This window comes from Amblyraja radiata, chromosome 6 (genome assembly GCF_010909765.2).
Source record: "Amblyraja radiata isolate CabotCenter1 chromosome 6, sAmbRad1.1.pri, whole genome shotgun sequence".
In the NCBI taxonomy this organism is placed as follows: domain Eukaryota; kingdom Metazoa; phylum Chordata; class Chondrichthyes; order Rajiformes; family Rajidae; genus Amblyraja; species Amblyraja radiata.
In genome coordinates, this window is record NC_045961.1 from 90,377,611 (window position 1) to 90,521,789 (window position 144,179).

The 144,179-nt window shown below is 41.8% G+C and overlaps 1 protein-coding gene across 4 annotated transcripts; it reads right to left on the reverse strand.

Moving 5' to 3' along the window:
- Positions 1 to 18,195: 18,195 nt before the first annotated feature.
- On the reverse strand, positions 18,196 to 100,500 carry fam168a (family with sequence similarity 168 member A). Of its 4 annotated transcripts, none has more exons than XM_033023175.1 (8): positions 100,313 to 100,500; positions 66,198 to 66,285; positions 46,612 to 46,692; positions 37,224 to 37,349; positions 31,162 to 31,304; positions 26,748 to 26,922; positions 24,505 to 24,635; positions 18,196 to 23,575 (listed from the first exon to the last, which is right to left on the reverse strand). In XM_033023175.1, exons 2-7 carry the CDS (start codon positions 66,265 to 66,267, stop codon positions 24,523 to 24,525), a joined length of 708 nt encoding a protein of 235 aa, XP_032879066.1. In that variant the 5' UTR covers positions 66,268 to 66,285; positions 100,313 to 100,500; the 3' UTR covers positions 18,196 to 23,575; positions 24,505 to 24,522. The 4 variants fall into 4 exon arrangements, with proteins under 4 accessions (XP_032879066.1, XP_032879065.1, XP_032879067.1 ...); XM_033023174.1 differs by having other exon boundaries at positions 26,748 to 26,925; positions 100,313 to 100,484; XM_033023176.1 differs by lacking the exon at positions 37,224 to 37,349 and having other exon boundaries at positions 26,748 to 26,925; positions 100,313 to 100,490.
- Between the last annotated feature and the right edge of the window lie 43,679 nt (positions 100,501 to 144,179).

Consider the following 144,179-nt stretch of genomic DNA (forward strand, 5'->3'; position numbering starts at 1 on the left):
TTATTGTATCTATGTGTGGTATATCTAATCTGTTTGAATAACATGCAGAAAAAGCTTTCAACTGTACGTTGGTACATGTGACAATAATAACCAGGCTCTTGAGTCCCATCTATGGTCCATCTATCTACACATTGATTGTGTTGGAAAAGACACTTGAGATGCCAAACTAGTTCATTCTGGATGGCAAACCACACTCTGTTCCTCTTCCAGTTTGCCAGTCCAGTTTACCTTGACCTTGAAACAATCTCCTCTCATCATGTCATTCAGCAGCATCAATATGAATGCATCTGAGTCCACAGCAACCACAAAGCAATCTTTCACTCCAAATCAACAGCTTATATATGGCATCCATTGTGATGTAGCCACCAAATCAACCATTCTACGTGCAAGACTGTAGGTCCTGGGAAAGGTCATCCTGAAAGAATTGGCAAAGCTTTTGAAATTCAGAGAGGGTAGATTTAAGACTCATCATTTATTCCTGACCTTGTCCATAGTGTGCCCAAACAATCTGTTCCGAGGCACACGTCTATGGAATGACCTTAATTATTGACTCTAAAATGAATCTGAGCTTAAACTATTGTCACAACGCAGAAGAGAACAGGTTCTCTCCTCACGACTTGATTGGAATTGGTGCCAATCCAAAAAACACAATAACATTGGCTTGATTTCAGAAAGACTGCATAGAGGCACTGTGTTTTTATCATAGTTCTTGCTAAATGTTTTTTAAACCATGCCTCAGTCTGATACCTTTGCACAACACCCTTTCAAAATGTGAGAGGTTGATTCACATAAAGTTTACCCACTGGATTGTTTGCAAATTAAATACATTTGGTTGTGAGTTCTAGCCAATGCCTAAGCATTGAGGCCTCCTCCATGGCCAGAGTGAGGACAACCGTAAATTGGAGGAGCAGCATCTCATATTTCGCTTGGGTTGTTTGCACCCCAGCGGTATGAACATTGACTTCTCTAATTTCAGGTAGTCCTTACTTTCTCCACCCGTTCTCAACTCTCCCTCAGCCCACTGGCTCCACCTCTGCCTTTCTTCTTCCTGCCCCCACCCCACCCTCAGATCAGTCTGAAGAAGGGTTTCGGCCCGAAACATTGCCTATTTCCTTCGCTCCATAGATGCTGCCTCACCCGCTGAGTTTCTCCAGCATTTTTGTCTACCTTCGGTTTTCCAGCATCTGCAATTCCTTCTTAAACACTCTAAATCAGATACTTAGGTTCTGAAACTATGAAAAATATAATAGTTTTGTGTGTGTGAGAGAACCATGGATTAAAGAAAGCTATCTTTGGTCGCTAACTCCACCCATCTGCCAATTGTCCCCTCCCCCCTCCTCACCTATATCCACCTATCACTTGCCAGGTTTTGTCCCAGCCCCACTTCCTTTTCCAACTTTTTCTCCCCTACTCCATCAGTCTGAGGAAAGGTCCCTACCCAAAACATCATAGTTCCATTCCCTCCACAAATGGTGCCTGACACGCTGAGTTTCTCCAGCACTGTTTCCAGCAGCTGCAGTCTATTGTGCCTTCAAAATGTTAAACTAACCGGCCTAAAGTTTCCTGCCTTCTATATCCCTCTCCTCCTGAACAAGGAATCAAATTTGCTATTTTCCAATCTTGTGGCAACCTCCTGGAATTTAGCAAGTTTTGAAAAATTTCAACCAACAAAAAAAACCAAATACTTCGCTGCCACTTCCTTTAAAATCCTGTGTAGGTCTTTTGAGACCCAGTCACACTCCACGTTTAGCCCCTTGAGTTTCTCTAATACTTTATCCCTTCTGATTGTGATTTTGCAAATTCCTTATTTGGAAATAGACCACCTTAGGGAATATTTGCAGTGTGGCCCACAGATGCATAAAAATTGATTTCATGCACCTGCCATTTCTTTGCTTCAAGTTATTAATTCACATCCTCATTCACTAAGATGGTGGCCAGTATATGGAACGAGCTGCCAGAGACCGAGAGACAAGTATGCCAAATGTCTTCTACTGTACCCAGTCTTCCTCTGTCACCACTTTCAAGGGACTATATACCTGCACCCTTTAGTCTCGCTGTTCCACCAAATTGCCCATGGGCCTAAGGTTTACGGTACAATTCTTCCCTTACCGTATCAAAATGGAGTGCCATGTATTAAACTCTGTTTCTTATTCCTCAGTTTATTGCCCACTTGATCAAGACAGCATTGTAATCTGAGATCACCTTTTCACAGTATTACACCACCAATTTACTAACCAAGCCACTTACATTCACATCAAAATCGTTACAAGCTAGACAGGATGGCAAATAAAGCATTTGGCACATAGAAACATAGAAACTAGGTGCAGGAGTAGGCCATTCGGCCCTTCGAGCCTGCACCGCCATTCAATATGATCATGGCTGATCATCCAACTCAGTATCCCGTACCTGCCTTCTCTCCATACCCTCTGATCCCCTTAGCCACAAGGGCCACATCTAACTCCCTCTTAAATATAGCCAATGAACTGGCCTCGACTACCCTCTGTGGCAGGGAGTTCCAGAGATTCACCACTCTCTGTGTGAAAAAAGTTCTTCTCATCTCGGTTTTAAAGGATTTCCCCCTTATCCTTAAGCTGTGACCCCTTGTCCTGGACTTCCCCAACATCGGGAGCAATCTTCCTGCATCTAGCCTGTCCAACCCCTTAAGAATTTTGTAAGTTTCTATAAGATCCCCTCTCAATCTCCTAAATTCTAGAGAGTATAAACCAAGTCTATCCAGTCTTTCTTCATAAGACAGTCCTGACATCCCAGAAATCAGTCTGGTGAACCTTCTCTGCACTCCCTCTATGGCACATTGGCCTTCATTGGTCAGGGTATAAAGAGTACGATAATTTAATCGGAGGAAGAGGATCAGTGGTTATTAATCCATAAATGTGAAGTTTCCATGTAAAAACGGAGTTATACTATTATCAAAATAATGTGCATCTTATACATAGAGAATTTAAAATTTAAAATTATTGCATATAGTTTTTAGCATACCAAATTAGTGATAAATAGCACCATCTGTAGGTCATTGCCAATAGTGCAAAATATCACACAGGCAGCGTCATAGAATAATAGCAGGGAGATAGACCCTTTGATACTCCTTATCCATGCCAACCAAGGTGTCCCATCTAAGCCAATACATTTGACCTGCATTTAGCCCATATCCCTCTTTTATTTCCTATCCACCTTATCAAGGAAAAAGATGCAGTTAATTAAACAAAAAAAAAAGAATAAAATGCACAAAGCAGCAAAATAAGAGCTTGGTTTATTAGGACATGGTCGGTGAAGTATCCTCGAGGCAGGGGAGGAATGGGGCAAGAGCCAGAAAGCAATTGGATACAGGCAAGGAAGGGTTGATTGGTAGATTAGACAGGTGGGGAAGGGTGAGTGGCGATAGCAACAGAGGTCTGGAGGTATAGAAACATAAACAATACCTTGTGAAACATAGAAAATAGGTGCAGGAGTAGGCCATTCGGCCCTTCGAGCCTGCACCGCCATTCAATATGATCATGGCTGATCATCCAATTCGGTATCCTGTACCTGCCTTCTCTCCATACCCCCTGATACCTTTAGCCACAAGGGCCACATCTAACTCCCTCTTAAATATAGCCAATGAACTGGCCTCAACTACCTTCTGTGGCAGAGAATTCCAGAGATTCACCACTCTGTGTGAAAAATGTTTTTCTCATCTCGGTCCTAAAACACTTCCCCCTTATCCTTAAACTGTGACCCCTTGTTCTGGACTTCCCCAACATCGGGAACAATCTTCCTGCATCTAGCCTGTCCAACCCCTTAAGAATTTTGTAAGTTTCTATAAGATCCCCCCTCAATCTCCTAAATTCTAGCGAGTACAAGCCGAGTCTATCCAGTCTTTCTTCATATGAAAGTCCTGCCATCCCAGGAATCAGTCTGGTGAACCTTCTCTGTACTCCGTCTATGGCAAGAATGTCTTGCCATATAAGTGGAAAACAGAAGTTTGAAAATTTAAGGATCTGATAGGAAAGGAATAATGGGAAAAGCCTGCAATAGGAAGAGCCAAAATTGCTTAATGGTAGTGGTTACCAGCACATCAAGCTTCTTGGTCTGTGTATCAAGCTACTTGTAGTAAGGTGGTAGGACCTGCTCTATGGACTAGACTTCTCCGACTAGGTTGAGAAAAACTGAGAATGTGGTAATAAGGAATGGCAGATGTTGGTTAATACACAAAAGGACACAGTGCTAGAGAAATTCAGTAGGTCTGGCAGGAGGGTCTCGACCCAAAACGTCACCTATCCGTGTTCTATAGAGATGCTGCCTGACCAATTGAGTTACTCCAGCACTTTGTGTCCTTTTGAGAAAAACTTAACTCGCATGATATAAAAGCAGAACATGGAAAATACTGGAAAAACTAGGCAGGTTAGGCAACATCTGTGGAAAGAGTATCATTTCATGTTTCATAATGTGAAGTGATAAATCAGAGTATGGGAGAGATATTGCCACAACTACTTTCTTGTTTTCAATATTCGCTAGACCAAGGAGCTGATTGCTGACTTTAGGAAGGGAAAGAAGAGGATCCATGACCTGTTTTCATCAACGGGACAGTTGTGGAGAAAATGAACAGTTTCAAGTTCTTGGGCATGCATATCTCTGAAGATGGTGGTATGGGCTTTTGAGAACTCTTGTGCTGTTCTATACGATTAATTTAGGGCAACATTATATATTTTAGCAAAGTGTAAAAAATAGACAGGTTACCCTTTGTTTGATTAAAGGTGCATCAACATGGTTGAAGGTGACACCAATCCATCCTCTGAACCCTCTTTCATCGTTATATTGCATATCTGGCCATTGGGAACCATCTGCCAACTGAGTGTCAAGTGTTTTTTTTCAAAGCAGCATTATTTTGAACTACAAACTGCACACGTAAAGATTTATTACAAAGAAAGTCATAGAAAGACAGCACAGAAACATATCCCTTGGCCCATTGACTCTGCACAGACTGCCTATTTCTATTTTTATTATTATTTCTCCCCTTATTTCCATCAACACCCCCCGGGGAATAATAGGTGGAATGGCTTTTGCAAAATTCGGTAACTTGTCCCTGTATATTCACCTTCAATCTGCTCAAGAAGCAACAATAACTGGGAGAGCCAAAGTGAAGCGATACAGAACTAACATTACTTAACGTCATGGAGATAATGTGAAAACAAGGCAGTATTCCTCCTTTGAATTGCTGTAATCTGTGCAGTTGGTTAAGAACGTTGGCAGCAATCCTGGCCTGAAAGTTGTCCAGTTATTTCCACCAAGTTTGGACAGACTGCCAGAATTAGATTCAAACTGGTGAACAGTATGTAATCCAGCCAGCTGCAATGATCTCTTACTCAAACCAGCTGCTTAAAAATTCAGATAACGTTGCAATTTATTAAGTGGTAACAAATGGGATTTCGACATCATTAGCAAATCCAGTTTTTAAACCACCAAAGCCTAAAGGCTAAAGAAATTCCTCCGCATCTCCATTGTAAAGATATTTGAACTTGAACGTCCAGGAGCGAAAAAGACTACAAAAAGTTGTGGCCACTGCGCAGTCCATCACCGGCTTTGACCTCCCCACCGTCGAAGGGATCTATCGTAGCCGAGCCTCAAAAGGGCAGGCAACATCATCAAGGACCCACATCATCCTGGCCACACACTCATCTCACCACTGCCATCAGGAAGAAGGTACAGGAGCCTGAAGACTGTAACGTCCAAGTTCAGGAACAGCTTCTTCCCCACAGCCATCAGGCTATTAAACACAACGAATAAGCTATGAGCTCTGAACTGCAAAATACTATATTATTATTTGTTATTTGCACTATATTAGTTATTTATTGAACTTTTTGTTTTTTTCCCCCGTTATATAAAATGTTAACATATTCTGTGGTGCTGCAGCAAGTAAAAATGTCATTGTCCCGTCTGGGATATATGATGATAAAACACTCTGACTCTTACTTCCTTGTATTCTGAGGATGTGCCCTCTGGTCCTAGACTCTCCTACTACTGGAAACATCCTCTTCACATCCACACTATCATGACCTTTCATTAATCGGTAGGTTTCAATGAAATACCCCCTCATCCTGTTAAACTCCAGCGAGCACAGGCCTGGAGCCTTCAAATGCTCCTGAGGATGTGCAAGTGGATTTGATCACTATCAAATATCCCCAGTGCAGACTTTAGGATAGCAAGATGATCACAGAAGTAAATACTGCCCTGAAGAACATTAGCAGTGACTTTTCTCGTTGGCCGCTGGTGACAAGTGGCGTTCCACAGGGAATGGTGTTGCATCCACTATTTTTCATGGTATATGTTAATGAACTGGATGATGGTACTGATGGTCTCGTGGCCAAGTTTGCAGGTGATAAGATACATGGAAGGGCAGGCAGTGTTGAGAATACAGGTAGTCTGCAGGAGGACTTGGACAGGTTGGGAGAGTGGACAAAGAAGTGGCAAATGGAATACTGCGTCAAACATTGCAGATGCATGCACGATGGCAGCAGGAATAAAGGCAGAGACTATTTCCTAAAGGATAGGGGGAGAGGATTCAGATAAGGGAGGTGCAATGGGACTTGAGTGAGCTGGTGCAGTATTCCCAAAAGGTTGGTTTGCAGATTGAGCCAATAGTAAGGAAGGCAAATGCAATGGAAAATACCTTTGATTTTCCAGCATCTGCAGTTACTTCTTAAACATGGCAGTAGCTGTCCATCCTTTCACGCTTTTTGTTATTTTTAGTCTGTCAAAAAGTATGTTTTTGGAGGTCTTTTAGTCTTTTTTATGTAGGGAGTGGGTGGGTAAGAGGGAAAACCGTTTCCCAGTCACTTCCTGGTCGAGGATGCGTCTTTTCTCTTCGCCCCCCCCCCCCCTTGCGGCTTACCATCTGGATTGGCGTGGCCTTTCCTGCCGGAGACCGGCCAGAGCTTCAGCGGTGGCGCACCACTGAGTTCCATCGCGGAGCAGGCGATGCCTTACCGGGGATCACCACTGTTGGAGCTCCGGAGTGTTGGGCCTGCCGACTTTAACACCGTGGAGCCGTGGTCTGTGAAGTTTCCAGCCGCGGGCCGCGCTGACTTTAACATCGCGGAGTCCTGGGATCCTATGCCGGGGATCGCCAGTGTTGGAGCTCCACCCAACTCGGCCTGTGGACTTCAGAGGTGGCCGATTCGGAACTCCAAGCCGTTGAGTGTTCTTCCGTTCCGACGCCGGTGCTCCGATCATCCCGGCGAGAGGGCCTGAACAACAGGCCACTGTAGCGGCGACTGCGGAGGGCTCAATGGGCCCCGACCACAAGTGAACAACAGGAAGATGACTGAAGTTTATTGCCTTCCCTCAGTGGGAAGCGTTGATTCCGCTGTGGGGGATGTTCATGTTAAATTCTATAGTGTTGTGTTTATTTTATTTTATCTGTGCAGCTGTATGGCAACTTAAATTTCACTGCACCAATTGGTGTATGTGACAATAAACGTAACTTGAATTTGAACGTAAAAGCAAGAACATAATGTTGAGGTTTAATGGGGCGCCGATCAGACCACATTTGGAATATTGGGAGTAGTTTTGGGCGAGGAAGAATACACTGGCATTGGAGAGTGTCCAGGAGGTTTACGAGTATTATCACAGGGATGAATGCATTAATGTATGAGGAATGTTTGATGGCTTTGGATGTACGTTTCTTCCTGCAACCAGCCTGTTGTATTCGCAGAATGTTGTATGTTCCGTGTGCTCTAAATTATAAAAGCCTTGTATGAATCTGAAGAAGGGTCTCGACCCGAAGCTTCACCCATTCCTTCTCTCCAGAGATGCTGCCTGTCCCGCAGTGTTACTCCAGCATTTTGTGTCTATCTTTGGTTTAAACCAGTATCTGCAGTTTCTTCCTATATAAAAAGCCTGGTGGAGTACATGGGCCAATCAGCATCAATGGTGCCATAATCAAAATGATTTAGCTTCAAATTCCTTGGCATTAATAATCTGTCCTGGACCAGTCACGTTAATGTGACAGTCAGCACTTCTACTTCCTTAGAAAACTGAGGAAATTAGGCATGTCTCTCATGGCTCTTACAAATTTCTTCTGATGCACCGTAGAAATAGTGTCAGGGTGCTTGGTTTGGGAACAGCTCTGCCCAAGGCTGCAAGAAATTGCAGAGTTGTAGATGTAGGCCAGTCCATCACACCACTAGATACCCCACCATTGACTCCATCTACATCTCACGCTGCCTCGGAAAAGCAGCTAACATGATTAGACTTGTCCCAACACTGGTCAATCCTGCTCCATGCCCTTGCAGGGCAGAGGCTTGAAAGCATACATCACCAGTCTCAGCAACAGCACCTTCCCTCTGTTATCAGGCTTCTGAACTGTCCTTCCATAGTCTTGTGTACTGTCCAATTCACTTCTATCCCCATTGTTTGTACTGGACTATGTCTATGGAACTGATGTGCCACAACGCTGAGAATTATATTCTGCACTCTGTATCTTCTCCTTTGCTCTACCTATGATACTCGAGTTGGCTCATCAGGCTTGATTGGACATGCAAAACAAAGCTTATCACTGTGCCTCACTAACATGACAATAGTAAACCTAAACATATAGAACGCATTGATGAGTCAACCAATTTTTGCCTCATTTATCAATCTTGGCAACCCTAGAATCAGTTAGGCACATCTTCATTGCACTTCCCCAATTGCTTGTATACCCGTTCTTAGGTAAGGAAACAAAAACACCACACAATACCCCAGGCAAAGTCTCCATCAAGGACCTGTAGAATTGTAGTGACATCCATTATTCCCCATAATTTAAAAACTCTTGCAATGAAGCTACAAACCCTTTACACTCAAGCGTTAAAGAGCTGTAAAGCTTTAATTCAGTGCATTAGTTGCATTAGTCACAAGACAGTTCAGCACAACCTTTAATTTGTTCTTTTGGCTGATTAAGCACCAATATTGCAGCATCACCAGATTGGTACCTCATTTTTAAGTGCATTTTCTGCCACTCCTGGCATACCTTTCACTTTACAATAATGGCTCGAGTCAGCCCTGCATTGATCAGGATAATGTTGTGCATGCAGGTTAAAGCATGCAATCCTAATGGATATTTTTTAGGCTGATAGATTCTTGATTAGTATGGGTGTCAAGGGATATGGGGAGAAGGCAGGAGAATGGGGTTGGGAGGGAGTGATAGATCAGTTGTTTCTCTCATTTTTCATTTTGATTATCTGCCTCTGAGTGAGATATGGTTATTTTACGTGGGCCAGGAATCACTTATTGGTTTTCACTGTACCTCAGCACCCATGACAATAAGGCAGAGATAGATAGATTCTTGATTAGTACAATAAACTAGATATTGCTAGAAGTCTCAATACATATTTTAACTATTTTAACCTGTTATGGTTCCAGCATTTTCTGTTTCCTACAGCTCTGCATTGTGTAACTTTGTCATGCCTTTGCTTTCTCTATTTGCCCCTTTTCCTTCCTGTCAAGTTCAAGTTCAAGTTCAAGTGAGTTTATTGTCATGTGTCCCTGTATAGGACAATGAAATTCTTGCTTTGCTTAAGCACACAGAAAATAGTAGGCATTTACTACAAAACAGATAAATGTGTCCATATACCATGATATAAATATATACACACATGAATAAATAAACTGGTAGTGCAAATAACAGAAAGTGGTTGCTAATAATCAGAGTTTTGTCCGAGCCAGGTTTAATAGCCTGATGGCTGAGGGGAAGTAGCTATTCCTGAACCTGGTTGTTGCAGTCTTCAGGCTCCTGTACCTTCTACCTGAAGGTAGCAGGGAGATGAGTGTGTGGCCAGGATGGTGTGGGTCTTTGATGATACTGCCAGCCTTTTTGAGGCAGCGACTGCGATAAATCCCCTCGATGGAAGGAAGGTCAGAGCCGATGATGGACTGGGCAGTGTTTACTACTTTTTGTAGTCTTTTCCTCTCCAGGGCGCTCAAATTTCCGAACCAAGCCACGATGCAACCGGTCAGCATGCTCTCGACTGTGCACCTGTAGAAGTTAGAGAGAGTCTTCCTTGACAATCCGACTCTCCGTAATCTTCTCAGGAAGTAGAGGCGCTGATGAGCTTTTTTGATAATTGCGTTAGTGTTCTCGGACCAGGAAAGATCTTCAGAGATGTGCACCCCCAGGAATTTGAAGTTCTTGACCCTTTCAACCATCGACCCGTTGATATAAATGGTCAATGTCCTCTCCAATTGTTAACCCAGCAACCAGAATATCATTTAACTGGCTTTTCGAATTTAATATCAAGTATCGAGAAGTGCAGTAGCAGATCATACAATCTCTTTTACAAAATTCACTTGAAGGCAGGAACGGGGTACTGATTGTGGATGATCAGCGGTGATCACATTGAATGGCTGTGCTGGCTCGGAGGGCCGAATGGCCTACTCGTGCACCTTTTGTCATTCACTATTATTGATCTGCTTGTGGATTACTCAATTAGCTAAATTCACCCTACCAAATGATTGTGGAGGAATTTACCACATTACTAAGCTTGAATGCAGCAAGAAATCTCGAACAAATAAATAATCTAGGTCAAACTGACATTTTACTAAAGGAAGAGCAATACTAAGTGCTCTCTATCACATTGTTCAATGATGAGGACACTTAGTACATTTATGGCTGCAGATTAGTTGGAGAAGTGAACTTGTAAAAAAAAGTAACATGGTACGATGGAAGCACAACAGCTGCTGGTTATATGAAATAACCCTTAAGAGCCGAGAGTGTTTATGAAATAGGCTTTAGGTTTATTTACACTTTCAGGGTGTGTAGAGAGTTAATTGGCAAAATGATACAAGAACCCTTAAGTTCTTATTCGTTGCCATTCAAACTTTATTTAACATTTTCTTCATAGTTATAGTTTAGAATAAAGGGGGTCATTTAAGACTGAGGTGAGAAAAAAAATTTTCACCCAGAGAGTTGTGAATATATGAAATTCTCTGCCACAGAGAGTTAGATAGAGCTCTAGGGGCTAGTGGAGTCAAGGGATATGGGGAGAAGGCAGGCACAGGTTATTAGAAACATAGAAAATAGGTGCAGGAGTAGGTCATTCGGCCCTTCGAGCCTGCACCGCCATTCGATATAATCATGGCTGATCATCCAACTCAGTATCCCATCCCTGCCTTCTCTCCATACCCCCTAATCCCTATAGCCAATGAACTGGCCTCAACTACCTTCTGTGGCAGAGAATTCCACAGATTCACCACTCTAAATTGATTGGGGACGATCAGCCATGATCACAATGAATGGCCTCCTCCTGCACCTATTTTCTATGTTTTTATTGTGTGCAATTTTCGTCTCCTAATTTGAAGAAGGACATTATTGCTATTGAGGGAGTGCAGCGTAGGTTCACCGGGTTAATTCACGGGAAGGCGGGATTGACATATGAAAGAATGGGTCGACTGGGCTTGTATTCACTGAAATTTAGGATGAGAGGGTATCTTATAGAAACATATAAAATTCTTAAAGGATTGGACAGGTTAGATGCATGGAAAAATGTTACGAATAAGGGGTAGGCCATTTAGGATGAAGATGAGGAAACATTTTTTCACCCAGAATCTATGGAATTCTCTGCCACAAAAGGTAGTGGGGGCCTATTCACTGGATGTTTTCAAGAGTGTTAGATTTAGCTCAGGGCTAAAGGAATCAAGGGATATGGGGGAAAAAGCAGGTACTGATAGAAGATGATCAGCTATGATCATATTGAATGTGACTCGAAGGGCCGAATGGCCTACTCCTGCATCTATTTTTCTATGTTTTTATGTCCCTCGTGCTAGGCTGATCCGTTAGATTAGGGTATATTGGGATCCAAGGTGGTTAGTTTGGATTCAGAACTGGCTTACCCATAGACAGTGGTGGTGGGCGTTGTGCTGGCTGGAGGTCTGAGACTAGTGTGCTTCTGCAGGTATCTGTGCTGGGACCTGTTGTGACAAACAGTAAACCCTCATGTGTACAGACCTCTTCATAAAAGATTACGGTTATGGCACCGGAACTACCGAATTTCACTGCCAGGCCGGACTGCCAATAACTCTCTTTGCCGCGCCCACAGCTTGCTTGGCCGTGCTTGCCGATGCCACTGCAACAATTGCTCTATTGAGACCTTGGAGCTTTGGACAGGTAGGGCTTTGCTTTAATGCTTCAGCTGATAAAAAGCACCTCTGTCAATGCAGTTCTTGCTCAGACTAAATGTCTGAATACCCATGAAATGCCATATATTGTACTGCAATAATGGGCACGATTCCCCTCGCTATGTTCCGTTATAACGAGGATGTACTGTACATAAATGACTTGAACGAAAATGTAGATGAGCTGGTTAGCAAGTTTGCAGTTGACAAAAAAAAATTGGTTGACTTGCAGAATGTGAATAGAGTCAAAGGATAGAGCAAGAAATAGATCAATTATGGATGTGGGCAGAGAAATGGCAAATATAGTTTAATCCAGGCAAGTGTGAGGTTGCGCTTTAGAGTGTAATTTTCCTCCTGTGATAAATAAAATTCTATCATATCGTAGAGGGTCAAATAAGAGGAAATTATACATTTAATGGCAGAACCATTAGCAAAACTGATGTACAAAGGGATCTTGATGTCCAAGTCATTAGCTCCCGGAAAGTGGCATATGGTACACTTTCCTTCATTGGCCAGAGGATTGAGTACAAGAGCAAGGGGAGCACAGTTGCGCAGCTAATAGTGCTGCTGCCTCAGTGCCAGAAGGTGGTTCACCCCAGAGCTTGGCTGCTGCCTGTGTGGAGTTTGTCTGTGACCATGTGATTTTCCTCCCACTTCCCATATGTAGGTTGATTGGCCAGTAAATGGCTCCCACTGTGGAAGGACTGGGTGAGAAAGTGGGATAACACAGAATTAGTATGACAGGATGCTCAATGGTCAAGGCGGATTCTATGAGCGAGTCATGTTGCAGTTTTAACTAAGTTTGGCGAGGCCCCATTTGCAATATTGTAGGCAGTCTCGTTGCCCCATTACAAGGGCGTGGAGGCTTCAATGGATTTTTCAGGATGCTGCCTGGAATGGAGGGAAAGCTACAAGGGGAGCTTGGACAAACTTAGATTGTTTTCTCTGAAACATCAGGGGTTGATGGATATCATAGTAGAAGTATATAAATTTTTGAGGGACTCAAATAGGGTAGTCAGAATCTTTACCAGGATGGAAATGTCAAACTTGGCGAAACCTGATACACGACTGTTATAGTAGGAACTTGCAGTGCAAGTAGAAGGCCAGTAAGGGCAAGAGTTTCAAGTGCAGGAGAACAGTTCCAACAATTGGACATATTCCAAATGCCATGCTATCTTGATTCTGACATATTGACCATCCCTCATCATCACTGGATCCAAGTCCTTGAACTTCCAACCCATGAGCATATTAGCACAAGGGTGGCTCTCTACATCTCCACCATCAAGCCTTGTAAAAAGTGTGTGTTCCAACAAGGTTCCCTCTCATTCTAAACAATATGTAAACAGTCTGTCTCTCACACTAGAACAAACCCTCATCGCAATGTAGTGAGTCAACCTTAGAAGATGAAAACCAATTCAAAGGATTAGAAAAGTCCTCTGTCCTAGATAAGATGCTAAAAAAGGCCTTATCATGGTTTTCTAATCGCCTTGGCTATGTAAGGAATGTTATGGACTAATGGCCCCGTCCCACAGTACGAGTTCATTCCAAGAGCTCTCCCGAGTTTAAAAAAAATCAAACTCGTGGTAAGCACGGAGAATGAACGTAGCGGGTACGTCGGAGCTCGGGGACGTCTCTTAGCAGCTCGTAACACTAACAGCAGGTACTCGGAGAGATTCGCTAATGGCAGGTAAGCTCGGGAAGACTCGTGAAGATTTTTCAACATGTTGAAAAATGTCCACGAGAGCCCCGAGTACCGACGAGCGGCCATTCCCGTAAATCTCCGAGTTCGAATCAGGGCAAACTTGGGAGAGCTCTTGACATGAACTCGTACCGTGGGACAGGGCCATGAAGAGCTGTAAATAATATGGTAGTTTAAAAGAAAACGGTTGGGTAATTTTGACTTTGTATTGAGGATCTTTAATTGGCATTTGATCAACAGGATTACAAATATTCCAAAAAAATCAGATCAGAGAATAATAGCACAAGGCTTAGTGTTAACAGATCGATTTTTGGTAGCGTAATCAGTGAAAGTGGTAAACTGCTGGGACAAGTGAGAGATGGATTATGCCATGGTTACGTTATGAAAGGCTTAAATAAGTCAAGGAATTCTTAATATTTATGATTAATAAATATTAATAATGGCTTGACCATAATAAACATGCCACAGTTTTAAGAGAAATGACATTACATGATACTAGATTTAAATCCATTTGGCTTGAGTTACAGAAAAACAAATGTGTTGTTTAAATAAAGAGTTCACAAAAGAGAACTAGATGAACAAATTTCTAACAGAAATAGAACAGCCAGTCAGGGAATATCAGTGGAGAGAGTAGACAGACACAAAAGGCTGGAGTAACTCAGCGGGACAGGCAGCATCTCTGGAGAGAAGGAATGGGTGACGTTTTGTGTGGCGGCGCGACTCACCCGTTGCAGCGGTCTGTCTTTTTTAATTTTTTGTCTAGTTAAATGTAGTGTTGGTGGGTTTTTTTAATACTAGTTTTAAATGTGTATATGTGGGGGGCGGGGGGCGGGGAGGGGGAAACCGTTTAAAATCTCTTCCCTGTCCGGGAGACCCGACCTTTTCCCTGTCGGGTCTCCGTTGTCGTTGGGGCCTAGCACCGTGATAGCGGCCTCCAACCTGAACGACCCGGGGGCTCGGGAGACTGCGGAGCTGCGGACTACTCACCATCGAGGGGCTGGCCGGCCTCGGAGTGTGGGGAGCGGTGGTGACTCGCTGCTGCGACTCGACTTCTGGGACTCGGAGGCTCCAGCAACGCAGCCGCAGGTCCGGTGGACTGGGACATCAGGAGCTCGCGGGTCCGGGGGGAGAGAGAGACCGCTTCCCGGAGCTCCCGCAACGCGACTTCTCCAGCCCGTGTCACGGGGTTGGAACGACCTGGAGCGGGGACGTACATCGCCCGGCGCGGCTTCATGGCCGTGGGACATTCCAGCGCCCGCCGGGAGCTCCAACTTTGTGACATTTAGACCGGGAGCGGGGCCGTAAATCGCCCGGCACGACCTAAAATGGCCGTGGGACTTATCATCGCCCGCCTGGGGCTTGGATATCGGGAGAGACATGGAGAACAGGGGAGAGAAAAGACTTTGCCTTCCATCACAGTGGGTCCACTGTGATGGATGTTTGTGTGAATTAAATTGTGTCTATGTCTAGGAATTGTCTTTGTTTGTATGGCTGTGGAAACAGAATTTCATTTGAGTCTCACTGAGGCTCAAATGACAATAAATTGTATTGTATTGTATTGTCTGAAGAAGGGTCTCGACCCGAAACGTCACCCATTCCTTCCCTCCAGAGATGCTGCCTGTCCCGCTGAGTTACTCCAGCTTTTTGTGTTGGTCTTCAGTTTTAACCAGCATCTGCAGCTACTTCCTACTGCACATACTCAGTGGAAAGAGAAACAGAGAAACAGGTCTGCAAATTTCAAAGATGTGTAACAGAAACAGTCACAATAATAGACGAATTACCTTATCGACTGGGAAACAGTGCTAAAGGTAAGAAAGGAGATTATTTTTGGATTTATGTGACAATATGAACTGGTAGGAAAGTTATTGAAAACTATTGCCACCAGGTCCAAATACTGCATGACCTGCTGTGCTTTTCCACCATTTTCTTGAAGTTTTCATAAACATTTTCAAGGGATTTCCCAGGTCTCAACTAGAATAGGGTCAATTCTGGAAATTCAATTTAGCAAAAGCTAACACAGCCTTGGATAATCTTCTGAAGATTAGATATGGGGAATCTGTGCAGAGAATGTGACTGTTTTATTTACACTGCAAGTGACTGTGATACATATATAGGTGGCGGTGCAAGCAGATTCTATGTTCTGCAGAGTAACAAAAAGTTAAACAAAAATTAGATTTTAAACATTTATAGATCTAAGGGCGAAGAACACGGGAGTAGAATTAATTGACTTATGCTAATCTATTTTGTATCCAAAAGATGTTGGTAGGCACACGTCAAATGGCCAAAAAATGAAATAATGTTTAACTTTTTAGTTTAGATACAGCATGGCAACAGGCCCTTCGGCTCACTGAGTCAACGTCAACCAGCAATCACCAGTATCCTAGTTTTATCCTACACACTGTGGACAATTTACAGAAGCCAATTAACCTACCAACCTGCAAGTCTTTGGAGGTGGGAGGAAACCGGAGCACCTGACACAAACCCACCTGGGAGGGTGGGAGGCCTGCACGACCCGCGCCCACCACTCGGGGCCACTGTTTTGGGGAGCGTGGAGGGCAGACAGTGCAAGCAACAGCGGTGTGACAGCCAAGACACTGCTTCCAGTGAAATTTTAAAATCTGTCATTTTGGAAGCGATACTACTAGGTATGTCGCAAAACTTACCTTCAGCGGCGCTGCAGTTCTGTCACAGCCCGTGTGAGCGACTTTGGCGCCTTTGAGAGGGGGGTGGGTTTAAAACGGCATTTCCTCCAGGCTGTTGAAATCGATGTTCGTCAGGCTGTTTAGTTGCTGACGAAAAATCGCTGCGACATTCGTTCTCTGCAGTTATTTTTAAACTAAGTTGGATAATTTAATTGCTATAGTAAATTAAAAATCTTCTAAAGCCGCGAACGCCGACAACGGGACGGATCTCACGTAGGGGACAAGGCAAGGTAGGCTGTTTATTTTTACATTGAAAAGGGCTTCTTAAGATCCCTTTAATCAAAATTTTAAGTTGCGAGAAGGTAACTTGGAGCCCATCCGAACCGGCAGTATTTTTCCTGCCGACATGGGGTTCAAATTCACTGCAACCGCAAAGTTCCAAATGATCACGTTCCAGAAAAACCCACGCGCAAGATGATTTAAATGGCCATTAATTTGCAGGTATTAAACACTAAATTCCTTCCATTTGGCCTATAAATCGATGACAATGAGATTTAAAAATCATGTTATATTGTGAATTCTTGTGTGTATGTTATTTGGACACTTAGGCTATTTAAAAATGTTGATCTTTTCTTAAGAAATGGATAGATGTTTAGATCTAGTAATTGAATTATGTAATTAGCTACAATTGGGTAACTAACTAATTATATGCTTTATGTTCAGGTCATCCAAGTAAGATTGTTTCATATTTGTTTCAGAATGCTTCAATCTATAATAACTGAAAATTTCTTTCAGTTCTCTTAATTTTTAAGAAAGTTATGGGTTTTTGACTGTCCTCGATCACAGCTTTTGTGTTAAGTTAATGGAAAAGCAATAGGGAACAAGATGCTAATTTCCGAGTATGAAAATGGCCATAACTTTTTTAATACTGAAGATATGAAAGTGAATTAGGTGTCAAATTAAACTTATTTTTATGCTTTATCTGATGGGATAAATTGCAGACTTGATTTTTTAAATCACAACATTTTGTAACATTGCTAATACTACTGCAACATTCATAAGGTCATAAATGATAGCAGCAGAATTAGGCAAGCATTCTGCCCATCAAGTCTATGCCATTCAATCATGCCCAATCTATCCTCTCCTAACCCAATTCTCCTGCCTTCTCCCCATAATCCCTGACACCCGTACTAATCAAGAATCTATCTATCTCTGCTTTGATAATGTCCATTGACTTGGCCACCAAGTAATTATTTGTATGGAAATTAATACATATTTTTAATTTAATATTTTTATTCAAGTTTCTAGCAGTCCATCGTGCTTTTGAGATATGGGAGTATAATGAGTAGATCAGAAGTGTATTGTAGAATAATTATTACGTGGCCTCTGTTGGTCTGGCAAAACAAGCTCTGGGGGGGGGGGGGACGATCTATATTTGCAGGCTGACTTTTTACCATGCTGAATAATGCAAGATTTCAGATTTTGTTTTCAGTTTATAACTTTACATTGCAAGCATGGGTCATGCATTCCAGTACACTTCCATCGTTTCCAAGCACCCATTTCCATTGCTAACAATTATTGTGCAGATCTGAAATTAGAATAAAGGAATTGGATAAAAGTCCTGAAAATATTATTTTTCTCAATTGTTATCAGATACTGTGTCTCAAACATCCGTGCCAAAAAAAACAAAACAAAAAATCACAAATGCACTTTTTTGTAAACCTTTTAATAGTTATTGAATGTTCTACATCTTACAGTAAATATACAATTACAAACTCTTGGCTTAATTCTGTCACTTAGATCACTAACTGATCTTATCCAAAAAAAACAAAAAAACAGATTTACACTTCATAGTCACAAGTGTAATCTGTGGGTCTTTCAGATTCCATAAGTAACTTCTAATTGGCGTTATTAAAACACTTAGATTCTATGAACTACGCTTGGAAGACAATGACATTTCCATAATTCTCCTCTTGCTTTATTAGTGTTCCAATAGAATTCAAAATAAGGAAGTCCAAAACTGCAATTGAAATACAATAAAAGGAAAGCCCACAGACTTGTGTTCTGAAATGCTCCCTGTAGCTCAAAGAAGCATCCAACTTCAGTTAAACCATAAAGTTTTTTTTTCTATTAAGAATAATAAACATCAATCATTAAACAACTTAAATAACACTTATGGTAAAAAGCGCTTAAATTACATATCTGAACTGCAAAGGTTTCCTAGGTTATCTTCCTTTAAAATACAGGAGCAACACTCGTACACACCGTTTAATCTCTCCTATATAAATCTGATATTCTGAAGTACTTATGACATTGAATTGGGCCAGTACAACTATTAATATGCATTGTTCAAGTCTTGCATTACAGTACTTATTAATTTAGCAAAGGTGTACAAATATCTTTTAAAAGGTCATGTATAACTAGTGTTTTGTTCGCATTGGTATGCTGTTTTGTTGCAAACAATGACACTGGTTGTGAGATAAACAGTCAAACTCAATTTTTTTTAAATTACATTAGTTATCTGGCAGTATCCGAATTAGTTATTCAATATTAAAAGAACAGTCTGCAACTTCCATAGTATTTGAATTTGTTTTCAATACTTTAGCCATATTCTGAAATATCATGCCATTCTTTTTTTGTAATGCATGATTATCTAGTAAGAAAATGCTCAATCCAATAAAAATTCAATGCACTGAAATCGAGGGCACCAATATCTCTTTTTAAAATGAGGCGCATTAAAAATAAAAATCTGATTTGAGATGGTATGAAGGAACAAAAAAGATAAATATACATGAATGCAAGTTCAGCTATTGCTAATGTATTATACTGCACATTGAGTGCATAACAAGGTTATATCTAAAAACAATCAGCCAAACTGTTGAAAACACATTTACTTTCACTTAATCAACTAAGTTTTTTTTCTGGTGACTTTGCACAATTAAAGATATCCAATTTTATTAATCATATCTGTAAATAACGTACTGCAAGCACTTTAATAGTTTGAAAACATCACTATTGATTGCCAATGTATTTTATGAACTAGACCAACTTGTCTGCTGTTGATCTATACACAGACATTTTTTTTATTGAAGAATGGCACCCCCACGATGTTTAAGATTACTAATTATTTATATATATTTGATAAAGTCCTATTTGCCTTCTTTTTAACAGTCACCAGAAATAATAATTGTGTACAGACTTTATCAAAATAGAAATGAACAAATTATATCTTATGATCTGTAGCTAAGTGATCAGCATTTCTGTGGGCAGTGATACCAAAATATCTTCACCAGTGCCATAATACTGCTTTGACAAATGGCGAACCATTCAGTGAAATATTCTGGTCAGTATCAGTAAAACTATCCAAAATCAATTAGCCATATTCACTTAACTATAGTAAAATGGCAGTATTTAAAAGGATATAAAGAATCGAATGAACTTTATTTTTATGCAAGGAATCTGAATAGTTCTATCTATCACAGTATGCACTTCAGCTCATTGATGAGCAGCCAATGTACACAGGCTACACTTTGGCATTAAGCATTCCCAAGTCAGGGAGAAATTGATTCTGACAGAGTAAAACATTCTCAAAAAAGACAGTGCTGGAGTAACTCAGAGGGTCCAGGCAGCATCGCTGGGAGAACATTGGTAGGTGACGTTTCAGGTTAGAGCCCTTCTTCAGAATGGTTTGAAAACATTCTCAAATTTGACCATGCTCTACAGCAGGTCTGCCCACTTACTCTACCAGCTTATTTGTGAAGAGGGGGAAATTATTAATACACCGTAAATTCGTACCAAATTTAAGCCAGTCTTGTTTTCATTTTGGTCCATAATTTGCTGGAGGATAAAGTTCCTTCAGAGACAAATGGAATGAATCTGAATGTTTTTTCAAGCTTACCCCAGTACATCTATTTACGTAAATGTAGCAAATTTGTACAAAACCATGAACCTGACATTCTCAAAAGTGGCCGAAATATTTGCCTCCATTTAGCAGATCAGTTTAACTAAAACACCTTAATTTGCAAATATATTACTAATACAATGACTGTCAGAATTTAGATCACTACAATGAGCTGAGAATTTTATTTTGATTCCATGTATAAACATTTTTAAAGAGACATAAAACATAACCAGTTAATGTCACACTAAATAGTTCCCATTTGTCTGTACATTTCAGAAATTAGTGGGAAATTTAACCTCAAAACCACCATTTCTTTGCATACTATACTTTAAGCAAACCTAGTGCTAGTTCTCCGCCATCATTAACATTCTGTAAAAAGCTGATCTTAAGAGCAGTAAAGGTGTGTTGGTTGGACTGTTGTACTCATGATTTCTCAGTGAGATAAAATAAAAATCTCACCAAAAACATAATCACAAGCTAATCATTTGCATCAATAGTGGTTGGTTCTGTTCAAAATTGCTCTCCGCCCATTGCTCTTGTATCCTGCAGCAATATTGCTTGCGATTAGCACTGGGTAATTGGAAATAAGGAAATTCATTTTGCCCAACACCCATTTTGTAGCTTCAAATTTTGATTTAAAAGCAGTTGCCAAATCAAACTCACCATGTCTAAGTTAATTTCAAGTTAAAACATCTACACGCCTGATGTTTGTAACATCGCCACTGGACTGGACAATTTCTAAAACACTTGTTGGTTTAATTTAAATGAAAATCCAAACATTTCTCCTTCCCCATTTTGCGGGATGCAAGAGCTCTCATCACCAACCTGCACTTCTGTCCTTAAGGTTGTGAAGGATACCATCTAATCGCTGCAAAGTTGTAAGCTAGTGACGAAAAACTGATGGATACTATACATTTAAGCTGAACCCCATTTTCTCATGTAAAATAGTTTAGGAAAACTTAGTCAAAAATTCACCAGAGAAATTAACTAGTTTGTTAAATCAAGGGCATAGTAATTTTAAGAAATACATCATGAAAATTCAGGGAAATTTAAATACTAAACCAAATAATGGTTGTTCTAGCAAATAAAGTGGACAGGAAACCTTTCTTTTTAAATTTGGGAAACTGAATTTCTTTTTTTTAATGGAATGTTGCTCAAAAATGCCATTTGATATTAAATAGATCTGATCATCCATAACTTAAACTGATATTAAAATTGCTAACGCACTAAGATTTAAAATGACATCTTCTGCAATAATTCTGTAATGCTAGAAGAGGCAAATCCGATTGATTTCTAAAGCGGCAACAAGTATATCTGGCTACTTACAAATCAGAATATTTATATTTTTGTCTTAAAACTTCAGCATCAGAACGCCTCCTTTAATATTGCAGAATATACCCTCTTCAAGGCGCTTCATTCAACAGGCTACATTAAGCAAAATGCTGCTCCATATAACCATAGCTTTGTTAGGTTAGAATCAATGGTGTGTGCATTGAAACCACCACATGTACTTAAGGAAATTACCCAATTAAACCTCTTTTAATTATGTGATCTGTATGTAAAAAAATCTGCAACAGCAGACTGTGAAGTTTAATATATTTGATTACAATTCTATTTAAAACCTAGGTCTCATATAGTTTGTTCTTCAAGAATCAGTCTATAAAGCCAACCACAAACACAATAAGGGTGTGTTACATACATATCTATATATATTCATGTATAAAGTCTTGTACCTGTTTATTAGCATAGATTTTTTATATATGTATTGTGCAACATAACCTATCTTATGAGTTTTGACAGAATTCTGATATGTGATCATTTTTAAGTTGCAGGAAAATATGTACTCCTTAAAACTAAATTTATTTCACCCTCATACCTTTGTCAGTGCTTTCGAGTCATTTACATTCATTCCCTTAAGTATTTACCATAACAAGGTGAAAATCATTCACTTGCCAGTCCATGACAGCGTCCATTATGTGTGGATGGTACTGTTCCGCAAATTCCTATCAACTAAGACGCTCAAGAGTTTTTAAATTGCAGTGTTCTCCTATTTAGGTCTTTTCAATAAGGAATATCTGAAATTGCAATTATTCTGCTTGAAATAGTATAATTTTTAAATGACTTAGTTTGAAGTCCGAAAAAAAAGAAGCAAAAATGTCAGTTAATAACTTTACCAAATACACAATTGGATCAATTTAGTGAGGGAGACTGCATAAAACCATTTAAAAGATACCAGTGAGCTTAATGGTGGCAGGATTTCACAGGTTTGAGGAGAATAACCATTTGTGCATCATGAATCCAGATTTTTGACATTGCTAACAAGTAGCAAAGGAAAGCCAATGCCTCAGAAATACCACTTTCGATACAGCGCAACCTGTATTTAGGACCCCAAAAGAACACAATGCTGATTTAATAGCTGCAGTGGATTGGCAGCCAGGAGAAATGGTGCTCAGCCAATTACTTCATCTTGAACAAAGAATCTGGCCAACTAGCTCAAACAAGTAATGCGGCATTACTCAAGCCATCTCAAGAACTCACTGTGCTGTAGCAATGAAACGAGTGCTCCATTATTTCAATATCCCTTTAACCCCTCAAAGCTTTCCTGAATAATTCTATCATAAACAAAGATTAAAGGCCATTTCAGTGGTGAGTACTAATATTGATAATGCCTTTTAAAAGCAACTAGAAAGGCCAACGTTCCAACTGAACATTTAAGGTTTAATGGCTGCTATTTGCTAGATTGAGAACATCAATCAGATCAAAGAGACAGTCACTCTTCCCTTTAAACTGAAATCATGTATTTGTCTTGCTTGGGATTGATATTAGAGTAGGGCATATTTTTTTGCATTTAAATCTCAATCTAGACCTCCATATAGGATCTCAATAATAGAAATGGTGAACATGCAATTTTTATAAGGATATAATCTCACCATTGAATAGGCCCCTTTGGCCGTAGCCTCGCTAGTAATAACAAATGTTGGCCTGTAACAAATTTTGAACAGCTACGATGGAAAAGAACTTGGAAAATGAGGCAGAATTTTGGAGAAAAGCAGCTTTTACAAAAAAACACTAAATGCATAAAGTGACCTTTGCACTTTGTCCTTGCAAACAGATTTGGTGCCATGTGGCTTCGATGCACAAGCACCAACGTAAGACTTGAGTAGTTGCATACAATGTCTGACTCCAGATCTGTAAGGGAAGAGAGAGAGAGAAAGAGAGTGAGAGAGTGTGTGTGAGAGAGAGAGAGAACTTTATGCCAATTCAAACATATCTAAAAGTTAGTGTGAATATAAGTAATTTCATTCAAGAACAGAAAAACAAGGAAATCCTGGATGGAACATTTTATGTTCCGTACAAATATTTTCAATGGAACCTTGATTTAACTTTTATTTGGATTTTAGAACTTAAAAAGGGAAATACTGCTTGTTTCCCCTAGTTGTAAGCTGAAGGCAAGATCTTGGTAGAGAAATATGGACGTATTGTAATCAAACAAACAAAATCCTGATTCTTAAATTGGGCATTAAATAATTGGTCATTTAAATTTGCCCACAAGAAATTAGGATCATACAAATGGAAAGGGGCTAAACAAAGGAATTAGATACAGATGTTAATTTTAAAATAACAAGGAGTGGCTGTGCACAAAACAAAGAGTGTATGTAACTTTAGAATGGAAAATGGCAAATATGGCATTCCATTCAAATCTGGACTAAAATCTGCACAGGTTTCGTAAAGTGAATTACCAGTGTAATTAACACACCTTAAATGCACCTAATGTACTTTTACTATGAAAACAGGAATCAATAAATTAAGTTTACAACGATTGACATTTCAGCTCATTAAAATTGGGAAGCAACTTGTTTTTTTGTAAATAAATTTCATAGGTATTCCACACACAAGCATCACCTTTTCATTAAACACACACAAACCGAACGTAATGAGGGATGGAATTGATTCTTAGGAAACTGGACCCAGAGTTAACAGATGTAATTCAATGCAAACAAACATAATTGTGCGTGATGGGCAATAAATTTCAGCCTTGTCTGTGCTGACTAGATCAAAAAAAAGAAAAGAAATAAAAGCTTAAAACCAAAAGCAATGACATTGGAAGTTAAACTTACATGAATTGGTTTGCGAATTTACCAGTGTGGAGGTACATAGCTATACGCAGGTGTTCCTTGAGTCCTGTACGTTGGCACAGAAACTGGATGTGGTCCTAGTTGAGTATGTTGTGGCGTGGTCAGCAGAGTCCCTTTTGAGGCAAGGAAGAAATGATAAAACTTCTGTTCAACATTTCAGATACATAGAAATAAATATTTTGTGTGGAATTATAGAGTGAATGCAGTCTTTTTCCCAACGTTGAGGAATCAAAAATTAGAGAGGAGCACGATTTAAGAGGAACAGAGGGGAAACACTTGGCATGCAGAAAGTGTGTGGAACGAGCTGCCAAAGTAAGTGGCTGAGACAGATACAATAACAAAATTTAAAGAACATTTGGCCAGGTACATGGATGGGAAAGGTTTAAGCGGATATGGGTCAAACCCATAAAATGGGACATCTTGGCAGCATGAACGGTGTTGGGCCGACTTCCTACTACTATGTTAAGATGCAACTACATTTCATTGTCAAGAGACTGCAAATGCCGAAATCTGGGAAAACAATGCATGGAAGAATCACCAATCTCCTGTGGAGGCTAAAGGTGGTAGTATGCATTTCAGTTGAGATCTTGCATCAGGAAAGTCAATTTGGTTCTTTTGGTTGCATTCTTATCAGAAGAAATACATCCTATACTGGAATCCTATCAATCCTATCCTGGTTTCAACAACGTCAGAGGAGACATATAACATTAATTTCAGAGCAACAACCTTTCATCAGAATCATTCTGAAAGTTTACTGATCTGAAACATTAGTTTCTCTGTCCAGAAATGACACCTGACCCGATCAGAAACTCCCGCAAATCATATTGCCAACATCCACAGAATTATGGTACACAAAAAAGCTGGAGAAACTCAGCGGGTGCAGCAGCATCTATGGAGCGAAGGAAATAGGCAACGTTTCGGGCCAAAACCCTTCTTCAGACTGATCGGGGGTGGGGGGGGCGGGGACAAGAAAGGAAAAAGGAGGAGGAGCCCGAAGGCTGGGGGATGGGAGGAGACAGCAGGGGGGCTGAGGAAGGGGAGGAGATAGCAAGGACTAACAAAATTGGGAGAATTCGATGTTCATGCCCCCAGGATGCAGACTCCCCAAGCGGAATATGAGGTGCTGTTTCTCCAATTTCCGATGCTGCTCGCTGTGGCCATGGAGGAGACCCAGGACAGATGGCACAATGGGCTAAGTGTTCGGCTGGCGACCGGAAGGTAGCCGGTTCGAATCCCGCTTGGAGTGCATACTGTCGTTGTGTCCTTGGGCAAGACACTTCACCCACCTTTGCCTGTGTGTGAATGTGTGTGAGTGATTGGTGGTGGTCGGAGGGGCCGTAGGCGCAGATTAGCAGCCACGCTTCCATCAGTCTGCCCCAGGGCAGCTGTGGCTACAGAAGTAGCTCACCACCACCGAGTGTGACTGAGGAGTGTATGAATAATGCGATGTAAAGCGTCTTGAGTATTCTAGAAAGGCGCTATATAAATCCCATCCATTATTATTATTATTAGAGAGGTCGGAGACGGAGTCGGAGGGGGAGTTGAAGTGCTGAGCCACCGGGAGGTCAGTTTGGTTATTGCAGACCGAGCGAAGGTGTTCGGCGAAACGATCGCCCAACCTTCGCTTGGTCTACAGAATTATGGTTATACTCTACAGTGGATCAACCACACAAGTTGCACAACTTTCATGATTTACATAAAGTAGCAAGATAATTCAAAGAGGTTATAAAACACTAAGTGAAAGTCTCTCATATCAACCAGTGACTATACTTTTTCTTAAAACTTTAAGGATAAGATAGAAGTATTCTGAATGACTGATCTCAACAATGACTGGCCTTTGACATGCAAGGCGGGATGCAGCATATTATCAAGATAATGGGCCATTTCAGCTCTGATTGACCGGTACAAACTTTTTGAATATAACAGTTCCTTTGAGAATCACACTGCAGTGTAATGATCAAATGATTCCAGAATGTTGCTGGTTTAAATATTTCGCCATGTTTAGTAATTGCCCAAGAGTATTAAATACACAGCTAACGGATGGATAAGTTTGAACTTAATAAACCCTGCAGTGCTCATTTTCTCCATTTCTGAACGCAGACATTTTCTCAGTTAGGCAATGAAGTACTGAAACCCACTTAGAGCTTAACTGCCTCCGTGGACTATTAACACAACCTTTGTTTATTATTTGCTAAGAGGCACTATATACTTTGCAGACTGCCTACCTGCTGTCATTGCCATGGTAGTCCCAGCAACCATACCCATGGCCATCCCGTTGGTCCGTTGAGCAGGAACAGAAGTTGGATATATAGCAGGTTGAATGCTATTGGGCTGCACCACTGTGGTATGGTGAATTACATGAGGCTGTGCTGCATACACAGGCTGTGTGTAATAAGCCCCCTGCTTAAAAAAATGATAGAAACCAACTAAAAACTTATATTTCATTTATACTATAATCTATACAATCAAAGTAAAAATGACAAAGTGCAAGCTTGAATTCACAACATCTGTGACAGGGACCGCACAGTAACAGCACAGTAGAGTTGCTGCCTTACAGCGACAGAGTCACGGGTTCGATCCTGCTGTATGTGCGGATTTGTACGTTTTCCCCATGACCTACACGGGTTTTCTCCGGGTGCTCCGGTTTCCTCCCACACTCCAAAGATGTATGGGTTTGTAGGCTAAGTGTTTAAGAAGGAACTGCAGATGCTGGAAAATCGAAGGTACACAAAAATGCTGGAGAAACTCAGCGGGTGCAGCGGCATCTATGGAGCGAAGGAAATAGGCAACGTTTCGGGCCGAAACCCAGAAGGGTTTCGGCCCGAAACGTTGCCTATTTCCTTCGCTCCATAGATGCCGCTGCACCCGCTGAGTTTCTCCAGCATTTTTGTGTACCTCAGGTTTGTAGGCTAATTGTCCCTAGTGTGTTAGTATGCAGGGACCGCTGGTGGGCTGAAGGGCCTGTTTCCGCGCTGCATTTCTAAATTAAAACGTTTGGAGATCCATCCTGTTTATTCAGTGCAGAAGCAATTGTCGTAAACAGAATCAAATGTTTCTAAAAATGAAGTTCCCACCTGGTGAAGCTGCAATACAAGGCATGCTTGCTAAACAGCACAAAGAAAGTTTACAATGCACACCTACGCAATAGCACACGCAACAGATCAGAACGAGGTTCTGTAGTACATCTACTTTTACTACAGAGTAGTTAATTATGGTAGAAAATGAAACATCAATGGAAGGCAACCACCTCAAGAGCAGCTCCAACCTCAATAGTGTTGGGAACCAGCTTGACAAACAGGTTGAGTCAGGAGTACTGATCTTTACTTCCACCAGTTCTAGTAGTTGCCAGAATGGAATATACTTGAAAACATAGCCAGGTAGGTCCCACTCACAAAAAAAAGCACAACATTTTGTACTAACTCTATCTAACTCTCTCTTGAAAGCATCCAGAGAATTGGCCTCCACTGCCTTCTGAGGCAGAGAATCCCAGATTCACAACCCTCTGTGAAAAAGTTTTTCCTCATCTCCGTTCTAAATGGTTTACCCATTATTCTTAAACTATGGCCCCCTGGTTCTGGACTCCCCCAACATCAGGAACATGTTTTCTGCCTCTAGTGTGCCCAAACCCTGAATAATCTTATATGTTTCAATAAGATACCCTCGCATCCTTCTAAATTCCAGATATGCAAGCCCAGCCGCTTAATTCCATCAACATATGACAGACCTGCCATCCTGGGAATTAACCTTGTGAACCTACGCTGCACTCCCTCAATAGCAAGAATGTCCTTCCTCAAATTTTGGGACAAAAACTGCACACAATACTCCAGGTGTGGTCTCACTAGGGCCCTGTACAACTTCAGAAGGATTCTTTGCTCCTGTGCTCAACTCCCCTTGTTATGAAGGCTCTATATTAGCATAGCAGAAAAGATCCATTGTGTGACCAGTAAGTGGATAGCAAATCTAGCTGGGTTATGTTATCCCACAAGCCAAACTCTTAAGACTAGCCATTTTGTTACATGTCAAGAGAAATATGGAAGGGGAAATACTGATTTCATATTTCATTTGCTTGTCTGTACAACATTGAACTGGCAAAAGCAGAACATGGTAAACCATTCAGCCAATTGAACCTGTGACATTTTCTCTACGCATTAGATCATACATGCTTGTTTGTCGCACGTGTTCATATTATTCCAATAAAATAAGTGGATTTATTTTAAATTGTCAAATGCACAAGGATTTTTGTAGATATCTTTCCAGTATCACATGAGACAAAAAAATGATTTACCTGATAGTCCAAGGAATTCAGCATCATCGGTGACCCAGTCAGTAGCATCTTTCACATCCAAATGATATCCCAAAACATTTAAATATTTTTAAACCAATAATACTAAATCAACATACATGGTAGCCAATTTTGCACAATTAATAATGACCATGTAAACTTAATAATGTAAGATGACAAAATATATTGATCTAGACATCAGACAGCCACTGTCCAGAGTGCATTAACGGCTTGTCCCACTTTGCGATTTTTTCGGCGACTGCGGTGCGCCAGTGACTGACGCCCGTAAAACCGTCTAGTTGCACGACAGTTGCTGACGTATGCTGTCGTGCCGGTGACACCTGGTTAGGGTTAGGGATCACATATGGGCTGTAAAATATTCTTCCTTCAATGCATGGATTTTAAAGAATATATTAAAATTAATACAATAAAATCAATTGTGCAAATGAAAAGATGTCTGAGTCGTTCAGTTTTATTTATAGATGTATTAGTCTGCTTCCAGATCCAATCACCGTCTCTATAACTTTTCACAGGGATGGATTCAGTGAGTGTGGACTGAACTCCCCTCTCCCCTCCACCCCCCTCTCGTCCCCATCCCTCCTTCTCCACTTCCCCCCCCCCTACCCTTCTCCCCTCCCCCGCCCTCTTCCTCCTTCTTACCACTCCACTCTTCTCCACTTCCCCCCCCCCCCTCGCATCCCCTTCTCTCCCTCTCTTCTCCCATTCTCCAAACCCCCCCACCACTTTCCCCGACACCACCCATTCATGGACCCAGCCAGTCACAGCTAGATCCCACTAATAGTACTGCACAAAGGCTACATCATCTGTTTTAGTAACATTGACTATTGGATAAATGCAGACTTTGGGAACAACACCCCCCAACTCCCCCTCTCCGCCCTCTCGCCTAGCTTCAAAATGGGTGGTGGGTATTTAGACACAGTGGCCGGAGCAGGTGGGTGGCACTGGTACATTGACAGCATTGCCTGTACCCAGTTGAAAGGCCCGCTGCCTCTGGGGGTTGGAGAGACCATTGGAAGAGAGATCTGCCCCTGGGACAACTCGTGGCCAACAGTTTATTTCCCATGAGGAGCATGCAGAACATTGGGGGTTTGAGTCCAACCCCTGGGGCCCGTGTCACATTTAGTTCAGAGCTACAGTGCCCTTCGGCCCACCAAGTCCACACCGACCAGTGACCCCCCGCACACTATCCCACACACGCTAAGGACAATTTATACTTATACCAAGCCTATCAACCTAGGGTTAGGGTTACGGTTACGGCTTGAGCTAGGGTTAGGGCTAGGTTTTCCTCCCGCACTCAAAAGGCGCACAGGTTTGTATAAATTGTCCCTAGCATGTGTGGGATAGTGTGCAGGGGATCGCTGGTTGCAGGCTGGGCCCACAAATGGGGGGGGGGGGGGGGGGGGTCGGAGAATGGGAGAAGGGAGGGAGAGGGGGAAGGGGATGTGAGGAGAGGGGAGGGGAGGAGAGGAAAAGGGGCAGAAGAGTGGAGCGGGGAGAAGGGAGGAAGAGTGGAGAAGGGAGGAAGAGGGGGGGAAGGGAAGAAGGGGGGAGAGGGAAGAAGGCTAGGGGGGAGTGAAGAAGGAGGGGTGGGGGCGGGGGGGAAGAGGAGGGTGGAGGGGAGAGGGGAGTTCAGTCTACACTCACTGAATCCATCCCTATGAAAAGTTATAGAGACGGTGATTGGATCTGGAAACGGACCAAAACATCTATAAATAAAAATGAATGACTCGGACATCTTTTCATTTGCACAATTGATTTTATTGTATTAATTTTAATATATTATTGTTTAAAATCCATGCATTGAAGGAAGAATATTTTTCAGCCCATCTGAGGTCCCTAACCCCAACCCTAACCTGGCGTCACCCACAGGACAGCATACGTCAGCGTGTGACAGGGCGCACGACACGATGAGACACCCAAATGTCGACCCTGGATTTTGAACATTCCAAAATCCTGGGGTGACAGGGAGATACCACGCGTCACCTACGCGTCACGCCCCGACAACGACGCGACAACTTCTTTCCAGGCTGTCGCCGAAAATATCACCCAAGTGGGACATGCTCTTAAGGCATCAGGGAAAGGCTTGTTGTGCTAGAGATGGTTACAGATAAGGAGCTAACAACAAATGATTAAACCAATAATAAGACTAGAACAGTAGAGCATTCACAACTTTAACTTTCAGCAATCCAGTCCATTGCGTAATTATACACTCGGAGATTAAATGGGGTGATGTGCATTTTATCTATGACAATCTTGCCACAACACAATGCAAATTTATCAGATCAATGGTCTATCATGCAGGGATAAATCACATTTCTATTTCACATAAAATTTACCTGGGCATACAGATTCTGCTGTGGATAGGCACTTCTAATGGGATACATGGCAGTCTGGTATGGGTTTGGAGATGGAGAATATGGTGGTGGTGCACCATTACTCTGAGTAGGTGCTACCTTGTAGGGGGTTCCTCCAGTGTATCCTATAAGGACAAAATCAATTAGGAGCAAAATAAAAACAGTACCAAGATCTTTTCTCTAATTTCTAGATTGGTTTTTGAGACAATTTGATATTGCAAATCTCATTTTCCACACATTTAATTGACATGATCTGTCAAAATCATTAGAAGTAAACCAACTCAAAATTATATCATTCTAAATTTAGAAATCAAAGCTGCAGTGGTAAATAATTAAACACCAACACAAATAAAACTTTTGAAAAGTAAAAATACTTTATATTAATTTAGAGCATGCAGTAAAAATCCTACTCATTCCAAGGCTGCTGCTGCATACAACTTTAACTCACATCAAGATAACTCACAAGATAACTAAACAATTAAGGTAATAGCCATGAATTTGCTGGAATAGGTGCTTTACACATGCACACAAGGTGGTTTTTTGCTCCCACACCCTCAGTGCCTCTTCAATTCTTAAAAAATTAACAAGAGCAGGAATGGCAGGTTTAGGAAATAATTGGAATTGACTTCAAATCTAACAGCGAATAAAGAGTAGGAATCTAGTCCAAAAACTAAAGCAAAAATTGAAAAAGGGAACAATTTACCACCTGTAGAAGTGGGGAAAAAAAATCTAGTTTCAACAATCTCCAGGATCCAGGGAAAACATATGGGATTGATACAGTCACTCCTTTAAATGAGCCCTCATGACATGTACTAGCCAGTATTTTCTGTGGGGAAGCTCAATTCTTGTTATAACAGAATGTGGGAATTTCTGAAGACGGAATGGCAACCCTGAATCAGACAGCATATAATCCTCCAACACTTTCGCCACCTCCAAAGGGATCCCACTACTGGACACATCTCCCCACATCCACCCCTTTCTGCTTTCCACAGAGGCCGTTCCCTCCGCAACTCCCTGGTCAACTCGTCCCTTCCCACCCAAACCACCCCCTCCCCAGATGCTTTCCCCTGTTCAAGAAGGAACTGCAGATGCTGGAGAATCGAAGGTACACACAATTGCTGGAGAAACTCAGCGGGTGCGGCAGCATCTATGGACCGAAGGAAATAGGCAACGTTTCGGGTCTGAAGAAGGGTTTCGGCTCGAAACATTGCCTATTTCCTTCGCTCCATAGATGCTGCCGCACCCGCTGAGTTTCTCCAGCAATTTTGTCTACCAGTCTTTCCAGGTGAGGCAGAGGTTCATTTGCACCTCCTCCAACCTCATCTACTGTATCCACTGTTCCAGGTGTCAACTTCTGTACATCGGCGAGACAAAGCAAGCTCGGTATCGTTTCGCTGAACACATCCACCAAGTCTGACTTAACCTACCTGATCTCCCGGTTGCTCAGCACTTCAATTCCCCCTCTCATTCCCAATCTGACCTTTCTATCCAGGGCCTCCTCCATTGTCAGAGTGAGGCCCAGCGCAAATTGGAGGAACAGCACCACCTATTTCGCTTGGGTAGTTTACACCCCAGCAGTATGAACATTGACTTCTCTAACTTCAAACAGCCCTTGCTTTCCCTCTCTCTCCATCCCCTCCCCATTCTCCCACCAGTGTTACTGTCTCTGACTACATTCTATCTTTGTCCTGCCCACTCCCCTGACATCAGTCTGAAGAAGGGTCTCAACCCGAAATGTCACCCATTCCTTCTCTCCAGAGATGCTGCCTGTCCCGCTGAGTTACTCCAGCATTTAGTGTCTACCTACCACCATCCTGAACACTGTTTGCATGATAGTGGAGCAAACAAAACCACCAACAATTTGTGCCTATTTGGAACTCACAGCATTATTTAATTCTTCGGGCAAATTTTAAACCTATTGACAAATCAAACTCATCATTTTCCAAGCAAATTCTGGGCCAACATTATTTGATTATGTATGATTCATGTGCAATAGTCAGAACTACTTAAAGTACAATCTGGATTTTAAAGTTTGCAACAAAGTGATCAAAGTTGAGAATTAGCTATTTCTTCCTTGCAAAATTTTGTGCAGATATATTTTAAATAAGTTTGGATCACTAGCTAATCCCAACTTAATTTTTTTAAATTCTATGCATAATTGAAGTTTTATGGCGGGAGTAATATTCACAGATTTTACATTACTGGTCAACTCTGCATTGTTTCGCTATGAATCGCAAGATCTTGTAAGATTGCTTATGCAAGATAGCTATTAAGTAGCCACAGTTTTCAGTCTGTATCTTTATGACAAAGGTCTGCAATATCTCTTAATGACAAAAATCTCAAACTACTTACTGTATGGCAAAATTAAAATGTTCAAAAACACTTTACACAAAAATTATACCAACATCTACATTTCAAAAGTAATGAAATACATACTCAATCTGAGTTATGTATCTGTCAGAGGTGACATTGAACAGAACATTTCCCCTCCCCTCAGGGAAGGGAAAAAGGTTAATCAGTGCTTGGTTACAAAGCTGTATTAGTATCACTAGAATTGAGCCAACTGACTCCCACTATTACAATATGTGGCATGGGAAACAGAAAAATAACACTGGAAACAAAACTAGGTGTAAAATGATCCTTGGTGAACATGCCTCAAAATAAATAATTCCAAGGGTTTAGCAGTTTCAATTATAGATAATCTTAACCCATCGACAAGCACAATAGACAATAGGTGCAGGAGTAGGCCATTCGGCCCTTCGAGCCATTCAATGTGATCATGGCTGATCATCCCCAATCAGTACCCCGTTCCTGCCTTCTCCCCATATCCCCTGACTCCGCTATTTTTAAGAGCCCTATCTAGCTCTCTCTTGGAAGCATCCAGAGAACCTGCCTCCACCCTCCGAGGCAAAGAATTCCTCAGATACAAAAAAAATGATTGAAACAATGCTGGTCTTTGATGGAAAATTATGTTAGATGTCATCATACAGATGTGCTGTTGAATCTTCTATCCATAATCTCTCCCCCAAAATGGGCTGCAAAGTAGATATAAATCTGGCTTAATTGCCATTAAATTTCAATTAGTCATTGATCTTGTTGGCTCTGGCCAATCATTTTAGGAGCCATTAACACAAAAGTTAGCATGTTGAAGTTGACAAGTTATTTTTTAGATTGGTATCAAGAACTCGGAAATGTATTGATACAGCTCAATTTAATAGCTGCCTGGTGGCTGGCAAAGCATCTTAAAGTATCCAAGCAGTGTTTGCTCTGGATGCAAAACCCAGCATTAAAAATTGTTGATGTTATAAGTGAAAACAGAATGCTCTGTTGGAAGGAAATGTTTTTTAAACCTCCTAGACTCATAAGTCCCTACTATTATGCATCAACAAATAATATCTCCAAAAGCAAAGCATCAGGAAGGAATATCCCACATTTTCATTTGGTTAAGTTACCATGCCAGAGCTTTCACTTAACTTTCTATGAATGCATTAAAATCTACAGAACTATGAGGCATTTATAAAACTTCAATTTTATATCATTTCACATTATCTGAAATGTATTTGCTTGAACAAGTGCTGTTTACCCAAGGTAAGGCTGGAATACTGCATCCAGTACATGATTTATATTCTGGATTATTTATCATTACCCTTCCCGGGACAAATACAATTATGCCCCTAGTCTGACAAAATATTTCCAGCATTCTATTGTTGAATCTAGTCATCTTCTAATTTACTTAAAATATTCACATACACACATTCTCACATACATACACACCTCAACTAACTAGGTAATGCAAATCACCTTGCCTCTTAAAAAAGACTTACCGCTTCATGTAGAGAAATTGGACGAGGCCAGCCTTTTGGAAAAAGTCATGCGTACAGTACAACCTGCCCACAAATATAATCTGCAATCATTTTAAAATATTTGGCCCTGCCCAATTTTCATTAAATTAGGGAAAATTGAGTTTAGGTCATACAATATAAATCTTTCTCCAGATAGGATTCTGAAAGAAATTAGAAAAAAAGACCTTCAATCTGGAAGACAATATCTTCAATGTTTTTCCACAGATAATTTAGAGTGCTCTTCCATTGACAACTCAGAATTGATTCCTTTTCATTGAATAGCCAACTGTTTTCAGTGTTGCAACATAACGGCTCCCACTTGCATTGCGTATTACATAAAAATGATGGGAGTCCATTTGAAGTGGAAAGGGAAAATATAGGGAAGAAGCTGATTGAAGTCATAAATATTTCCTATAATAATGATTTTTTGGCATAGATAGGAGTGGGAAAGACAATGAAAATATTACCATAATTCTTGATTTGGAACATAATTGGAACTTCCTTCTCCAATCGTCAGTTAAAATGCAATGAAATTACTTACATTCTATTATTATTAACTTCCAAATAAATCAGATGCAAAAACAAATTAGAAATTGGATGATATTCTATTTTGCAGCTTCTTCCCCTTATCGTGGAACAGGGTATCAATTGCTGTGGATTTTCTTTTAAATACACAAGTGTCAGTACCACACAACAATTCTCTTATTAGTGCTTCTTTCTTATGCATCGATACCCGATATACTTCACCAGTGTATTGGAGTAAAACAGTAAAACAATAATAGTGCAGCTATAATTAGAAAAGGGAAAGGATTAAATTAATGAATATGCTGATCATCAAATCAAGTAAATGTCTACCAATCTGTGCAACAGGTTTTCAGATTAACTTTTATACTTTATTATTGCTGACATGAGAGACTGTGGATTCTGGTATCCAGAGCAATAATACGAATTTAAGAAACTTGACAGGTCATGCAGCATCTGTGGAGGGAAATGGACAGACGGCATTTCATCAAGACCATTCTTCAAGACTGGAGCAGAGGGGAGACAGCTTGTAGTCTGGAGGTGATAAATGGAGAAGACAAAGGTTTGCAAATGATGGAATCTAACAAGAAAGGAAGATACATTTGGAGTATTCAACATAGCCAACGGAAAGACAGGCATAGGTGGGGCCGATAGGAGTACCCATGGCTACATCATTGATTTGAATAAAGTGAAGGCAATCAAAAGAAACATTGAGGGCAAGAATGAGTACCTTCAGGCAGAAGAGAAGGGAACCGGTTGTTCTAGTAATAACCAGAGGGCTCTTAGGTCTTCCTGATGGGGAATGGAAGTGTAAAGGGACTGGACGTCCATGGTAAAGATGAGGTGGTGGGGTACTTTAATGCTCTGTATTATTTTAAAGCAAGAATATTTTTCTGAATTTAATACCCCCATGTAATTAATCATTCGATGTAATACTGCAACACCAAAGTGCAATGTAACTTGAATACTAAACAAATTAAAAGCAGAATACAACAACAAAAAAATCACGTTGATTGGCAAAGTACAACTTATGTAATGGATTTTGAGTTTGTTCCACTGGAAGCAGACTTTAGAAAGCAAGGATTTTAGCTGCAGCTGGGCATATAATGCCACAGAAAGTAGTTTGAGATTCTTAGTCATTTATATCATTGAGATTGTTTGCAAATACCATTTCTCTATTAAATTACTCTAACTGATGTGCAGAAGAGACATGGCCAAAATACTCACACTTTGACGCCTTACAGGGAAGTGAAATGTATCCATGATTTTCATTAACACCTTTTAAGAAGTCTATCTTGCATCATCTTGAAATAAATTTAAGCATTTTAATCTTGTGAATAGTTGCTGGTGCTCTAGTCTCCATCAGTTTTTCAATAATTTAGTTGAATTGGTAATAGTAAAAAAGTGTCGACTTGTAATGAATTTGATGACTATTAGCAACACAACATTACATTTCCACTTTAACACCTAAATTAATACTTCCTTTGCAGAGTTAACTGCTTTCTATCTCCAAATAAGAGGCCAACCTTAGCTTTCTTAGCCCAAACCCACACAAGACCTTTAGCAATTTCAGATGCTTCATGAAATATGATTTACCTCACTACTCCCCAGGACTCTTCTGCACGTTACACTTCACTAAAATAACTCAGTTCTAAAATATTTTAAAAGTATTTTATTTACTGAATGATGCAGAAGAAGCTTGGAAAGTTCTGCTCTCCGTGCCAGCATCGACTGGGAGGTCATAAGTACCCTCAGAGGTCCCAGAAGTTGACGTCTGTGGCCAGCTCTGCCTCATCATGAATAAAGCTTGCACAGAAGAAAATGGTGTTACAAAATAAAATTGGTCTCAACATTAACAATGCAATGATTCATGGTTAGATGGCATCTTAGTCTCAAAGTATAGCATGTACAGGATCAACTTCAGACATGAAATCTCAAATTTCAATGAATTTGAAACATTAATGCATTTGAAACATGACATGAATTATTTCAAAAAGGAAGCGTAGTAACTGACTTATATTAACTGCTAAAAGCATTTAAGAGCAGTTTTAGAAAGACCTCCATCAACATTTTCATTTATGAATGCTAAATTTCCTAGCGTTAGTATGGTCTAGTTTACTTAGAATAACAATGTATTTTTGTTGTTGTCATCACATTTAATGTGCCCATAAACTGATGCAAGAAAGAATTTCATTGCTCTAGTTCATATTTGGGTGCATATGATAAACACTTGGTTCTTTTCTTAGTTTCTTTCCTGTTATAAATTTCCAATGTAAATGTTACCATTTTAATTATGTACCCAATAACAGAGATGAAATAAAACGATTAATAGAAAAATATAACTGGAGCCCACAAAACAGACAAAAGTTATATAAACTTTTATAATAGAATAATAAATGTTTTTTCGTTTGTGTTATTCTGTCCCTTACATAATATTGCAGCTCTAATGCAATTAGTCTCTAAATATTAGGCTTAATCTCTCATCTTTTTCCTGGACTTTGGTTGCTATTGGTGCTGCTTCCTGCTCTGGTCCTCAACTCTGAAATGTCATAACATTGCTACCAATTTCCACCTTCCTGTCACATTCTCGTGATCCTTCCCTAATGCCCCTGTCCCACTTAGGAAACCTGAACGGGAACCTCTGGAGACTTTGCGCCCAACCCAAGGCTTCCATGCGGTTCCCGGATGTTTTTGTCAGTCTCCCTACCTGCTTCCACTACCTGCAACCTCCGGCAACCACCTGCAACCTCCAGGAACCGCACGGAAACCTTGGGTGGGGCGCAAAGTCTCCAGAGGTTTCTGTTCAGGTTTCCTAAGTGGGACAGGGGCTTAGGAAACCTTGGGTGGGGCGCAAAGTCTCCAGAGGTTTCTGTTCAGGTTTCCTAAGTGGGACAGGGGCTTAACTCTTCCTTTCCTCAACTTCTTTCTCCACCCAAGATTTGGTTCAACATCCATTAATACATAATTAAAATGCGCGGTCTCAAAATAAGGGAGCACCCTTTTAAAGTTGAGATGAGAACAATTTTTTTTTGTCAGAGGGTTGATGATATATGGGACTCATTACCACAGAGCACCGTGGACACAGCCTGTGTGTCGATTTAAGGCAGAGTGATTTCTAGTCAGGAAGAGAATCAAGGAAGTCGGGAAGTTCAGGAAGTCCAGGACAAGGGGTCACAGTTTAAGAATAAAGGGGAAATCCTTTAGGACCGATATGAGAAAAACATTTTTCACACAGAGAGTGGTGAATCTCTGGAACTCTCTGCCACAGAAGGTAGTTGAGGCCAGTTCATTGGCTATATTTAAGAGGGAGTTAGATGTGGCTCTTGTGGCTAAAGGGATCAGGGGGTATGGAGAGAAGGCAGGTACAGGATACTGAGTTGGGTGATCAGCCATGATCATATTGAATGGTGGTGCAGGCTCGAAGGGCCGAATGGCCTGCTCCTGCACCTATTTTCTATGTTTCTATGATTACGGAACACAGAAACAAGGAAAGATCAGCCATGATCCTATTGCAGGGACGAGCAGAGTAGTCGGGAGCGAATCCCTGGCTCCACTGTGCCACCCCTATATTTTGGCAAACCAGCATCTGCAGATTCTTGCGTCTATGTAATATACTAATATTAGCAAAACAAATTAAAGGAAGTCACCTAAAGTTACACCAATCAGCTGTTCAATGGGAGTTTTAGCAATCAGCACATTGGCTCCACGATTCAATTTAAGGACTAGAAGTTATTAGCAATTTCAATACAATGAAGCAAGCACATGGGGATGATAAAGATGTTTTGCATAATGGAAGCTCGCAGGATAGTGGAGATTGTGTATTTAAATGAACCAAGACAATCTTCAGCACCTCACGGGAAGGTATACAGAAAACAGAAATATTAGTTAATTGAACCTATTAGGAGATGGAGGCAAAATACTCAAGTCTGTGGTATCAACGCCATGATGACATCATGGCATGATAGGATTTTCGTCAAAATCTGGTAGCTTGGAAGCTACCAGAAGCCAGCCAGATATTCCTGAACACACTCAAGTTACTGTAGATATCTACACCCACTTATGCACACAAATATGCAGATAAATGGGGGAAATCAACCACAACATGGGTTAGCCTGCTGGCACTATCAATGGCTTAACTTAGGTGCTTGAAATAGAGATGCTGATTTATGTAACATTTATAAATCAATAAACTAGTTTTCATCAGGCAATCTTGATTGATCTAGTATTTCACTGAATACAATGCCCTCCATAATGTTTGGGACAAAGACCCATCATTTATTTATTTGCCTCTGTACTCCACAATTTGAGATTTGTAATAGAAAAATTCACATGTGGTTAAAGTGCACATTGTCAGATTTTATTAAAGGCCATTTTTATACATTTTGGTTTCACCAAGTAGAAACTACAGCTGTGTTCATACGTAGTCCCCCTATTCCAGGGCACCATAATGTTTGGGACACATGGCTTCACAAGTGTTTGTAATTGCTCAGGTGTGTTTAATTGCCTCCATAATGCAGGTTTAAGAGAGCTCTCAGCATCAAGTCTTTCCTCCAATCTTTCCATCACCTGTGGAAACTTTTATTGCTGTTTATCAACACAAGGACCAAAGTTGTGCCAATGAAAGTCAAAGAAGCCATTATGAGACTGAGAAACAAGAATAAAACTGTTAGAGACATCAGCCAAACCTTAGGCCTACCAAAATCAACTGTTTGGAACTTCATTAAGAATAAAGAGAGCACTGGTGAGCTGGTGACCTTAGGGACTGGCAGGCCAAGGAAGACCCTCACAGCTGATGACAGAAGAATTATCTCTATAATAAAGAAAAATCCTCAAACACCTGTCCGACAGATCAGAAACACTCTTCAGGAGTCGTGTGTGGATTAGTCAATGACCACTGTCCGCAGAAGACTTAATGAACAGAAATACAAAGTCGACACTGCAAGATGCAAACCACTGGTTAGCCGCAAAAATAGGATGGCCAGGTTACAGTTTGCCAAGAAGTACTTAAAAGAGCAACCACAGTTCTGGAAAAAGGTCTTGTGGACAGATGAGACTAAGATAACCTATATCAGAGTGAGGGCAAGAGCAAAGTATGGAGGAGAGAAGGAAGTGCCCAAGAGAGGAGAGAAGGAACTGCCCAAAGCATACCACCTCATCTGTGAAACACGGTGGTGGGGGTGTTATGACCTGGGCATGTATGGCTGCTGAAGGAACTGGCTCATTTATCTTAATTGATGATATAACTGCTGATGGTAGTAGCATAATGAATTCTGATGTGTGTAGACATATCCTATCTGCTCAAGTTCCTCAAAACTCATTGGCCGGCGATTCATTCTACAGCAAGGCAATGATACTGCTAAAGCAACAAAGGAGTTTCACTCGATCTGAACCCAATTGAGCATGCCTTTTATATGCTGAAGAGAAAACTGAAGGGGACTACTCCCCAAAACAAGCATAAGCTAAAGATGGCTGCAATATAGGCCTGCCAGAGCATCACCAGAGAAGACACCCAGCAACTGGTGATGTCCATGAAATGCAGACGTCAAGCAGTTATCGCATGCAAAGGATATGCAACAAAATACTAAACATGACTACTTTCATTTACATGACATTGCAGTATAAACACTGCTGTAATTTCTACATGGTGAAACCAAAATGTATAAAAATTGCCTTTATTAAAATCTGACAATGTGCACATGTGATTATTTTCTATTACATATCTCAAATTGTGGCGTACAGAGGCAAATAAATAAATGATGGGTCTTTGTCCCAAACATTACGGAGGGCACTGTAAATATGAAATAGGAAGTGGTTATGTTTCCTGAATATTTAATACTTGATGAAACCAAAAATGGAGAACCACAAAGGTGCATATTTTGCAGTTAAAAAGACAAAAAATGTTTAATCAAGACGTGCACATAAACACAAAAACCTGTAGTATACAAAAATCTCATTCACCACCTCAGGGTAAATTTTGAACAAAACTTTCACGAAATGAACTTACGGGCAGCATTCAAACACCAGAGGGCCGACAGCACGTTATATTTAATATTATTATTTCTTATATTCATTATTACGTAACTTTGTACTATAGGCAGAAATTTATTTTTTACTAAGAATAACCACCAGCTCGAGTCTCGCGGAAACAACAGACCACATTCCACCACTTCAAACAGCTGTCCACAGATTCAGTCATACAGCACAGAAACAGGCCATTTGTCCCAACTTAGTTTAGAGAGACTGAACGGAAACAGGCCCTTCGGCCCACCCAGCCCACACCGACCAGCGATCCCCGCACATTTACACTCTGACGGACAATTTACATTTATACCAAGCCAATTAACCTACAGACCTATACGTCTTTGGAGTGTGGGAGGAATCTGAAGATCTCGTAGAAAACCCGCACGGTCACGGGGAGAACATACAAACTCCGTAGACAGTACCTGTAGTCTCTGGCCCTGTAAGGCAGCAACTCTACTGCTGCGCCACTCATCTATCCCGATCAAGATGCCCCATCTAAGCTAGTCCTATTTGCCTACATTTTGTCCATATCCATCCCTCTAAATGTTTCTTACCCCTGTACCTTGTCCAAGTGTAATTTAAATGCTGTTATCGTATCTGCCTCAACTACCTTCACTGGCAGCTCGTTCCATATACATACCCACCACCCTGAGTGGAAAAGTTTGCTCCTTAAATCTCACCTTAAACATATATCTTCTTGTTTTTGATTCCCCTGAAAATAGTCTGTGCCATCACCCGGTCTAATCTGCTCATCGCACTAAGATCATTCCTCTGCCTCCTGCGATCCAAGGAATAAAGCCCTAGCCTACAGAACCTCTTCCGATGGCTCAACCCCTCAAGTCCTGGCAACATCCTCAAATCTTCTCTGCATTCTTTCCACTACCTTTCTCATTACCCAGTCCCACCACACCCCTCTTCCCCACCTCCATTTCCTTAGTCCAGGTGTTAAGAGTTCACCACACTGGGCTTCCACATACTAGAATCCATTAGATGTGGTCTGGATACTGTGGAGAGTCTGTCTGTAAAAAACCCTCAATTTGAGAAATGGTAAAGCTGGGGACGAGGTTATGAAAGCCCTACCAACACACTACTAAAAACAAGTATAATTGAAAATAATTTAATAACTTCTCCCAGTAGTCTGTTACTCTTCAGCTTGACAATGTCCATTAAAAATGGGTCTTGAATGTGCTGCATGATCCAAGAGGTGATTCTCCAGGTTCCACTGACATTTAGATTTCACAATCTGTCAACAAATCCTGCACAATCTTAAAATCATGAAGGGAATAGATAGGGTGAATCCAGAGTCTTTTTTCCCCCAGCAAATGGAAATCAAGACCTTAGAGGGCATACATTTAAGATGAGAGAGATACATTTACTAGGAAACCAACTTTTTCCATACAGGTGTATAGAATGGGCTGCCAGAAGTAGTGGTTGAGGCAAGTATAACAACATTTAACACACATTTGGACAGATAGATAGATGGATAGGAATGTTTGAGGGGAATATGGCCCAAATGCAGATAATGGGACTAGCTTAGATGGAGCATTCTCGGTCTACATACACAGCCTGTTCCAATGCTGCATGACCATGACTTAATGTCCTGAAAATAAAAAGTTCAAGGATTGCTGCCAGTTCCTTTCAGAAATGTAGGCAGTAGCCAGGAGATAACTCAACAGGTTAAAATCAGACCTTCTAGGATTAGCCTACATTTAATAGTTGCCTGCATTAAGCCATCCTATATGTGGAAAAAGTGATAAAATAAGAATTCTATTTTATTAATAACACTCTCAAAGTAGGATGAAAGTGACAACTATGTCATAGATTACAAGCGTATTAGACATGCCAAAGTCACACTAATAATTCAGACCCAAGTTTTCAAATTTGTATGTTAGACTTCACTGAACACATCTTACTCGAATATTCTGTTGAACGTTATTGATGCCTCAATTATTCTCCCATCAAATGACTAAATAACTACTGCACAGATGACAGCCCTTTGACCAGCCCAGCCAATGCCTGCTCAATTAAGTGATCAATTAATTTGTTAACACGAGGAACTGTAGATGCTGGCTTACAATTTAAAAAAAAGTGCTGGAGTAACTCAACGGTCAGGCAGCATATCTGAACAACATGGATAGGCAACATTTTGGCTCATGACCCTTCTTCAGACTGACTATAGTACGGGCAAAAGTTGGAAGTGGGGGCAGGACAAAGCCTGCCAAGTGATAGTCGGGTATGTGAAAGAGGGAGGCGGGTTGATTGATGGATGGTTGGACAAAGGCCAGAGATGAAAAGACAGTGTGAGAGATAATGGGATAAGGGTACATGAGACATGAAGTGCGAAGACACTGAAAAGAATACAAGTGGAAGAGGACTGGATGGCGACGTGGGTAGATATTAAAGTTTGGTTACCTAAAATTGGAGAATACAATGTTCATAAGCCACCCAAGCGGAATATGGAGTGCTGTTCCTCTGGTTTGCAGGTGGCCTCACTCTTGCAATGGAGGAGGCCCAGGACAGAAAGGTCAGTATGAGATTGGGAAGGGGAGTTAAACTGTTTAGCAACTAGGAGATCTAGCAGGCCTTGGCAGGTGTTGGGCAAAATGGTTGCATAGTCTACGCCTACCAACTTCTCTTGTACTATATTTTGCCCAGCTATTAGTTCGCTCAGTTCCTCATTTCCGTTGGACCTTGATTCTCTGTCAAGCCTGGCTAGATTTCTGTTCTCAGACAAAATAATTGTTTAATTCCCCAATTTTCATTATAAGTCTATCACTGTCTGCAAGGATGCAGTGGCACAGCGGTAGAGTTGCTGCCTTACAGCGCCGGAGACCCGGGTTAGATCCTGACTACAAGTGCTGTCTGTACGGAGTTTGTACGATCTCTGTGACTGCATGGGTTTTCCTGAGTGCTCCGTTTTCCTCCCACTTTCCAAAGATGTACAGGTTTGAAGGTTAATTGGCTTTGGTAAAATTGTAAATTGTGTAGGACAGTGCTAGTGTACGGGGTGATCGCGGGTCGGAGCGGACTCGGTGAGCCAAAGGGCTTGTTTCCGCGGTGTACCTCTAAAGTCACTAAAGACCCCAAATTTACCCTCATTAATATTTTTCCTTTTACATATAGATCTATGAAAGAGCTGAGATTTTATGCAATCCGTTTATCGCACCTCCTACATTTAAGTCTAAATCACTCATCTTACAAAAAGCAAGGTACCAAATGTTGATGCTTCCAGAACATTATTGGTCTGTCTTCCTATCACAAAAACATCCAACAACACTTTATTCCTGTCACTCAACCAATTTTGAATTCCATTTGCATGATCCATTATACTTTTGCATTTTTTATGACCTGTCATGTAGGACCTAGATAAAATCAATACATTTTTGGAAACTAGGGGATGGAGTATGATTTTCACAAGGATAAAGGGTTTAAGGTAAAAGATTAGCATGACTTCATTGAAATTAGATGCAAAAGAAGACGCCTACTCGCACTTCAGTTCCTTATCTCGCACTTCAGTTCCTTATGTTGTTATAATTTATTTATTTGATGAAATGCTTCCTCCTCCCGCTCCACAGTTTTTTCAACTGGGATACTTCTTTCCATCCTCATCTGTTCTTTGCCAATTTCCAGTTTTAAAAAATCCAAAAGTGTCCGCTCAATTGGGGACTAAAGGAAAATCTAAATTAGAAAATGAAATATCCTGTTGTGGGACACAAACTCAAAGAGAACCACCCAGTGTTCAACTATCCTCCGACATTTTCGCCACCTCCAACGGGATCCCACCACTGGCCACATCTTCCATCTCCTCGCCTTTCGGCCTTCCGCAGAGACCACCCTCCATAACTCCCTGGTCAATTCGTCCCTTCCCACACAAACCACCCCCTCCCCTGGTATTTACCCTTGCAACCGCATGAAATGTTACACTTGTCACTTTACCTCCCCCCTCGACTCCATCCAAGGACCCAAGCAGTCTTTCCAGGTGAGGCAGAGGTTCACCTGCACCTCCTCCAACCTCATCTATTGCATCCGCTGTTCTAGGTGTCAACTGCTCTACATCGGTGAGACCAAGCGCAGGCTTGGCGATCGCTTCGCCCAACACCTCCGCTCAGTTCGCATTAACCAATCTGATCTCCCGGTGGTTCAGCACTTTAAGTCTCCCTCCCATTCCGAATCCAACCTTTCTGTCCTGGGCCTCCTCCATGACCAGAGTGAGTCCCACTGCAAATTGGAGGAGCAGCACCTCATACTTCGTTTGGGTAGTTTACACCCCAGCGGTATGAACATTGACTTTTCCAATTTCAGGTAGTCCTTGCTTTCTCCCTCTTTCCCCTCCACAGCTCTCCCAAAGCCTACTGTCTCTGCCTCTTCCTTTCTTCGTCGTCCTGTCCCCCCCCAAATCAGTCTGACCAAGGGACTCGACCCGAAATGTCATCCATTCCTTCATTCTATAGAAGCTGCCTCACCCGGGAGTTTCTCCATCATTTTTGTCTACCTTCAACTACTCTGAGGTAAGCAGTTGACTTGCGCAAAATCTAGTTCAAGACTTACAGAATGACATAAGCCACACCAGTGCCACTTTCTTCATTTACTTGGCCTCCATCATGTCAAGGAAACCACTTCTGATCGTATGCTAGGTCAGAGCCAGAAAAAGACTGGAGGCTCAATTTACCTGTATCAATATTGATCATTACTAAATATCTGATCCGAATTTTGGAACAGACTTTGACCCGGCTTTGTTTTATGTCAAGGACTGACAGGACAGCATCTCCTCAGTACCCATGGCCTAGCTACCACAGATCTTCTTACTCAACTCCAGGATGTAGAAGGTCAAAGACATTAGCGTTAAACATCCAGACCAGGCAGTGACCACAAGTAATGGGCTTTGTCTTAAAACATACTTCTCATTACTTTCCTCCATTAAAAATTCTGCATTCTGGATAGGTTGTCAAACTTTTTAAATTTATAACCTGGATCTCAAATTCAGAATGAATGTCATCTTATAATTTTAAATGCACCAAATATGGAAAGAACTGTTTAAAAAGCTTACCTGGAGGATATCCGGGACTGCTACTAGCATACATATTAGCAGTATAGGCTGGTGCAGTTGTAGGGTAACCAGCAGGATAACCTAAAAGAAGAAAGAGCAGACTAAATGTAGAGTAATGAAGTGCATTCAAAGTCAAATCAAAAACATTAAGATCTCCAAAAATAGAATGTTTCACAAGCTTTAAGATAACCTAATAAAATTCAGCATTTCCCTGATCTGTTTATATATCAGTTTACATTGAATTATTGGTTATCCATCCGCAGTATTTCTAGTCATTATACTAATTGTACTACTGATTATAAAAGGGAGTGCAACCCATTTTCTTCTGATTACATGAATTATTCATGTATCCCAATCTAGCTGGAGGCTCCAGCATAAAGATGCAACTTGTTGCTTTTGACTCAGATTGTAGGACATTGCAAAAAATAGATGGTATGTTGCATGTTTGTTTGAGACCAATATTCTCACTACAAGATGTGATTGTTACCAGCAATACAAGCAACTCCACGAAATAGGTGTTCCTAGAAAACAATCCATATTGAGATTTTTTTCCTCAAATACACATGCCTCAAGGAATGGGAACTGGAAAAAAAATAATTGTATTTACTTTCTTTCCCTCCCACAGATTTAAAAAGTGATTTTTTATTCCTATCCCAGAATTTATGGTAACTATTTGCAAATTTCTGTCAAATTTAAAATGAATGCAGAGTCTGTTTGTAATTTAACGTAAATCAATAACTGAAATGCACAATGGCAAAATATGTCCAATCCAACACATTCATGAACACCCTTTTCTTAATATAACCAATAATTCAAAATGTCCTTCTAATCTCTTCTCCCTTAGTCTTAACCTGCAAGCATTCTATAAGCTTTCTTCACCCCTTACCATCTTCAGGAATTTTTGGACACAGTTCAATATTCTACTCCTCATTGTCCCCATACCACTTACTGTTAGTCCCTTACCTCTTCAAACTTCAATATAAATTGTAAATCTAATCATCTTGTCCACCTGACTAGTTCAATGATATCTCCCCGAGGCCTACCACCTTTTTTCCCAATAGCTTTGGTGCCAATTTTGGTATTTTAATCAAGAGACCCACATTTACATCTAAATCATTGGTGTCAAAAAAGAGATCAGCGCTGAGTCCTGTTACACAAACACGGGATTGTTTTTTCTTTAAATTGTGTTTTGCACGAATGTCTTATTTTCCTTTGCAACCTTTTCTTTTACTAAATCTGTGTTGTCCAAGTTTGTGCCTGTGATGCTACTGTAAGTTGTTAATTGCACCTATACCTCACCGTGCGTGCTATGGCAATAATGCCTGGCACCTTACTGCATGCAGATAAATATATATATCTCCTAAAATTCAACCCGTATGCCATAGTCATACAGTACAGAAACGGGCCCTTTGGCTCAATTTGCCCATGCCAACCAACACTCCCCCATCCACACTCGTCCCAGCTACCCACCCACCCTTGGCCCATAACCCTCTATACCTTTCCCACCTGACATTAATTGCCACTTATTAATTTTGGATTAGCAACCACTTGCACTTGAATTCTATCCTGATCAACTTCCCTGTAGACTTTGGCCAACGGCTTGCTAAATTCCACTTTGACTGTAATCAGTGTAGACCACACTAAATTTTACACTTTACCATGACAGAATTTTCCCCAATTTCCATTTAGTACAAATTACAACTACTATTAGCTTTGCATGCCGAACTGCGGCAAGTAAATTTTAGTGTCAAAGAAATCTAATGGGGCATGTAATGTAATTTTCACATTACAATTTCACATTGACTGCTTTATACGGTTAATCCTAAAGTATACCACTTCAAATAAACTTGGTTGCCAAAACTGCATTCTTGCCGTTTCATCAGAAAATTATCAGGAGTTCAAAGCTCTGTGCAGATTAGCAATAAAATTTATACGGAATTCTAGGAAAATAACATTGGTTGCGGCTTGCGAGCTGATGCAATAAGATGTTGAAACAGATGGCACACTTCACAAATTTTCTTCCATCTGCACGTCATAACCCACGAAGCATACATTAAGACATTGGAATGGAGAAGTCAACATAAGGGAACAGGCCTACAATTTAGAAGACTACTTTAAAGAAATGGTACTCAATATTTGCAGTACTAAAAAGGAACAAATATACTGCACAAAATTCTTGCTATTTACTCTGCTCCTCTCTCAACTCGAGCCCGTGCCCTCTAGTTTTAAACTCCCCTGCTCTGGGAAAAAGACTACCCTGTGCCTCTCAATTTTCAAAACCTTTATAACCATCACTCAACCTCTTATGTTCCAGTGAGAATAAATTCAGCCTTTTCATTCTCTCCTTATAACTACATCCCTACATTCCAGGCTACATGCTGGCGAATCTCTTCTGCATTCTATTGCTCCCACATCCTGTAGTATGGCAACTAGAATTGTACACAATACTCCATGTATAATCTAATTAATATTTTGTACTACAATAACAAGGCATCTCAATTCCTATACTTACTGCCTCAGCCTATAAAGGCCTAAATGCCCATTTCACTACCCCACCCACCTACAGTGCCCTCTATAATGTTTGGGACAAAGACCCATCATTTATTTGCCTCTGTACGTCACAATTTGAGATTTGTAATAGGAAAAAATGGCCTTTATTAAAATCTGATTAAAGTGATGGTTAAAGTGCACATTGTCATATTTTATTAAAGGGTATTTTTACATATTTTGGTTTCACCATGTAGAAATTACAGCTGTGTTTATACAGTCCCCCCATTTCAGGGCACCATAATGTTTGGGACACATGGCTTCACAGGTGTTTGTAATTGCTCAGATGTGTTTAATTGCCTCTGTATTGCAGGTATAAGAGATTTATCAGCACCTAGTCTTTCCTCGTGTCTTTCCATCACCTTTGGAAACGTTTCAGAAAGAACTGCAGATGCTGGAAAAATCGAAATTAGACAAAAATGCTGGAGAAACTCAGCGGGTGAGGCAGCATCTATGGAGCGAAGGAATAGGTGACGTTTCGGGTTGAGACCATTCTTCAGACTGATGTGGGGGTGTGGGGGGTGTTGGGAAGAAGAAATGAAGGGGTGGAGACAGTATGCTGTGGGAGAGCTGGGAATGGGAGGGGAAGGAGGGAGAAAGCAAGGACTACTTGAAATTGGAGAAGTCAATGTTCATACCGCTGAGGTGTAAACTACCCAAGCGAAATATGAGGTGCTGCTCCTCCAATTTGCAGTGGGACTCACTCTGGCCATGGAGGAGGCCTAGGACAGAAAGTTCGGATTCGAAATGGGAGGGGGAGTTGAAGTCACCGGGAGATCAGGTTGGTTAATGCGAACCGAGCGGAGGTGTTGGGCGAAGCGATCGCCAAGCCTGTGCTTGGTCTCACTGATGTAGAGGAGTTGATAACTAGAACAGCGGATGCAATAGATGAGGTTGGAGGAGGTGCAGGTGAACCTTTGCCTCACCTGGAAAGACTGCTTGGGTTCTTGGATGGAGTCGAGGGGGGAGGTTCAGTGACAAGTGTAGCATTTCCTGTGGTTGCAAGGGAAAGTACAAGGGGAGGGGGTGGTTTGGGTGGGAAGGGACGAGTTGATGAATTACAGAGGGAGCGGTCTCTGCGTAAAGCCGAAAGGGGAGGAAATGGGTAGATGTGGTCAGTGGTGGGATCCCGTTGGAGGTGGCGAAAATGTCGGAGGATTATATGTTGTATGTGACGGCTGGTAGGGTGGAAGGAGAGGACAAGGGGGACTCTGTCCTTGTTACGAGTGGAGTGATGCGGAGTGAGTGCGGAGCTACGGGATAAAGAGGAGACCTTGGTGAGAGCCTCATCTATAGGCGTGGAGGGGAACCCCCATTCCCTAAAGAATGAGGACATCCTCAATGCCCTGGTTTGAAACACCTTATCTTGGGTGCAGATGTGGCGTAGATGGAGGAATTGGGAGTAGGTGGATAGAGTCCTTACAGGAAGCAAGGTGGGAAGAACTGTAGACCAGAGTCAGTGGGTTTGTATTAGATGTCAGTCAGTAGTCTGTTACCTGCGATGGAGATAGTGATGTCTAGAAACGGTAGGGAAATGTCGGAAATGGTCCAGGTGAATTTGAGTGACGATGGAAGTTAGTGGTGAAATGGATGAAGTCAGTGAGTTCTACATGGGTGCAAGAGCTAGCACCAATGCTGTCGTCAATGTAAGCTTTTATCGGTGTTTATCAAAATGAGGACCAAAAGCTGTGCCAATGAAAGTCAAAGAAGCCATTATGAGACTGAAACAAGAATAAAACTGTTAGAGACATCAGCTAAACCTTAGGCTTACCAGAATCAACTGATGGAACATCATTAAGAAGAAAGAGAGCACTGGTGAGCTTACTAATCGCAAAGGGACTGGCAGGCCAAGGAAGGCCTCCACAGCTGATGACTGAAGAATTCCCTCTATAATAAAGAAAAATCCTCAAACACCTGTCCGACAGATCAGAAACACTCTTCGGGAGTCAGGTGTGGATTTGTCAATGACCACTGTCCGCAGAAGACTTCATGAACAAAATACATTGGCTACACTGCAATACATTGGCTACACTGGTAAGCTGCATAAATAGGATGGCCAGATTACAGTTTGCCAAGAAGTACTTAAAAGAGCAACCACAGTTCTGGAAAAAGGTCTTGTGGACAGATGAGACAAAGAGTAACTTATATCAGAGTGATGGCAAGAGCAAAGTATGGAGGAGAGAAGGAACTGCCCAAGATCCAAAGCATACCACCTCATCTGTGAAACACAGTAGTGGGGGTATTACAGCCTGGGCATGTGTGGCTGCTGAAGGAACTGGCTCACTTATCTTCATTGATGATACAACTGCTGATGGTAGTAGCATAATGAATTCTGAAGTGTGTAAACATATCCTATCTGCTCAAGTTCAAACAAATGCCTCAAAACTCATTGGCCGGCGGTTCATTCTACAGCAAGGCAGTGATCCCAAACATACTGCTAAAGCAACAAAGGAGTTTTTCCACTCTGAACCCAATTGAGCATGCCTTTTATATGCTGAAGAGAAAACTGAACGGGACTAGCCCCCAAAACAAGCATAAGCTAAAGATGGCTGCAATGCTGGCCTGGCAGAGCATCACCAGAGAAGACGAAGACAAACACACACACACACACACACACACACGAACACAGCTGTAATCTCTACATGGTGAAACCAAAATGTATAAAAATGGCCTTTATTAAATTCTGACAATGTGCACTTTAATCATCACTTTAATCAGATTTTAATAAAGGCCATTTTTTTCTATTACAAATCTCAAATTGTGTAGTGCAGAGGCAAGTAAATAAATGATGGGTCTTTGTCCCAAACATTATGGAGGGCACTGTATAGTGGATGTCATCCCATCCACCCGTGTTCATGGAGCTATGGATTTGTAGCTCAAGATCTATGTATATTAACACCCAGCCCGTCTTACTTGATATGCCTTAAAATAATTAAGCACACCTCACACGCGCCCGCATTAAATTCCTATCAGCCAGAGCTCGGCCCAATTGTCCAGGTGAATTATCCCACTAACAAACAATCTGGGTATCTAAATCTAAATTTTATTAGTTATTTATGTTATGACATTGGATGGAAGCTGCATATCAAATCTCGTTGCGCTTATGTGCAATGACAATAAAAGATAATATTATTATTATTTGTTATCAATGACTCCACCATTTTTTTGTGCCATCAGCAAATATGCTAATTATGCCTCATTACATATTCAAAGAGGAGTTTGTTTGGAAGATGGGTGGAGCAAGTGACAAAGACTGGAGGCGAAAAGGAGACAAAAGGGTGTCAGATAAGGAAAGAGGCTAAGGAAATGTAAAGATGGAAGGTAGGATAAAGGTGGAAAGAGGCATGGGTGATCAGAAAGAGGGAGGAAAACTGGAATGTGGGATGAGGATGAGCATGAGCATATGGAGGAGGGGAAAGAAGAGAGTGACGGGGGTGGTGGGAGTGATCTCCAGTGTGCATATATTGCTCATTTTTGTTGTTTACTATCATTTAATCGTCTGACACCAAAGTCCCAAAACATGCACTTTAGTCAGAGCAACATTATGGCAACGAGAAGGGAAACAATAGACAAGACAATCCGATTCAGATTCAATTTTAATTGTCATTGTCAGTGTACAGTACAGAGACAACGAAATGCATTTAGGTGCAGGAGTAGGCCATTTGGCCCTTCGAGCCAGCATCGCCATTCAATGTGATCATGGCTGATCATCCCCAATCAGTACCCCGTTCCTGCCTTCTCCCCATATCCCGTGACTCCGCTATTTTTAAGAGCCCTATCTAGCTCTCTTGAAAGCATCCAGAGAACCTGCCTCGACCGCCCTCCGAGAATTCCACACTCACCACTCTGTGAGAAAATGTGTTTCCTCGTCTCCGTTCCAAAAAAGGTGTTTCCTCGTCTCCGTTCTAATTTGAATAATGTTCTTAAAGACTCCTTGAAAACGTGTGGAATCCACACCAATTAACGAGTGAATAAATGGTCCATGACCATTCAAAATGGACGAGCAGAATTTGGGATGGCACGGAGAACCATATCCCTTTGTAGAGACCATGTAAAAGCCCAACTAAAATGGCAGGAGCAGCACACCACCTCCACATTACTTAACCATCCCATCAAGAATCTCCTTCATCCAATGTAGAGTCCGTCGAACCACATTAAGGGGGGGGGAGGGGGGGGGGGTTGATAAGGTTAAAGAATAGCTATCCTGGACTCGGAGGGACTGCCCGAGATCGCCATAGTAACCACTTTGCATGCATGCTAATTACTAAGTTTGTAGAACAAAGTCAATTACTTCCACATACACCCTCTTTTTATAAACTGTTTTTGCATTCTCAGCACATTGACACTTAGCAACAACTAACTTGAGATACTGGAAACAAACCTGCTGCAAACACACATTGAGTGCCCACATCGAATTGCCACCAGAAACTATGTTGAAAATTATCCCAAACTGAAAGTTCTATGTAGGCAAAACATTGTCCTTTTGTACAAGAGAAGTAATTTCAATTTAACACTGATTATGATTAAAGTTCATTTTAAATGTTCAATAAAGTTGAGAATGCCAAATTATAGGCATAGAATACAATGCAGAGCTACACAAGCAGTGATGAGGTTAGAAAACTATATAAATTGTAACACAACAGGAATGGACTAATTAACATTCAAATCTATTCTGATGCAAATTACTTGTTTTATGAACACTAGAATAGGCTCATATTACCACTTTTGTCTCACAAACATTGCAGCTGACTTTGTGCCCCCCCTCACTCCTCACATGAAGCAACAATTCTACTGGAGGTAAAGCTCATGTGGCAATATTTAATGTAATTTCTCCTCAGAATTACAATTCTATGAAAGATCAATTCCAAACATTTTTTATTGTGGTTTTTCAGTTTTTGCTACAACCACACAAAATGATTTCGCAATCCTAAATATTTGCAGAAACAGAAAATAGTTGGCTATTTACTTAACGAATGCATCATGGTTTTAACCATTCCCTTTGATAAAACATTCCATTATCCAACAATTCTCTACAAAAAAAGCAATTTAGCTTAATCCATTTTTCCTCAATCTGAATTTTAAATTACTCATTAATTTCCCCAACCTCGGGAAATAACATTTTCCTTATCACCATGTCAAAACACTAATCTTTATGACCTCCAAGATTCCTCAGCCATCTGACATCAGAGAAAACTCAGTATTTCCAGCAATCAACAGTTCATCGCTTCATCCTATAGAGTACACTGAAAATCACTTTAACATGCTTTGTACAAAATATGAATTGTACAATACCCTGTGAAATAACCATGACGGTTTACAAGTATAGAAAACAATTAATTCAGTAAAAATGTTTAGATTTATTGACAACACTTTAATATGATACTTTCTCATGCTGGCTTGAATTGTTGTTTTGCCATATGCATTGAAGGTGCTGAAATCATTCTCTTCAATTTTTGTGGTACTGGGTGACACAGAAGCCACTTAAAACTCTTCCATATCTTCAATGACAGATGTAGATTTGTTAGACAGCTTCTCTTGGAGAGTGAACATCCATATGAGTCACAATGCCCTGAAGGGAATTAGTTAAATAGTTTTTGCACTATTTCTGCCTGTTTATGATGCTTTGAATATTCATGATGGATCTCACAAAATGAGAGGTCCATTCAACAGTCAGTTGCTTGCATGACCTTTGATGTGAATATCTTTCCAATCTAACTGAAATGACCACATGGTCATGGGAGTGCCAATGGTTAACTGGCTCCAGGTATCTTCTAACTTGACTCAAAGGATGGTGTTCATGATAACCTGCCAAAATACCGAATAACAAATGTTTATAACTCAATTAGCATAGTTGTTTCCAACCTCTCCTTTCCTAACCATCCAAGAGATTTGAATCCGATCTGTTGAAATCTTTTAAAATGTCCTCTGGGTTACATAAATATGTAATATTGCCCCAGGCCTGCTCATCTTCCTAGCAGTCATTCTTGCAGATTTTTCCATTGCAGAGTTATTAAAACCAGAGGACGTATGCTTAAGATAAGAGTTCGGAGTTTAAAGGAGATTTGAGGAATATCTTTTCACCGTGAGGGTGGATGGAATCAGCAATCCACTATCTGATGGAGTAGTGAAGGTATCGCAGCATTTAAGCAATTGGTAATGGTTTATTATTATGTATACAAAGAAAGTGAAAAACTTTTATATGCTACCCAGTGAAATCAGATCATGCACTAGTACAATCAAACCATATGAAATAATGACGGGTAGTGCAAAGAGAAAATTAACCAAAGTGCAGAATACAGTGCAAGAGCATTAGTGTTATAACTCAATTATAAAGTATGTGTTAATATACACACACTGAACTCGTTTTCTCTCGTTTATGTACAATGATTATATATTCTGTTGTGCTGCAGCAAGTAAGAATTTCATTGTTCTATCTGGGCCATATGACAATAAAACACTCTTGACTCTTAAAACTACAGAGAAAATTCAGATTAAAGAAGTGCAAGGGCCTCAATGACGTAGGTTGAGCTATCTGGATCACACCCTTAGTTTATGGAAATCCATTTAGTAATCTGATAACAGCAGGGAAGAAGCTGTGTCTGAATCTGATGGTACATTCTTTCACACTTTTGCCTAACGGGAGGGGAAGAGCAGCAAATGTGAGCAGTCCTCGATTAGTAAATGTAAGCAGTCATTGAGCAGCAAATGTAAGCAGTCCTTGATTATGTTGGCTGCTTTTCCGAGGCAGCCTGGTGTAGATGGATTCATGGGAAAGAGGTGCTGGTCTGAGTAACAGACTCAGCTGTATCGACAATTCTGTGCAATTTCTTGGGCAGAGCTGATGACAAACCAAGCTACATACCCATAGGATGCTTTCTATGGTGTATGTATAGAAATAGTTAAGAGTCGCTAGAGACATGCCGAACAAACTTCCTTTATCTTGAAAGGAAGTGTAGGCATTGTTGTGCTTTCTTGGCCATAGCATCAAGGTCAAATTGATGCTGATATTTACGTCTGCACCTTGAAGCTTTCGTCCCTCTCCACTTCAGCACCATTGATGATAACTGGGGTGTTTACACTACCCCATTTCCTGAAGTCAATGTCTAGTTCTTTCGTCTTGCTGATATTATGGACAACCACTTGAATCCCAAGGCACCAAAAGCTCAGCCAAGTGCTGATGAATGTGATCAGTACAGATGGGGTACTTGCGTGGCGTGGACATGGTGGGCCAAAAGGATTCTGCTTGTGCTGAACACCACTGAGAACAGATGGTCAACTCCATATTTCCACATTACAATGGGAATGTTTGAATTTTTACTTGCATTCTGGTCTGCATCATAACTGATGATATACATCTCTGCCTTTTTAACAATAGCTCTTAGAAAATCAATCCATCAGTCTTTGGAAGCTACTGCCCAATCTATCCTCCCTTGCCTCTTCCTGCCCATGATTACTCCAAAGATCAAGCTGCATGATGACCAAAAATTCACTATTCCACACTAAAAGACAAATTCATAACTGCAACCCAATTTCAGAACACAAAAATTACAAGTACAAAGTTCACGTTTCCAGTTTTCAAAGAATAATAGATGGTGGTAACCAGAAGCTTTGATTCACTTCATCTAAACAGATGTGGATCAGAAAGAAATTTACAATAAAAATGATGATTATATTAAAAATCTATTAACAAAGCTAATTAAAATGACCACCTCATCTAAAAGTCTCACGAGTACAGATATAAATAGTCTTTAAAATAATTCTATTTCAAGTGTGCTTATTTCAAAATTCAGTACGCAAAATGTATTCAATAACTCTGCATCAGAGAAAGCCTAAATTAGCAATTAACCATATAAAATACACAATCTAGGATTCAGTCAAAAAACCAAGGACGACAAAACTAGGAAAACAAGTGGGTCAAATCTAAAGCACCTATCAAATGTTCGCATGATACAAAGCCAAGATTGCAAAATATGCGTTGGTTTAGAAATAATTTAAAAATATTTCCCCAACTGCGATTAACCTTTGAAATACTGTACTGGTATCCCATAAAACCATGCCTCAGCTAAAGACTGAATTCTAACTCAAACGGTTAGGGTTGAAAGAGGTATACATCATGTCAAGTATTCCTGGACATACATTCCATACTTGGGCAGAAAAGTCAACATTTGCCAAATAAGGATACACGAATAAGGATTTGTCTCAGCCATAACAGTAGACTTCCATAACATCCAAAATATATAACAACATCAAAACTAATAGTCCAAACATTGCAATTTCACTGCTTTTATGAATTGTCTTTTAAAACAGCATGTTTTGTATTGACAGAGCAAGCCTTCAAATATTTATATTGTTTGAAGTGAAATACTTGGTGTTTTCTGGATGCCATTGTTTTTTACAGATGGAAAACCACTAAGATATTTGAACATAAATCTCCTGATAGCAGATATCTGCAAATAAAATTGTTGAAATCGCAGGTCAAGCCTTGATTGCACAAAGTGAAAGAATTTTAATGTTTCAGAGGTTGGGTTCCTATTCTGAACGCAAAGCCGCATCATTTGCTCATGCATCTAGAAACAGGAGTTGAAAAAGATTTCAAATTCCATGAGAGCTAATTTTATTCTTTATCTTAAAAGCTTGGGTAGTGACTTATGAATTCTATGAGGACTTCATTTCCCAAAAAGCTCAAGCAGAAGAGCCTCTGCTGGCTTGGAAATATACACAGGATGGAAAATGGACGCATCCCCCTAAGTTGTGCTATACGAGGAGGTTGCCAATGCACGGAGGCCAAGAGGAAACATAATCTTCGTTACAAGGATATTAAAAGAGATATGACAGATTCTAACATTAGCACCTTGAACTGGGAAGCAGCTGCTGAGGACAGGGTGAGATTGAGAAAAAACCTCCAGGCACACATGAAGCACCACAATAGTTTGCGGGTCAAGAACCTGGAGGCCACGTGCCAATGCCACAAAATGGTCAGCGGCGACAGTAACATACTCCCAATCCAACGGAGGTAACAGAGACTGCTTCACCTGTGGAAGGGTCTGCCTGTTAAGGAAAGGGCTCGTCAGCCACAGCAGGAAATGCAATAACCTGAAACATTCCCTTCTCCAATCGGGAAAACGTCAAATCCGCACTCTCTCTCGTAGATGGACGGATGCTAAAATGCAGCAGCCAAAACATGGGGTCGCTGGTATTCAATGGAAGGACTTGGTTAGCCAATTTCATTCATTCCCATTTAAAACATTTAATTTTTTATGCTTATTGCATATTATGCATAGAATATTAATGACACATATTTATTCGTGGATACTAAGGAGGGGATACTAAGCAGGAGTACGGTTGTTTGTTATTACTTGCAGGAAGTTTGCAGTTCCATCCCTCATGGATATCAAGGACTTAGTGCCTTGTCAATACTGAGAACCCAGGATTGCCATAGTGATAAAATGCTGTTAGAAGTCGGGTCAGACAACATTTGTGCAGCGAAATAGGCAGTCAATGTTTCTGGGCGTGACACATCATCAACCCAGATAAAGAGTTTAGATTGCTGAAGTTGACTGTCCATTTCCCTCCACAGAAGCTGCCTGACCCACTGAGTACATCAAGTTTGTTTTTTGATCCCGACTCCAGCACCTGCAGTCCCTTGTGTGTTGCCACAGCAATCAACCGTTGAAGAACTCATCTGGTTGTTCCATTAATGGGGGCAATTAGAGGGAAACAGAGGAAGTAAAACCTGTGAATTTAAGTGACAGCTGCAAGGAACAATCTAGCAGGTCAGGGTCTGTCTATGGAGAGTAAATATTAATAATCTCAGAGGGATAACCTATAGCAGAGCTATTCAGAATTATTCTGATTCAGAGGAGGGGAATTATCCGAAATTGTGAAATAAAATCCAGCAAACTGCAATGTACTCAGATGGAAGCTGAGCCGTGGCTCCTCAAATTTACAGTGTATATCATTAGAATAATGCAGGAGACCACACACAGATATGTTCTGCAAAACAATCATCCAATCTGCATTCAGTTTCTACTATGTACAGCTGACCATATGACGAGTCAACCAAACTGCACAGTACAAGAGAATCATTGGTTCACCTGGCTCCTTCTATGGTGAAATAGATAAAGAAAAAGGGCAGGTGCTGCATTTCATACATTTGCACAGTGAAGCATTGAAAGGGGAGTGAATAGAAAAGGTGGAACGACAGTCACAATTAGCTCTTTTGGAATGCTAAAAATAGAATGGGAAAGTGGAGTTGCGTTGAATGTGAAAAATTGCAATGTTGAATACAGAGAAGAGCAGAGAGAGAGAGCAGAGGTACAGGAAATAGATAGATGCAAGTGTTCTGTTAACAATAGCAAAATGTTGTGCCAAATATGCACACAGCACGGAAACAATACTAACAGGTGAGAAATATACCTAGCTTTATTTGAACTATACATGCAAAGACAAACTACAAGTACTCACTACCCTCTACAATTATAGGTACATGATCAATTTCCATCAGACTTCAAATTTCAGTTTATTCTTCAAGTCCCAGACTCAGATATTCCATGGGAATCTGTCCTATTTCCTACTGTAACCCCAGGTTTTCTTGCTCTTCCAGAGTTCAGTAAGGAGTTAAATCCTCCTTCAAAGATCCATTTCCCTCCGATCCCTCCAACAATCACATCAATAATTCCGTGAAGACCAAATTTACTTCAGCCATCTATATCACTGGAGCATTAGTTGTCACGCTATTTACCTCCATTATCACTAAACAAATGCCTTTTAGTCATTGGCACCACCATGCAGATGAGCATGCAAATGTAAAATGTAAAATATATTTGGACAGTTTCATGGATAGAAAAGGTATAGACAGATATGGGTCTAACACAGTACTAGCTTAGTCAGGCATCTTATCATTTTCTTTTCTTCCGTCGCCTCCGCACCTTTTTCTACGGGAAGGAGTCCTCGTCACCCAATGATGGCCCCTTCTCCCTTCTCCACCGGTCCCCCTCCTCTTGGGACTCCCCAGAATGGCCTTCTACCTTCTCTAAACATCTATTTCTAACTGCCGGCATGACATCAACCGCCTCAACTTTTCCACTCCACTTACCTACTCCAACCTCACCCCCCTCTGAATGCACAGCCCTCCGCTCACTCTGCAGCAAGCCTGACATTATAAACAAACCCACCGACCAGGGAGGTGCCGTGGTAGTCTGGCACGCTGACCTCTACCGGGCTGAGGCCAGGCGACAACTCTCAGACACCTCCTCCTACTTATCCTTGGACCATGATCCCACAGATGAACACCAGGCCTTAATCTCAAACACCATTACTGATTTCATCACTTCTGGCTATCTGCTTTCCAGTCTCCAACCTTATCGTTTCCCAGCCCCGCACAGCCCGTTTTTACCTTCTCCCCAAAATCCACAAGCACAACTGCCCTGGCAGACCCATTGTTTCTGCCTGCTCTTGTCCCACAGAAATGATTTCCACGTACCTCGACTCCATCCTATTCCCCCTGGTCCAATCACTCCCGACCTATGTCCAAGCTACCTCACATGCCCTTCGTCTTTTTAATGACTTCAGTTTTCCAAACCCCCACTCCCTCATCTTTACTTTGGACGTCCAGTCACTCTACACCTCCATCCCCCACCAGGAAGGCCTTAAAGCCCTCTGTTTCTTCCTCGACCGCAGAACCATCCAGTTTCCCTCTACTAACATTCTACCCTGCTGGTCCTCACCCTCAACAACTTCTCCTTTCACTCCTCCCACTTCCTTCAAGCCCAAGGCATAGCTATGGGCATCCGCATGGGCCCCAGCTATGCCTGCCTATTTGTAGGATACGTTGAACAATCCCTGTTCCAGGCGTACACTGGCTCTATCCCCGAACTCTATCTCCATTACATTGATGACTGCATCGGTGCTAACTCCTGCACCCATGCAGAACTCATGGACTTCATCAACTTCACCACCAATCTCTGGCATCTCCCTCCCCTCTCTTGGTCTCAGTCTCCATCACAAGAAATAGACTATTGACTGGCATCTATTACAATCCACTGACTCCCACAACTATCTCAACTACACCTCTTCCCACCCTGCTTCCTGCATAGACTCTATCCCAATTCCTCCGTCTACGCTGCATCTGCACCCAAATTGAGGTGGAAGATCCGAGATGTCCTCATTCTTTAGGGAACAGGGATTCCCTTCTCCACCATAGATAAGGCCCTCATTAGTGTCTCCTCGGTACCCTGCAGCTCAGCCCATGTGTACCAACCTGATCTCCCGGTTGCTAGACACTGATTCTCCTTCCCATTCCTACACATAACTTTCTGTCCTCTGTCTCCACCATTAGAAATTGGAGAAAAAGCATCTCATATTTCACTTGGGCAGCTTACAGCCCAGTGGTATGAATATTGATTTCTCTCACTTCAGGTAGCCCCGGCATTCCCTCTCTCTCTCTCTCTCTCTCTCTCCCTCCCTCCCCAACCCAAGTTACACTACCTTTTAATTTTCACCCTACAAACAGCTTACAATGGCCTATTTCCTCACTCCACTTCTCCGTCTTTCTCTAGTTTCCCTTATCCCTAACCAGTCTGAAGAAGGGTCTTGACTTGAAATGTCACCCATTCCTTCTCTCCAGAGATGCTGCCTGTCCCGCTGAGTTACTCCAGCTTTTTGTGTCTATCTTCATCTTGTCATCATGGTTGGTGTAGGCTGAAGGGCCTGTGTGTCCACTGTATAATGCTACTTTTCTGTGGCTTCTGTTCATGTGGGGGGGAAGCAATGGAGGAGCCGGCATACTTTGTAACTGTGTTAGCGCCATGGGTGGCCGCTACATTCATATTCTTCCATTCTATTCCAGCATGTTTCACTCGCTTAAAGACTGAGCAGCTAGGAGGACGTATATGGGTAGCAAGAACTCAGTCAATGGAAGAGATGGAGTTCAAAGTAGCAGCATTGGAGTAAGTGAGGGAGAGAAGGTTGCAAATTAAAAGAAAAAGGATAGTGCATTTGACAGCTGGGACTAAAAAAATGAATTTTATTATGCAATTACTTTTTCAAAATTATACCTGGAAACAATTTCAATTCTTTTTCCTTAAAAAGTGCTTTGGGGTTGTGTAATAATCTGCAGCAAATAAATTATGAAAGGAGCTTAGTTTCCATTTTGGAAATACTATACAAGGGTAACACAGGCAGGGAAAAAATTAGTCAATAGGCAATTTCATTAATTTATTCCAACATTGCCAAAAATACCAGTATAATTTTCCTTAGAGATATTTAGCACGCAACAAAAGCTTTTCACTGCACAATAAACTAAACAATAACAATAGAGGTGAATGAGAAATAACGACAGAGATGGTGATAACCTTGGCTGTGAAAACAATAACCAGAGAAACTACCTCTGCAGCTTTTACCGCCTTCAAAGGAATTTGAAATAAGCACAATGCATCCAATACAAATCTATCAGCAGTATTCAGTGGTGACGGAAGGGTATTGATAATCATTGATTTCTCTTTTCAAATAGTTCACGAATAGAACATTTTCAATTACACATTTTACTGATGCAATCTCACATGATGAAAATGTGCAAAAGCAGCCTTCTATGCAAGTCTACTTTTTATTTATGAAACTTCAGATCACCCCAAGGCCACAGGTGCCATTTGAATACAATTCTTGTAATTAAGCCCTCTTATCAATTATGTCACTGTCGTAAACAAAGTTAAACAATCATTTCACTGCCTCTAAATTTATAGATCTGGTTATTTAGGTCTAAATAAATAATGGAAGATAGGGGTATGAAATATTGCAAAGCATCAGCTATAATTTTCTTTTGTCCTAAAATGTTTATCTATAAACAAACTGATTTGATTTCCCATATGAATCATGAGGGTGGGGGTGGGGGGCAGGGGGTTGCTAACTTTGTGGAACATCAGAAGGGCTCAACTTCTCGAGGGAGCATCAAGGAACCAACTTTCCACACAGAGCACCACAAGGGACGGATATAATTGCTAACATTCATTGACATATAATTAAAAAATCCTTCACACAGAAGGCTCACAATAAATTGGGCATGCATTGTACATCCATGTATTAGCATAGTACAACCAGAGTATATAAATTTCAATATTGCATTTACAAGTTCCACATTCCAGAAGTCAGGAGGCTTGCTTAACATTTTAAAGGGTCCAATGCCAAACATAACATTTTGCTCTTTTTATGAGATCAACCAACTGAAAAGCAAATGGGTACTGTATCCTGGATCAACTTAACCATCTATCCATTTATCAGATAAAACCATTGAGCCTCTAAAGAACACCCCAGAAAAGATCACTTGAATTTTTGGCACTGGATTTGAGATTTATTCTTATGTTATTATGAAACCACAACCCCAATTAAGATAAAAAATCTAATTACTGCATGTTGAGCATTTTAATGAACAGGCTTGTGGCATAAAATTTAATACAGATCACAAAATGCAGAAGGACCTCTAACATATCATTATGTCAAAAAACATTTTGCCATGATTGAATTCTTCTTCATTTCAATTTGAATGGGGGAGAGAATCTAATTCTTCTGTCGACCTGCTTTCACAAAATTAGTTAATGGTCCTTTCTCTTAGCATATTTTGCTTCAGCCATACAAAACTACAATTGTTAGAACATCTAACAGATTACTATTCTCTCATACACCAGGATACAATTAAATTATTTGTTCATGTGAAGCTCACAGTAATGATAAAAACAATGATGCAAAACAGAATGATGGAAATTGTAATGCAAAGACCAAGCAAAGCAAAAAGTACAATAGAATAAATAATAACTGTAGCGCTGAGAGTACAAGAACCTGGCAGCACCTCCAGGAAAGGGGCGTGAAAGAGATGATTGGTTCAGGAGTTGGATGGGAGTGAGGAAGAAGCTGTTCTTAAGTCTGGACAGGGAGAAGAGAGGCATTGGGATTTTCCATAGCAAGACGACGTGTCATCTGCACACGAGTCAAGGAATGTTGGGGGGGAAAAAAAAAAAATCTTGATTAACCTACCTTTTTCCTCTATAACAAAATCTGTAAGCATATATCATGCCGTATCTCAAATTTTGGGGTAATGATTTGTGAATTCTGTAGGGACAAATATCTATAACCCAAACGGCTGTAACAATGGGGTCCCTGCAAATAGTACGCCACCCATGTTTTCTATTTAATTAGTTTGATTTGGACCGCATGCGATCGCTAATGGTTTTGAGAACTGATCTAAATGCTTGTAACCAGTTGGAATCAAATGTTTAAGAATTACAGAATAAGATCTGTGTTTGTTATATTATATCTATAAACAAACACAGATCTTATTCTTGAATACATAAGCCCAGAATTATAACACATCGAACAAGATGAATGAACAATGAACAGTGCAGCTAGATAACCTATAGGTCATTGTGCAAGATGGAACTGCAGATGCTGGTTTAATCCGATGATACACACAAAAAGCTGGAGTAAACTCAGCGGGACAGGCAGCATCTCCGGAGAGAAGGAATGGGTGACGTTTTGGGTCGAGATTCTTCTTCAGACATTACAACTTCCTATCACTGGCTTCAAAACTATTTCTATATAGCTTTTTTATTACTCTCAACAAAAACAGCTTTTGAAATTAAACTTACAATTACCTACTTTTTCCAAGTTGAAAGATTAATTCAACTTCAGATCACTGTCCATTATTTAAACAATCCAAGTACCTGTTAAAATATAAATCTTTGAGACATTTATCTGGCTCAAGGACAGAATATAATGTCCCTGTATATCCTAAATGAAAAATGATTTAAAAACCTTTTGCTTTAGCACATCTGAGCGATTGTAGACTTTAGGAGAGCTCCCCCTCCCCTCACCCCACTCACCATCAACAACACCACAGGCACATCTGTGGAGTCTTTTAAGTTCCTGGGAACCATCATCTCCAAGGACCTTAAATGAGGGGCCACCATCGACTCCCCAGTCAAAAAGGCACAACAATGGATGTACTTCCTGCAGCAGCTGAGGAAGCACAATCTGCCACAGGCAATGATGGTCCAATCCTACACGGCCATTGTATAGTCTGTCCTCATCTTCTCCATCATGGTCTGGTTTGGCTCAGCCACCAAGCACGACATCGGGAGGCTGCACCGAATCTTCCGATCAGCTGAGAAGGTTATTAGCTACAACCTTCCCTCGATTGACGAATTGTACACTGCAAGGGCCAGGAAGCGAGCGGGTAAGATCATCTCTGACCCCTCTCACCCTGGCCACAAACGCTTTGAATCACTTCCCTCTGGAAGTCGACTGTCAAAACTGCTGCAGCCAGACATAAAAACAGCCCTTTTCCCCCACGAGTAGCAGCTCTACTCAATGACTAAAAATCTGTAGCGTCATTTTGCTCTGGTATTTTATTTAATTCACATATTTAATTGATAATGTTTTATTATTAATGTTTAATGTTTTGTGTGTCATTCCTAACTATCACTGTATGTCATGTTGTCACTTGCAGGTGGAGCACCAAGGCAAATTCCTTGTCTGTGAATACTTGGCCAATAAACTTCAACTTGTTCTTATTGTTCTTATTCTTGACTGCACTGGGCCTATATTCGCTGGAGTTTAGAAGAATCAGGATGAGGGACCTCATTGAAACATACAGAATAGTGAAAGGCTTGGATTGAGTGGATGTGGAGAGGATGTTTCCACTAGCGGGAGAGTTTAGGACTAGAGGTCATAGCCTCAGAATTAAAGAATGTTCTTCAAGGAAGGAGATGAGGAGCTTCTTTAGTCAGAGGGTGGTGAATCTGTGGAATTCTTTACCACAGAAGGCTGTGGTGGCAAAGTCAGTGGATATATTTAAGGCAGGGATAGATAGATTCTTGATTAGTACAGGTGTCAGAGGTTATGGGGAAAAGGCAGGAGATGGGGTTAGGAGGGAGAGATAGATCAGCCATGATCGAATGACGGAGTAGATATGGGCCGACAGGCCCAATTGATGTCTCCTTAAATCGTGCACATAGATAAATATCATTGCAGTTCGAGTAAAGCAGACTTACCTGTGTAAGCCATATTCTTAGGATTGCCGTAAGGAGTCCCAGGTTGAACGGGGCTATAAACAGGATTCATGATGGAAGACTAGGAACTCTAAGAAAAGAAAATACCATTTCAGATATTCAGATTTTTTTTATCCATCTTACACAGCAGTATTTCTGTTGCAATTACTTTTAATGTCATTTATAGATAACCAGCTATGCCTTAACTTAATACTATAGATCGCCTTAAAGGTAAACATTTTATTAAAAATGAGCCAAGATTTTGGGTATGGAATATAGAATGTGTAACTTATCGGTAGAATTATTCTCAGGAAACAGTTACATCATGTGAGCAGATATATGCCCATGTGCGATGAATAAAAGTTGATTAGAAGACTACTTCTCATCATTTTTCACAAAATGGTTAGACCAACAAATGTAGCAGAAAAAGCACCAAAGAGTTTGCCAAGGCATTGGAAGTACTCATTCCATTGGATTGAATAGGATTATTCCATTGACGTAGTTACCAACCCTCCTACTAAATTTACCCAAGCTCTGCTTGAATCATGCATGTATGGCCAACTCTTGCATAGCTTATAGCATGCAAATTAAAGTTGTTCACTATGTGTTGGTAAATAGGACAATAGTAAACCAATACACCACGGATAAATATAGGGTCCAACATTTTAAGCCTGCCACTCAACTACAACACTAAACTAGAACCATAAAATAATCTTAAAACTTGAATTAAATCTTGTCCCTTGCCCCAGTGTTTGAGCTACAAACTGTTGCCCTAAGCAGATAATGCATTCCATAGCATCTTTCAAAGGCAGCTGGAAACGGAGTAAATGGGAACAAGCTATATTGCTAGTATTTTAACACAACTTCAATCCATTCACAAGAATACAAAGCAAAAGCATGAATTGGTTACCTAGTCGCTCAAGACTGCCTCACTGTTGAATATGAACATGCCCTTGTGGCTAAAGGAATGTGGCCCTTGTGGCTAAAGGGATCAGGGGGTATGGAGAGAAGGCAGGTACAGTAGGTATGTTGCAAAGCCTACCTGAAGCGTCGTTGAAAATCTGTCGCTGCGGGTGTGCGCGATTTTGGCGCCGTTTAGAGGGGGGCGGGTTTAAAACGCGATTTTCTCTAGGCTGTTCAAATCGAAGATGTTCAGCCTAGTTAATTATTAACGAAAAATCGCTGGAAGGCCCCCGTCGCAAAAGCTATTATTAGTTTTAAAGGCCTCGTATAATAGTTATAGTAGTTTAAAAATCAATCTCTAAACCCGCGACCGCCAGCAACCGCAGGGTCCCATAGAGCAAACCACAGAGGGTATGTAGCTTATTTTTACATTAAAAAGGGCTTCTAAAGATCCCTTTATACAAAGTTTAATATTGCGAGTAGCTCATTTTGGCCCCATTATATCCCGCAGTATTTTTCTGGGCATTTGGGGCACAAATCTACCGCAATGTGAACGTTCTAAACCAGCGCGTTCCACAGGGACCCACTGGAAAGCTGATTTAAATGGGCATTTATTTACAGCAATTGAACACTAAATTCCTTCCATTTGGTCTATAAATTAATGTGAATGAGATTTAAAAATCATGTTTTATTGTGAATTATTTGTGAATATTATTTGGACATTTAGGCTATTTAAAAATGTTAATCATTTATGGATAGATGTTTAGATCTAGTAATTGAAGTCTGAAATTAGCTACAATTAGGTAACTAATTATATGCTTTAATTTCAGGTCATCCAAGTAAGATTATTTTATATTTGTTTCAGAATGCTTCAATCTATGATAACTGAAAATTTCATTCAGTTCTCTTAATTTTTAAGAAAGTTATGGGCTTTTGACTGTTCACGATCACAGCTTTTTTGTTATGTCCATAGAAAATCAATAGGGAACAAGATGCTCATTTCCGAGTATGAAAATGGCCATAACTTTTTAAATACTTGAGATATGAAAGTGAATTAGGTGTCAAATTAAACTTATTTTTATGCTTTATCTGATGGGATAAATTACAGACTTGATTTTTTAAATCTCAAAATTTTGTAACATTGCTAGGTACAGGATACGGAGTTGGATGATCAGCCATGATCATATTGAATGACGGTGCAGGCTCGAAGGGTCGAATGGCCTACTCCTGCACCTATTTTCTATGTTTATGTTTCTATGCCATCTCCCCATTGCCCCAACTCAGCGTGTGATAGTTCCACATTGCTCTCAATTCCCCCATATTTTCTAAATTAATCTACCTCTTCAAATGCCTCTCATGCTCTAGCCTGGATAGAGGAGATTCACCACACCGAGAAGAAAATCCTATTCATATTATTTTAAAATCACTACTCCCTTATCTTATAACAGTGTCCTCCCAATCAGGAATCTCCCACCAGTGGAACATCTAGCTTATCATGCCTCCTTTGGGACTTATGTTTGAAAATATTACTCCTCATTCTTTTCAACGCCACAGAATAAAGTTTATGATTTTAGTTATTCATGATACGACAGCTCTCTCATCAGTCCACCTAGTGAATCTTTTCTCGAGTAGCTACAATGCTAATACAATAATTGCATTCCTAAGAAATCACATGTAATAGAAAAAAATATTAACGAAGACCATGTGTGTTAGATGGGGAGATGGGAGTTAGGAGCTAGAGTGTTTCATTCGCAATAACAAGTGCAAGCTATAAATACGGAAGGCTGCATGTTACGTTATTTAATAAAATATGATCGCACAAGTGTCAATCATTTTTTACTTTGTATTCAACAGGCCAACATAAATTGAAAAGTTGTTTAAGAAGGAACTGCAGATGCTGGAAAATCGAAGGTAGAAAAAAATGCTGGAGAAACTCAGCTGGTGAGGCAGCATCTATGAAACGACAAAAATGTCGGAGAAACTCAGCTGGTGAGGCAGCAACTATGGAACGACAAAAATGTCGGAGAAACTCAGCTGGTGAGGCAGCATCTATGGAGAGACAAAATGTCAGAGAAAGTTAGCGGGTGAGGCAGCATCTATGAGGCGACAAAAATGCTGGAGAAACTCAGCGGGTGAAAATTGAAAAGTTGTCAGCAGCTCAAGCATATTTTGCTATTCAACAACACAATTTTCTATCCGTAGTCCACAATCCTGCCCAATTGCCACTTTGCACAATTCCCTGCCAGTTTGAATATCCATCAATCGTAGACAAAAACAAAAAGTGCTGGAAATAGGCCACATCAATGGAAAGAGCATTAATGGTTCAGGCCAAAGACTGTTCATTAGAACTGGGGAGAGAGAGAAAAAAAATTGTTAAAGTTGGAGAAAGATAAGACAAAAGGAATAGCTGTGATAGGGTCAAACCGAGATTGCTGCACGGACAAATTGTTAATGGGGCAGCTAAAGGGTGAAAGCGTGCAACATCATAAATAATAGGTCATGGTGTGCTATTGCAGAGGAGAAATTAAAGCCAATGTCACAGATTTGACTTGCTACAAAATATGGCCAATTCTGACAATATGTAAGTTAGAGAATTCAATGTCGACTCCAGGAGTCTGCAATGTGCCTTAAGTGTCCTTTGGGAATTATATCTAGAATGCATATTCGTTATTATTAATTGGTTGTTGTATTGATTAAAGTAGCTTGAAAATTAGAAAATATCATCTATACTGGAATTTTAAAAAATTCTGAAATCTTGTTGCAATTACAGTGCTGAGAAAACCACACTGCGCTGCAATTTTGATGTCAATGCAGAAGGATGGATATGTGTCTCAAAGAAAGAACTACAGATTCATTAGATTTGATTCCTAGAACGAATTGTCCCACAAGTTATTGAATAGGATAATCTAAGTTTACAAGACTGAATTGATATTGAATCAAGATTTTCAGTTCTTCATGGAGCAGGTGCTCCAGAGGAAACGTCTCACACTAAGAGATGCAATCTCATTTAAATTTAAGATAATACATTTCTTCATTAAATGGTCACAATCTTTTGGAATTCTGGGACCCTGATGGACTAGAGCAGCACTGTCACTGAGTAAATTGAATTCCATGATTGATGGAACTAAACTGCAGATTCTCATAATCTGAAACATTTTTGGAAATATTCAGCTGGTCAGTTAGCATTTTCAGAAAGAGAAAAGGTTAATATTTTATGCCAAAGACTTTGTCTGATAGAAAATAAGTTAGCTGTAAGTCAGAGGGTGGGGGAGGGATGCTTGTAACAAAGGAATCTCAGCTAGGGCAATGTTAGGGTTGTTGTGGTGCTGGTGCCAAGTAGTTTAAAAAGTCATTTAGTTGATAGGTTAATGAGGATGGTTGGAGAGAACACAATGATGATGTTGTGGTTGAAATAGAGCTGCAGAAAATGCCTTATTCTTGTAAACTCAGACTTATCCCACACAATAACTTGTAGGGCAACTCCTCCTTGAATTATATACTTATTGCACTCTAAGAGATTTGTGGGTATTTTATCAAGCATCCCGCATAAGGTAACATTCTGATAAAGTTGGAATGGAGAAAGTCTGTGATCAAGATATAACAGTTACCATAAAATAACTTAATCAATTCTATATGGAAAATTAGAAAGCATTAGAAAAGTGGCTTATTAAAGACTCTTTCCTCACACAGTAATCATGCCATAATACTTCCCACTTGGCAGAACTTTAAATAAATCTTCACTATTTTCATTATTCCCTCAAACTATTTTCCTTCTGGGCATTGTTGTTACTAACTGTTTTGTACATGCTAAAAGTGTGAGGTATCTTAAGTTTCCCCAACTAAATACAAGATGTCAATACTTAATCTCCTTAAAATGAGGAAAACAAATAATTGTATTAATTGCTGCACAAAACCAGATTTTAAGTTCTAACAAATAAAAGTAAAGATGAGCCCAAACGTACACAATTGCGTTTTAGAGATACAGCATGGAAACAGGCCCTTCAGCCCACCGTACACTAGCACTATCCGATACACAAGGGACAATTTACCTATACACCAAGCCAATTAACCTACAAACCTGTACGCCTTAAGTGTGGGAGGAAACAAAAAATCTCAGAGAAAACCCACAAGGTCACAGGGAGAGCGTACAAACTCCGTACAGACAGCACCCGTAGACGGGATCTAACTTGGGTCTCCGGTCAGGCAGTAACTCTACCGCTGTCAGGCAGTAACTCTACCGCTGTGCCACTGTGCAGCCCATTCTGCAGCAAATATTGCTTTCCAATCAAGTTTCCCCAAAGCCATTTTTACATTCTGAGCAAATGTTTATGAATGTAAACCCACGATTTCCCTTGACCAGAGAGATTGGACATTTTCATCATTTGTTCTGACATGCTGTCAGATTCAACACCATTGATTGACTGGCATACTGTCAAATTCCAACAAAATAAAAAAACTACAGATAAATCCATGCATGTACCATGGAAAAATTATAATTCATCTATCTGCTACAAACGAAGGCATTAGTGGGCATCAAGCAGTGTCATTCCCATCAAATCATAATGCAGTCATGCAGAATTATTGTAGCATTATGATAGTGATGTCACAACCTTGAACCAGACTGCTTACAGACATACCCTCTTTGGGTATGTGCATTTGAAACAGTATAGAACATGGCTTTCACGTTTAATTTTCAATGCAGTAAATCAGATGGCAAATCCACACCCAGATTAGAAAGCTGTTTGATTATTATAGCTAAGAAAAGAGAACAAGCACAGGTAAGAGGAAAATTGACTGAGAAAAGGAGAGGGCAAGGAACAAAAGGCCAATGGGAATTGGCATGGAAGGTGAAGTAAAGAATGGTGAAGGTAAATTTCGGTAGTGGGAGGTCAGGGGACAAGAAGCAGAGGACAATGGTGGGAGAGAAAAAACTAAGACCATAAGAAAATAGAAGCAGAAGGCCATTTGGTGCCTCAAGCTTGTCCTACCATTTAACATGATCATGGCTCAATATGAACAGACAAAATTAAAAGGAATGATTATTAAAGCTAGAAAATTCATCCCACAAGGAGAAAACAATGACAAGTACATTATCTGAAGGAAAAAGAGAACTAAAACATCAATTTTTAGTAGCACAAAGTTGCTTTTATGCAATTATTTTTTCAATTAGTTAAAACTAGGGGGTGAATCAGTGCACAGGAGGAAGGAATGTGCAAAATACAGTCAGTGGCACAATAGAACTTGACTCATTTAAAAAAAGGTGCAATCCATGGCTTGGTCTCACTTCATGCAAGATACAAATGGTGCATGCAAAGCACAAGGAGATAGACCATTGCTATCCAGCAATTACTTGCAGTCTAAGTTATTGACAGTGAGAAAAATAAAATCAAAATTTAAAAAAGGCAGATGTTGCAATAGAGCCATACCTGCAAACCAAGTTATTTATAGTGAGAAAAACTCTTAAATTTAGGGTCTGTTGATTTCTCTAATAGGAATGTCTTTTATTGTCATCTACTCCAATTTTCATTATGCAAGTCATTAACTCATGCCGAGATGGACTTTGTGTTGGAAAGAACTGCAGATGTTGGTTTAAATTGAAGGTAGACACAAAATGCTGAAGTAACTCAGCGGGGCAGGCAGCATCTCTGGAGAGAACGAATCGATCACGTTTCGGATCGAGACCCCTCTTCAGACTCAGTTGCCTGGGATTTACATCGAGAGCTTGCAGTTTCGGGATGGGCTAGTCGGGAGCTCCAACGACGCAGAGGCTCAACTAACCCCGACGCGGGATTCAATCGCCCCGCGTGGGGGAGCTGATATTCCCCCAATGCGGAGGGCCAAAACGTCGCCGGCTACGGGAGTCAAGGTCATCCCGTCAACAAAGGGCTCGAGGCCCCAGAGAGGAAAGAAGGGAAGAGATTTTTTCCACTTTCCATCAGTGAGGAATGTGGAGAAGTCACTGTTGTGGATGTTCATATCAAAATCTATTTTGTGTTCCATTGCATTTTTTGTATGACTGACTTGGCAAATGAAATTCTTTGTATGTTGCAAAACATACTTGGCTAATAAATTATTATTTTAATTGTGATGTAGAACAGTAAGCAATTTGGTCCATTAGGTTTATGCTGGCTTTTAAACTGCATTCAATTTTGAACCACTGCCAGTCTTTCCTAAACTGCATCACAATTTAAATATTTATCATTCAATTCCACTTTGACAGTTATTACCAAAGCTAATCCTCTGACAGTGTCCATGTCCCCAGCAACTCTCACCAACTTCTAGATGCACCGCAGCTTGCGTTGGAAAAAGCTCCATCCAAGTCCACAAGAAATTGCAGTGAACGCAAACCAACCTCCCTGCCATTGACTCCATTTATACCTCACGCTGCCTCAGCATGGCCAGCAGCATAATCCAGAACAAGTCACACCATGGCCACTCCCTCTTCTCCCCTCTCCTATTTGGCAAAAGGTATAGAAGTGTGAACTGCACACCCCCAGAATCAGGGACAGTTTCTTCCCAGATGTCATCAAGCAACTGAACCATCCTACCACAACTAGAGAGCAGTCTTGAACTACTATCTACCTCATTGGAGACCCTCGGAATATCTTTGATCGGACTTTATTGGCTTGCACTAAATGTTATTCTGTTATTTATCTGTCCATCGTGAATGGCTCGATTATAATCATGTATTGTATTTCCACTGACATGTGAGCACGCAACCAAAGCTTTCCACTGTACCTTGATACATATGACAATAAACTAAACTGCATTTAAAATACATTCAAGACACTCTTTTTGAATGTTACTCAACATGCAAACCATGCTCCACAGGTGACTCTAATGTCTAAGTTTCTCCACATAATTTAAGGCCTCTTTTCCATGCACTACTCAAGCAACTCAAAGGTCTGACATTTCTCCCAAATTCGTATTAAATTAAATCTAGGTTAAAGAAAGAATTGATACTTTGAATTATTTATATTTTAACCATCTTCACCAATGATTTTTAGAACTATTTAAAATATAATTAATACGTTTAAGAAAGAACTGCAGATGCTGGAAAAATCAACGGTAGACAAAAGAGAGCTGGAGAAAGGGTGAGGCAGCGTCTATGGAACGAAGGAATAGGTGACGTTTCAGGTCGAGAAGAAGGGTCTTGACCCAAAACGTCACCTATTCCTTCGCTCCATAGATGCTGCCTCACCTGCTGAGTTTCTCCAGCTTTTTTTGTCTACCTACAGATCATTAATAAGATTCTTTTGCCTGGTGCTTTTAATCAACGGTAGACAAAAGTGACGTTTCGGGCTTCAGATTAAAAAAAGTCTGAAGAAAGGTCTTGACCCGAAACGTCACCCATTCCTTCTCTCTAGAGATGCGGCCTGTCCCGCTTAGTTACTCCAGCATTTTGTGTCTATCTTCGATTTTAACCAGCATCTGCAGTTCTTTCTTACACTATTTTAATCCCAACCTCTCCTGGAGATTTAGATTTGGCTTTGCTCTTGGAGAACAATGCCTAAAGGATTTTTAGTGTGCAGTTTAAAAGCACCAGGCAAAAGAATCTTATTAATGATCTGTAGGTAGACAAAAAAAGCTGGAGAAACTTAGTTACTCCAGCATTTTGTGTCTGTCATGGATTAAAGCAAGCAGGGTAACAATTTCAGAACATTCAGATTCAAGATTTTCAAATGCATCAAATTTCACTTTACCCATATATGATTCAATGCTTTGAATTTATGTCTTGTAAGAAAATGTATATGTTGGAAAACATTATAGGAGCACTGCACCTTTTCTATCTTAGAAAACACCACTAAAAAAAAGGATTTGATTACAGCATGACAGAGAATTTTAAATGAGCTACAGGGATTCATAATGGAAAATGACAACCAGAAGCAAAAATTTAAGTCACAGGCACATAAATTATAGTTAAAACAATCGCGTACATATATCTGAGTGATGCGCATTTCATTTTTGTAGGTGTCAGAAAGACAAAGATAAAAGGTATGGAAATGAGAAACAAATTAGATTTATCAGACTTAGTCAAGGTCATCATTCACCTTCTCATGTGTTTTGACCCCCTTCCTTACCCAAACTCAATTATGCTACATACATCTTCCAACTCTTCTATCACTGTCTGTTAACCACACCTACCAAACTATTCTGATATTATGCGATGAAGCGGTAATCTCATATGTTCCATACATTTGCCATGTTTTTAATCTACGGAATCCAGAGGGAAGGAGAAAGGATTCTGCAAAATTAGTTCAACAAGACATCCAAATGTTCACAACTCCAGGAAAGAGCGCTTACCAATTAAAACACCACAAGTAGGTCACCTCCAAATTCCTAACTCCAACCCAAACCAAGTTTAAGCAGACCGATTTCATTTTTTTTTGTTATTAAAGGCTTGTATTAAATTTAACAGATATCTACCTGCTTTCCCAGAGTTAAAAATTCAATGTGATCACTAAATAAAAGGAATAAAACAGTTCTAGTTATTCCAATCTTAAAATTATAAAAGCAATTTCCTTTGTTCTATTCCATTTCGTCAAAAAATGTCAAATTCCCAAAAAATGTTATAGAGAATAAATCATAGAATATTGAATGCTGCGGCAGAACAGAGCAAACCTGTAGGTTTTTTTTGTTTTTTTTAAGTGCTTAAATCATCAATAAGATGGGTAAAAAGCTACACAGATGTTTTGTTTCATTGGCCAAAACACAGCATACAAGAACTGGAAGGCTTTGCATGAAGTGCATAAAACACCAGCTTGCGCATGATGGTCATTGCATTAAAGGAATATGTAACTGCACTGAAGTTAGAGATTTACGAAGATGTTGTGAGGACTGGTAAACCATAACAGAGGAGACATTTATAAGCTAGGTTTGCCTTCTTCAAAATAGAATGTAAGGCAAGATTTTATTCTTATGTATGCAGATGATCTTGTGGTCTTTAGTCCATCTAGCGCTGGTCTCCAGCAGCTCCTTACTATATGTTCCGTGTATGGTGTGGAACATGACATTAAATATAATGCTAGTAAGAGTGCTGTTATGGTCTGTAGAACCAAAGAGGATAAATGCCTAAAATATCCTGTTTTTAAATTGTCTGACAACAATCTTAGTGTCTGTAATAAGATAAAATATCTAGGGCATATTATTACAGAACAAATGACAGATGATGAGGATATTTATAGGCAACGACGCATGCTGTATGTACAGGCAAATATCCTCTTGCGTAAATTTGGTGCGTGTGCAGATGTGGTGAAGATGTCGCTATTTAGAGCATACTGCACACCCCTCTACACTGCGCACCTGTGGTCAAACTATTTAAAGACAAGTATGCAGAGACTAAAGGTGGCATATAACGATGCCATGAGAACACTGCTAAGACAACCTAGATGGTGTAGTGCCAGTAATATGTTTGTGGCTGCAGGAGTCAGTACTTTAGAAGCTATCCTAAGACACCACATGTATAAATTCATTTGCAGGATAAATGACTCTAAAAATGTGCTTATTGTGGCCTTGGCAAACATAAGGGTTAGCACTACACGCTACGAATCCCAGTTGTGGAGACACTGGTATCGTTGTCTCGTTGTAGGACATTGATCATCTTTTAATCTGGATTTTTAACTTAAGTATTGTGGGTTTTTGTTAAATATAAATTATGATGTTTTTATGTGATATACCATGATTTTATATATATTTATGATATTTGATATGCAATGCATTTTTAATGTAATGTTGCCCCTTGTCTGGACCTTGAGTCCGTAATAAAGTTTATTATTATTATTATTATTCTGTTGTATACGGTTAAGAATCACAAATAATGAAATAGATCCTTGATATTCACTCTTAGAGGGCTTTAAATGGTTCAATACCAAGATTTTTTTTTTCACTTACTCTGATCAAAGTATACTCGGGGGTGGCATTGCCCCATGGGCATGGACTTCAATTGGAATGATTGGAGCAAAAATAATCTGTAGTGGTATGACCAGTATTTCTCAAAATGTATCATCTTGCAAATGCAAGACCTAGTTTACCAATTTGACCATCCTGCAAAAAAAATCCTCATTATCTGTTGCAGTCTTCCTCAATATTGACCATTGTCTCTTGCCACAGCAAATTTCATTATTTGTGAATTTAGAATATGCATTTTATTTTAAAGTATAAATTGTCAACAGTGCTCATTATCCTCCCAATTCCTGTGAATCTCCCTTCATTTCATTGTTTAAAAAAAAAACTAAGCTGCAAACCAACGTGCTGCTTGACCCAACCACATTTTCCAACCATAGCCTATTATGGGTAGTTTATCAATGGTCTTCTGAAAATAAAGATAAAATACACCCACAATTATCATTGTTCACCATCACTTCTTCCAATTGAAAGAGCCTAGAAATTATCTAAAAGGACAGTAGAGCTGGAAACTCTCAGCACATTCAATGCCCCAAGCAACGAAGGCAGAGTCAGGAAGTCATGATGCAGCTCTATAGGACTTTGGTTAGGCCACATTTGGAGTATTGCTTGCAGTTCAGGTAGCCCCATTACAAGATAGAGGGTGCAGAGGAGATTTACCAGAATGCTGCCTGGAGTAGAGGGTTTCAGATACAGGGAAAGGTCGGATGGACTTGGATCGTTTTTTCTGGAATGTCAGAGGTTGAAGGGAGACGTGATATAGAAGTATATAAAATTATGAGAGGCATAGATAGGATAGACAGTCATAAACTTTTTCATATCCAACATGAGATGTTTATTGGAGATGTGTGGGGGAAGTGTGTTTTTTTGTTGTTTACACACTGGAACGCACTGCTGGGGGAGTTGGTGGAGGCAGATATGATGGTGAAGTTTAAGAGGCTTTTGAATAATCATGTGGAAGTGCAGGGAATAGTGGAATATGGATCTTGTTCAAGCAGATGAGAACGGTTTAACTTGGCATCATGGTACAAACATAGTGGTGCAAAGAGCCTGTTCCTGTGCAGTAGTTCTTTGTTCTATGTTCTATTAACATAACGTTTTCCACATTTTAGTGAAAGAAACATTAATGTTTCTAAATCCACTTTGATCGTCAGAAACAGTAGAGCAAGGAGGCTAGGCCAGAGGAATGGAGCCCTGTCAGGGATGGATAGATAACAAAACATAGCTGTTATGTTTTCTGGCAATATTTAAAATCAATATAATCCTAGAGAATATTCTAATGGGATACTTGGCCTTATGGTGTTCAATTCTGTTTTTAACCAAAGTTTATTTCCCTTTGAATTAATCAATCAATCAATCAATTAATTAAACCAGTTTTGGGGACAGAGCCTTCTCCAGGGCAGCTCCCAGGCTCTGGAACTCCCTCCCTCAACTGATCCGCAATTCCGTGTCCCTTACCATCTTCCAGTCCCGCCTCAAGACCCATCTCTTCACCTCTGCCTATCCTTAGCCCCACGTCCCCCTCCCTTTTCATCTGTGTCCTTGAGACTCTTGAAAGGCACCCATAAATAAAATTTATTATTATTATTATTATTAATTAATTGATTGATTGATTGAATTGATTAATTCACATTATCAATTGATATCTATGCAAAATAATGTAAATCAGCCATTCCAAATCTGAGTGGTTCAATCATGCTGCAAAGACAGAAATAATGGAATCACAAAAATGCTTGACGGGTATTAAGTATTCTTTAAAAATTCCCTGCATGTTAACTGCATCTTTGGTTCTGAAAAATATTCAAGATTAAAAATGGGTAATGGTAAAGAACAGGCTGAATGCACTGCTGTAAGTGAAAATCAGAACCTGATAAATAACTCACTAGTTAAACTTTGTGAAATCCGGCATCTAGGGACATATAAGTGTTGGGGGTGAAGAAAGTGAAAATAAGGAGAAATAATTCTCAGCTTGTGATTTCATATATAACCATATAACAATTACAGCACGGAAACAGGCCATCTCGACCCTTCTAGTCTGTGCCAAACACGTATTCTCCCCTAGTCCCATATACCTGCGCTCAGACCATAACCCTCCATTCCTTTCCCGTCCATATAACTATCCAATTTATTTTTAAATGATAAAAACGAACCTGCCTCCACCACCTTCACTGGAAGCTCATTCCACACAGCCACCACTCTCTGAGTAAAGAAGTTCCCCCTCATGTTACCCCTAAACTTCTGTCCCTTAATTCTCAAGTCATGTCCCCTTGCTTGAATCTTCCCTACTCTCAGTGGGAAAAGCTTATCCATGTCAACTCTGTCTATCCCTCTCATCATTTTAAAGACCTCTATCAAGTCCCCCCTTAACCTTCTGCGCTCCAAAGAATAAAGCCCTAACTTGTTCAACCTTTCTCTGTAACTTAGTTGCTGAAACCCAGGCAACATTCTAGTAAATCTCCTCTGTACTCGCTCTATTTTGTTGACATCCTTCCTATAATTAGGCGACCAAAATTGTACCCCATACTCCAGAATTGGCCTCACCAATGCCTTGTACAATTTTAACATTACATCCCAACTTCTATACTCAATGCTCTGATTTATAAAGGCCAGCACACCAAAAGCTTTCTTTACCACCCTATCTACATGAGATTCCACTTTCAGGGAACTGTGCACAGTTATTCCCATGTACGTCCTATTTTGATTTGTCCTGCCAAGATGTAGCACCTCACACTTATCAGCATTAAACTCCATCTGCCATCTTTCAGTCCACTCTTCCAACTGGCATAAATCTCTCTGTAGACTTTGAAAATCTACTTCATTATCCACAACCCCACCTATCTTAGTATCATCTGCATACTTACTAATCCAATTTACCACACCATCATCCAGATCATTGATGTACATGACAAACAGTGGACCCAACACAGATCCCTGTGGCACCCCACTAGTCACTGGCCTCCAACCTGACAAACAACCATCCACCATTACTCTCTGGCATCTCCCATTCAGCCACTGTTGAATCCATCTTGCTACTCCACCATTAATACCCAACCATTGAACCTTCTTAACCAACCTTCCATGAGGAACCTTGTCAAAGGCCTTACTTTGTCCATATATACAACATCCACTGCTTTACCCTCATCAATTTCCCGAGTAACCTCTTCAAAAAATTCAAGAAGATTAGTCAAACATGACCTTCCAGGCACAAATCCATGTTGACTGTTCCTAATCATACCCTGTTTATCCAGATGCTTATATATATTATCTCTAAGTATCCTTTCCATTAATTTGCCCACCACCGACGTCAAACTAACAGGTCTATAATTGCTAGGTTTACTCTTAGACCCCTTTTTAAACAATGGAACAACATGCGCAGTACGCCAATCCTCCGGCACTATTCCCCATTTCTAATGACATTTGAAATATTTCTGTCATAGCCCCTGCTATTTCTACACTAACTTCCCTCAATGTCCTAGGGAATATCCTGTCCGGACCTGGAGACTTATCCACTTTTATATTTCTCAAAAGTGTCAGTACTTCCTCTTCTTTGAATCTCATAGTTTCCATAGCTACTCTACTTGTTTCCCTTACCTCACATAATTCAATATCCTTCTCCTTGGTGAATACCGAAGAAAAGAAATTGTTCAATATCTCCCTCATCTCTTTTGGCTCTGCAGATATCTGTCCACTCCGACTCTCTAATGGACCAATTTTATCCCTCGTTATCCTTTTGCTATTAATATAGCTGTAGAAACCCTTTGGGTTTACTTTCACCTTACTTGCCAAAGCAACCTCATATCTTCTTTTAGCTTTTCTAATTTATTTCTTAAGATTCTTTTTACATTCTTTATACTCCTCAAGCACCTCATTTACTCCATGCTGCCTATAATTATTGTAGATCTCCCTCTTTTTCCGAACCAAGTGTCCAATTTCCCTTGAAAACCATGGCTCTTTCCGATTTTTACTATTTCCTTTCAACCGAACAGGGACATAAAGATTCTGTACTCTTAAAATTTCACCTTTAAATGTACTCCATTTCTCTTCCACATCTTTCCCATAAAACAAAATGTCCCAATTTACTCCTTTTAAATCCTTTCGCATCTCCTCAAAGTTAGCCTTTCTCCAATCAAAAATCTCAACCCTAGGTCCAGTTCAGACCCTCTCCATAATTATATTGAAACTAATGGTATTGTGATCACTGGTCCCGAACTGTTCCCCAACGCATACCTCTGCCGCCTGACCCGTCTCATTTCCTAACAGGAGGTCCAGCACCGCCCCTTCTCTAGTAGGTACTTCTATGTATTGCTGCAAAAAACTATCCTGCACACATTTTACAAACTCCAACCCATCCAGCCCATTTACAGAATGTGTTTCCCAGTCTATGTGTGGAAAATTGAAATCTCCCACAATCACTACCTTGTGCTTACGACTAATATCTGCAATCTCCTTACGTATTTGCTCTTCCAATTCTCGCTCCCCATTTGGCGGTCTATAATACACCCCTATAAGTGTTGCTACCCCTTTCCCATTTCTCAGTTCCACCCAAATAGCCTCCCTAGACGAGCCGTCTAATCTATCCTGCCAAAGCACTGCTGTAATATCTTCCCTGATAAGCAATGCAACACCTCCACCTCTTGCCCCTCCAATTCTATCACACCTGAAGCAACGAAATCCTGGAATATTTAGTTTCCAATCATTGCCCTCCTGCAACCATGTTTCACTGATCGCCACAACATCATACTTCCAGGTGTCAATCCAGGCTCTAAGTTCATCCACCTTTCTTACAATGCTCCTAGCATTAAAATATACACATTTAAGAAACCCACCCTCTCTTATTCTCTGTTTATTGTCTTTTTCTTCTCTCTCCCCTACATTTTGGGTCAGAGTGCTACCATTCTCTGCCTCCTGCCTCACACACTGACTGCTAGCTTTCCCAATTTGAGTCCCTCCCCCCAACCATACTAGTTTAAAGTCTCCCCAGTAGCCTTTGCAAATCTCCCCGCCAGGATATTGGTCCCCCTCGAGTTCAAGTGCAACCCGTCCTTTCTGTACAGGTCGCACCTTCCCCAAAAGAGGTCCCAATGATCCAGAAACTTGAATCCATACCCACTGCACTAGTCCCTCATCCACTCATTTATCCTCCACCTCGCTCCATTCCTACTCTCACTGTCGCGTGGCACAGGCAGTAATCCTGAGATTGTTACATTTGCAGTCCTTCTCCTTAACTCTCTACCTAACTTCCTAAATTCTTCTTTCAGGACCTCTTCTCTTTTTTTACCTATGTCGTTGGTACCTATATGTACCACAACCTCAGGCTCCTCTCCCTCCCATTTCAGGATTTCTTGGACCCGTTCAGACACATCCCTGACCCTGGCACCAGGGAGGCAAACTACCATCCGGGTCTCTTGTCTGCGTCCACCGAATCGCCTATCCGACCCCCTGACTATAGAGTCCCCTATTACAATTGCCCTCCTCTTCTTTTCCTTACCCTTCTGAGCAACAGGACCGGTCTTTATGCCAGAGGCCCGGCCGCTGTCGCTGCCCCCGGGTAGGCTGTCTCCCCCACCCTTACTCAAACATGAGTACTTATTTTCAAGGTGTACAGCCACCGGGGTACTCACCAGTCCCTGCCTCTGCCCGTTGCCCTTCCTAACTGTGACCCAGTTTTCTGTCTCCCGTGGTCTTGGAGTGGTCAAATTGTAACTTGCACAACTCCAATGTAGGGGGCGCTGCTCTGGCAGCAGCCTTGTCATGCAGCTCGTCAGTTTTTCAACCTTTTTTTATTTTTTTAGTATGTTTTAAAGTCTGTATTTAATGTTTCTTTGTGTGTTTTATGTGGGGGGTGGTGTGGGGGGGTGAGGGGGAAACCGCTTCGGTCGCCTCCTCCACGGAGAGGCGAGTTTTTCCAGGTCGCCTCCCCCGTGGCCTAACATCAAGGATCGACGCGGCTTTTCCCGGAGACGCGCCCGGGGCTTCAGCGGCGGGCGCAGCGTGGACTCTCGGCGTGGAGCGGGTGAGCCCTCGCTGGGGCTCGCTGGAGGGGAGCGCTCCGTTTCACTGACCCGGGGCAGCCGGCAGCCTGAAGTCGCAGCCTGAAGCCGCGGCCTGCAGAGCTCCAGCTGGTGCGGCGTCTACAGCCCGGGATCTCATGTTGGGGACCCGGGGGAAGAAGCCATCACTGCCGGCCCGCGGCCGATTTCTATCGCGGGTCCGGCATGGACTTACCATCACCCCTGGAGGGGAGCTTCGACCGCCAGCCCTGCAGTCTACGGTGCTTCTGGCTGTGGCGGGGACTTTAAATCTTGACCGCCGGCCTGCGGCCTACAACAACTTAAAGCCGCGGTCTCAGGTGAGGAAGAGCCGATCCTGGACTGACTCTGGACTCTGGTCCTGACCACGGGGGGGAAATGGAGGAGGACTGGCCAAATTTTGTGCCTTCCACCACAGTGATGAATGCTGTGGTGGATGTTTGTGTTACAGTTTTATTGTGGTTGTGTGTTCTTTATTATTGTATCGCTGCAGACAACCCAAATTTCCACCAGCCTGGCTGTGTGGCAATAAATTATATCTAATCTAAATTATATCTAATCCAGATTTTACAACAAAGGTCTGAGAATAATTTCAGAATTTGTGGAGAATACTTTTCCTGCAAGTGTTTAAATGGCTATGGTATAAATATAGCAATTATGTACAATGCTACCAAAAATTGCAACAATACTAATAATTGATCAATAAAGGAAGTCCATGCAGTAAAGTTTATGTAATCACCAACAAAACGTTCTTCATAGGGTTTCCAGAATAAATCTCATCCTTATTTTATCGTCCACCTGACAGTTTGTGCACAAATGACAAATTCCATGGCCTTCCTTCCAATCAAAAACTGACGATTATAAAATAACATAATACACTTAATTTTACAAAATTAACCTAGGAGTGCTACAATAGCAATTTTGTTTCCCTATCTTAATATAACTTTATAAAGGTATGACATTTTTTGCTATTTTGTATTTGTCACCATTTAATAAAATGGCTACAAAAATTAAAAAAATAAACACAAAATGCATCTCTGGAGAGAAGGAATGGGTGATGTTTCCAGTTGAGACCCCTCTTCAGATTGAAGTGGCTCAACCCGAAATGTCACCCATTCCTTCTCTCCAGGATGGATTTGCTGGCTGATGCAGGCATCCTCTGCCATGTGGGAACTCAGTTTAATGTCCCTTTCTGACAGGTGAACTGCCCACATTACAGTTTACAGGATCAAAACTCTGCCATAACCTTGGGGTGACCGTACACAAAATAGTTCTACTCCCCCAGGTCAGCGACCCCATTCTAATAAGGTCTCAAATTGTACACCAATTCATTTTGATGCAAGTTGCCAGATGCAAAACGCACAATTTCCTCAGTGAATCACTGCACAAGCAGTAGTCTCAACAGCAAGTCCTGCCATAGAGCATTCATGCGCACTAGCATGTGCCCTACAGGTGGTCTCAGACTTTGTTTGACTATGTACAACCTTAAATGTAGGTTTAAGTGCGAAATGTCCTGAAGTGCCTGAACAGCTCAGAATCACAGACCATCGGCACAATCCAACCCATTAAACCAAGACAAAGGGCATCATGTTTAGGAATTCTTGCAGTCTCTGACCAATTATTTGGCTTTCAACATGCATTAAACACCGACTGGAATTTTTACTGATGCTTGTGAAATCTTGCTGTGCACAAATTGGCTGCAGGTTTCCCCTAGTACTTATGCTTTGAAAGTACTAAATAAGTATTAAGCTTTTGAGTACAAAGGTCATGAAAAAGACTACAATAAACTGGCAGCTTCTGTAAGGCTGCTTTTAATCCAAGGAAAGTCATTAAATTCTCCCTCAACCCCTTAAACCAAAATGTCTGATACTCAGTTGGTTGATGACGGTTTCTAACCTGATGATGTTCAGATGAGGTTGAAAGATCTCCACGGCCGGAGTTATCCTTTGTACAAATGATTGTAATTATTGTCCTCAGAGACAAGATCTTCACCCACTTCATCCTTAGCTTTGTCTACATCCAAAGATCAAACCAAGCATGCTTGTTGACTCATTGTGTAAAATCTTTAATATTATTCATAACTACTCAGCCAGCAAAGCAGTGCATACCCATATGCAGAAAATAAAGTGCCGGAGGAACTGAAGTCAGGCAGCATCTGTAGAAGGAAATGGATAATGCTTCCGATTGGGAAATGTCTGCCCATTTCCCTCAACTGATGCTGTCTGACCTTCTAAGTTCCTCCAGCACTGTTTTTGCTCAAGATTCCAGCATCTGCAGTGTTTTGTTTTACCCAGAAGCAGCAAATACTGGACAACATTTGTAACATGGGCTAAAATTTGCACCATATTACCGGACTATACCCAACTCTGATGGGAGTGTCTAAAACAATTCTTGACATTTAACAGCACTGACATAACCAAACCTCTCTTACAATATGCCAGGGACCACAACCAAACAGAAATTCCACCTAATACTGTGGAATTCAAATTGCATTATATTATTGAATTGAATAAATTGTATTAGCCAAGTATGTGTACATACAAGGAACTAGCCTTGGTGCTTTGCTTGCAAGTAACACAATATACAGTAGACAATTAAAAATAGAACATAATAATTTAAACATGTAAATGAAATAAAATACCAGAGCAAAAGGAGGCTACAGACTTTTGGCTGTTGAATAGAGCTACTGCTCGTGGAAAAAAGCTGTGTTTATGTCTAGCGGTGGCAGCTTTGACAGTCCGGAGTCACCTTCCAGAATGAAGTGCTTCAAAGAGTTTGTAGCCCTTGCAGTGTACAGTTCGTCAATTGGAGAGGGGTGCAGTCAACATCCTTCTCAGCTGAGTGAACGGTGCGCTGCAGCCTCCGAATGTCGTACTTGGTGACCGAGCTAAACCAGAACATGATGGAGAAGGTGATGACAGACTCTATGATGGCAGTATAAAACTGGACCATCATTGCCTGCGGCAGATTGTTTCTTCAGCTGCCACAGGAAGTATATCCTCTTTTGGGCCCTTTTGACTGTGGAGTCGATGGTGGCCAGGTTAATAGGCACCTTATGCTGATAAGGTGAATCCATGGCTCCCAAATCCTTACCACTATCTTCAAGACAGAAATTAGGAGTTAAACCGCTGGACGAATGAAACCCCAACATGCTAAAAAATGGGCAATATCTTGCAAAACTGAGTAGCCAGCTCAATAGGAATCTCATCCATCACCCTAATACATTTCCTCCATCATTTATAACTTATGGCTGGAGTCTGTACCAGAAATAAACTGCACTGCAATTACCTGTTTACGCTACTCCAAAACCACTGCACAAACCTGCAACCTTTACCACCAAGGACAAAGGGCATCTGGCACATGGGAATTGCTAACCTGCAAGTTCCCAGGTGACATAGGACTCTGCCTTTGAAATGTATTGCTATTCCTCCATCAGGTGGAGCTCCTTATGCAAGAAGGACAGGGTCCCCCTTGTCCTCACCTTCCACCCTATCAGACATCACAGACAGCATATAATCCTCTAACATTTTTGCCACCTCCAACGGGATCCCACTACTGGCCACATCGTCCCATCTCCACCCCTTTCTGCTTTACGCAGAGATCGTTCCCTCCGTAACTCCCTGGTCAACTCGTCCCTTCACACCCAAACCACCCCCTCCCCAGGTACTTTCCCCTGCAACCGCAGGAGATACAGCACCTGTCCCTTTACCTTCCCCCTCGACTCCATCCAAGGACCCAGTCTCTCCAGGTAAGGCAGAAGTTCACTTGCACCTCCCCAAACCCCAACTACTGTGTCCACTGTTCCAACTTGTCCACTGTGTCAACTTCTCAACATCGGCAAGACCACGCACAGGCTCGGCGATCGTTTCGCTGAACACCTCCGCTCAGTCCGTCTTAACCTAGCTGATTTCCCGGTGGCTCAGTACTTCAACTCACCCTCCCATTCCCAATCTGGCCTTTCTGTCCTGGGCCTCCTCCATTGTCAGAGTGAGGCCCAGCACAAATTGGAGGAACAGCACCTCATATTTCGCTTGGGTAGTTTACGCCCCTGCAGTATGAACATTGACTTCTCTAACTTCAGGTAGCCCTTGCATTCTCTCGCCATCCCCTTCCCCGTCTTACTGTCTCCGCCTACATTCTATCTTTGTCCCGCCCCTCCCTTGACATCAGCCTGAAGAAGGGTATCGACCCAAAACGTCGCCCATTCTTTCTCTCCAGAGATGCTGCTTCACCTGCTAAGTTACTCCAGCATTTTGTGTGTACTCCTTTACTTATATTGTGTACATTCCATAAATGATAATAATAGTATCAACTGTTTTAGTTTATTGCTGATGTTGCACAACCATCCAAAAAAAGCAATAAAAATTTTTTTTAAACCATTCTTCAGTCATCTAGGTAACTACTGCATAGAATATGAATTATGCATTCGTTCTAAAATGTCATCTTTATAAGCACAGATATGTTGGACATGCTCTGTGTGAAGTCAATATCAAAGGTCTATAGCTGTGCATTCTCTCGCCTTACCTCATGAGGCTGCATAACCTTTTAAAATGGATGCAAAAAGAGATGTATTTGTACTACACAAAGCTACATAAATTATACCTCACACAGTGTAAACAGACTGCTGGCTTTCTCACTCTCCCAGCATGAACCTCCCATTGCTGCAGTGCAGGCACATTTTCTATTTTCTAGGCTTACGTCATTCCTCTGACTGTACGAGTATCTCTCACCATTCTACCTATTAACGTCCTTTTATCAATTGCCCCTCTCCACATCACCATTCTATTTTCTAACTGATTTCCATTTTATTCTTTCATCGTCCATAAACGCAGTCCAACTACGAACATTTCATTCATAACAGAACAACGTGACACCAGCATGCATTGCCATCATATACAGATCAGGCAGACAGTCAGTTGAGTCGACTCTACCATTCAATTAGATCAGAGTATCGCAGGTAGATAGGGTGATGAAGTCAGCTTTTAGCGTGCTGGCCTTCATCTGTCAGGGAACAGAAGTACAGAAGTTGGGACATTATGTAACAGTTGTACATGACATTGGTGAGATCGCGCAAAGAGTGTTGATGAATAGTCTCGACCCAAAACGTCACCTATTTATTTTCTCCAGAGATGCTGCCTGACCCGCTAAGTTACTCCAGCATTTTGTACCCATCTTCAGTGTAAACCAGCATCTGCAGTTCCTTCCTACAAAAAGAGTAATGTATTCAGTTTTGGTCACCCTGCTACTAGATGCAATTTAGGCTGCAACGATTGCAGAGAAGATTTACAAGGATATTGCCAGAACTCAAGCCCATGAGCTGAAGGGAGAAATTGGACAGACTGGGACTTTTTTTCCTTGGAGTACAGGAGACTGATGAATGATCTTATAGGGGTGTAAAAATCATGAGGGGAATACATAAGGTGAAGGCAGAGTCTTTTCCCCCAGTTACAGCAATCACGAACTAGAGGGCACTGTTTTAAGATGAGAGGGGAAGATTTAAAATTAGCACTTAAGGCCCTATAAAGAACAATGAAATTGATAAAGATAGACACAAAGTGCTGCAGGTCAGGCAGCGTCTCTGGAGAAATAGGATGGTGAGGATTCGGGTCAGGACCCTTCTTCAGACTGAAAGTAGAGGGTTGGTGGGGTGAGAAAGAGGTGAAGAGGCCTCAAATTACCTCAGACAGGTGGTGCTTGGCAGGTACATTGTTAGCTAGGAAAGGTGTGATCTCAAGAGCAAAACAATACGATGCACTAGAACTTTATTTATCCCAGGAGGGAAATTGATCTGCCAACAATCATAAAACACAAGATATATAAAACATGAAATTAAAGTGACGAGTGGAAAGGATTGAGGATGTGTAAAGACTTGGGGATTTGGGGAGAGGGGGGTCAGTCTACCCCATGACGGAAGGGGGAGCAATTGTACAGTTTGGTAGCCACAGTGAAGAAGGATCTCCTGCGGCATTCTGTATTGCATCTTGGTGGAACCAGTCTGTTGCTGAACGTACCCCTAGGACGACTAGTGTGTCAGGCAATGCAGAGAATTGTGGATCCAGTAAAATAACGATGGTTTGTAGGGAGGAGGAAGTGCAAGTAGAAGTTATTTAAAGTTAGAGAATTCAATGTTCAAATCGCTGGCTTGTAAGCTGCTCAAGCAAAATAAGTGCTGTTCCTACAATTTGTGTGTGGCAGTCCCACTGAGTTACTCCAACAAGGTCTGAATGGGAATGGAAGTTCAAATGGTTGGCAACCGGGAGATTCCATAGGCCTGGTCAGACCAAGCGCAAGCTAAATGGTTGCAAGTCCACACTTGGTCTCACTGATGTACAGGAACCCACATGGGGAACATCAGATGCAGTAGATGAGGTTAGAGGAGGTACATGTGAACCTCTATCTAACCTGAAGGGCTGTTAGGGTCCCTGGATGGAGTCGAAGGGTACAATGACAGTTGCATCTCCTGCAGTTGCAGCAGAAAGTACCTGGTGTGGCAGTGAACCAAGGAGTTGCAGAGGGAGCGGTGGCCCCTACAGAAGGCTGAATGGGGTGGGGATGGAAAGATCCGATTAATGGTGGGATCCCCAAGGAGGTGACGGAAATGGCAGATGTGTTGAGTGCGGAGGCTGAAAGGTGAACACCAGGGGAACAGTCCTTGTTGCACCTGGGTGGAGAGAGAGCGAGAGCAGAACTACAGAGCACAGAAGAGGCCTCATGTATGACAGAAGGGGGGGAGGAAACCCACATTCCCGGAAGAATTAGGACATCTCAGAAGTCCTAGAATGGACAACTTTCCCTGCAACTGCAGGAAAAGCAGCACCTGTCCTTATACCTCCTTCCTCGACTCCATCCGCAGGGTTAGTTACCTAAAATTGTGGAGCTCAATGATCCAATCATTGAGTTCGATGCTGCACAAGAAGAATACAAGGTGCAGTTCGTCCAGCTTGCACGTGATCTCACTCTGGCTTGGGAAACGGCCCATTACAAAAAGGTCAGCACAGGAATGGGAAAGGAAGTTAAAATGGCTAGCAACCATGAGATCCAGCAGGCCGAAGCAGACAGAGTACAAGCGGTCTGCAAAACAGTTGCCTAGTCTACATTTGCTCTTGCCAAAGTAAAGGAAGCCACATCAGGAGCTTTAGTTACATTTGTCACTGCACAGCTGGAGCACTGTTGCAATTCTGGTCTCCAAACTAAACACATTTTTGCAGAGAAGATGAAAACACAAAGATTTTATAGACAAAGATTAACAAGGGAGAGAATAAGAACCAGAACAGATGGGTGAGGTGCTCAATGAATATCTTACCTCTGCTCTACATAATAATAAAATTGCTGGTTTAAACCGAAGATAGACAAAAAGCTGGAGTAACTCAGCGGAACAGGAAGCATCTCTGGAGAGGAATGGGCGGTTTCAGGTCAAGACTCTTCAGAAGAAGGGTCTCGACCCGAACCATCATCCATTCTTTCTCTCCAGAAATGCTGCCTGTCCCACTGAATGACTCCAGCTTTGTGTCTATCTAAGGAAACTAGGAGAAGTTAATCCGGATGCCTCGGGAACAGTACAAATTAAATAGAGGTTATGCCGAATCTCTTAAAAAGGTAGATACATCTCCAGGCCCCGATCAGATATTAAGAGCATTATGGGAAACAAGAAGAAATTGCAGAATGCCTGGCTGAGATTTATGTATCATCGTTAGCCATGGGTAAAGTATGGAAGACTGGAAGACAACTGATGTTCCCTTTATTTAAGAACTATAAAGAAAAATACACCAGGAAGCCAAGCCTTACATCCTTGGTACATCTTGAGATATGATAGATACATCTGGAAAAACAGTAGGACTTTGTGCACAGGAGATCATCTCGCAAATTCGATGAGCTTTCTGAAATAATCAATATGTTCAAAGAAGGCAGGGCAGTGAATCCAGTCTCTCGTTGGACTTTAGCAAGTTCTTTGATAGGAATCCATATGGTATGCTGCATGGAAGGTTAAATGTCATGGGATCCAATGAAACCCTAGTTAATCTGATACATAATCAACAAGATAAGAAAAAGGGTAATGGTGGAGGCTATTTTTCAGACTGGATGTTCATGACTAGTGATATGTCTCAGTAGTTGGTGCTGGGTGTGCTTTTGACATCTATATCAATGATTTGGTTATGATGTACAAGGCATAATAACTTTGCAGATGACAGTAAAATAAGTGGTATCATAGACAAAGGCAAAGGTTATAAAGAATTACAGCAGGATCTTGAACAGCTGGACAAGTGGGCTGAGGTACAGTAAATTGAGTTTAATGCAGATAATTGTGAGGTGTTGCATTTTGGAAAAATCTAATCAGGACAGGGATTTCACAGTGAGCTGTCAAGCAGGAGGCAGTGAAGAAAGCAAATGGCATTTTGGCCTTCATAACAAGAGGTATTGAGTATAGGAGCAAAGAGGTCCTCCTGCAGTTGTACAGGGCTCTAGTGAGACCACACCTGGAGTATTGTGTATAGTTTTGGTCTCCAAATTTGAGGAAGGACATTCTTGCTATTGAGGAAGTGCAGTGTAGGTTCACGAGGTTAATTCCCAGGATGGCGGGACTGTCATATTTTGATAGAATGGAGCGGCTGGGCTTGTATGGTTTGGACACGCTAGAGGCAGGAAACATGTTCCCGATGTTGGGGGAGTCCAGAACCAAGGGCCATAGTTTAAGAATAAGGGGTAAGCCATTTAGAAGGGAGATAAGGAAAAACATTTTCACACAGAGGGTTGTGAATTTGTGGAATTCTCTGCCTCAGAAGGCAGTGGAGGCCAATTCTCTGGATGCTTTCAAGAGAGAGTTAGATAGAGCTCTTACAGATAGCAGTGTCAGGGGATATAGGGAGAAGGCAGGAACGAGGTACTGATTGTGGATGATCAGCCAAGATCACTGTGAATGGCAGTACTGGCTCAAAGGGCCGAATTGGCCTACTCCTGCACCTATTGTCTATTGCCCTGGGCAGTGTTATAGAACAGGGGAACTTAGGAGTACAAGTGCATAATTCCATGAAAGTGGGATCACAAATACATGGTTATGGTATATTTGAGTATGCTGGCCTTCATCAGCCAGGGCATTGAATATAGAAACATACAAAATAGGTGCAGGAGGAGGCCATTCAGCCCTTCGAGCCAGCACCGCCATTCATTGCGATCATGGCTGATCATCCCCAATCAATAACCCGTGCCTGCCTTCTCCCCATATACGTTGATTCCATTAGCCCCTAGAGCTCTATCTAACTCTCTCTTAAATCCATCCAGTGATTTGGCCTCCACTGCCCTCTGTGGCAGGGAATTCCACAACTCTCTGCGTGAAAATGTTTTTTCTCACCTCAGTCTTAAATGGCCTCCCCTATATTCTAAGACGGTGGCCCCTGGTTCTGGACTTGCCCAAGTTAGAATGCTATAGGAAAGAACCCATTGAGCCAGAAAAGGTTCAGAAAAGAATTACCAGGATGTTGCCTGGACTCGAGGGACTGAGTTAAAGGGAAAGAGTAGCCAGTATTCCGAGAAGTGTAAGAGACTGAGGGGAATGATCTAATGGAGAATGTATAAAAACCATGAGGGGCATAGAAAGGTAAATATACATAGGCTTCTCCCTCCATGATTGGAGAACCAGAAACTAGAGGGATTTTTTTTCCCCAAGAGGGGAAAGATTTAATAGGAATCCAAAGGGCAGCATTTTCCAAAGAGGGTCATGGGTCAATGGAAGATGAAGCAGTTGAGGTAGGTCCAATAAGATTTAAAAGACTTTGGGACAAGTACAAGGTTGAGGGATTATAAAGTCATACAGCTTGGAAACAGGCCCTTCGGCCCAACTTGTCCACGGCAACCAACATGTCCCATCTGCACTAATCCCACCTGCCCGTGCTTAGTCCATAACCCACTTAACCTATCCTATCCAAGTACCTCAAGAAATGTCTCTGAAATGTTATAATAGTACCTGCCTCAACTACGTCCTCTGGCAGCTCGCTCCATATACCCACCATTCTCTGTGTTTAAAAAAAAAACACCCCACAGGTTCCTATTAAATCTTTCCCCTCTCAACTCAAACCAATGACCCCCTGGTTCTCCATTCCTCTACTCTGGACAAAAGACTGTGCTTTTACCAGATCTATTCCTCTCATGATCTTGTACACCTCTGTAGGATCACCTCTCATTCTCCTGCACCAAGGAATGTCCTATCCTGCCCAACTCTCCCTACAGCTCAGGCCTTCGTGTCCTAGCAACATCCTCACAAATCTTCTCTGTACCCTTTCCAGCTTGATAACATCTTTCCTAGAACATGGTCGGCAACACTGAATACTTTAAATGTGGCCTCACCAATGTCTTATACAACTTTCACATGACCTCCCAACTTCCATACTCAATACTCTGAGTAAGGAATTATGTACTTGCATTCCTAGATCCCGCTGCTCTATAACACTTCCCAGAGCCCTGCTAGACTAGCTTGGATGAGCATCTTAGTTAGCATGGATAGGTTGGGCCGAAGGGCATATTGCCACGCTGTATGGCTATGACTCCAAGGATTTCATTGCACTGAAGAGTGTAAAGGAAAATGAACATAGAGCATTTTAATTATGAGGAAAGACTGTTTGTTTAGAGTCCTTTGCGGGATATATAACATTATGGGGGGCATAGATAAGGTAAGTAGAGGGAAGCTTTTGCCCATAACAGGAGGCAATTAAAATCAGAGAGCAATGGTTTAGAATAAGGTGTATAGTTTTGAGGGTACCAAAAAGTTTGTGTTTCAACTGGAGGCATTTAGAAACTGGAATAAACTGACTCAACATTTTACTATCTAGAGGAATCCTTAAATCATCAAGACAAAGTTGTGAACCAAGTGCTTGTAAGTGGGGCTAGTATAGATGGATAGCTGATCAGCATGATCATGGTGAGCCGAAGGACATGTTTTTGTATTGTATGACTGACATATTTAGTTCCTTAATTATTAAACTAATAACCATTTCTGCAAAAGCAGTAAAAAAAAGGGCACAAGTGCTGAAGTAGTCTCAATTTGTCTCCCTTGCTACTTTGGGAAGGATGTCAAGCCCTTACCACCTTAAAGTAAGAATTGCAAGGAGGAATAGATTCTGTGAAAGGCAACTAACATAATGATTTACTACCATGATTTCAATAATACCTGCAGAACCAGAAAGGGTTTCAGTATTCCTTCCAGCTATTGCCTCAGGACTTGTTATTGTTTCAGTTTTAACCCAAGGTTACAATGGAACAAAATAGACTCAAGAGTAAAGAATAAAGTAGGACTGATAATTTAAAATTTATTTCATTCAAATTTAGAGATGGTATTGGGCAAAATATTTTTACTCTGCTGGATATGCCAGTGATTACACAGCCAAAGGAAGGGAAATCTAAGTAAAACACAAGCTAAAAAAGCAATATTTCTAAAATCTAAAAACAGTCTAATAATTTGTTTACTCATTTGAATATCATGATCACATTACACATTAAGGGCGGCACAGTAGCGCAGCTGATTGTGTTGCTGCCTCTCCGCGCTAGAGACCCAGATTCAATCCTGACCTCAAGTGCTGTCTTGGAGTTTTTACACTTGCTCCCAGGCATGGGTTTCTTCCAACATCCCAAAGATATGTAGGTTAATTGGCCAATGTAAATTTCCCCTAATGTGCAGGGAACGGATGAGAAAGTGGAAGAACACAGAACGAATGTGAACTGGATTGATGGCGGCATGGAATCGGTGGGCCAAAGAGCTTAAACTAAAGAAAACTATTATTTTGAATATCTCATTGCAAATATGCAATGATGCTACTGCTTTCACCTTATTTCTCTTCCACTGAACTTGTTTCTTTCAACTAGAATGGCTTTAATTAATTTCCCCATCTCCTTTTTTGTTTAATCTCCATTAACTACATCAACTTTGCACTACATTTATTTCTATGGACCATATGGAATGCCTTTAAGTTGGAACATTTTCTTACTCTACCTCTGGGATATGCAATCCAGTGGTAATCAAAGACATTATTGTGCAAGGCCAAAGGCGTAGAGTGTTTTGAATACTACATTACGCACACACCCACTATCTAACCCACTGCCGAGAGAAGGCAGGTACAGGATACTGAGTTGAATGATTAGCCATGATCATATTGAATGGTGGTGCAGGCTCGAAGGGCCGAATGGCCTACTCCTACTATTTTCTGTTTCTATAATCAAGTTAAATCTGTATGTGAAGGATGGCAGCAATAATTGTTCCATAGTATTCAATTTAATTGAATGTTCCATGGTATTCTATTTAATCTCATATGGTTTGCATACAACCATTCACTTGTTGTGCATTCCATCGCGGGAGTTAGATTAATACAGCATGGAAACAGGCCCTTCAGCACAACTCAAGACCCATGCTGATCCATGCCAATCATGTTGCCAAAGTGAGGTATTCCCACTTGCCTGTGCCTGGTCCAAATCCTCCCCAGAGCTTTCCTATCCATTCATATGTCCAGGTATCTTATAAATGTTGTAATTGTGAGTGCCTCTTACCACTCACAATTACAAGACTGTGTTCAACTTCTGGGACTTGGGCACAAACATCTGGGTTGACTCGCCATGAGTCTTATCAGTACTTGAATGGGAGACCATCAAAACATAATCAGATACAATAAAGAATGATTCAATCAAGAGATAGAATTCAATAAGCATATCAGTCACACTGCATATGATAAATAAAAGGCATTGAGGAAGAGCTACACTGTTTCAGAAAGTCCCATCTGCTTTCTAAAGCAGATGCAAAGTACTGGTTTGTAGGTTAATTGGCTTCAGTAAATTGTCCCCTCATATGTAGGATAGTGCTAGTGTATGGGGAAGCAGACTTGGTGGGCTGAAGGGCCTGTTTCCGTGCTATCTCGTCTTTTGAAGCACACCCGAGGAATCTCATTACCTCAGCCAAATATTCTTTCACACATCTTTTCCTAATGTCATCTCATGTTGGTCATATTTTCTATCCGAATAGAAAACATTACTCTCCCAAGTCTTTTGTTTTAGTAGTAGGCCCCTCTCAGTCATGAATGACCATGGGTGATGCATCCTGGTCGGATGCAAGCCTGGGCGATGTCATATTGAGGACAGGCTGTGGCCCATGCAGCACGTCCCCCCTCTCCACATCACTGATTGATCCAAAGGAACTGCAGGGCCGTTAGTTCGGCACCAGCGCCGTCGAAGGAGATGCCAGAGCGAGGTTGTAGACAACGACGAACTGCCTTAGGGGTTTCGGCTCCGGATTTTCTTGAGGTTCACTCCTGGAGTCCTTTCCATGACTGGATATGGCCACAAGGCAGTGGAGGTTTTAAATCAGAGTTTCCCCTCTCTCAGATGGACTGCCTTCCCAGGCTGACGAGCCCACTCCGCCCTTTCGTTTTATTCATATTAAAATATATTGTACGAGGAAACATCCTGTTGTCCAGCATCCTTAATCCCCTTTCTCAGAAATTAAAATGATTCCTTGGATTTGATACCTGGAGGTTTATCCATCTATTTGGTAACCAATCAAACAAAATATCAGAAAATAACACTTTTGCTTTCAATATTTAAGGTACAATATAAGTTTTAAGCCCTAAATTTTCAAATTCATTCTGCAACATTCCAAGAACTAACCAAAATTTTACATTAAGTGTTCAAAGAAGTGATTTATTGTTTTAAGGCTTTGATATGGTTAGTTCTAAAGAATTTGTTGTTACTCAGTGTGGTAGTTCTAATTTCTTTGATTAGTGAATATACAATGATGGATCAAGAGCATGTGCACAAATTTACACACACACTATAGTTAGGCCTACCAGGAACGATTTTACTTAATTGCCTAATTCTTAATTAAAAAATGCACCTCACCCAATGCAAAATATTATTTTGTTGTCAAAAATCAAATTTATTATGCATTGGGAACTGCTGCAAGTCTTTCATTGAGAAGCTGTAGATAAGGAAAATAGGCCTTCTAAAACAGAGCAGTCAACCCAATCATATTGGTGCCCCAAATCTCAGGATAGCACATAGCAACAGCATCTGCACTTAAAGAGTGTCAATAAGCACTGCCTGCTCTGCAACAGCAAGATAAATGACACCAAATGTTCTGCAACAAGCCCTCTTGTCACACTATAGCACCAACAGGGTATAGAGTCATAGAGAATCATGGGGTCACTCACTTGTATCTGGCAGTTGCCCATGGCAAAGCAAGCAGTCATCAAGGACTCCTCTTCCTGGTGCCAAAGGCCAGAGAACGCACCCCAATAGCAGCTCAAGTATCGACCCATAGCTCATGACACTTGTAACAAGCACATGTATGATATGCACTAACACAGTGTAGCACCAGTGATCATCAGGCAACATCAATGCATTTTTGCCCCAAAAACATTTACAACAAAGGCACTGGCAATGCAGATTTTACAAGTTTTATTATTGATTTCTACATATTTGTTTTTTTATATTTTGGGTAACAAATGTTGAAATCAAATTTTGGTAACTTCTCTAATCTTAAAGCTAGTTTGAGTTATATTTCCTTAAAAAATCTTTATATGCACAGACATATGAGAATGACATCTTAACCTTTAAATATGAATACAATTATAAGGCAAGAACATTGTCAGAGTAAGGTGTCCTATTTTATCTATTTTAAAACAACTATGATTCAAGACACAGCAAATTCTTCAATGGCAGATTAAATCCTATGGCAGGTCAAAAACCTGGCGTTTCATGTAAGACTCCAATTCATTCTTGGGGGGGGGGGGGCTTTAAAACTCAACTAGTTTAGCCTGGATGCATTGTGAAACACTCTATTTCTGTTTATAATTATTGCCTTCAAGCAATATTGTTGTCTGACCTGTGGTTCAAAACATTTTAGATTCAGGTTATCAACGTATTAAACATATTTTCCTGGTTAACATTGAACTAGATCTAAAATTATATACAATTCACACAAAATAAAAATCTGATTGCATGCAAGATGAAAAGATAGTACAAGCCTTCACCATGTTCAAGTATCAGGATGAACAGAAGAGCTATGATCTACACAGTTGGGAAGTGGCACAGACAGATATTTTGCTGGCATGGATACAATGGACCAAATGGCCTGCTTCAGTGCCACAAATGTGAATGATTCTGTATTGAACATACTCATGACAAAACTCCACATTCTGCTCACCTAACTTCCTAGCATAAAATAGCTATTGGAAATGAATTTTATCTCCGAAATATTGAATAGTATTTAGATCAATTATAGATGAATACATGTACCAATTGCACAAATTCAGGACGCAAGGAAGAAATTCTAATAGACAACAACATTTACAGGAACTGCAATACTTTACACTGAACATTTCACATTGCCAGTCTTTGAAGTAGAACAACATGCAGGTTCTGCACGAATACACAGCCCATTTACACAGAGGAAGATGAGACATACAACATCTTAAAAGCTGACAACCAATGAGCAGGCAATATTCATTTCTGTATTATAATTTCTGTACATTGCCAAATATCTGCATAATTAGGCCAGATGGCAAAAACAAGCCCTACTTCATTTTGGGGAGGGACGTTAAACATGATAGATTTTAGAAAGTTAATAGTAAAAACAATGCACTGAAAAAAACTGTAATTATGTTCAAAGAATATCGTTTTGGCATACAACCTAAACCCAGAATAAATGAGCACATTTAATAAAACTGACGGTTGAAAAACAAAACCAGAATAAAATTGTATGATAAATATGCCACGGTCGGCAGCGAGGTACTGCCGTGGTACTATTGCACCCGTGTTGGGTACACACACCATCCTAGGAAATAACGAACTACTCTGGCAAGCACTTTTGAATTAAAAATGCTTTAAGTACAATTCTATTCCCCTTTGCAATATCTTGGGCGTAAATGTTATTTCGATAGACGTCCGCACGTATATACAAAACGGATTGACATGTCTAAATTAGCGCAGCTGCAGGGAAAAAAAGAAAAAACTGAAGGAATTTTTAGGCTGATTGTGTCGAAAGCGCAAAGTGTAGTCTCTAGAGTTTTTGAAAGCTTTTCTCAATTTTCGAAACGGACCAAATTAGTGGGAAACCATTAACTGCTGTGCCTCGGTCATTGGGTGCAGTTGACATTTTTTTTTAAACTCTTAGATTTCAATGCCTTTCAGGTCTTTAAAACCAGCCGCCATAACCCGTCCATTTTAAGTACTCGTATAGCGCTCCCAAACAGCAGAAACACGAATTGGCATCGCTTGTAAATTCAATCCGCATATTTAACGTTTATAGTTTCTTTTCTTTTTTTGAAACCGATATTTGAAAAATTGGTCATGCGACTGTTTTTAGATAATAACAGAAAGATCCAGGCCAAAATTACATTAGTGGAGTCTTTTTTTTTTCCACGTTGGGGGCGGGCTGAGGTTGTTCACTAAACTGAAAAGAAAATATTGTCGCCATCACAAAGAAAATACTTCCAACAACTGAGCAAATGCACTAGAGACGGAACCGCCTCGATTTTTAACTGTGCTTCAGTGGCACCCTTGCCGCCCCGTTTCTATTTTTAAATAAACATTTGAGAACTAAAATGTATCCGACTCCATAGATTGCAGCAAAGGAGAAAAGGGGGTGGGAATGAGAGACTGGTCGGGAAAGGGAAAATCAAAATACTTGCTCTCAAGGGGGGGGGGGGGCATAAAAAATTAAATCAAAGTTAAATTTGGGAGGATGAGAGGGGGGGGAAGAGACGAGAATGCAACTTAATGAATTTTATTCCAGGTTTTGCGGCTGTTTCCGCGCCTCACTGCATTCCTGAGGTGAGAGAAAGAGCCCTTCCTTCCTCTTCCCTGGGACTGAACGGCGGTGGGTGGACGAGGGGGCTCCTGCGCCAACAACGTCCATTTTAGCTCATTATTTTTTTTCCCCTTCCCTTCCCTTCCCCCGTCCCTTCACGGGGAAAAGCCCGGATCCCCAAAAACAGATTGAACCCCGTGCGATTAATATCCCGCACTGACACTTCGACGGCCAAGTTAGGTTAGTGTTGAGGGGAGGGAAGGAAGGAAGGCAGACTGACTGTGACTCCCGCCGCAGCAGCAGCAGCAATCCAGCCCTGCCCCCCCCTGCACAACACAGTCAGCAGCCACAACAAACGTCCATCTTAAAAAAAAAACCTCCCCTCTTTTTATTGTTTGTCCTCCCTTCTCCTCACTTGCAAAGGCACAAAAGAAAACATTCGAGCGTCCGGCGGCTCCATAGCTGTTTTTCCCCCCAAAAATAAACAAATAACAGGCGCTTACCAGTAAGTACCGGACCGAGCGCCTCCCTCCCTCCCTGCTATGGATATTTTCCTCGCTCTGTGTATGTGTGTGTGTGCCTCTCCCTTTCTCGCTCTCTCTCTTTTTTTCTGTGCACTGCTCGGTCTCCTTCTCAAACCGAACCCAAGCAGAGGGAGGGAAGCGCCTGCACGCCACGTCCGGCACCGCCTCTGCTCCTTAGCGTCACCGGCCAGCTTGTCAATCTGTTGTCAGAAGAGGGAGGGTGTGTGTGTAGGAAGGAAGGAACTGCAGCTGCTGGTTATACACTGAAGATAGGCACAAACATGCTGGAGTAACTCATCGGGACAGGCAGGCAGCATCTCTAGAGAGAAGGAATGGGTGACGTTTCTGGTCGAGAGGGAGTTTAAGAGGGAGTTAGATGTGGCCCTTGTGGCTAAAGGGATCAGGGGGTATGGAGAGAAAGCAGGTACAGGATACTGAGTTGAAACATAGAAAATAGGTGCAGGAGTAGGCCATTCGGCCCTTCGAGCCTGCACCGCCATTCGATATGATCATGGCTGATCATCCAACTCAGGATCCTGTACCTGCCTTCTCTCCATACCCCCTGATGCCTTTAGCAACAAGGGCCACATCTACCACCCTCATAAAATATAGCCAATGAACTGGCCTCAACTACTTTCTGTGGCAGAGAGTTCCAGAGATTCACCACTCTCTGTGTAAAAAATGATTTTCTCATCTCGGTCCTAAAAGACTTCCCTCTTATCCTTAAACTGTGACCCCCTAGTTCTGGACTTCCGCAACATCGGGAACAATCTTCCTGCATCTAGCCTGTCCAACCCCTTAAGAATTTTGTTCAAGAAGGAACTGCAGATGCTGGAAGATCGAAGGTACACAAAAATGCTGGAGAAACTCAGCGGGTGCAGCAGCATCTATGGAGCAAAGGAAATAGGCGACGTTTCGGGCCGAACCCCTTCTTCAGACTGATGGGGGGTGGGGGGGAGAAGGAAGGAAAAAGGGAGGAGGAGGAGCCCGAGGGAGGGGGGATGGGAGGAGACAGCTAGAGGGTTAAGGAAGGGGAGGAGACAGCAAGGGCTACAGTTGGAGGGCAGGGGGGGGATCACAGAGGGTGTGCAGTTAGAGAGGTGGTTGTGAAACTGTCTCCGGAGAGAAGAGAACTTAAGAATTTTGTAAGTTTCTATAAGATCCCCCCTCAATCTCCTAAATTCTAGCGAGTACAAGCCGAAGATAGACTGAAGATAGGCACAAAAATGCTGGAGTAACTCATCGGGACTGGCAGCATCTCTAGAGAGAAGGAATGGGTGACGTTTCTGGTCGAGACCCCTCTTCACCCATTCACACTTATCCCACTTTCCCCCCACACACTAATTCATGTATTGTGGGGTTTTTTTAATATATAATTTATGATGCTTTTATAAGTGATATACTAAGATTTTATATGTACTTTATGATATTTTTAATATGCAATGCATTTTTATGTAATGTTGCCCCTTGTCTGGACCTCGAGTCCATGATAAAGTTTATTATTATTATTATTACAAAGAATTCACAGTACACAAAAATGCTGGAGAAACTCAGCAGGTGCAGCAGCATCTATGGAGCGAAGGAAATAGGCAACATTTCGGCCCGAAACGTTGCCTATTTCCTTCGCTCCATAGATGCTACTGCACCCGCTGAGTTTCTCCAGCATTTTTGTGTACCTTCGATTTTCCAGCATCTGCAGTTCCTTCTTAAACAATTCACAGTGCCCAATTAACCTATAAACCTGCTACCTCTATGAAAGTCAGGGGAGAGGGTGTCTGGAGATTACCCCAGCTGTGTTACTCCAGCATTTTGTGTCAGTCTCCAGAGTGCAGATACAAGGAACCTGTAGAAGTTCAAGAGAGATAGATACAAAATGCTGGAGTAACTCAGCGGGTCAGGCAGCATCACTAGAGGAAAAGAACAGGTGACGTTTTCTTCAGACTGAGAGTCAGGGGAGAGGAGACCAAGAGATGTGAAAAGGTACGTAGAATAAATGAATGAAAGATATGCAAAAACACCGACAGCGAGTCTGGGTGAAAACATGGTCGGAGAGCAGGAAGAATCACAGAAGGGGAGCAGCAAGAGAGAGTGTTGCAGAACTCTTTGTCAGAGAGAGGAAGAGAGCTTCTTCAAAGTAGGCATGCAGTGCCCTCCATAATGTTTGGGACAAAGGCCCATCATTTATTTATTTGCCTCTGTACTTCACAATTTGAGATTTGTAATAGAAAAAAAAAAATCACATGTGGTTAAAGTGCACATTGTCAGATTTTATTAAAGGGTGTTTTTATACATTTTGGTTTCACCATGTAGAAATTACATAGCTCCCCCCCCCCCCCCATTTCAGGGCACCATAATGTTTGGGACACAGGGCTTCACAGGTGTTTGTAATTGCTCGGGTGTGTTTAATTGCCTCTGTAATGCAGGTATAAGAGAGCTCTCAGCACCTAGTTTTTCCTCCAGTCTTTCCATCACCTTTGGAAACTTTTATTGCTGTTTATCAACACGAGGACCAAAGTTGTGCCAATGAATGTCTAAGAAGCCATTATGAGGCAGAGAAACAAGAATAAAACTGTTAGACACATCAGCCAAACATTAGTCTTACCAAAATCAGTTTGGAACCTCATCAAGAAGAAAGAGAGCACTGGTATGTTTAATAATCGCAAAGGGACTGAGAGGCCAAGGAAGACCACCACAGCTGATGATAGAAGAATTCTCTCTATAATAAAGAAATATCCCCAAACACCTGTCCGACAGATCAGAAACACTCTTCAGGAGTCTGGTGTGGATTTGTCAATGACCACTGTCCACAGAAGACTTCATGAACAGAAATACAGAGGCTACACTGCGAGGTGCAAACCACTGGTTAGCTGGTTTGCCAAGAAAAGAGCAATCACAGTTCTGGAAAAAGGTATTGTGGACAGATGGGACGAAGATTAACTTATATCAGAGTGATGGCAAGAGCCATCAGGAGGAGAGAATGAACTGCCCAAGATCCAACACATACCACCTCATCTGTGAAACATGGTGGTGGGGGTGTTATACCCTGGGCATGTATGGCTGCTGAAGGTACTGGCTCACTTATCTTCATTGATGTTACAACTGCTGATGGTAGTAGCATAATGAATTCTGAAGTGTATAGACATATCCTATCTGCTCAAGTTCAAACAAATGCCTCAAAACCCATTGGCCGGCGGTTCATTCTACAGCAAAAAAAATGATCCCAAACATACTGCTAAAGCAACAAAGGAGTTTTTCAAAGCTAAAAAATGGTAATTGCTTGAGTGGCCAAGTCAGTCACCCAATCTGAACCCAATTGAGTATGCCTCAAATGAAAACAGAAGGGTACTAGCCCCCAAAACAAGCATAAGCTAAAGATGGCTGCATTACAGGCCTGGCAGAGCATCACCCGGGGGGGGGGGGGGGGGGGGTATAAACACTGCTGTAATTTCTACATGGTGAAACCAAAATGTGTAAAAATGGCCTATATTAAAATCTGACAATGCACTTAAACCACATGTGATTTTTTTTTTCTATTACAAATCTCAAATTGTGGAGTACAGAGGCTAGTAAATAAATGATGGGTCTTTGTCCCAAACATTATGGAGGACACTCTACCTTGAGGAGATTTTGCAGTGGAACAGACAAAATGTGTAGGTGTTTTTCCTCCTGACTGTTGTATTTGCATGTTAGCTTGTGTACATGGACAGCCAGGTCCCTTTCATCGTCAAAATGTCACCGTTGGTTAGCATTAAAAAAAATATTCTGCTTTTTAAGTTGTGTTATAAGTGAATTGGGGAAGAAGCTTTTTTTTCCAATGGGCAGAATATGGGGTCATGGATGGAGAACAAAGATGTATGAAGACAATGAAAATTAACTGCTCAATTTCTCACTCGGGAAACAAGGTTGAACTAAATTCTTCAGAGTGTATGAGGGAAATGGACAATGGAGACAGAAAACGATAAAGGCAGAAGATGCAATCTGTGCAGAGGCTGAGCCAAGGAATGTAGATATTTTGGTGAGGAAACTCCTGAGAATTTTAAATGAAGCAAAAAGCGATGAAGTGGGAACATGGATTAGCACAGAACAAGAATAGGCCCTTCTGCACACAATGACTGTGGCAAAATTGATGTCAATATTAACTGATCTTAACTATCAAGGAAACATGCTCAAAAGAAAATAATTTACAAGTGGAGTGGGAAGACAAACCCAAAAGTGCCTTGATAATAATGCCAAAACCTCTTATATTCTGGGCAGAGAAAGTGGTGCAGTTCTGGTCGTCCCATTACAGTACTTGACTTGACTCTCTGAACAACCGCACAAGAGTTCCTATGTGTGTAAGCACAAATGGCAAATAAAGTTTTTGACCTTTGACAGTAATGATATGAAGGCGTTGGAGAGGGTGCATAAGAGATTTACCAGAATGCTATCAGGATTAGGGGGTATTAGCTAAAAGGAGAGACTGGGCAAACTTAGATTTTTTTCCTTTCTCTGGAACACTGAAAGTTGAGGGGAACCTGATAGACATATATAAAAGTACTAGACTAAGTACTACTTTTCTAGTACTACTTTTCTAGTACTACTTTTCTAGTACTACTTTTCTAGTACTACTTTTCTAGTTCTCCATCCATGACCCGTTGGGTCCCAGCATCACACAGGAGGGCTGGTCATCCAACACAATATTCCACCTCTCCACCAATTCTAATATTGGTGGTCAGTTGGGGGGGGGGGGGGGGATTTCTGGAGCGCTAGTATGGGTGTTGTGGGCTGAAGGGGCTGGTTTCCAGAGGGCTAGTATGCAAATTGTGCGCCAAATGGATTCTTGGGCTGGCGTCTCAGTCAATCAAGCCTGTTCTGCTGGCAACTCACTCACTCACGGCTGGTGGGCTGGTAGTTGACTCACGGCTAATCCTTGAAATTCTATTTCAAGCAGGGTATAAGGCCACCAAATTCAAGTGCAGTTTCATACCACTTCTAGCAGGATGCAAGGCCACCAAATTCAAGTGCAGTTTCATACCATTTGAAGTAGGGTGCAAAGCCACTAAAGACAGCGAGTCGTGACCTCTCCCTCCTCCATCTTGCAGAGACTGAGCCACACCCACATTTCCCGGTTTTATAACCCCTCCTCACACCCCCCAACCCCCCCCCCCCCCCCCCCCCACCGGAAAAGGTGTGGCTTTCATGGAGTGATTGACAGGAGAGAGATTCTCAACATTTTTAAAAAAACTAATAACACATTTATTTTTCATTGATGGAAAGAATTCTCTGCACCTGCTCAGCGGAGGGGGACTGAGTAAGGTGGCCAAAAATCACAGCCGTAAGTGGTAGCGTTTTATCTAAAATCAATATACAGTGCAAACAGGAAGTAAGTGCATTTACAGTAGTGCCTTTTAACTTCAAGCCAAAGCACCCAAGCCACCATTTGCAGTAAGTAGTGCATTTCAACTTCATGCCACCATTTGCAATAAGTGGTGCCTTTCAACTTCAAGCCAAAGCAACCAAGCCACCATTTGCAGTAAGTAGTGCCTTTCAACTTCAAGCCAAAGCAACCAAGCCACCATTTGCAGTAAGTAGTGCCTTTCAACTTCAAGCCAAAGCAACCAAGCCACGATTTGCAGTAAGTAGTGCCTTTCAACTTCAAGCCAATGCTCCCAAGCCACCATTTGCAGTAAGTAGTGCCTTTCAACTTCATGCCACCATTTGCAGTGCCTTTCAACTTAATGCCAAAGCACCCAAGCTACAATTTGCAGTAAGTAGTGCCTTTCAACTTCAAGCCACAATTTGCAGTAAGTAGTGCCTTGCAACTTCAAGCCAATGCACCCACACCCCCATTTGGAGTAATGCATTTTAACTTCGCCATTGCACCCAAGCCACCATCTGCAGTAAATAGTGCCTTTCAACTTCAAGCCACACCCAAGCTACCATTTGCAGTAAGTAGTGCCTTTCAACTTCAAGCCAAAGCAACCAAGCCACCATTCACAGTAATAGTGCCTATCAACTTCAAGCCAAAGCTCCCAAGCCTCCATTTGCAGTAAATAGTGCCTTTCAACTTCATGCCACCATTTGCAGTAAGTGGTGTCTTTCAACTTCAAGCCACACCCAAGCCATCATTTGCAGGAAGTAGTGCCTTTCAACTTCAAAGCTCCCAAGCCACCATTTGCAGTAAGTAGTGCCTTTCAACTTCAAGCCAAAGCAACCAAGCTACCATTTGCAGTAATAGTGCCTTTCAACTTCAAGCCAAAGCTCCCAAGCCACCATTTGCAGTAAGTAGTGCCTATCAACTTCAAGCCAAAGCTCCCAAGCCTCCATTTGCAGTAAATAGTGCCTTTCAACTTCATGCCACCATTTGCAGTAAGTGGTGTCTTTCAACTTCAAGCCACACCCAAGCCATCATTTGCAGGAAGTAGTGCCTTTCAACTTCAAAGCTCCCAAGCCACCATTTGCAGTAAGTAGTGCCTTTCAACTTCAAGCCAAAGCAACCAAGCTACCATTTGCAGTAATAGTGCCTTTCAACTTCAAGCCAAAGCTCGCAAGCCACCATTTGCAGTAAGTAGTGCCTTTCAACTTCAAACCAAAGCTCCCAAGCCACCATTTGCAGTAAGTAGTGCCTTTCAACTTCAAGCCAATGCACCCACGCCCCCATTTTCAGTAAGTAGTGCCTTTCAACCTCAAGCCACACCCAAGCCATCATTTGCAGGAAGTAGTGCCTTTCAACTTCGTCAAAGCTCCCAAGCCACCATTTGCAGTAAGTAGTGCCTTTCAACCAAGCCAAAGCAACCAATCCACCATTTGCAGTAAGTGGTGCCTTTCAACTTCATGCCACCATTTGCAGTAAGTGGTGTCTTTCAACTTCAAGCCACACCCGCCACCATTTGCAGTAAGTAGTGCCTTTCAACTTCAAGCCAAAGCAACCAAGCCACCATTTGCAGTAAGTAGTGCCTTTCAACTTCAAGCCAAAGCAACCAAGCCACCATTTGCAGTAATAGTCTTTCAACTTCAAGCCAAAGCTCCCAAGCCACCATTTGCAGTAAGTAGTGCCTTTCAACTTCATGCCACCATTTGCAGTAAGTGATGTCTTTCAACCTCAAGCCACACCCAAGCCACCATTTGCAGTAAGTAGTGCCTTTCAACTTCAAGCCAAAGCAACCAATCCACCATTTGCAGTAAGTAGTGCCTTTCAACTTCATGCCACCATTTGCAGTAAGTGATGTCTTTCAACCTCAAGCCACACCCAAGCCACCATTTGCAGTAAGTAGTGCCTTTCAACTTCAAGCCAAAGCAACCAATCCACCATTTGCAGTAAGTAGTGCCTTTCAACTTCATGCCACCATTTGCAGTAAGTGGTGTCTTTCAACCTCAAGCCACACCCAAGCTACCATTTGCAGTAAGTAGTACCTTTCAATTTCAAGACACACCCAAGCCAACCCAACCCAGGGGGGGCTTTCTGGAGCGCTAGTATGAACCATTTTAGAACCAATAGACATTTTTTTGCAAGCTTTAGAACCAATAGACATTTTTTTGCAAGCTTTAGAACCAAGACACTTTTTTGCAAGCTTAAGAACCAATAGAGACGCTTTTTGCAAGCTTAAGAACCAATAGAGACGCTTTTTGCAAGCTTAAGAACCAATAGAGACACTTTTTGCAAGCTTAAGAACCAATAGAGACACTTTTTGCTAGCTTTAGAACCAATAGACATTTTTTGCAAGCTTCAGAACCGATAGACATTTTTTTGCAAGCTTTAGAACCGATAGACATTTTTTGCAAGCTTTAGAACCAATAGACACTTTTTTTGCAAGCTTTAGAACCAATAGACTTTTTTTGCAAGCTTTAGAACCAATAGACATTTTTCTGCAAGCTTTAGAACCAATAAACATTTTTTGCAAGCTTTAGAACTAATAGACATTTTTTTTGCAAGCTTTAGAACCAATAGACACATTCTGCAAGCATTTTAGAACCACTAAGGGCACTTACATTTGAGTAGACATGTGTTCAGTGTTATTCACAGCTCAGAGAAACGTGACCCTCTGTCTTCCTCCATCTTGAAGAGACTGTGTGGCACACCACTTCCTGGTTTTATAGTCTCTTCCCCCTGCCGCCAGCGGGGGCAGCAGAGAGAATGGGGAATTTCGTAAAAACATTAATATCTCTGTCATTTTTAATCGACGGGAAAAATCCTCGGCACACATGCGGCGGAGGGGGGCTCTGAGTGAGGTGGCCAAAAATGACGGCCGTAGGTGGCGGCGTTCCCTCGGAAATCGCAGCACAGATGGCCAAAACCGGTCAAGAACAGACTTTTAGTAATATACTAGACCAAGTGCAGACCCGTTGGGTCTGTTTCCCCAACGGCGTTTGCGGGGGGGGGGGGGGGGGTTGAGAAGAGGGAAGGGAGGGGAGAGGAGGAGGAGGAAACGGGATAGATTTGGGAGGGAAAGGAGAGCGAGGTAGGGGTTGAGAGATGGGAAGAGAGATGTCGGGGAGGGGGGATGGGGAAGATGGGGAGGAGGGAGAGGGGTGGGGGAGAGAGGGGAAAGAGTGGGGAGGGAGAGTGGAGGGGAAGGGGGAGAGAAGTGGAAGAGTGGGGAGGGAGGGAGGGGTAGGGAGAGTGATGTACCTGCCTTCTCTCCATACCCCTTGATCCCTTTAGCCAACGCAGCCGTTCCCTACCCGTAGCCCCCCTTGGGGGGGAGGCGGCATCACACACACTAACCACCCCCACACACAGAGTTGGAAAAGTGTATAAACACCGTTCCCTACCTGTAGCCCCCAGCGGAGACGTGGTCGTCGAAGTCGGGTCCCGGCCGTCTTAAAATAGCGTATCTTGAAGTCGTCAAAGTCGGGTCCGTCTCGGCAACGGGGGGGGGGGGGGGGGGAGGGGTGGCGGGGCGGCATCACACACACGAAGCATCCCCACACACAGAGCCTTAAAAGTGTAATGCCCCAACGCAGCGGTTGCCTACCCGCAGCCCCCACGGGAGACGTGGTCCTCGAAGTAGAGCCGTTCCCGAAAGGCCGTTTTTAAATGGCGTCGCTTGAGGTTGTGCTGCGGGCGCCAGCAGCCGTTATGGTCGCTGGCCAGCAGGATGCGACAAAATGAGTGAGTGGGGCGGGGGGGGGGGGGAAGGTTTTAATGAAAAAAATGGACATAAACATAACGAAATGTAATGAGGAGGGGATAGCTGGAAGGGAAAGTGAAATGTCTACCGAAATGGCTGCTTGTATGGGTGAGAAGCCAGTTTTTATTTGAAAAACTGGGGGGGGGGGAGGAGGCATTACACTTTTGCGTTGGGGTGCAGGCTTGAAGGGCCGAATGGCCTACTCCTGCACCTATTTTTCTATGTTTCTATGTTTCAAACCACGAGCAACCAAGTCCATCAGGCATTGAAAAGCATGAGCGGTGTTTTTAAGTCCAAAAGGCATCTGCAGCCACTCAAACAGGCCAAACGGAGTAATGATTGCAGTCTTGGGCACATCATCGGGGTGGATGGGTATCTGATGGTAGCCACGCACCAGATCGACCTTTGAAAATATGGTAGCGCCATCCAAATGAGCCGTGAAATCCTGGATATGCTGGACCGGGTAGTGATCAGCGGTTGTGACGGTATTCAGGTGGCGATAATCCCCACATGGCCGCCATCCCCCAGATGACTTAGGAACCGTATGAAGTGGGGAAGCCCAAGGGCTGTCGGAACATCGCACAATCCCCATGTCCTCCATCTGTTGGAACTCCTCTTGCGCTAACTTGTCGGGCGGGAGGCGGCATGCCCTAGCATGCAGTGGAGGGCCAGTGGTGAGGCTGTGATGCACCACCCCATGCTTAGGAGCAGCCGAATGGAATCGCGGGATCAGGATCTCCGGGAACTCCGCCAGGATCGGGGCATAGGCTCGAGCCGCGCTATCATGGTGGCTGAGCCCGAAAGTGTGCAGCAGCAACGCCTTCAGGGCTTCGTACTTGCCAACGGCAGGCGGATTCTGCAGGAACTGCAGCAACTGTGATGCCGTCTCCTGGGTGAGAGCGCCCAACACTTTTAAGTGGTGAAAGTTCTGACATCCCAGGAATCAGTCTGGTGAACCTTCTCTGTACTCCCTCTCTATGGCAACGATGTCTTTGAGCATTGGGCATTGTGACATCACACGATGGAACGTTCACCATTGGCTGGGGCTCCTGCATAGGCATATGTAAATGATTCCATTCCGATTGGACATATGTGAAGATTGGGCATTGTGACATCACACGATGGAACGTTCAGCAGGGGCTGGGGCTGGTGAAGGTTCTGTGGGTGTGAAGCCAGTTTAGTTTTGAAATATTGGGGGGGGGAGGGGGGGGTTAGGATTTGATTAAAAACGTACACTTAAACACGTCGAAATGTAATGAGGAACGGATACTTAGAAAGAAAAGTGAAATCTCTATCAAAATGGAAAAGATGTCGGCGATTCAGCGTTCCCCCTTATCCTTAAACTTTGACCCCTTGTTCTGGTCTTCCCCAACATGGGGAACAATCTTCCTGCATCTAGCCTGTCCAACTCCTTAAGAATTTTAAACGTTTCTATAAGATACCCCCTTAATCTTCTAAAATCTAGTGAGTACAAGGCGAGTCTATCCAGTCTTTCTTCATATGAAAGTTCTGACATTCCAGGAATCAGTCTGGTGAACCTTCTCTGTACTCCCTCTCTATGGCAACAATGCCTTTGAGCATTGGGCATTGTGACATCACACGATGGAACGTTCACCATGGGCTTGGGCTCCTGCATAGGCATATGTAAATGAATCCATTCCGATTGGACATATGTGAACATTGGGCATTGTGACATCACACGATGGAACGTTCAGCAGGGGCTGGTGCTGAAGCTGAATCTATGAGTGAGAAGCCAGTTTAGTTTTGAAATATTTGGGGGGGGGGGGGGGGAAGGATTTGATTAAAAACGTGTACTTAAACACGACGGAATGTAATGAGGAGCAGATACTTAGAAAGAAAAGTGAAATCTCTACCGAAATGGAAAAGACTTCGGCGATTCTGCGTTCGGTTTCGGAGTTGCAGGGAATCAATGGAAGAAATGTGGCCGGAAGCCAGGCCGGAAGCCGCACATGTAAATGGATCCGTTCCGATTGGACGTCTGCGAGCCTCGGGCATCGCGATTGGACGTCTGCGAGCATCGGGCATTGTGACATCGCACGGCGGGAACGAATCGAAAGGCAGGCAGGCAGCCGGACGGAGTTCCGTTTCGGAATCTGGGGCGAGAGTTTTATATAATAATAGATAGATAAGAGGCATAGATAGGGTAGATGGAATATTTTTCCCAGGGAGGAAATCTCAAACACAATGAAGCATAACTTTAAAGTGAGAGAGGCAAAGTTTAAAGGAGACTTTAAACTTTAAAGGACGTTTTTTGTTTTTTTCACAGAGCGTGGTGGGTGCCTGGAACATGCTGTCAGGGGTGGTGATGGAGGCAGATATGATAGTGGCGTTTCAGAGACTTTTAGATAGGCATATGGATATGTAGGGAATTATGAGATATGGATGATATGCTGGCAGATAAGATTATTTTATCTTGACATGTTCGGCACAATCATTCTGGGATGAAGGGCCTATTCCTGTGCTGTTCCAGATTCTATAATGGAAAGATATAATCAGGTCAAGAGGCTTATTTAAGGGGAGGTGTCAAACCTGCTCCAGCAGTTTTCTTTTATGGCCATTATTTTGAGGCAATTTATCTGCATGAATGTCAAAGACTGGTACATCCTAGTTTGCAAGAAGCAGATAATCTGAGGGCAGAGAAGAGAAGGGTGATGATAATTGGTCTGCTGGCAGAATTCAAGATTAGTATTGAGAAATTGACCCTTTGCTCTGCCTCCAAGCTGCTGATGGTGGAAAATAATTTATTTTTCAAAATATCAGCAGAGATTCAGTGATACAGTTGGTTACCTGAAGGGTGAAAAGGAATTGAAAAAATTATTTGGTCACTTTGACTATCAACTTTGACTATCAACATAACCCTGAAGCCAAAGTAAAATCAAATGATAAGTTTTGAAAGAGAGAGAAGAGAAACCAGGAACTGCAGATGCAGAGTTTTGAAAGCTCGCCATCCATTGTATGTACCTGTAGTCTTTATGGCCATATGCTATATTTTACTCTTAAATGCACCATACAAGTGATTTATTTTAATATGTTAAAGTATGGCAATGAAATTGAAGTGAGTACAAGTATGATTTCTTAGAAGTGCAATATATAATTATTTTGTCTTTATTAATGAAGGAATAAGGGGCAAGTACACGAAGGAAAGGGATCAATTGTTTTTAATTGTAATATCAATGATATCTCATTCTGGTCACCATTCTATGGGAAGGGTGTCTTTGCACCCGAGCGAGTACTGTATATCGGAGATGTTCCAGCATAAGGATATAAGGAATAATAGTAGAATTAGGCCATTCGGCCCATCAAGTCTACTCCACCCTTCAATCATGGCTGATCTATCTCTCCCTCCTAACCCCATTCTCCAGCATTCTCCCCACAATCTCTGACACCCTTACTAATCAGGAATCTATCTGTCTCTGCCTTAAAAATATCCACTGACTTGGCCTCCAAAGCCTTCTGTGGCAAAGGATTCCACAGATTCACCACCCTCTGACTAAAGAAATTTCTCCTCATCTCCTTCCCAAAAGATCGTCCTTTAATTTTGAGGCTATGACCTCTAGTTCTAGACTCTCCCACTAGTGGAAACATCCTCTCCACATCCACTCTATCTAAGCCTTTCACTATTCTGTATGTTTCAATGAGGTCCCCCTCATTCTTCAAAACTCCAGCGATATGGTGCCCAAAATTGCTCACAATATTCCAAATGCGGCCTTACCAGCGCCTTATAGAGCCTCAACATTACATCCCTGTTTTTGTATACAAGCCTTCTTGAAATAAATGCTAGCATTGCGTTTGCTTTCTGGTGATGGAATATTTCAGTTAGGTAGACAGATTGGGTTGGTTGTGTTTGTTTATCTTGGAATGGAGGAGACTGGGGTGGCCTGACAAAGGTATATGAGTCATAGTCATAGAGTGATACAGTGTGGAAACAGGCCCTTCAGCCCAACTCGCCCACACCGGCCAACAATGTCCTAGCTACACTAGTTCCACTTGCCTGTGCTATGTCCATATCCCTCCAAACCATGTACCTGTCTAACTGTTTCTTAAATGATGGGATAGTACCAGCCTCAACTACCTCCGCTGGCAGCTTGTTCCATACATCCACCACACATTTGTTTGAAAATGTTACCCCTCGGATTCCTGTTAAATCTTTCCCCTTCACCTTGAATCTATGTCCTCTGATCTTCGATTCCCCTACTCTGGGCAAAAGACTCTGTGCATCTACCTGATCTATTCCTCTCATGACCTTATACACCTCTATAAGATCACCCCTTATCCTCCTGCGCTCTGTGGAAAAGAGACCCAGCCTACTCAACCTCTCCATAGAGCTCACACCCTCTAGTCCTGGCAACATCCTTGTAAATCTTTTCTGAACCCTTTCAAGCTTGACAATATCTTTCCTATAACATGGTGCCCAGAACTGAACACAATATTCTAATTGCGGTCTCACCAACGTCTTATACAACTGCAACATGACCTCCCAACTTCTATACTCAATACTCTGACTGATGAAGGCCAGAGTGCCAAAAACCTTTTTGACCACCTTATCTACCTGTGACTCGACCTTCAAAGAACCATGCACCTGTACTCCTAGATCCCTCTGCTCAATAACACTACCCAGAGAAGATTACGGAGAGTCGGTTTGTCAAGGAGGACTCTCTCTAACTTCTACAGGTGCACAGTAGAGAGCATGCTGACAGGTTGCATTGTGGCTTGGTTCGGCAACTTGAGCGCCCTGGAGAGGAAAAGACTACATAAAGTAGTAAACACTGCCCAGTCCATCATCGGCTCTGACCTTCCTTCCATCGAGGGGATTTATCGCAATCGCTGCCTCAAAAAGGCTGGCAGTATCATCAAAGACCCACACCATCCTGGCCACACACTCATCTCCCTGCTACCTTCACATAGAAGGTACAGGAGCCTGAAGACTGCAACAACCAGGTTCAGGAATAACTACTTCCCCACAGCCATCAGGCTATTAAACCTGGCTCGGACAAAACTCTGATTATTGGTGGCCCATTATCTGCTATTTGCACTTTATCAGTTTATTTGTTTATGTGTGTATATATTTATATTGTGGTATATGGACACACTGATCTGTTTTGTAGTAAATGCCTACTATGTTCTGTGTGCTAAGCAAAGCAAGAATGTCATTGTCCTATCAGGGACACATGACAATAAACTCACTTGAACTTGAGGCCTACCATTTACTGTGTAGGTCCTGTCCTTATTCCACGTCCCAAAATGCAACACCTCACACTTCTCTGTATTAAATTCCATCAACTATTCCTCCGCCCACCTGGCCAATCGATCCAGATCCTGCAGCAATCGTTCACAACCATCTTCACTATCTGCAAAACCACTAACTTTTGTATCATCAGCAAACTTGCTAATCTTGCCCTGTATGTTCTCACCCAAATCATTAATGTAGATGACAAACAGTAACGGGCCCAGCACCGAACCCTGAGGCACACCACTAGTCACAGGCATCCAGTCTGAGAAGCAACCTTCCACCATCACCCTCTGCTTCCTTCCATGGAGCCAATTTACTATCCATTCAGCTATCTCTCCTTGGATCCCATGTGATCTAATCTTCCAGAGCAGCCTACCATGCAGAACCTTGTTGAACGCCTTACTGAAAACCATGTACACAACATCTACAGCTCTGCCCTCATCAATCTTTTTGGTCACGTCTTCAAAAAAAATGAATCAGATTTGTGAGACACGACCTCCCACATACAAAACCATGCTGACTATCCCTAATCAGCCCTTGCCCATCCAAATGGCTGTATAACTGACCCCTCAGAATACTCTCCAGTAACTTACCAACTTCAGATGTTCTCACCGGCCTATAGTTCCCAGCATTTTCCCTGCAGCCCTTCTTGAAAAGAGGAACAACCATTGCCACCCTCTAGTCTTCCGGCACCTCTCCTGTATTTAAGGACGACTCGTAAATTTCAACCAGGGTTCCCGCAATTTCCTCTCTAGTTTCCCACAATGTCTGCGGATATATCAGATCAAGTATATAAAATTACGGTGTGCATAGATAGGGCAGATGGTCAAAACTTTTCTCCATGAGGCTGGAATCTAAAACCAGGGGGCATGTATTTAAACTAAGGAATAAGAGATTTAGAGAGGACCCGATGAAGAGTTTTCCACTTCTTAGGTGATGAAGGCAGATACCATCATGACATTAAAGAAATATGTGAGCGTGTTCATGAAACATCGAGGCATAGAAGACTATGAACTATGTCAGAGTCATAGAGTCATACAGCATAGAACCAGGCCTCTCGGCTCAATTGAACAACATGTCTCATCTACAATAGTCCAACCTACCTGTGTTTGGCCTAAATCCCTCCAAATGTGTTGGTAAATGGGATTAGTATAGATTGGTACTTCATGGTCACCATGGACAAAGGGTCTTCTTTCTGTGCTGTATGACTATGATTCTGCAATATTAGTTGATGTGCAGCACAGAAGCACCAAACATGAACACATTTGCTACTAAAGTCTTCTTGCGTGTGTCAACTTGTTCTATTTGATCTGTTTGCTTGTGGACATCGGGTTGATTGCATTAGTCAAAACAGGGTGGACCACGTGAAGGTTGCAATCTCCCATCCCGCTGCTAAAGTGAAAAACATCATTAGTTTTTTTTTTGGAAAGGTTGCAGCAGTGTATGGAAATCTTATATATTTTAAGTTTCCATAAATAGTAAAAGCAATCCATGACAATTGAACAATTTTGTGGCCTTCATGATCTGCAACAAAGCATTAGTGTACATCAACACAGGATTAAGCAGGTGACAAGTAGCTCTCTCCGCAGCTTCTTCTTCTTTTTGTGTCCATCTTGTTACAAATGTTGGCCTCTCTGTCATCGGCCGTCCTGAAAAGGTCGCAAGCTTCTGGCGACAATCAGTGGGAGCCATCACTTGTCGCAGTAGATGATGGTGGTAGCAGAATTAGATCAGGATACTTTCAGTTTCCAGCCCCACGACGTGGACGCCTCTGTTATGGGGCCCTCTCAGCAGCTATCAAAACAGCTCATTTTATGACCAACCTTTTTACCAGATACTTAAAATGAGGGGAAATCATCAGCCGGAAGACCCTGAAAATGTCACAGAAAGGGAAGAAAATCTTCCTCTATTTTTCCTCTTCTGCTTCTTCTAATACTCTGGTGATGAGAGCTCTGACATACAACCCATCAGCCATATATCTTGAACATTTTATTAAAGGTTTTAAAAGACCAATATTATCATGTTTCAGGAAAGAATTGCAGATGCTGGTTTAAATCGAAGGTATACACAAAATGCTGGAGTAACTCAGCGGGCCAGGTAGCATCTCCGGAGAGAAGGAATGAGTGACGTTTTGGGTCGAGACCCTTCCTCTTCTCTCCAGAGATGCTGCCCGTCCCGCTGAGTTACTCCAGCATTTTGTGTCTACCTTTGTCATGTTTCACTTTATTTCTACAGAACCAATGGACCTATGACACTTTCAAGTATTGCTTAATACTGAAAAATATAGGACAGCACCATAAGTATTGCCACAGAGGGTAGTCGAGGCCAGTTTATTGGCTATATTTAAGAGGGAGTTAGATGTGGCCCTTGTGGCTAAAGGGATCAGGGGGTATGGAGAGAAGGCAGGTACGGGATACTGAGTTGGATGATCAGCCATGATCATATTGAATGGCGGTGCAGGCTCGAAGGGCCGAATGGCCTACTCCTGCACCTAATTTCTATGTTTCTATGTTTCTATGCTGCCCCTTCCCCTTCCAAAGCACATGGAAACCGAACTCTCCCCAGATACGGTGAAGAAAAGCAGCAATTTTGTGAGATAGGAAAGCATGCAAATTAGTTACATTTGGCTGAAGGACAAGTTACATGAAATAGGCTTAACAAAGTAAAATCAAATTTGCCTGTTCATATGCCAATTAGCAAATTAGGAATTTGCTTTGGGTATCCCGACACCACTTTGCATTCCACCCCAAACGAATATGAAGCTTGTACTGGATGAACTCTACACAGCTACCAACTGCCTCCAAACAAAGTACCCCGAGGCCTTGTTCACCACACCCAGGAACCTCAACCAGGTCAACTTCAATAGCGTGCAACCAAAGTATTACCAATACATCTCCTGACCCACCAGAGGCACTAACATCCTCGACCATTGCTACACAATTATCAAAGAGGCTTGCTGCTCCAACCCAGACCACACTTTGGAAAATCAGATCACTAGGCTTTGCTCCTTCTCCCTGCGTACAAGCAGAAACTGGGCCATGAGGATCCAGCACAGAAAGTCGCGCAGTGCTAGTCTGAGGAAATAGAAGAGCTCCATCGTGATTGACTTTGACCAGTCGTTGGACTGGTCCACATTCAAGGAACAGGCAGCCAACATAAGATGATTCCACCACAGTTATCACAGACAATAGACAATAGGTGCAGGAGTAGGCCTTTCGGCACTTCGAGCCAGCACCACCATTCAATGTGATCATGGCTGATCATCCCTAATTAGTACCCCGTTCCTGCTTCTCCCCATATCCCCTGACTCTGCTACCTTCAAGAACAAATAAATGTGAGGTTATCCATTTTGGTGGCAAAAACAGGAAAGCAGACTATTATCTAAATGGTGGCCGACTAGGAAAAGGGGAGGTGCAGCGAGACCTGGGTGTCATGGTACACCAGTCATTGAAAGTAGGCATGCAGGTGCAGCAGGCAGTGAAGAAAGCGAATGGTATGTTAGCTTTCATAGCAAAAGGATTTGAGTATAGGAGCAGGGAGGTTCTACTGCAGTTGTACAGGGTCTTGGTGAGACCACACCTGGAGTATTGCGTACAGTTTTGGTCTCCAAATCTGAGGAAGGACATTATTGCCATAGAGGGAGTGCAGAGAAGGTTCACCAGACTGATTCCTGGGATGTCAGGACTGTTTTATGAAGAAAGACTGGATAGACTTGGTTTATACTCTCTAGAATTTAGGAGATTGAGAGGGGATCTTATAGAAACTTACAAAATTCTTAAGGGGTTGGACAGGCTAGATGCAGGAAGATTGCTCCCGATGTTGGGGAAGTCCAGGACAAGGGGTCACAGCTTAAGGATAAGGGGGAAATCCTTTAAAACCGAGATGAGAAGAACTTTTTTCACACAGAGAGTGGTGAATCTCTGGAACTCTCTGCCACAGAGGGTAGTCGAGGCCAGTTCATTGGCTATATTTAAGAGGGAGTTAGATGTGGCCCTTGTGGCTAAGGGGATCAGAGGGTATGGAGAGAAGGCAGGTACGGGATACTGAGTTGGATGATCAGCCATGATCATATTGAATGGCGGTACAGGCTCGAAGGGCCGAATGGCCTACTCCTGCACCTAATTTCTATGTTTCTATGTTTCTATGTAACTCTATCTAGCTCTCTCTTGAAAGTATCCAGAGAACCGGCCTCCACCACAGACAGAGAATTCAACAGACTCACAACTCTCTGTGTGAAGAAGTGTTTCCTCGTCTCCGTTCTAAATGGCTTACCCCTTATTCTCACATTCATCAGTAAGTGTGCAGAAGACTGCGTCCCAAAGAAGTCAATCCCAGTGTTCCCCTACCAGAAATCTTGGATAAACCGAGAGATTCACACCCTGCTGAAGTCTAGGTCTGACGTGTTCAAGTTGGGTGACCTATGCATAAAATCTATGACATAAATTCCTCAGTGTAAATTACCACAAAGTAAAGATTAGTTGGCCACTGATTAGTTACCCAACCAGATGCAACTAAATTTAAGGTAGCTCTTTCTTCCCAATAACCCTTTCTGGCTTAAGTCCTCCCTCCACCACCTCCAGTTTAAATTCTATTTGAAATATTTTGGAGGACCAAGAAACCAAGAACCTGCCATATCCTATTTTTATCTCATGAATCGAATGCAAATTTGCATAAGGTGATATATGCATGGATAGGATAGGTTTAGCGGGACATGGGCCAAACGCAGACAAGTGGGACTAGTGCAGATGGAACATGTTGCTAATTGAGCTAAGGGCCTGTTTCCACGTTGTATGACTCTGGCATATTTGACATCCTTCAATATTTTGGAATGCCTGCCATCTGGTTGTGTGTAGGGACGAGCTGCAGATGCTGGTTTAAATCCAAGGTAGACCCAAAATGCTGGAGTAACTCAGCGGGTCAAGCAGCATCTCTGGAGAAAAGGAATGGGTGACGTTTCGGGTCAAGACCTTTCAGACATTTTGGACACTTCTCCATTTTACGTCCCTTTTAAGACAGTATCCTTTTAAACTATGCTTGGGACAGATTTAGACTATGTGTTAATATAAAATATATGGTAGCAAATTAATATTTCTCTCAATGTCTAGTTCCAATGATTTCACAGGAGGAGTTGCGATTATTAGAAGAGAATCATCTCCTCCTCAGGCAATCACTGCAGGAGCTTCTGAGGGCAATGTTGAAAATCAATCCAACTTCACCAGCTTCATTAAAAGCCTTCTTTCCATCATGTAGTCAGATTGTGCAGATTTGCTAATGATTGCACATAATTCATTCTGCAGTTCTGAAGAGAGCTATGCCCATATGGAGCAGGTCTGACCAAGTGAAGCCTGATAAATATGAATGAAAATTCATGTCAGCCACCAATCATCATTTCAGGGTCAAATTCCTCCTCAAAGTCTACCTTTACCTCATGGACTCCAGTGATTTAAAGTGTTACTATCACCATTGTCAAGAACAATAAAGGTTGGGAAATAAACGCTGGCCTTGGTAAAAACGACTATATTCTGCAAAGGAATTTTCAGAATCTAATATTCTTTCATTTCAAACTAGTTTTATCACATCTATTTTAACAATCCTTTCATTTCTTCTCTGCTTATAAAATTTCTTACTATTTATATTGCCTGCAGCCTTTTTTATATTCCTTCTCTTTTTTACCTATAGGTTTAGATTTATAATTGTCAGGTGTACCGAGGTACAGTGAAAAGCTTTGTTTGGCATGGTAACGAATCAGGTCAGGTAATACTATCCATAAATTACATTAAATCAAACTCAAGCACAATAGGTAGAGCAAAAAGGAAGACACAGAGTGCAGAGTATAGTTCACCGCATGGTAGCGCAGCAGTTCCATAGATAAAGTCCAATGTCTGCAATGTGGTTAGAGGTGAACCGGACAGTACTCTAGCTTATGGAAGGACCGTTCAGAATCCAGGTAAGGGGAAGAGGCTGTTCCAGTCTGGTGGTGCATGTTTTCAAACATCTGTACCTTCCGACGCCGATAGGAGCAGAGACAAGAAGGAATGACCGGGATGCGACAAGTCTTTGATTATGTAGGCTGCATTTCCAAGGCAGGGTGAGGTGTAGATGGAGTCGATGGTGGGGAGTTTGGTCTGTGTGATGTACTGGGTTACATCTACAACTCTGCGCAACTCCCTACGGTTTTGGGCAGCGCTGTTCCCAAACTAAGTAACTAGAAAATGTTTGCGAGTCTAGGTGAGGCAATGGGAATTTGGGGGGAGGGACGTGGGGGGAGAGGAGGCAAGGGTTGTTTATAGGTTATTTACCTAAAATTGGAGAAGATGACATTCATAACATTAGATTGGAAGTTATCCAAGCGGAATATGAAGTGCTGTGGCAATGGAGGAGGCCCAGGAAAGGAAGATCTGTATGGGAATGGAAAGAAGAGTTAAAATGGTTAGCAACTGGGAAATCCAACAAGCCTTGGTGGACCAAGGGCAAGTGTTCGGCAAAATGGCCGCTGAGATTAGGCTAGGTCTCCCAGATGAATAGGAGGCCACATCGAGAACTGAGTACAGTAAATGAGATTAGAGGAGGTGCATGTGAAGTCTTACCTGGATGTACTCTGGGGTCCCTGGATGGTAATTAGGGGGGATGTATAGAGACAGGTGTTACATCTCCTGCAGATGCAGGGAATCTTGCTGTGGGGGGGGGGGGGGGGGTTGGGTAGGAAAGGATGAGTTAACCAAGGAATTGTGGAGGGATCAGTCTTTGCAGAAGGGGATGGGAAGATGTGACTGGTGGTGCGATCACATTGAAGGCAGTGAGAATATGGGAGAATGATATGTTGGATGCGGAGGCTGGTGGGGTGAAGGGGAAGGACTAGTGCTTCGTTAGGCTGGTTATGACACACAGCAATTTTTGATTCACTGCAGTTTGCCTACCATTGGATCAAGTCCACTGCAGACACCATTTGCTTGGCCTTACACACAATAATAAACCATTACTAATACCATTTATCTTCATCCATCTAATTGAACACCCCATATAGCCAGTGATATCAATGTGATCAAACAGTTTTGGTGGAATCAATCAAATTGTCATGGCTGCACCAACATAATTAATGATAATTAGTTCATCATACTTAAAAATCTGAATATCTTTATTTTGTTTCCTTTCTATAATTAACTGCAAATTTCAGTTTTCACTTGTATGAATTGGTCTGCGACATTTATCATATATCAATTTTAAATTTTAATTTTGTTCTTACCTGTTTATGCATGTAGCTACCTTTCATTAATGTACTCCCTTTACTCCTGGATAGAATTTATTTAACTTGTAGCTCATTTATTTTACATTGAACATCTCTCCTGTGGTCTGTTGTTTGAAATGCCATGTTTTTTTTCCCCAAACCAATTAATCTGGGATATCTCCACCCCTCGTGTTACTGAAATTAGTTAATTCCCAGCCCAAAACCTTTATCTTCTTCTCCTCTTTTCTATTTTCAACGTGAACCTAATTAGGTTGTTTCCCAAGAGTTCACCTATCTTCAGGTTACATACTTGACCTGCTTCATTAGCAGAATTAGATGCAGCACTATACTGCAATTGTTGAATGGGCAACATGTTTTATTAAGCAGAACTAGTGCAAGATATATTCTAAGAACCTTCGTCTTGGTTTGAATCCAAACATTTGTAACATCCTATCTACATCATGATAAGGATAATTATACCATCTAATAATTGAAACTATTACAATAGAAAAATATCCCTTAATGGCCTATCAATCCCTTTTTCTAATTTCTTTTGCACTGTTTGATGGGTTAAATGCTATTCCCAAGAAGATTATAAATTCCTTATCATATATTGTCAAATACTTAACGGCTGGAGTTTTCTTCCCATCCTGCTGGAAATTAGGTAGAAGGGATATTAATACATAGAAAAGCAGCTGATATAAATACTTAGAAAACCAGCTGTCTATATTGCGATCTCACCATCTAATCACCCTCATGTGTAACAGATGTTGCCCATATTCACATGGATACACTGGTCTGAAGCTCTCATTCTGGCAAATATTCCTGACATTATCTGCATTACTTCTCCGTGGATTGTCACCTTGTCGTGGTGGGGAAGCTTGTGTGGACATGAGATCCTTAGAGCGATGCCGTCCTTAGAGCTATGCTCCTGGTAAGGCCACCCATGGTGTTAAGGTCGAGGGGGAGGGCTCTGACAAAGAGCAAGACCTCAACGGTGGAACAGACGGAGGACAATGGCCGACATTAGTGGAGCGTCCCAACGGCTGGGAAGGCGGATGAAGGCTGCAGCAGAAAAGGGTCTCCGGTCGTCTTGGACTCCATGCCACTGGATCCTGACCCAGATTTGTCAAAGACCTTGGGTCGCTGTCTGTGCACCAGTCTCCCCACGTTAAATAAAGTCACGAGCAGGCGTCCTCCATATAGGGTACAGCACCCTGGAGACACCCATGGTCAGCCATGACCGAAGGCGGCCTAAGATTATCTGCATTAGCAGAGTTTCCAGGATCACAGTGCCCAAATAAGCTACAGGACAAAGAAAAAAGAAACGTCAGTGCCAAATTATAGCATTTAACAGAATTATCAGTAGAGTTGAGGCACCTACCATAAAAAGGAAGTAGGAGTACATTTAAGAGAGCATTTAGGAGGGGGGGGAAAGGATATAAAATAGAGCTGACAGACATCTTAAAGGAAAATCATTTGACATTCTATGCGTCTATCAAGTGTAAAGTGGAGGCTAAGGGGAAAAATAAGGCTTTTAAAGATAAGTATGGCCGTTTTTGTTTAGAGCCACAAGAGATGGGGGAGATATTAAATTAATATTTCCCATGCATTTTTTTACTGTGGAGGAGATCATGGAAGCTGAGGAATTGAGACATAGGAGTTGTGATAGAGAGTCATAGAGTGATGCAGTGTGGAAACAGGCCCTTTGGCCCAACTTACCCACACCAGCCAACATGTCCCATCTATACTGGTCCCACATGCCTGCGGTTGGTCCATATCCCCCAAAACCCGTCCTATCCATATACCTGTCTAACTGTTTCTTAAACGTTGGGATAGTCCCAGCCGCAATGCCCTCCTCTGGCAGCGTGTTCCATACTCCCACCACCCTTTGTGTGAAAAGGTTACCCCCTCAGATTCCTATTAAATATTTTCCCCTTCACCTTAAACCTATGTCCTCTGGTCCTCCCAACCTCCCAACTTCTATACTCAATACTCTGACCAATGAAGACCAATGTACCAAAAGCTTTTTAGACCACCTTATCTACCTGCGACCTGACCTTCAAGGAACCATGCACCTTGCCTCCTAGATATCTTCGATCATATACAAATTACCAAAGAGAAGGTATTAGCAGTTTTAAAATACAATAAGGTGGATATGTCCCCAGTGCCTGACAAGTACTGTATATCCTTGGACCTTGTGGAAAGCTTGGGAGATAATTGTGGAGGCCCTTGCAGATATATTTGCATCATCTTTGTTGGCAAAAACAGGAAAGTAGACTATTATCTAAATGGTGGCCGATTAGGAAAAGGGGAGATGCAACGAGACCTGGGTGTCATGGTACACCAGTCATTGAAAGTAGGCATGCAGGTGCAGCAGGCAGTGAAGAAAGCGAATGGTATGTTAGCATTCATAGCAAAAGGATTTGAGTATAGGAGCAGGGAGGTTCTACTGCAGTTGTACAGGGTCTCGGTGAGACCACACCTGGAGTATTGCGTACAGTTTTGGTCTCCAAATCTGTGGAAGGACATTATTGCCATAGAGGGAGTACAGAGAAGGTTCACCAGACTGATTCCTGGGATGTCAGGACTTTTATATGAAGAAAGACTGGATAGACTCGGCTTGTACTCGCTAGAATTTAGAAGATTGAGGGGGGATCTTATAGAAACTTACAAAATTCTTAAGGGGTTGGACAAGCTAGATGCAGGAAGATTGTTCCCGATGTTGGGGAAGTCCAGGACAAGGGGTCACAGCTTAAGGATAGAGGGGAAATCCTTTAGGACCGAGATGAGAAAAACATTTTTCACACAGAGAGTGGTGAATCTCTGGAACTCTCTGCCACAGAAGGTAGTTGAGGCCAGTTCATTGGCTATATTTAAGAGGGAGTTAGAGGTGGCCCTTGTGGCTAAAGGGATCAGGGGGTATGGAGAGAAGGCAGGTATGGGATACTGAGTTGGATGATCAGCCATGATCATATTGAATGGCGGTGCAGGCTCGAAGGGCCAAATGGCCTACTCCTGCACCTATTTTCTATGTATGTATCTTTATCCCAGAGGAGAACCTTTGGAAGGCTAGAGTGTGGCAGATGTTGTACCATTACTTAACATGGACAAGTCAGGAAACTACAGGCTGGTGAGCCTGATATCAGTGATGGGAAAGTTGTTAGAGGGGATTCTTTGGGCAAGATATACTAGCATTTAGATAGGCACGAACTGATTAGGGATAGTCAGCATGATATTAAGATTTGGAAATAGTATGTCATGAATTTGATTGTTTTTTTTTTTAAAAGGTTAAATAGATGACCGATGGACAGGGCAGTGGCATTGTCTACATGTACTTTAGCAAATTCTTTGACCAGATCCCACATCTGGAAGATTAGATTACATGGAATCCAAGGCGATGGAGCCGATTGGATTCAAAATCGGAGGCTGAGAGTAACCTTATTGAAGCATATGATATTATGAGGGCATGGATAAAGTGAACACTCAATCTTTTTCCCCAGGTAGAGGATTCTGAAACTAGAGGGTATAGGCTTCAGGTGAGAGGGGAGAGTAACATTTTTACTCAGAGGTTCGTCCAGATCTGGAATGAGCTTCCAGAGGAAACTATAGAGGCAGATACAGTAACAACTTTAAATGACATTCGGACAGATATATGGATAGGAAGGGCTCAGAGTGCCATGAACCAAAAGCAGGTAAATGGGACATGCCTAGAATTCCAACTTGGATAGCATGTCAAGGTGGGCTGAAGGGCCTGTTTCTGTGCTGTATGGCTCCATGATTCTATTGATAGTCTGAATATGAAGCCAGCTAAATAACAAACCAAGAGTCATGTTTCAGATTGGTGGAAGATGAATAGTGGCATTTCCCAGGGATTAGTGTTGGAGCCATTGATTTTTTTTTTAATCACTATTTATGACTTATATCTGGGTGCAAGCCACAATTTTACAATATTGTGAACTATAAAGAGCATAGTGATAGATTTTAGTAGGATGTAAACAGCCTGACAGATGCTTGGCAGAGAAATATGAGATGATGCATTTTGGTAGGAAGTCTGAAGAGAGGCAATATAGAATAAAATATCCCGTTGAAGGATCAAAGGGTCCTGGAAGGGTGTGTGCACAAATCACTGAAAGTGGCAGAGCTAATTGAGAAATATGTTGATTTAGGCTTAGGGAAAAAGAAAGAAGTTTTGCTGAAGATACTCAAATGTTGGCCCATCCTCATGAGGATTTGGATGATTCAGAGTAGAATTTTCAATGGGTTATTCCCAGCAAAAGTCTTCAGACAGAACCAGAACAAAGCTATCATTTCAGAAGGCAATCTTGTGAAAAAAATCAATTAAAAGGTGTTCAAAAATATGAAGGACTTCAATCAGACAACTCAAAAAAAAAAAAAGCATTTCCATTGATCGTTGAGTCAGTAATTTGAGTAATCATATGGGTCATCCTCACAATAATAGGAAAAGTTCAACATTGTAATAAAGATATTGGATGAATATTATAAAGCGCTATACAGCTCCTCTCAGGTTTTAAAAAGGGAAAATAGACAATAGGTGCAGGAGTAGGCCATTCGGCCCTTCGAGCCAGCACCACTAATCGATGTGATCATGGCTGATTATCCCCAATCAGTTCCCCGTTCCTGCCTTCTCTCCATATCCCCTGACTCCGCTATCCTTAAGAGCCCTATCTAGCTCTCCCCTGAAAGTATCCAGAGAACCTACCTTCACCGCCCTCTGAGGCAGAGAATTCCACAGACTCACCACTCTCTGTGAGAAAAAGTGTTTCCTCGTCTCCGTTTTAAATGGCTTACTCCTTATTCTTAATACAATACAATACAATTCAATTTATTGTCATTTGGACCCCTTGAGGTCCAAACGAAATGTCGTTTCTGCAGCCATACATTACAAACAAATAGACCCAAGACACAACATAATTTACATAAACATCCATCACATCGCTGTGATGGAAGGCCAAAAAAACTTATCTCTCCACTGCACTCTCCCCCCCGATGTCAGAGTCAAAGTCAAAGCCCCCAGCGGGCGATGGCAAATTGTCCCACGGCCATTAAAGCCATGCCGGGTGATGCAAGGTCGCACACCGGGTTCTAGATGTTAGAGCCCCCGGCGTGCGCTCGCAGTCCCGCGGCCATTCCAAGCCGCACGGGGCGGTGATGTAGGCCCCGCTCCAGGAGCTCTTCAACCCCGCAACTCGGGCGGGAGAAGTCGCTGTTGCGGAAGCCCCGAAAAGCGGACTCCCTCCAGGGACCCGCGGGCTCCCGGTGCCGTCGTCCGCCAAACCCGCAGTTGCAGCCACCGAAGCTCCGGAGGTCGGGCCGCAGCAGCGTCCACCACCGCTCCACCCGCTCTGGACTCGGCCAGCTCCGCGACGGTGAGGTGAGTAGTCGGCACCACAGCCCCCAGTCTTCCTGTTGGAGGCCGCTCCTCGTTGCAGCCCCAACGACAACGGAGACCCGACAAAGAAAAGGTCGGGTCTCCCGTGCAGGGAGAGATTTAAAAGTTACCCCCTTCCCCCCCACACCACCCCCCCCCCCCCACACACACATACCCCGACAAAAAATAACAAAAACTACATAAAAACATAGACATAAAATAATAAAAACGCAGACGGACTGCAGAGGCCGCTGCTGACGAAAGTTGCGCCGCCCACCGAACTTGATCTACTGTAGGCCCTGGTTCTGGACTCCCCCAACATTGGGAACATGTTTCCTGCCTCTAGTGTGTCCAAGCCCATAACAATCTTATATGTTTCAATGAGATACCCTCTCATCCTTCTAAACTCCAGAGTGTACAAGCCCAGCCGTTCTATTCTCTCAGCATATGACTGTCCCGCTATCCCGGGAATTAACCTTGTAAACCTACGCTGCACTCCCTGAGAAAAATATTTTCCTCTCAAAGCACATGTTTCCTGGCTGATGGGAAACGATTATAGAACGAGACTAAGTGGACAAGTTCATTGTGATGGAATTGATGTAATTTGCTGAATGGGCTTGCTTTTGCTGTAAAATGCCTTCATTCTATAAACCTTGTTCCAACTTTACACATTGTAGTTAGGAATCAGTCATTTAAATTTTAATTTCGTGCTCCATTTATTTGCCGGGCACAGTACCATAACCACAAAATTTAGAGATCTAGTAGAAAGCCACTTTTGTGGCATGTTTGATGCCTGACTCTTTCTTTCTGCTCTGGAAATTAAGCTGTATGAACAGAGAGAAAAGTTATTGATATCCTTGATTGCAAAGTTTTGTAGTATTCTACAATGTACTGTCAAACTTGGTTTTTCAAGTTAAAATCGAGTTTATTGAGTACCAAGTATGTTGAGATATAAATACAATGAACATCTTGCTTGCAGCAGCTTCACAAATACATAGACTATGACAACACACAAAAGATATACATAAATTATACATTATACATAAATACATAATACATAAATTCCACGAGAGTGAAAAATAAAAAGACTGCAAAAACAAGACATTATCGAGGCCTACAGCATGAAACAGGCCCTTTGGCCCAACTTGCCCATACAAAACAAGAAGCCCCATCTGCACCAATCTCACATGCCCGTGTCTGGCCCATATTCCCTCCAAACCTTTCCTATCCATGTACCAGTTCAAATGACTGTTAAATATTGTTATTTGTTATTATTGTACCTGCCTCAACTACCTCCTCGAGCAGCTCATTCCATGCACCCACCATGTGAATTAATTGCCTTTGAACCATTCCCAACCAATTTCCCATGTGATACACACAAACTAGGTCTACTTGGAAATTCTATAGACATGTTTTAGACATTTTTTTTGTAATATATTTTTTTATTAAAGGTAATCAATTACAGTGCTTCAAACAACTTTATATCAAATTAATTCAATTTGCATTAAGTAAAACACTAATAATACTTATCTACTATTTTTTTTTAGAAATAATGATAGAAAAAGAATAGAACAGTTATAAATCATTAAGAGAGTGATTAAATAATAATTTGATTATATATAAGAAAGAAAAGAGAAACGAAAAAAAAAATTTGAAAAACCACAATATGTATTGTTAATAACACTACTACAAGTGATAGTATCAATAAAGACATATATGTTAATTCCAATATAAAAATGAATTATTCTCACCAAATCCCACAGGGTGCACGCCGAGCTGTGTTGCCAAGAACAGCTACTTCTCTAAATACTGTATATATGGAGAACATATCTGTTCAAAAGAATTATACTTGTCCAATAGGACAAATCTAATTCTTTCCAGATGTAACGTCTCCATCATCTCTGCTGCCCACATTTTGGTTGTGGGGGATAATGTTCCCTTCCAAAATTTCAATATGTTTTAGAAAATTAACTTAGCTTTCTGATATGCTGTCAAATGAATGAATTAAAATTTAAAATATGGCAAATTCAGAAGTGAGAAGGGGTCAAGGAAAGATCGTTCACGTTTCGTCTAAAGATCGTTCCCTTTTTCCACCAATCTTTCCACCACCATGCACAAGAAACACAAGACAGACGCCTTTGTGCAGATGCTGAGAAGTGTGTTCAGCTCTGGCTGAACAACTTCTAATCTTATATGTGGACTATAATAATAATAATAATAATAATAATAAGAAGAAGAAGAAGAAGAAGAAGAAGTGAAAACTCCCAGATTTGTAATCAAATGTGTACCTCCTCCTAGAACGTAGCTAATTCCAATTTAAATTGTCTATTTCTACGCTGTAACACGTGGAAAACTTTTCAACTTAATTCCAGACAATTGCTCAAAATATTTGTTAAGAAAGGTGGCAAAAACTATGAAAAGTACAATATTGTACACATCTGCATAGAAACGCTATCCATTTAGAAAATAGAATATCTCGACATAGGTTGTTACATTACTAAAAATGAGGGAGAAAACTTCATATCGGTTTTAGACACAAAAGGTTTTAGCTAAAACCTGCAGTTTTATAACCATCTCACATATTGGTTATATGTTAACAACTGGGGGTCTGGAAACACGCAGGAACCTATACTTTAATGTTTACTTAATTCTAGTGATTTATTGAAACAACCTAACTGACCAACACTAACGTGATTGACACCTATGCATACTGGGATTCCTTCCATAGCTTTGGTGAAGTAGATCTGTTATAAGCTTTCAGTTGTAAATAAAAATCTCCTGCAACAATGAAAGCCAGCTAACCAAAAGAATTGTGTGGGAAGGAACAGATTGAATTTTCATTTTGATGATCTTTCATTAGAATTCAGAAAAAGCAAGTCGACATTAGAAGCATGTGGCCAATTGGGTTTCACCATTGTGAGATTGATATAAAATTGTGCAAGGTTTACTGTCTGAAGCCAATATTATGTTTTTTTTCCTGATTTTCATTTAAAACAATATTACAGCCCAATGTAAAGATATATTATTTTCAAAATGAAGATAAAGCATTCCGATGAAGATAATATAATAGTCATTTTCATAACTTTTCTTTCTCCCTTTTTTACTTAAAGATTTTAATCAGTTATTTGTAACTAAGTTGAAAAGTTTTGGTCTCTGGGAAATGGACATTGTGTACACTGTGGGTACATGTCAACATTCAGTAATCTTTGTTCAATGAGTAGAATCAGCTCTCTCATATTATGTGCTTAAAACATAAATGGTTTCCATATGGAGAGATGTAACTCAAGAGTCAAGAGAGTTTATTGTCATGTGTCCCAGATAGGACAATGAAATTCTTGCATTGCTGCAGCACAACAGGATATTGTATTCATAAATACAAATCAGATCAGTGTGTCCTTATACCATAGAATATATATATTCTTAATAGATTCTAAGAAACAATCTGATCAGGCAGCATCTTTGGGAAGAGAAACACATTGAATGTTTCAAGTCAATGATTTTTCATTAGAATTTAGAGAAAGCAAGTATTGGAGTTACCAAAAGTTAAGGTATTTATTTCATTGACTTGAGTTGAATTTTGAAAGCAATGTGTAGGTGGGCACTGCAGATGCTGGTTTAAACCGAAGATAGGCACAGAAAGCTGGAGTAACTCAGCGGGTTAGATAGCATCTCTGGAGAAAAGGAATAGGTGACGTTTCGGGTTGCGGTTCTGAGGAAGGGTCTTGACCCAAAATGTCACCTATTCTTTGTCTGTCTGACATTTTGAAAGCAATGCCCAGTCTCTCCAATTCTCCCGCCACCGCTTGACATTCAAAACCTTTTATGGAATCCAATTCATTGCTTTTATTGAATCCGTCATCATTATCAGCATTCATAGAAACATAGAAACATAGAAAATAGGTGCAGGAGTAGGCCATATAGCGCTTCGAGCCAGCACCACCATTCAATATGATCATGGCTGATCATCCAAAATCAGTACCACGTTCTGGCTTGTTCCCCATATCCCTTGATTCCCTTAGAGCTAAATCTAACTCTCTCTTGAAAACATCCAGTGAATTGTGCTCCACTGCCTTCTGTGGTAGAGAATTCCACAGATTCACAATGCTCTGGGTGAAAAAGTTTTTCCTCATCTCAGTCCTAAATGGCCTACCTATTATTCTTAAACTGTGACCTCTGGTTCTGGACTCCCCCAACATCGGGAACATTTTTCCTGCATCTACCCTGTCCAATCCTCTAAGAATTTTATATATTTCTATAAGTTTTCCTCTCATCCTTCTAAATTCCAGCGAATACAAGCCCAGTCGAGCCACTCAGGGTCACCACTGGTCAGAAAATGAACAGGCACATTAATCTACAGTCAAAGGCTGAGGCCCAAAAAAACTTTTGTGTAATGCTTTTCATTAAATCCCTAAGCAATTGCGAATTGATTTTCCCCTGATAGAAATGCAACATATTTCAATTATAAGTTCAGGGTCATTTTCCAAACCCCGAAAGCTTGATCCACTTTGGCACGAATTGCACTTGGGCATTTCTGCATCACATGCATATCACTGAGATGCTGGGCAGAAAAAAGTGGCATTCAAAAATGCAAATTGAATATGTAAAGCTTGCTCAATATTTGTCAGAGGTGGATGAAGGGTTAGAAGGGAGGAAATTGCAGAGGATCATTTGCAATGACCATCATTTTCTAATCATTCGTGCCTACAGGAGTGGTAGCAGAGGACTGGAGGATTGGAATCATTCTAGTGCTTTTCAAAAAGTGTGGATTAAATAGAGTAATTACAAATCATTTAGTTTAATGTGAGTGGTAGGCAAATGGTTGTAATCAATTTGAGGAATAGCATAAAGCTTCAATTAGAAAGACTCAAATTAACCAGGAACAATCAGCATGGTTTTCTTGAAGGAAGGATGTGTCTGACTAACTTGAATGAATATTTGATGAGGGTCAATGAAGGCATGTATAATTGTGTAAATGTTTCTTAAACGTTGTGAGAATGTCTGCCTTTACCACCATCCTCTGTGGGAAAATATCCTTCAGATCCCCTCCAGACCTCCCATCTCTCACTTTACACGTATGTCTTCTTTGACACCTCTGCTATCTGCTGTTTACTCCATTATCTCCATAATAATTGTACATAACTCTATCCGATTACTCCTCAATCTCCACAGCTCCAAGGAAAGCAAACCCAAATTTATTCAGTCCTTCATTGTAACTGCTTGCCTCATTCCAAGCAATATCCTACTTACTCTTCTCTTCACACTCTCCAGTAGAATGGCATCCTTCCTATAGTGTGGCAACCAGTACTGCACAAAATATTCAATATACAGTCTAACCTATGTTTTATGAAACTGTACTCTAGAAGAATTTTAGCAATATTTTTGACCAGGTTACATATGGCAGGATGATCAATAAGATAAAAGTGCATGAGATCTAATGAAAAATATCAAGTTGGACACAAAACTGGATCTATGTGACAGGCTTTGCGCAACTGGAAGTCTTTTTCCAGCAGGGATCAACAGGCCTCAGCAGTTTTGTTTTGTTAAGCTGTATAAATTAATAATATGGACCTAAGTATTAGAGGGCAGGAGAAAGAAGTTGAAGATGATACAAATATTGGATGTCAAACTGAAGGTGAGGTGGGAGGCTTTTGACAGCAGGATGATGTTAATGGGTCAGTCTGTTGGGCACATGGAATGTAATCAGAACTCATTCAGTGCAATAAGACAGGGAAATGCATGGCTCATGGAAAGGCAACAAGAGACATGGATGAACAAAGACACCTCAGGTGTATGTCCACAGATTCTTAAAGATACAATGCCCTCCATAATGTTTGGGACAAAGACCCATCATTTATTTATTTGCCTCTGTACTCTACAATATGAGATTTGTAATAGAAAAAAGCACATGTGATTAAAGTGCACATTGTCAGATTTTAATAAAGGCCATTTTATACATTTTGGTTTCACCGTGTAGAAATTACAGCAGTGTTTATACATAGTCCCCCCATTTCAGGACACCATAATGTTTGGGACACAGCAATGTCATGTAAATGAAAGTAGTCATGTTTAGTATTTTGTTGCATAACCTTTGTATGCAATGACTGCTTGAAATCTGCGATTCATGGACATCACCAATTACTGGGTGTCTTCTCTGGTGATGCTCTGCCAGGCCTGTATTGCAGCCATCTGCAGCTTATGCTTGTTTTGGGGGCTAGTCCCCTTCCGTTTTCTCATCAGCATATAAAAGGCATGCTCAATTGGGTTCAGATCAGGTGATTGACTTGTCCACTCAAGAATTTACCATTTTTTAGCTTTATAAAACTCCTTTGTTGCATTAGCAGTATGTTTGTGATCATTGTCTTGCTGTAGAATGAACTGCAAGTTTGAAGCATTTGTTTGAACTTGAGCAGATAGGATATGTCCATACACTTCAGCATTTAATTATGCTACTACCATCAGTAGTTGTATCATCAATGAAGATAAGTTAGCCAGTATCTTCAGCTGCCCTACATGCCAAGGCCATAACACCCCCACCACCGTGTTTCACAGATGAGGTCGTATGCTTTGGATCTTGGGCAGTTCCTTCTCTCCGCCATACTTTGCTCTTGCCATCACTCTGATATGTTAATCTTCGTCTCATCTGTCCAGAACTGTGGTTTGCTCTTTTAAGTACTTCTTGGCAAACTGTAACCCGGCCATCCTATTTTTGCGGCTAACCAGTGGTTTGCATCTTGCAGTGTAGCCTCTATTTCTGTTCATGAAGTCTTCTGCGGACAGTGGTAATTGACAAATCCACACCCGACTCCTGAAGAATGTTTCTGATCTGTCGGACAGGTGTTTGGGGATTTTTCTTTATTATGGAGAGAAGTCTTATGTCATCAGCTGTGGAGGTCTTCATTGGCCTCTCAGTCCCTTTGCGATTAGTAAGCTCTCTTTCTTCTTAATGATGTTCCAAACAATTGATTTTGGTAAGCCTAATGTTTGGCTGATGTCTCCAACAGTTTTATTCTTGTTTCTCAATCTCATAATGGCTTCTTTGACTTTCATTGGAACAACTTTGGTCCTCATGTTGAAAAACAGCAATACAAGTTTCCAAAGGTGGTGGAAAGAATAGGTGCTGATACCTCTCTTACACCTGCATTAAGGAGGTATTTAAGATACACCTGAGTAATTACAAACACCTGTGAAGTCATGGTGCCCTGAAATGGGGGGGACTATGTATAAACACAGCTGTAATTTCTACACGGAGTGGGGGAGGAGGGGGAGATAGAGGGAGAGGTGAGGGGGAATGGGGGAGGTAGGGAGTGGGGGATAGATGGTGAGGAGGGCAGTGGGGGAGGTGAGGAGGGAGAGTGGGAGAGTGGGATACGGGGAGGTGAGGAGTGGGGGAGCAGGGAGAGTGAGAGGAGGGGGATTGGTGGGAGAGAGGAAGTGACTGAGGGTAGGGGAAAGGAGAGGGAGGGAGAGGTGAGGGAAGGAGTGAGGGAGGGGAGGAGGAGAGGGGAAAGATGAGGGATGGCGAGGTGCAGTTGGGGGAGTGTTGCCGTGACTCGCATCACAACGTGGATCTCTGGCGTCACAACAGGAACCCCTCAGCCGCGCCTGCGCAGTTGGGGGGCTATGAGTCAGTGTTGGAATATCTTTAAATGAGATGCTATAACATCAAGATTATTTGGCTTCAACGAATCTGTGTAAAAGGCCAAAAGTGGAAAGATCAAAATGGAATTGTTCAGGAGAATTAAAGCGCTAGGTAATTGCAAGCCCAGGGACTGAACAGAAAGATATGGTAGCATTGCATAAACCACTAGGAGTGTTGTAGTCATTTTGTACAGTCTTGTCATAATTTTATAGAAAATATGTAACTGCAGTGGATAAGGTGCAGAGTAAAACCATACGATTATTACTAGTACTGGATAATGTTAGGTATAAGGAAAGATTGGGTAGGTTGGGCTTATTTTCTTTTTGAAATGTAGAAACTGGGGATGGATTTCATTGAGGTTCTAAAGTTGTGATGGTAATAAGAAGGAGCCGTTTCTCTGAGCAGTGGAATAAGAACAATTATAGACATAAAGTTAAAATAAATGGTAGAACCATTCGAAGGTCAAGAGTGTTTTATTGTCACATGTCCCGACATTGAACTATGAAATTTACAGAAGCCAATGAATCTACAAATCTGCACGTCTTTGGAATGTGGGAGGAAACCGGAGAACTCGGATCAAACCCTCATGGTTACAGGGAGAACATCAAACATGGGTCTTGGTCAGGATCGAACCCAGGTCTCTGGCACTGCAAGGCAGCAACTTTACTGCTGAGCCCCTGTCCATTTGATTACATGGACGGCCTATAAATCATAATGAAATGAGCCAAAGCAAGCGTTGTCTGCGAAGGGTGCTCAGCATTGTCAAGGACTGCTCTCACACTAACCACAGCCTGTTTACCCTCCTACCATCCGGGAGGCGCTACAGGTCTCTCTGTTGCCGGACCAGCAGGTCCAGGAACAGCTTCTTCCCTGAGGCTGTTACATTACTCAACACTGTACCTCGGTGATTGCCAAAGCAGCCCCCCCCCCCCCCCCCCCCGGACACTCCTTCCGCCAGGAAAAAATAATTGCACTACTATGACTGTATGCACGTAAATATATTTATTTATTGCTCATATTCTATGTCGCTCTTCTAGGGAGATGCTAACTGCATTTCATTGTCTCTGTACTGTACACTGCACAATAACAATAAAGTTTGAATCTGAATCTGAATCTTTGAATCTGAATCTGAGAATTAATAATTAGCTCATTCCACTCGGTTTTCCTTCCACCCACCTGCCTGATTCATGCCTCAAACTGTGATAGAAGCTAAATGAATTTACCTTGGTGCTTCCGTACATGTGTTGATATATCACCAGCAATGGAACTTGGACAATTTCCATTTACCAAAGTCCTGGTTGCATTCTAAAACATGCCCCTGTTCACTGAAACTGGTTGTCCCGAGACTTTATTGGGCCATTTCCAAATAGCTTTACAATCTCTGCGGCTGAATGAATGAAGAATGTGTCATTTGCACAGGTTGTAGCAATTTAGCTGCTTGAGAAGTGTGAAAGGAAGATTTCAGTCTGTTTTTTTCTTATTGCACCTACTGAAAGATCACATTGTGTGAACATGCTAGTTGAAAAATTGCTAGAAAATTAGTGAAAATGAAATCCCAAATGACCTTATAAGTAATCAACAGATGACATTAGATAACAGCACAAAATCTAAAGTTGGTTCTATTAACTATTAATTTGCAGAAGAGAATGTACTGTTACCACAGACTGCCTTGTGCAGCGACCTGTGCTGCAGTATCTTTCAAAAGAAAATGGATGTAGTCTTACAGGCCTAGAGATAGAGTCATTTATAATCCTGATAATGTTATAATAACTGGAAGTTGCAAATAGCAACATCCATTGTGAGTGGGCGGATGAGGTGGCCTTCACAGAGCCCAAGCCTGCAGAAAACTGAATGAATGATCTTTTTCCAAGATCAAGTGAAATACTTGGGTGTGAATGCTCAAGGCTGTTTTCATTGAAGCCATATGTCGGAACTGCTGCGACTAAAAGTATGTGTCAAACATTAAACTTATGCTTAGTATTAATGAATTATTCAAACGGAGTTTGAAACAAATCTATAAACCATAATCAATAAATTAGATGAAACAAACGATATGGTTGTGTCCGAACAACCATCTGATTTTGAAATACCAAATAATGAACATCACAAAGATAGACACAAAGTGCTGGAGTAGCTCAGCGGGTCGGGCAGCATCTCTGGAGGAAAAGGATGGGTGGCATTTCGGATCAGAACCCTTCTTCAGACAATGACCATTACCATGTTGGCTCATTACATCTCAATCTTAAACTAGTGATTTTGCTTGTATTTTGACAAGTCAAATTTAGCGGGAGATTTGAAATGTACTGAAGTGTCAAACATGTGGATATTTTAGACACAAAAAGCTGGAGTAACTCAGCGGGACAGGCAGCTTCTCTGGAGAGAAGGAGTGGGTGGGGTTTCGGGTTGAGACCCTTCTTCAGAGTCTTCTTCTCTCCAGTTTTTTGTGTCTATCTTCGGTTTGAACCAGCAGCTGCAGTTCCTTTTAACACGTGGATATTTTAGTTTAGTTTAGTTTAGAGACACAGCTCGGAAACAGGCCCTCCAAACCAGCGATCTCCGCACACTAACACTATCCTGCACACGGTAGGGATAATTTACAATTATACCAAGCTAATTAACCTGTACACCTTTGGAACCCACATGGTCATGGGGAGAACATACAAACTCTATACAAACAAGCACCCGTAGTCAGGATGGAACCCGGGTCTCTGTAATGCCCCTGCCCCACTTAGGAAACCTGAACGGAAACATCTGGAGACCTTGCGCCCCACCCAAGGTTTCCGTGCGGTTCCCAGAGGTTTTTGTCAGTCTCCCTAACGGTCGAAAGTGGTTTCCGCTTCTTCTAATTTCCGGCGATTATTTCAAACAATTCAAAACCGGCCGCGACTAAAAATAGGTTGCTGTTTTAAAAATCGGTGATTTTTTAGTCGAAGACAGTTGCGAAGCTAGTTGAAGGTGGTTGCCGGAGGTTGCAGGTAGTGGAAGGTAAGACCTCCCTGGTGGAAGAAAACTGGGTGAAAAAAAGGTCTTACCTTCCACTATCGACTAAAAAAATACCGATTTTTAAAACGCCAACCTATTTTCAGTCGCGGCCGGTTTTTAATTTTTTTGAAATACTCGCCGTAACATAGAAGAAGCGGAAACCACTTTTGACCATTAGGGAGACTGACAAAAACCTCCGGGAACCGCATGGAAACCTTGGGTGGGGCGCAAAGTCTCCAGAGGTTTCCGTTCAGGTTTCCTAAGTGGGACAGGGGCATTAGGCAGCAACTCTACAGCAGCGCCACTGTGCCACCCTGATATCTCAAGATTATAGGCAAATGAAAAAGAACACGTTAGTGACATCTTACAGCATGGAGGGAAGTTATAAAGTCCATCGTGCATGTACCATCTGCTGTATAGAGCTTTATAATTGGTCTCTTTCCATGTATCAACATTTTTTTCCCTTTTCAACCAGATACACTGTCCTCTTTCGGAAGTTAAAAATCAATCTGCTACCAGCATACTTTTGAATCACTGCAGTCCAAATAATAAAACTTATTGCACAAAACAAATTCCCCATCTCCTCTGTGGCTTCCTTTGCAAATGACTCTTTCTGTATCTACAGTCCCAGAATTTATAGAATAGGTAATCTGTTCTTTTAAAGATGTTTACAGTCCTGCCTAAACCCCTGGGCTGTTTAATTTTTGGCAACAATGACAATGTTCACTTTTCACTGTAGTTGTTTCATGATTACTGCTTGAAAGATTACTTTCCCAGAGGCTTCTGTGAGCAACAACAAGCATAAAGGCATTGGACGACATTAGTTTATTGATTACAATTATATTAAAGATTGAAAAAATGCTGTTTGACTGGACAAGGCAGTTTGGGCAGAAGTTATACAGAAACCTCCATAAGTTGTCAGCTCTTGGCATGAAACAAGTGAAGTATGCAGATGCAATGTTATTGGGCTTGTTAATACTTGCAAAAACTCAAGTAAAAAAACAATTGCATCATCCGATTATTTTTATAGGTAATCTGAGCTACAGAAAAGAGCACTGAAGTTGCAATTAAATTAATAGATGCAGACATTGGAGTACACTAACATCTGATCCATTTTAAAATATCCAAGATGAAAAGATACAGCAATGTTTTAATTGTCAACTGAAACAATAAAGCAGTGCAGTGAAATAGATCATGTACTATGTCATTTTTGTGTGGCCTCATCCCTCATATTTGTAATCTTTCTCAGCTCAAAGGCTTTCCAAGGCATCTGTGATCTTGTCATTCTGTCTCCTGGATAATCTCAGATTTCATAATTTTATTTTAGTTTAGTTTAGTTTAGATACCGCTTAGGGTGCTGTCTGTACAGAGTTCGAACGTTCTTCCCGTGACCAGCTTAGGCTTACGACCTTTCAGACTTGTGCCCTCCGAAGAAGGGTCCTGACCCAAAACATTGCCTATCCATGTTCTCCAGGGATGCTGACTGACCTGCTGAGTTTTTTAGTATAGTTTAGTTTTGACCTCAACATTTTGTAGTTTAGTTTAGTTTAGAGATGCAGCGTGGAAACAGACCCTTTTGCCACTGAGTCCACGCCGACCAGCGATCCCTGCACGCTTGCAATATCCTACACAAACTAGGGACAATTTACAATTATACCAAGCCAATTAGCCTACAAACCTGTACGTCTTTAGAATGTAGGAGGAAACTGGATCCTGGAGAAAACCCACGCAGGTCACGGGGAGAATGTACAAACTCCGTACCTACAGTACCGAGATTCAGGTCTATGGAGTTGTATAAGGCCTGTCCCACGAGCATGCGACTCCATGCGGCAAGCGCGCGTGGTCGCTTGAGCCGTTCGGCCTCGCAGGGCCGGTCCCACTTTGATTGCCGGAGCCGTATGGAGTTGTGCGGAGCTGGTCCCGACATCGCGCTGGGCTCCGAAAAACTGACCATGTTCAAAAATTCCGCGTGGCAATGGCCTGCCGGCCCGCAGCCGCTTCGACGCCATACGCACCGCCTCGACGGGCGTCTTGATGCCGTACGTCACGCGCGAACTTCCCGCGGACTTCGCTCGAACTTCACGTCACTCACTCGGCCTCCGCGCGGCCCCCGCTTCCGGTTTGGTCGCGCTTGCCGCAAGCAGACCGCATGTTCGTGGGACAGGCCCTTAAGGCAGCAACACTACCGCCACGCCACCGAGCCGTTTTATAATTGGTGGCCTTCCTTTAGTGTAGTCCCTTCCTGAACATTCATTGCCTGCTGCTATTACTCTTTCCTCCATTAAGGGAATAATTGAAACTTTCCAATTTGACCAAACTTTAGCTCATTTACCTTGATAGCATAGTACCATATTGTTTGAAGATGTTACCGTGAGGTGCCTTGGAACATCGTGCTACATTAAAGGTGCTATATAAATCTACGTTTGAGTTATTGTTCCACAAATACGAATGTTCCTTGGAACAACGTGAGAATCTTTCAGGCATGCTCAGGTGAAAATCATAATTGGAGAAGTCTAAAATCATGAGAGGAATAGATCGGGTAAACACAAAGAGTCTCTTGTCTAGAGTAGGGGAAACGTGAATCAGAGGGCATAGGTTTATAATGAAGGGGGAAAGATTTAAGGAAGCACAATCTGCCACAGGCAATGATGGTCCAATTCTACACGGTAGAGTCTGTCCTCACCTTGGTCTGGTATCATGGCCCATCATGGTCTGGTTTGGCTCAGCCACCAAGCACGACACCTGGAGGCTGCAGCGAATCGGCCGATCAGCAGAGAAAGTTATTGGCTGCAACCTTCCCTCCATTGATGAACTGTACACTGCAAGGGCCATGAAGAGAGCGGGCAAGATCATCTCTGACCCCTCTCACCCTGGCCACAAACTTTTTGAATCACTTCCCTCTGGAGGGCGATTCCAGACTGTTAAAGCTGCCACGGCCAGACATAAAAACAGTTTTTATCCACAGTTTTTGCTCTACTCAACAGCCAAAAATCTGTAGCCTCCCTTTGATCTGGTATTTTGTTGGTTCACATGCTTGATCAATGGTGTTTTATCATTAATGTTTTATTATTATTAATGTTTAGTGTTTTCTGAGTCATTCGTAACTGTCACTATGTCATGTTGTTACTTGTGGGCGGAGCACCAAGGCAAATTCCTTGTATGTGAATACTTGGCCAATAAACTTAATTACTTACTAGGAATCTGAGGGTAACTTTTTGACACAGGGTGGTGTGTGTATGGAATGAGCTGGTATGGAGGAGGTAGTTAAGGCAAAAACTATCACAATGTTTAAGAAGCAATTAGACAGGTACATAGATAGGACAGGTTTAGAAGGATATGAGCAAAATGCGGGCAAGTTAGACTAGTGTAGATGGGACATGTTGGCCGATGTGGGCTGAGTGGTCTGGTTCCACATTGTGTGACTATGACTTTGAAACATATAAGATGATTAAGGGCTTGGACACGCTAGAGGCAGGAAACATGTTAGATATAATTTATAATTTAATTGCCACACAACCAAGGTCGGTGGTATTTGGGTTGCCAGCAGCGGTACAGTAATAAAGAACACAACCACAATAAAAAATTTACACAAACATCCACCACAGCATTCATCACTGTGGTAGAAGGCACAGAGCTTGGCCAGTCCTCCTCCATTTTCCCCCGTGGTCGGGACCACCACCCTCCACAGCCGTTGCTGCGGGCGTCCAGATGGTAAGGGACAAAGTCAAAGTCAAGGTGAGTCCAGGATCGGCTCTTCCCAACCAGAGACCGCGGCTTCAGGCTGGTGTAGGCCGCAGGCCGGCGGTCAAAGTTTTAAAGTACCTGCCGTGCCGCAGCCGGAAGCACCGCAGTCTGCAGGGCCGGCGGTCGAAGCTCCCCTCCAGGGGAGATGGTAAGTCCATGCCGCACCCGCGGTAGAAGACGGCCGAGGGCCGGCGGTGGAAGCTTCTTCTTCCCCCCGGGTCCTCCACGAGGGATCCCGGGCTGTAGACGCCGCAACAGCTGGAGTTCTGCAGACTGCGGCTTCAGACTGCCAGTTGCCGGCTGCCGCGGGCCAGCGTAACGGAGCGCTCCCCTCCAGCGAGGTCTCACCCGCTCCGCGCCGAGAGTCCACGCTGCGCCCGCCGCTGAAGCTCCGGGCACGTCTCCGGGAAAGTCCGCGCCGATCCTTGCTGTTAGGCCACGGGGGAGGCGACCTGAAAAAGTCGCCTCTCCATGGAAGAGGCGGCCGAAACGGTTTCCCCCTCACCCCCCCCACACCACCCCCCACACATAACACACAAAGAAACATTAAAAACAGACTTTTAAACATACTTAAAAAATTAAAAAAGTTGAAAAAAAACGGACACGCTGCCGACAGGCTGCTGCCAGTGCAGCGCCCCCTTCGGATGTTCCCGATGTTGGGGGAGTCCAGTACCAGGGGCCACAGTTTAAGAATAAGGAGTAAGCCATTTAGAATGGAGACGAGGAAACACTTTTTCTCACAGAGAGTGGTGAGTCTGTGGAATTCTCTGCCTCAGAGGGCAGTGGAGGCAGGTTCTCTGGATGCTTTCAAGAGAGACCTAGATAGGGCTCTTAAAAATAGCGGAGTCAGGGAATATGGGGAGAAGGCAGGGAAGGGGTACTGATTGGGGATGATCAGCCATGATCACATTGAATGGCGGTGCTGGCTCGAAGGGCCAAATGGCCTACTCCTGCACCTATTGTCTATTGACTATTGACTCCATGACATGAAAGGACATGGAGAACAGTTACAGCATAGGAACAAGCCCTTCATTCCACAATGTCTGTGCCAACCATGATACCAACTTAAACTGCACTTCTGCCTACACGTGATCTAAATCCTTCCATTCCCTGTCTGTTCATGTGTCTAAATGTCTCTTAAACATCACCAACATATCTTCTTCAACCACTTCCCCTGGCAGTACCTTCCAACACCTACCATTCTCTGTGTAAAGAAAAACCTGCCTTATAAATCTCCTTTAAATTTCCCCCCTCTCACCTTAAAGCAATACCGCCTAGTATTTGATATTTCCACCCTGGGAAAAAGACTCTGACAATCCACCTTGTCACTGCCCCCCATAATTCTAAATACTTCTATCAAGTCGCCCATCAGTCTTCAATGCACCAGAGAAAATGAATCCAAATTTGTCCAACATAATTAATATTCTCCAATCCAGGCAACATCCTGGTGAATCTTTTCTGTGCAAAGCCTTCACCCCCTTCCTATAATGCGGGGACCAGGATTGAACACAATACTCGCTAAACTTGCGGGACATGGGGTCAGCACTCATCTCTGCAACTGGATCCTTGACCTCCTGACCAGCAGATCCCAATCTGTGAGGATAGGTCACAAATCATCCTCCACGATAATCCTCAACACTGGTGCTCCACAAAGATGCTTTTTCAACTCTCCTTGTACACCCACGACTGTGTACAAATCTAATTCAATTGTCAAATTCGCAGACAACACCACCATTGTGAGCCAGATATCAACTAATAATGAGACAGAGTATAGGAAGGAGGTTGAGAACCCATGTCCTGGTGTCGAGACAAGAAGCTTTCTCTCAACGTCAGCAATACAAAAGGGATAGCGATCGGCTTCAGGAAGCAAAGCGGAACATATACTCCAGTTTGCATTGACGGTGCCGAAGTAGAGATGGTCAAAAACTTCAAATTCACAGGAGTCAATATCACCAACACCTTCTCCTGGACTACCCATATTGAAGCAACGACCAAGAAGGCACACCGATGCCTGTATTTCCTTACCACCCTGGCCACTCCCTCTTCTCCCCTCTCCCATCAGGCAAAAGATATAGAAGTGTGAAAACGTACACCAGATTCAGGGACAGTTTCTTCCCCGATGTTTTCAGGCAACTGAATCATCCTACCACAACCAGAGAGCAATGCTGAACTACTATCTACCTCCTTGATGACCCTTGGACTATCCTTGATCGGACTTTGTTGGCTTTACCTTGCACTAAAGGGTATACCCTTATCATGTATCTATACACTGTAAATGGATCGATTGTAATCATAGAAACATAGAAACATAGAAAATAGGTGCAGGAGTAGGCCATTCGGCCTTTTGAGCCTGCACCGCCATTCAATATGATCATGGCTGATCATCCAACTCAGTATCCTGTACCTGCCTTCTCTCCATACCCCCTGATCCCTTTAGCCACAAGGGCCACATCTAACTCCCTCTTAAATATAGCCAATGAACTGGCCTCAACTACCTTCTGTG

What these genes read in the sequence shown, in the direction of transcription:
- fam168a (XM_033023174.1), bottom strand. Translation starts at nt 66,267, where the DNA reads ATGAATCCTGTTTATAGCCCCGTTCAACCTGGGACTCCTTACGGCAAT. An exon ending in TAAGAATATGGCTTACACAG is followed by an intron (nt 46,693 to 66,197) that starts GTAAGTCTGCTT and finishes TTCTTCTTTTAG; the next exon opens with GTTATCCTGCTGGTTACCCT. An exon ending in AGCAGAATCTGTATGCCCAG is followed by an intron (nt 26,926 to 31,161) that starts GTAAATTTTATG and finishes CATTTTTTTAAG; the next exon opens with CAGGGGGCTTATTACACACA.